At 44.4% G+C, this 132,857-nt stretch overlaps 3 protein-coding genes across 7 annotated transcripts in view; 1 reads left to right on the top strand and 2 right to left on the bottom strand.

Moving 5' to 3' along the window:
- Positions 1–10,106, bottom strand: part of BNIP3L (BCL2 interacting protein 3 like) — a 13,858-nt gene extending 3,752 nt beyond the window's left edge. The window contains exons 1-4 of the mRNA XM_028708255.2: positions 9,820–10,106; positions 4,715–4,895; positions 2,437–2,509; positions 712–815 (exon numbers count right to left, since the gene is read on the bottom strand). Coding sequence (XP_028564088.1) covers positions 712–815; positions 2,437–2,509; positions 4,715–4,895; positions 9,820–9,907 — 446 coding nt within the window. The 5' untranslated portion in view covers positions 9,908–10,106. The remainder of the gene's footprint in view (positions 1–711; positions 816–2,436; positions 2,510–4,714; positions 4,896–9,819) is intronic.
- A 2,305-nt stretch (positions 10,107–12,411) lies between these two features.
- PPP2R2A (protein phosphatase 2 regulatory subunit Balpha) lies at positions 12,412–79,290 on the bottom strand. 4 transcript variants are annotated; one of them, XM_077919667.1, is made up of 10 exons: positions 79,067–79,290; positions 76,437–76,514; positions 35,757–35,851; positions 29,196–29,361; positions 27,328–27,440; positions 26,003–26,180; positions 25,330–25,494; positions 24,128–24,297; positions 23,716–23,807; positions 12,412–14,148 (listed from the first exon to the last, which is right to left on the bottom strand). In XM_077919667.1, exons 1-10 carry the CDS (start codon positions 79,071–79,073, stop codon positions 13,869–13,871), a joined length of 1,344 nt encoding a protein of 447 aa, XP_077775793.1. In that variant the 5' UTR covers positions 79,074–79,290; the 3' UTR covers positions 12,412–13,868. The 4 variants fall into 4 exon arrangements, with proteins under 4 accessions (XP_077775793.1, XP_028564084.1, XP_077775790.1 ...); XM_028708251.2 differs by having other exon boundaries at positions 35,757–35,854; positions 79,067–79,289; XM_077919664.1 differs by lacking the exons at positions 76,437–76,514; positions 79,067–79,290 and adding an exon at positions 42,262–42,403 and having other exon boundaries at positions 35,757–35,854.
- A 34,066-nt stretch (positions 79,291–113,356) lies between these two features.
- Positions 113,357–132,857, top strand: part of EBF2 (EBF transcription factor 2) — a 252,915-nt gene continuing 233,414 nt past the window's right edge. The window contains exons 1-5 of one of the 2 annotated variants that reach the window (XM_028708250.2): positions 113,357–114,088; positions 120,225–120,381; positions 121,829–121,892; positions 123,937–123,992; positions 124,310–124,383. In XM_028708250.2, coding sequence (XP_028564083.1) covers positions 113,958–114,088; positions 120,225–120,381; positions 121,829–121,892; positions 123,937–123,992; positions 124,310–124,383 — 482 coding nt within the window. In that variant the 5' untranslated portion in view covers positions 113,357–113,957. The remainder of the gene's footprint in view (positions 114,089–120,224; positions 120,382–121,828; positions 121,893–123,936; positions 123,993–124,309; positions 124,384–132,857) is intronic. The other variant, XM_028708249.2, reaches the window with a different exon arrangement.

Below are 132,857 nucleotides of genomic sequence, written 5' to 3'. Positions count from 1 at the left end.
ACTAGCGATACCGCATTTAAAATCCCCACGCAGCCTACCATTCATGAGACACAAATCAGCATTATTTTACCATTACAGATAAGATTATTATTATTATTATTACCCCACCCATCTGGCTGTGTTTTCCCAACCACTCTGGATGGCTTCCAGTACATATAAAAACATAATAAAAGTCACACATTAAAAACTGAACTACCCAATACAGGGCTGCCTTCATATGTCTTCTAAAAGTTGTGTGGTTCTCTCTCTCCTTGACATCTGATGGGAGGGTGTTCCACAGAAAGGGCACCACTCCCTCGACCATTCCTCATAAGGCTTGGTTTCCAGACCCTTGAGCCTCTTGGTCACCCTCCTCTGCACATATTTCAGCTTGTCAATATCCTTCTTAAACTGTGTTGCCCAGAACTGGAAACAGAACTCTAGGTCTGGTCCACTAAGGCCCCTAGATCCTTTTCATATGTTACGTCTGCATCCTATGGAGAGTGCTGCAGCACAAGTACACCAGGGTGGTGGGGAGCAAGCAGGATTGTTTTCCATATTTTCCAGAAAAAAAATACAAGGTACAGAATTTAACTATTTTTTGCTAAAAGCCTTGAGAGCACTTCTTACAGTAATCCCTTAAAAACAGCACCACCACAAAGCTTTATATTCTGATACAACAATATTTCCTTCTAAGCAAAGGACCACTGATTAGTAAAGATTTCAACTCACTTGGGAGGAATATTTTCAGGTCTACTCGACCAGTCCGATACCCAATCAACACTTTTCTTCAAAATGTCCACCTCCTTCTCCCCTTCTAATGTTTCCTCTTCAGACTGAAAATAAACAGGGAGCAACTTCACAAATTTAAGTAAGGTAAAATTAAGTGTAATTCCATGATGTTTCAAGGATTTATTTTCTCTTTGGTTTTATCTTAAATAGAAAATGTATTTGCTTATGTTTATGTCAATAGGCATTTTGTGTTATTTGCAACTTACTAACTCAACTACTCCTTGTGGTAGTTACTGTCCAGCACTGATCGGGAGATGTGCAAAAGATTAGTAGTTCTGACCCTCTTATCCAACCCATGTACTTAAGTGAGAACAACTAAAACTGATTTAATTTGCATCAGTTCTTGTCACTTATTTAGAGGGTATCCTCTCTAGCAGCACGTAACTTGGGGAACTCCTTTCTCACAGGCCTGTATCTGGCACCTTCATTGTTTAGCTTCCATCATATGCGCGCTCTCTCTCTACTGCCTTTGATAGTGTGTGTGTGTGTGTGTGTGTGTGTGTGTGTATATACATATATACATATATACATATATATATATATATATATATATATATACTCACCAATTCTTCCAATTATAAACTGTTTAAACTGATTTTTATATTGTTGTTACCCACCCTGGAAACTTTTGGTGAAAGGTGTGTAAGTAAAATAACAACAATATCAAAAACAAAGCTTTCTCACAATGCTCAAGGCCAGCATTTATCTAAAGATGTTTATAAAAGGAGGGATTTAAGGAAGAATAACTATGATATATTGTAATGTTTATAATAGGCTTGAAGACTGAGCACTGTCTGAAATTACAGGCAACCTTACTATTGATAAATACCCTGAAATCCTAGCTATCACTTCAATGCAATTTAATGACTAGGTCTCCCTGAGTGTATAATTACATACATAAAAGCCTTCTGGCAACTTGCCACAACAAACTCTCCAACACTTGAAACTTTCAGGTGAGATCAAAATTCGTTTTCTAAAATCCTAATTGCAATCAAGATTTCAAAATAAACATTTTTATTTACAGCAGGTGTGGGGAACGGGATTCAACTGGAGGTTACATTCTGCCCCCATCCCCTTGCAGGCCCTTTTGACCAAGAGAGGGAGTATCAACCTACCAATTGCCAGATGTTAAGTGAAGTACTTTCCTTTGTCGGAGCCCACATCTGACATCATAAACGATGCCAGGTGTAAAGCTAGTGAATGTGGATTGGAGAAAACAGCCTCATGGGCCGAATTAGAACTCTTTCCAGGCCTAATTAAGTCCATGGGCCAAAGGTTCCATGCCACTGTTTTACGCAATGCTTTAAATTATATGATGCAGTATCTCAGGTGCTGAGCCACTGACAAGGTCAAGGCCACTGACAGGACAAAAAACATTAAGCCTAAGGATTTATTTATAAACTACACACTGAATGCATAACAGAAGTGTGTTTTCAACAACTCAAAACCGAGAAATGCAGATTATGCCATTTTTAAAGGTTAAAGCAAATGAAGATTCATTGCTAGAAAACAATTTAAAATTCTGCTTACTAATCCACTTAAACGCATGCTCCTCTTACTTCAGTTCTCAGTAGAAAATATGGTTACATGTTTCAACTTAAATTGCTCTTTCAGGTAGACTTAACATCTTCACCTCAAACAGTATCATATGGATAGAAAAAGTACCTGAGAACTATTGTCTTTACTGGTGTGCATCTCCACATCAAACATTATCTGTCCATCTTCTTGAGGAGAAGGGCTAGAATAAAAGGGTACAATTACTACTTTTATGGAACTTAATTATAATAATTATCTGCACTTAGAAGTACTGAATGTAACCTGCGTAGTACTGTATAGCGCCAGGTAACACCAGGAGATCCAGGGAACATGTAGATTGAGGACAGGGCACAAAAAGCTGCTGAGAGCAGCTCCATTTCTGGAACAGCGTAAAACAACCATGTAGGTCTTGGATAAAGTAGCACAAGATCTTACTAGCTTGGTCCTACAAGGTTTTACAACCCTGAGGTACTTGGATAAACAAAAAACTCACTTAAGACAGACACATATTAACTAAAATGCAGAAAGAAGATGGTTCCCAGTGTGTCTGCTGGCTTCCAATGCATGTATCAGACTACTGCAATTGAAGGGTGCAATACTATATAATTAATGCTGAACACCATTAGATTTATTTCTGTACTGCAAATCTCATTAAGAAAATGTTAGTACATTTGAAATTAGGACAAATGACTGTAAACAATCACTTGCATGTATGCTGGATTCTAACTCAGAAATTAAAAATTCAAAGAACTTGATTTCTTGTGCTTCCTCAGTGGCAAAAACTCAAAACTCTATGCATATGTTGAAGGCTGGTAACAGCAAAGCAAAAGCAAAACAGTTTACATTGCTGCCCAGAAACCACCTAGCTCTGTTCATATCCTCTCTTCCTTTTATTAGAGTAGTTGGTGCCTGTCCCCCTAATCATCTACTTCCAGTGAGAAAGTAGGGCCACACCCATTTCTGAAATTCAGAAGCCAGTCAGCTCGTCTCCCTAGCAAAAGAACAACTACTCTGTTGTATCACAGAATCATAGAGTTGGAAGGGACCCAAAGGTCATCTAGTCCAACCCCCTGCAATGCAGGAATCCCAGCTAAAGCGTTCTTGGCAGATGGCCATCCAACCTCTGCTTAAAAACCTCCAAGGAAGGATATCACATTGACACAGACTCAAATAGAAGAATTTCTTTGGTCATCTTTAAATTGATTAATGTAATCAACTAGTACTATATTAAATACAATAGTAGGACCATTTAGGACCAATAGTAAGACCTAAGGATGATAATAGTAGGACCTATGACTTCTTCAGAACACACTTCTATTTTTTTCTAAAAATTTATTACAGTGGTAACTCGGGTTACATACACTTCAGGTTACAGACTCCGCTAACCCAGAAATAGTACCTCGGGATAAGAACTTTGCTTCAGGATGAGAACAGAAATCATGCTCCAGCGGCCCGGCGGCAGAGGGAGGCCCCATTAGCTAAAGTGGTGCTTCAGGTTAAGAACAGTTTCAGGTTAAGAACAGATCTCCAGAATGAATTAAGTACTTAACCCGAGGAACCACTGTACTATAAAATAGAAGGGTGTTTTAACATTATCAGAAAAAGTAAACCCATGCCCAAGGGTTAACAGGAAAAAGGACAGAGAAAGCAATTACAAAAGGACATTTTTATTTACAATAATAATTACAAAGATGCCATGAAGAGATACTGCATGGCATAGACTTCTGCTAGATTGCCAAGACTATTTGAGAGATTTGATGGGTGAGTTGTGTTTTGCACCGTATTTGGAAACAAGAAAATGTTCCTCTAGGTCAGATTGTCAAATAAATTTGGGGGTGGGGTTGCCATTCCCTATTACCTGTTACTTAGTAGGCTTTAAACACTCCTTGAAACTACAAATACAGTCATCTTTAACTTGGGTTAGCCTATTTACTCGTACCTGTAGATTTGCACAAGGGGATGAGGGTGATTTGGGGCATAGAGGTGGCTGAACACAAAACCTGTCTCAAGATCACCAACATGGCTTACAGCCAGTTTCTAGTTAAGAAGAGTGAAAAATATTCTACTTTTTTATAAAAAAAACCTCAAAAACTTTAAGTTGATATTCAAATGTGGATGTACAAGGACAGCACCCAGGTACATGCAACTTTTCCAGTCATTCAGAAATAAATCTAAGTAATTGAAGACTGAAGCCTCCAGAAGTCAATAGGATTATTTAACAGTATTTGAATTGCAGCCCATAGATTCATAGTAGCGAAAGATTATTTGTTAAAAAATAAATGCATATAGGAGGTAAAGAAGAATAAAAAACATTCAATTTATATTCAGGCTAGGAACTGAACTGGCAGCCCTTGGTTCAAGAAAAATGTATCTATTCCAGTGAAGTTGACGGAGCTTGAATTCCTACCTGTCACAGTGAGAACTACCTCTTGAACTGCTCTGTCCAGACTCATGCTGGGCATCTAGAAGTATCTTCTCCATGTCTCCATTGTGGATGGAAGATGAAGAAGGAACGTGTTCCAGACCACCATTTTTCGCATTTCCATTATCGTTGCCGTTGCCATTCATCTGCAACTCTACCCAGGAGCCTGTTGAACAGCAGATGTTTCATCAGAAACCATGAAACTAAAACACAGCATAAGGTTTATCACTCACTTGCAGAAATACGCAGTCATGCCAAATTTAGATAACCAGAAAGAAGACATCCACAGACACCAAATAATACTTCTCCATTTATCAGCAGAGCAACATTAGGAACTATTTCTTAAAAGTAAATTCACACATTATGAACCAGCCACATGTAAATAACTGCTAATATTTGTTTACTTGTGTGATCAGTCACGTTGGAGATGTTGATGCTGTGTCTTCAATGAGTGTGTCTATGAGCAGTGTGCACTGGAAATGCAAGGAACTCCTGCTGACAGAAATTGCCACTGTATCTTCTATCAGCTTGGAGCTGATGGAACAGATGTACGCATCATTTGCTTTTGAAGTCCTTCTGCACAATTTTATCAGTATCCTGTTCCTTCCCTATGATCAGATGAATCTTGTTCAAAAGGACTTCTACATCTGGGAAAATCTGACGCAGTCTGGATTGAGAGAATTTAAAACAAGCACACACATCCTGACTCTTTCAAGAAAGAATATATTTTGCTGCCTCGAGTGTAGAGCAAGGACAACAGATAACCACTGCAGTGTTCAGGTATAACTGTATAGCTAACACTAAGCAAGTGCATTTGACACTGAAGTCAGGTCTTGAAATTAGCAGGCCACCAGGTGCATTTTGTGCCTGAAGATTCTCTGTTCGCAAACAGCTCCAAAAGTCTGGCTGCCATTCTTGGCCTGAGACTCAAGGCTGCCCGCTGCTGGCACTGACATCACTGGGCACAGGAGGACAATTGCCTCCCCTCCCAGCAACAGACTGAGTATGCTCACTGCTGCGAGTGCATGCAAGAGCCACACTCCCCCCCCCCCACTGTAGCAAAAGGCACCAAAAAGCTGCCAACTGTGAGCGCTCACATTGCGCAACCACTGCTGCTCCCCAAGCCCTCCGGAGGCACCTGCTGCTGCCAGGGCCACCCCAAGGAAACCCTGCTCTGGCAGTGGGTGGGCAAGACATGATCGTAACATGGAGCTACCCAGCATATAGTATACTTCTAAATATCAGGTGCTAGAGCCAGTAAATATTTTTGCATATATGCCTTGCTTGGAACTTTCCCAGAAGAATCTGTCTAACTACACTGGGAATCAGAATGCTGGAACAGATGGGACATTTGGTTCAATCCAGCAAGGCTTGTATTACAGTGGTACCTCGGGTTACATACGCTTCAGGTCACAGACTCCGCTAACCCAGAAATATTACCTCAGGTTAAGAACTTTGCTTCAGGATGAGAACAGAAATTGTGCTCCGGCGGCGCGGCAGCAGCAGGAGGCCCCATTAGCTAAAGTGGTGCTTCAGGTTAAGAACAGATCTCCAGAACAAATTAAGTTCTTAACCCGAGGTACCACTGTACATACAGACAAAATAATCAAAAATATTTCTAAAATCTCCTAGGACTTTTTCAGCTCTGATAATCAGAAAACCAAGGATCATAACATAAATGGTATTTTGAAGCAAAACTTAAGATACCGTTTTAACTAGTAGTCACTGTGGCCTAACATAAGTCAAACTTGAATCTGGGAGATCCGGGTTCAATTCCTGTGCAATTTCCATTGTTCATTTCCCCCTTAATGTGTTTTCAAATGATGGGGACACAAAAGCAGTGAAGATGTGCATCTTTATCATAAAGGAACAGTCACCATGTATCAAACACATGAACTGTGGAACTAATATTTAAAAAGACACAAACTGTCTAACTTTTTCTAGCTGCTTTCTGAAACCTGTAGAATTTCAGCATCACCGTCAGTGGACAAAACAACACTCACAGCATTATTTCCTTACCTTACTATAAAATGGTAACAACAGTGATCTATCACAGTGAGGATGAAGGGATTACAGATTGTAAAACACTTTTGTCCACTGACTATGTTACAGACAGTAATGAGGACTGTCAGAGAGTTGGCCAAAAGTGTGTTACTACAACAGGTGTTTGAGTAAGCTAAAAATTAAAGTGCAGTTCAGACCAAAAATCTCAGTCTAATAAATCATGGTTTATTATAACAAGCATTGTTTCATGTCCATGCACTCCCTCATCCCTCACACAAGTTAAGAGCTTTAGGATTTGTTAAATCAAAGTTTCCCATTACATCCAAACTGCGAATTTGTAGTTTAATCTCAGACTACAAACGAGAATTTGAGCATGAGGTGCAAGGCAGATAGGCACACACCAGTTATCCCCTTTAAAAAACTGGGCTTTTTTGATTGAGGTCATTATGTCTGAACAGAGCCCAAGCTTCTTGAATTCCACTACAAACACTACAATAATGCTACATTTGCAATAGTTACCCCTAAGTTTTGAGGCATAATTCCAAGTGTTGAAGGTGCTTGAAGCAAAATATATTGAGACACAACCTTCTCTCCTATGTCTTCTTGTGATTTTCCAAGTTCAAATTAGACTAATCTCTCTTGCTTATACCATAAATACACTCTAGAACACAATGTAAGGGGAGCAGGATGGGTGTTCCACATCAGAAGACTTTCCTGAAAAATAACCAGACAGAACTTTTGTAAAGCACTGTAAGAGTTTCAGGCTGAATTCCAGGAGTTCGGACAACGGCTGAAGGAGTAAGATTGTAGCATGAGATGAATTTCATGTCTTGGAAACATCTTAGAATATACAGGTTCTTTAAACAAGAAAGCTGAATCATGGCTATGTATGAAACAAAGAGTGACAAAATGTTTTTCTGGGTGGGGAGACCAATTTTGAGTTTATGTTTTTAACTATCACTGTAGCCTTCCTTCTAGACCCAGGCACAAGTCGTAACAAGAACAGTGATCCAGATGGTCTCTTTATCTGCCCTGTGACTTGATTCTGATGAAATTGTTCACTGTGGTTTTCATATTTTGCTCACTGGCATCACTGGTTGACAAAGGGCAGATTAATATGTTTCACATGAATACATGCAATTTTGCCTTAACAATTTTTAATAGAATTTTAAAAATAGTTTACAATACTAAGCAAATGGGAGAATACCTTTTATTTGTGTGAAGTTCAAAATACAACATGCACATGTCCAAGTTAAAATGAACTTTGATAATGCATGGTCTCAAAGAATTTCAACTACAATCCTCAGAAACCTTATTAAGGAATAATTGTATGCATGATAGTGGACTCATTCAATAGGCATATGTTTTAAGAAGAGCAGATTAACTGCCTTTCAGATTAACTTGTCAGGTATACTGGGGGCTGGGAGAGGGCAGGGAAGAAGAATGCTGCTTTCAGGCTAGCCATCTTTTAAATCATTAGTTCATATATATGAAATCGCCATGCATGTGAGATGATCAAGAATAATTTCACTACTGTATTATGAAATCCGAGCCGAAGCTATTTGGATGTTCCTCCATCCTGATCCACAAACAAAAGGTTACACCGGACCAGCTGACAGACCCCGGATATAAGAGAAAAACAGCACACGTCAGTAATATTGACTCAGCCACTGAATAAGCTCATTCTCACACTCTAGCTAGTTCCCCAGCATCCCAATTATTTGAGATAGCCAGCAACTAAATTAGCTCACCCTGTCAAAACATGCCAATTCACAGATCTCTCACGGCATACCATCTGACTCGTCTGCTACACTCCTATCTGCCTGCAGCTATTGAAACTTAGTTATAAACCCAACTGAAACCAAGTTTAGTCAATTTGCCTTCAATGAGCCATACTTCCAAGGTATGTTTAGGAATGCAACATCAACCTCCCAATTCTTTCTGTCTAGAACAGTAAATAAACAAGAACAGACCATTCAGTAAGTCCTTCTCTCACAAAGATCTATTCCATTCTTCCCACACTCCAATCCTTTCCACTTCCCCCTTTAATTTCCAAAATTTAACTCATCAGCTCCATCCATAGCCATCTCCAGCCCATTATTTTTCTCCTACCTGTGACCACCTAAACTTCCTTCTTTCAAAAAGCCTGCCTCTTTATTCCTGATCACTGTTCCACTGCTGTTGCACACACCCAGTTCCTTTAATTTCCGAGGAGGCTAGGGATCCAAGTACTGTACCTCAGACAGACAACCAGGCATCCATCACTTTCCTGGAGTCTGGAGCCAAGTACCAATATTCATTCAGTGCTTGGGGGGGGCAGGGAAGTGGGGCACAGACACCAAGAAAGGCCCCCACAATCCCTTTCACACTTTTATCAAAAAAGAAATAAAGTTTATCTCAGCACTGGCAGCAAAACTGCTGTGAAATAGCGTCCCTTAACATAAGAAAACTTAATTATTAAAGAAACAAAAACGAAGCAGCAGCTGATAAGTAGAAAACGAAGAATACATATGTATATATTTTAAGATCGTTGTTTTACATATTTTGTGGTGGTTATTTTTTCAGCAGGAGTTAATCACGCTAGGAAGCTCCGAGGCAGAAAATGTGTAGGTCCACATAAACAAAAGCACATGCTGGTGTTTTGGAACTGGCGAGGCTTTTTGGCCAGGGCTGCATCCCAGCCGCCTTGAGGGATGCGAACTCTAATTAAATAGGCAAATAAGCTTTGCCCCCCCCCCCCAGGTGCCCTTCCTCGGCTCCAAGCCTCCCCCCCCCACCTTTCCCGGCGCCCCCCTCTCCCCCTCCCCAAATTCCTGCCCCCTCCTCCGCCCCGCCCTCTCCCCACCAGCGTCCCCTGCAGGCCCCGCCCCCCTCAGCCCCGCCAGCTCCCCCCCCCATTGGCCAACCACCTCTCGCGCGGCCCAGCTGCCAACCAATCCAGGAGGGCATGGTGGGGGGGGGGCTGCTGAGGTGGTCCCTCCGCCACCTGAGGGGCTGCGAAGTCGCTTCCAGGCCGAGGAGCCAGGAAGGCGTCAGCGATGGCAATTCCAGATAAGACCCCCCCCCCCCTTCCCGCCCCCACTCACTGTTGAGGCCTGCCTCGGCGGGCGTCCCGTCAGGCGGCGGGTTGTTGTTGTTGTTGTGCTGGTGGAGCGAGTCCTGAGGGGAGGACATGGCGGCGAGAGACGCGGCACGGCGAGGCCTCTGCTTGTGGGGCTCTGTTTGTATGCTGGGCAGGCGGAGCAGCAGCAGCAGCAGCAGCAAGCCCAGCCGCCCCGGCTTCACTGCGCACGCGCCAGGGCCGCCACGCCCACGCGCCGGAGCGGCAGGCGCCGCTCGCCCAGCTCCGGCCCCATTCCTCCCTGACGCGCCTCACGTCCGCGCGGGGGGTGCGGTCGCTCCGGCGGCGCCGCGCGTGCGCTCTCGCACGCGCTCACATCCCTCTTGCCCCGCCCCCCACCAGCCGCCTCTTACACTGCGCACGCGCTGGTGCCGCCTCCTTCAGGCCCATTTTTGTGTTTCTCAAACTTGGGCTGTTGTTGGACTACAACTCCCAGCATTCCTGACCGCTGGTCCTGCCAGCTAGAGCTAGACATCAAGGGTAGCGGCTGGCGACCGAAGATTGAGAAACACTGAATGACTCCCGACACTTATTTGTCTTAACAGGACTTGGGGGCTCTTGTAGCCCCCCAGGGAAAGGGGAGCTGTGGGCTTCCAGTTGTTGTTGCTGGACTCCATCTCCCATCAGCCATCGCAGCGTAGAGTGAGGGATGGCGGGAGTTGTAGTCCAGCAACATTAGCGGCGTAGGCGCGGGATCCCCGCCCGCGCTGCCTTCGCCCTCTTTTCCTCGCCTCGGCACGTAACGGGGGGGGGGGGGAAAGCTAGCTGTCCATAGGAAAACTAGATCCAGGAATTTAATGTATGGCCGTGGGGAAAACAGGTAGCAAAAACCAACAATACATAAAGTCTTCCTTCTCGCTCATTTGATTTTCTGTGAAATAACATCATTTGGGGAGACAAAGAAATCTGCAGGCTCAGATGTAGTATTTACTTTTCCTATCCCCTGGACATGTATAGGACCGGGTTCCAAATCTTTGTTCCGTGTGACTATTTATTATCACAAAATACTGCTCAGGAGTGTTTGAGTCACAGATACCAGAATGTGCTTTCTATATGCGCAAACTAAACACACAGTTTTAAAGTGGTGCATAGATTAGGTGAATGTCAACATCGGGCAAAATTGGATGTCACTGGTTAGCAGATTATTTCCTTCACACAGGATCCCTCTGTCACAAGACCAATAATAATCTTGAGGTGTTTGCAGCAGATCACTTTATCAATGTGCCACTGGCATCCAGCTATCTTCACTCAAGTATTTCTTTTCCTATGGGAAAAGTATTCAAACCACCTTTTTGTGATAAAAGCATACTGACTGTATGGTTATGTCACAGGTTACTACTGGATGGTGCCTGAGACATCAGCACCACTCTCGTGATCAGAGACCCTTTTCAGGTCAAGTGACTTCGTGTCCATTCTCTGCTCCTAATCACTATCAGGTCTTTATTTGTGTCAAATTTACAATTGTTGCAGAAAGCACATTCATCCAATCTCATTTGTAGTTTCTGCCCCAGTTTTCAAATAACAGCACTGCTGATCCGCTGGGTACAATTTATTGAAGTATTGCCAAATTCTGATCAAAAATACTAGCTTTCCACATGCAAATAGATTATGAAAGGTTCATGATCAGAGTAGACCCAGCTGTCAAGGGATTCAATGTTCTGAAGACTGCACCATGTCTCATTTTCTCATAAAATGTTTTGGGTCAGTTGTCTGAATATTAAATAGCAGAAAGATTCTAGGAGGCTACTTTCAATCCTAACAGTTGAAAGTCCCACAGAACTTGTTCTAAAATAAGCATGCAAGAGATTGCATCCCTAGAAAATGGGGGATTGTGTCAGTGCAGCAAAAGTTTTTTAGGAAAACCTTAGGAAGTGATTAGCGACTTCTCCCGCCCCCCTCCATAAGGACACCCTGCATCCATCCGTAACAGTAAAAGAAAACCTTTCATTCCAAGATGTTTTCCCATCAATCTTACATGTATTTGTAAAATGACCTTCCTTTTTCAAGACACTCAAAGTAATATATAATAAAACTAAAAGCATTAAAATTAACAATACACCCAAGCATTAAGCAGCTAGTGGAAACACCCACCATCTTCAGATCAAAATTGCCCAACCAAATTTTTAAAAAAACTTTTGCATGTCTGAAGGCAGTCTGGCAGTTCTCCTTAGCTCCTGAACATCACTTTAGAAAAGAAATCCTGAAGGTTTGGATTCCCAACAGAAACCACACTGCTTGCATAATGTTTAAGATGTGTTCTTAAACACAAACAGTATAAGCATAGTAAACGTGGCACATAAGCACCTTGCACTCAGCTACATTAGTAAAAACAACTTTGAATGCATTATAAACATGCAACACCAGATGGCGCCAGAGAGCAAAAAAGCTATGTGATTTTTGCATAGCTGTTTCCCCCCCTTTTGTTAACAATTTAATTTCTGACTTATTTATAGCATTTTTTCCTGTGTGTAGATCCACCTTTAGTGCTTAGATTCTGAATGACATGCAGACAGCTACTGTCATTTATTTGTGGACTTGAAGCATTTTCTGATCACCGTGACTTTTCAAGTTTGTCTTTAATGGCAGGAGTTTCGAAAAGTCAAATGAAAAAAGGAACACTCATAAGGTAAAACTACATTTCCATTCAAGTTACCAGTAGCAACAGAAATACATAAAATATAGGGATACTCAAGAATGCAGTATAATTTTTAAAATCTATTTAAATCACTTTATATTAAATTTTGCACGACGTACTGCTTAAAAAACAAGAAATTTTAATGACATCTTTTTTAAAAAGAAAAGAAAAGAAAGCACTGTCATGTGAGTCTGGATCCTAAACAAGGCATTCAATAAAATTAGGACAAAGGGGTTAACATAAGAAAAAGGTTAGTCCCATAAAACCTTAATTGTAGACTACAAAAGTTCAACCCCCCCTCCCCAATTCAGACAAAGAGCTCTGTTAACAGAGGAAAGAGGGGGAAAGGGAAGCATTTACTAATATATGAAATGAATGAATGAATGACTGTTCAATAGAATCCAAGAGGTTGGTTTTTTTTTTAAAAAATGCAAACTGCTCTTAAATACTAAAGTGACATTTTAACATTTTCATATAGGAATAAAAAGAACAACCCTTCCTCCATTTCCTAATGAAAAATAATACTGGTTAAAATCAATGCCAAAACATTTTACCATGCGTCAAGTTATTTTTAATAATAAAAAAAGAAATTCATATATAAAGAGGTAGATTAAAAAGGGGAAAAAAGAACAGATTCACCATTCTTTGTCACTTTTATTCAGTAGAATCCCCACCCCCACCCTTTAGGATTTTATTTTTTATGCCAGAAATGGCAAAGAGTGATTACAGTCAATTGTTTATTAAAAACATTTTATTCTTTGCAACACAGACCCCTTTGACCCATTTTATGTGCTTTTCACTTTTTTTTCTCTATGCACCACCACCATGGGGCGGAGGGGAGGGGAACGGGGTTTTTTTTAAGGGAAAGGAGTCCAGGAGGCATAGGAGGAATGCTACAAGCCACAGCAAGAATGAGCTGTTGTTTAATAATAAAAAAGGGCCACAAATAATACAGTAATGAGGTTACACAATTAAATCCCACAGCATGACTTGAAGGCTTTTCCCTGTGGCAGACGTCATCACAATGGAAGGCATAAAAAACTGGAGGAACCAAATGTTGATAATAGTCCAAGCTCTAGTCCATTAGGCAAGATGGTGCAAGTAGTCGTTGTATTAAAAAGTGCCCTAGCCTCACCTAAATGGCTAGCAGACATGGAGAACTCCTCAACAGAGAGAAACCATCCACATAGCTATCTAGAAGAGTGTGTTGTCAAATATGGCACATTTTTAAATACTGGGAAAGATGTGCCACAATGGACTTCTCTCTCTCTTGCTCTCCCGCACTCTGTTTTCTCCCCTCTATTGTTTACGGGTACAAATGCTAGATTCATCTATCTGAACTATGCAGGAAGTGGACTCCTCTGCTAGGAACACTAGCTCTAATTCACTTTGTCTTGAAATATATACAAGTTGTTTGTAGTGGCTACGGCAATGATATTTTCCTTGGGATGCCAGGCTGTGTGGAGGATTTTCTTGTTGAAGTCTAGGCTGTCGACACTGATCTCGTCCTTCTTCCGTTTGCCGCTTGCGCAGACTTTGCGGGGCTTTAAGACGGTGCGGGGCTTATTGTTTTCTCGAGATGCTTCTAAAGTGATATCCCGCTTTGTGTTTCTATCAAACATTCTGAAGAAGTTGTTGTAGGAGCCAGTCATGACGACACTGAAAGATGGAGAAGACAAAAGAGAGTTTCCAGGTGTGTTTCCTTGATAGAAGCTTTTACTGCAGTTCTTTTTATTCAGGGAGCTGAATAAATATTCATGGGGAAAGTATCCTATCAAAAATACAATTGCATTTCAACAGCATGGGCACTTAATACATGAGCACAGGAAGCTGCCATATTCTGATCCAGCTAAGTATCAATGCTGATCGATTTCAGTATACTTATCTAGGATCAGCACTGTCTGCACCAGTGTGTCGCTAACTTCGGTCCCCAACTGTTGTTGAACTACAACTCCCATCATCGCTGACCACTGGTCCTGGCTGCTAGGGATGATGGGAAGTTAGAGAAACACTGGAGATGGCAGAAATTGAACCCGGGACCTTCTGCATGCAAGACAGATGTTCTAACACTAAGCCTTCTCAGTGCTCAGACGGTTTAATGATTAACTATTTTCATGGTACTGAATCATGCGTGCTTTAGGAAATGGATTTTTGAACAGAAATTTCCAGTTTTACCAATACAAAACAAACTGGAACACCAACATGTACAGTGGTGCCCAGCAAGACGAACGCATCGCAAGACGGAAAACCCGCTAGGCGAAAGGGTTTTCCGTTTTGGAGGCGCTTCGCAAAACGAATTCCCCTATGGGGTTGCTTCGCAAGACAAAAAAATCTTGCGCGTCCCCGCGGGTTTTTCCCGCTCCCCCCCCCTTTTCCTAAGCCGCTAAGCCACCTATCAGCTGTTCCGCTGATAACCCGCTTAACAGCTGATCGTGAAAAGCCGCTAGACCGCTGTAGCGCTAATCCGCTAAGCTGTCAATGGGCTTGCTTCGCAAGACGAAAAAACCGCTAGACGAAGAGAATCGCGGAACGGATTCTTTTCGTCTTGTGAGGCACCACTGTACAGTTCTTACATTAAATCACCTTGCACATAAAATTAAAGGGAACTGGGATGCCCGCTCTGTTAAACAGCTTTCAAACTGCTAGGTACCCAGTAACACCTCTGCACTGCTTGCTTTTGAGGGACGCGGGTGATGCTGTGGGTAAAACCTCAGTGCCTAGGGCTTGCCAATTGCATGGTCGGCGGTTCGAATCCCCGCGGCGGGGTGAGCTCCCGTCTTTCGGTCCCAGCTCCTGCCTACCTAGCAGTTTGAAAGCACACTTAAGTGCAAGTAGATAAATAGGAACCGCTTTATAGCGGGAAGGTAAATGGCGTTTCCGTGTGCTGCGCTGGTGCTGGCTCACCAGCTGCAGCTTCGTCACGCTGGCCATGTGACCCGGAAGTGTCTCCGGACAGCGCTGGCCCCCGGCTTCTTAAGTGAGATGAGCGCACAACCCTAGAGTCGGACACGACTGGCCCGTATGGGCAGGGGTACCTTTACCTTTACCTTTACTGCTTGCTTTTAGAAGGATTGTCAGAAATTGTTTATCAAACCCTGCAGTGAATGCAGTTCAGCCAAAGGAGCCAGGTAAATTCATGGCTGCAATGTGACGATCCCTGCCAAGGAGATGGGGAACTTTGCCCTCCAGAGGATGTGGGACTTGAATTACCATCAACCCCAGCCAGCACTGTCAGTTGTCTGGGATGATGGGAGCTGTAGTTTAGGAGTAACTGAAAGGTCACAGGCTGCCCATCCCTGCCGTAGCAGTCTGCTGTTACTGGGAAACAGTGAATGTCCTTCAACCCCACATATAAAAATGCAGCCATTCCAAAATACCAAACAAACAAACAAACAAACAAACAAACAAACAAACAAACAAACACCACCTCATTGCAACTATCAAAAGAATCAAGATGGCAACACTGAAATGGCTTCTCTCAGAGCTCCAAGAACTGAGAATATCTGGAGGAGTTTGAAAACTGTGTTAAGAATCTGTTCATTTGGGCTTCTGGTTCCGCTCTGCCTTAATGGAGGCAGCCCCCACGACAGCGGGAGATCATAGGTGAAGGAAAAACAAGGATGGTTGATAGCAAATCATCCTTGCAAATTCCACCCAGGGCCGGGGGGAACGAGCTTCAATTGTAGTTCGTCTCGGAACCTGGCTCCCGCTCCGGCATGGAATGAGGGGGGCAGGGAGGCATTGAGCCTGGCAAAAACCCTCCAATGCTGCCATTAAGAAGCAGAGGTTCTCCTCTTAATTAGAACTTAATTGGATTAAAGTACAGGTGCGTGCTGGAAGAGATGAGATCACAAACTGTGGAAAAAACCAACTGCAAGGACTTTAAGGTTTGAATCTGTGATAAGACTTTGTTCGGTAAAAAAGACAGTGGGGGGGGGAGCCTACAGTTTCTTTATTTAAAGTTTTATTCTCTACATTTATGATTTGGCAACCCTCCTCTGAATGTTAGTTCAAATTATATTTGTACAAGAAGAACTTGGATTATAAATATGGCATATAACATCAAACGGAACTGTGTGTGTTTTAAAAAAAAAAGGAGGGGAGGGGAGGGAAGCTCTATTTTGCAAAAGGTTTATGATGGAAACTTAGAACTGACTCTTCCCCATCCTTTATTATATACAAAGTGAACTGAATAACGCTAAGAGGACTTGGAATTTAATTTAATTGGAAGGATAATCAGCTGGAAAGAAGGATGAAAGGAGTCTGTGAGTTGCCAAGGAACTGGTAAGGTTCTTTATTGAGTCATCTGCAGTCTGACAGACCACTCTTTTTCCTAGGCTGAGGGTGGAAATGGTGACAACAGTTTATTTACTGGGACAGAGAGACCTTCGCAGCTGTTGTTAAAGTTCTTGGTGCAAAACAATGAAGCACGAGACGAAGCAATGGAGATATTTCTGGAATAACAATGGGATACTAGCTCCACCCAAGGAATGGCGGATAACAGCAATAATTGGGGGAAAGAAAGACGTAACATCTTACAAGGACAGGATGAAACACCACGGACAGAATAATTGCCACACACAGGAAGAACAAGGATATAGTTTGAGTTGCTCACTTGAAGTTTTATAAATCATTTAATGTATCAACATGAATAGAAATTATTAATATTACAGTTGTTGTATAAGGGATTATTATTATGACCGGAATGTAACTGAAACTAGTAAGATTTTGGAACGCAGAAATAAAGGAAATAATCAAATGATAAAATCTAGCACATTAACTAAATTATATAATTTGGTACTTGAATGATTGGTATTAATAATTGTATTATAAATTGGTATTGTTATTGGAGTGTAAATGAAAACTAATACAAATTTATTCCAAAAAGAAAAAAGAAATCTGTTAATTTGTTTAGGGCATTTTAAATCCCAGGCAATTAGGGCAGCACATGTGGTTCCTCTTCATTTTGCCAACAACTTTTTGGCGTAGGACAGCCTGTGAGATGGCAACTTGCGCAAGGTAACCCAGGGAGCTTCACGTCCTAGTGAAAATTTGACACTCTTAACTACTATGCCCACAGTCCCTTACAGCACTGCCATTCCTATGACTGACTTCATATTTTATTTCTAGGAAGCAGTTCATGCTATACTGGGAATAGTGACAAGCCCTCTAATCATGACAAAATTATGACGCAGTTGCTAAGAAAATAATTATGATATAATGACAATTGTGTGCCTCTCAGGTATGCCTGACTTTCACACTCCTAAGAGCCAGAAAAGGGTCACATCATTCCTGTGTAGTAGAGCTAGACTAATAAACCTGTAGTCTGATCAGACATTGAATTAGATTGCAGCTCTTCAAGGTGTAGGTGGAGAAGCCTCCAGTATGCAGGAAGATAGCCTATCATTCTCCTATGCAATGTTTCAACTTTCAGGAAGGATGTTTTTACATTTTAATTAATCAGGCACTCTGGACTGCATTGTCCAGGAAGAACTGCATCATCACCCCTTTCTTTATATTTAAATTATTTATTTAAATGTATTTCTTTAAAGAAAAAAATCCATCCATATGGAGTATGAAAATTAAATATTGTTCCCTGTTGGCCTCCAGCAATTGAACTGACAGGAACATTCTTATTATTCAGGCTATAGGAGGCAAGTTTAGAGAAGAAAGCAGTAAGTGGAATAAAGATGCACCACACTTTTAAATAACCACTTGTGCATATTAGCTTTTAATGCAGCTTTTCTTTGTAGAGGAGGGGCCACAGCTCACTGAGAGCACATGGTTTGTATGCTGAAGGTTCCAGGTTCAATCCCCAGCATCACCATTGTAACGAAAAAACCTCAGGTAGCAGGTGGGTAGGAAGACTTCCTGCAATACCAGGCTGGAGGGATAAATAATCTGACCTAGCAGTTATGGCCCTAAAATGAGAAAAGGAGGCCAAGCACCAAACTGTCCACAGGCAAGGCTGCTTTTAAGCCTGAAAAACTCATGGCACACATAACGATGCACCCATAATGATGATGGAACTATAGCAGGCAATTAATCAAGCCAAAATGGGCAAAACACCAGGACCAGGTGAACTGTCAGCAAAGTTTTATAAGAAACTGTAAGATAACATTGTCCAGCCACTGAAAGATGTAATGAATAAGATACTAAAAACAGGGAAGACTTCAGACTCTTGGAGAAATTCTTATATTACAATTATTCTTAAACAAGAAACAGACTTATTGTTAGTAACAAACTATAGGCTAATTTCTCTATTAAATGATGACTGTAAGCTGTTTGCAGCTATATTGCAAAACCAGATAAAAATGGTACTAAAAGACATAATTCACCAAGATCAGACCAGGTTTTTGCCTGGTTGACAGATGAAAGATAATGTAAGGAATATAACTGATAGAATACTTGGAGGTAAGAAATTGGAAGCAAGCAGCATTGATGTTTAAAGATGCAGAAAAGGTCTTTGATAATATTTTGTGGACTTTTATGAAGAAAATGATGGAAATGATTAATTTCAGAGAGACCTTTTGGAAAGGAATAGAAGCAATATATTCAAATCAATATGCAATGCTGATAGCAAATAATGAGCTAACAGAAAAATGTAAAATAACCAAAGGAACAAGACAGGTGCTATGTCACTGTTGTTGTTTATATTGGCTTTAGAAGTCTTAGCTGGAAGAATAAGATCTGATATATCAATTAAATGGATAACAGTGGGTCAGAGAGCGTATAAACTGAAGGTATTTGCCAATGATGTGGCATTATCAGTAGAGGAGCCATTGGTTAGTATACCAAAGGCTTTAGAAGAAATCAATGAATTTGGAGAAGTAGAAGGTTTAAAACAAAAGCAAGATGAAAATTTTGGTTAAAAATGTGAATGACCAAATGAAGAAAGATCTACAGTCGACTGGACTAATAATTGAAAAGAAATTTAAATATCTAGGAGTGTGGCTGACAGCAAAGAATATAAATATTTTAAAAGACAATTATGTTAAAGTTCGGGGGGAAATTAAGAAAAAATTAGATATATGGGAAAGAATGAATCTGTCCTTATTGGGGAGGATATCGGTGATAAAAATTAATGTGCTACAAAAAATGTTATTTCTACTTCAAACAGTGCTAATGATCAGCAATACAGGATGTTTTATACAATGGCAAAAGGATATTACTAGATTTCTCTGGCAGGGGAAGAAACCAAGAATAAAATACAAATTGTTGATAGATTCTAAAGAGAGAGTTGGATTCTCCCTGCCAAATCTGAGAGCATCTTATGAGGCATCCTATCTTTGCTGGTTAAAATAATGGATATCATTAGAAAATACTTATTTTTGGATCTGGAAGGACATGATAATAGGTTTTATTGGCATGCATATTTGTGGTATGACAAGGTTAAAGCCCATAAGGGCTTTTTGAATTATGTTATAAGGAAGCCGGTGTACAAAGTATGTAATAAATACAAAAAGAGAAAAGAGCAAAAAACATTGCGGTGGCTCTCTCTAATAGAGGCAATACAGTGTTACCTCAGGTTAAGTACTTAATTCGTGCTGGAGGTCCGTTCTTAACCTGAAACTGTTCTTAACCTGAAGCACCACTTTAGCTAATGGGGCCTCCTGCTGCCGCCGCGCCACCAGAGCACGATTTCTGTTCTCATCCTGAAGGAAAGTTCTTAACCCGAGGTACTATTTCTGGGTTAGCGGCGTATGTAAGCTGAAGCATATGTAACCCGAGTTACCACTGGCTATAATATTGAAATGGCAGTGTGGGAGGGATTATGGAACACAGACATAAAATTTACAGCATGCTGTACTTTTAAAGAAAACTACCGTATTTTTCGCTCTATAACACGCACCTGACCATAACACGCACATCGTTTTTAGAGGAGGAACACAAGGGAAAAAACATTCTGAATGAAACAGTGGATGTATCATTTTTGTGCTTCATGCTGTGGCCACAGACATGTGATCTGATGGTGAATTTGGGGTGACCCAATGCAAAGATCCTGAGGATCCATGTGGATCCATGCTTTTTAACCACGTTTTTGCACCATTGCAGCCCCAGGCAACAGTGGGTGCGTGATTTTTTTGGTGCAGGCTGTAGCCATGGACATGCTATGTGATCTGATGGTGAATTTGGGGTGACCCAATGCAAAGATCCTGAGGATCCATGTGGATCCATGCTTTTTAACCACGTTTTTGCACCATTGCAGCCCCAGGCAACAGTGGGTGCGTGATTTTTTTGGTGCAGGCTGTAGCCATGGACATGCTATGTGATTTGATGGTGAATTTGGGGTGACCCAATGCAAAGATCCTGAGGATCCATGTGGATCCATGCTTTTTAACCACGTTTTTGCACCATTGCAGCCCCAGGCAACAGTGGGTGCGTGATTTTTTTGGTGCAGGCTGTAGCCATGGACATGCTATGTGATTTGATGGTGAATTTGGGGTGACCCAATGCAAAGATCCTGAGGATCCATGTGGATCCATGCTTTTTAACCACGTGTTTGCACCATTGCAGCCCCAGGCAACAGTGGGTGCGTGATTTTTTTGGTGCAGGCTGTAGCCATGGACATGCTATGTGATCTGATGGTGAATTTGGGGTGACCCAATGCAAAGATCCTGAGGATCCATGTGGATCCATGCTTTTTAACCACGTTTTTGCACCATTGCAGCCCCAGGCAACAGTGGGTGCGTGATTTTTTTGGTGCAGGCTGTAGCCATGGACATGCTATGTGATCTGATGGTGAATTTGGGGTGACCCAATGCAAAGATCCTGAGGATCCATGTGGATCTATGCTTTGTAACCACATTTTAAGTGGGGAGCGAAGGAAAAACAAAGAAGGGACATGAGAGGGGTGTGCAGAGAAGCAGCTGGCTAAGAATGCTGGAGAGGGATTTAACGGGTGGGAGGCAAAAGTTCCCCCCCCCAAGCCAGCCATCTCTCTATCTCTCTCCCCCTCTCCCTCCCCCCCTCTCCCTCTCCCTCCCCCCCCCCTCTCTCCCTCTCCCCCAGCAGTACCGGAGCACAGAGACGACACTTTCCCCTCTGCTTGCCTGGAGGGGAGGGGCTTTCCCTGCTCTTTGTTCCGTTTCAGCAATCACAGCAAGGAAACAGAGGAGGGTGGGCAGTAAGACCCTGAGGCAGAATACAGGAAAGCTGCCACTTCCTCTTTTCAGGTTTCCCTTCTCCGTGAAGAGCGATTTGACTTCTGCTTGATTTTTTGGCTCCAGGGACCACACATTCGCTCCATAACACGCACAGACATTTCCCCTTCCTTTTTAGGAGAAAAAATCTGCGTGTTATAGAGGGAAAAATACGGTATATGAAAATGATGTACCGATGGTATTTAACTTCTAGTAAAACAGCTAAAATGAATAAATAAAAATAAAATGTATGCTGCAAATGTATAGAGAAGAAGAGCACCTTTTACCACACGTGGTGGTCATGTAAGGTAATAAAAAACTTTGGGGAGATGATATATAATGAGTTGAAAAAAATGTTAAAGGTAACTTTTTAAAAGAAATCAGAAGTTTTTCTTTTAGGTGTGGAGATAACGAAGGACCAGAAAAAGCTGTTCATGTATGCAACCACAGCTGGCCAGATGCTGCTAGCCCAGAGATGAAAGGAAGATACAGAGCCAACCAAGGAAAAATGGTAGAAGAAATTAATGGACTATGCCAAAATGCCAAAATTAACAGGAAGAATTAGAAACCAGGAAGAATAAACTTTTAATAAAGAATGGGGAAAATATATAATTTATTTGAAAAATTATTGTAAACAATTAAATGCATTAGCAGGATTGATTTATAACTTGTAGTTAAAATTTTGAACTAAGGAATATTAAGGATTTATTAAAACTTGGAATTATAAAGGAGAATTCATTATGCGAAAGGCTGGGCTGGATGAATCCCAAGCCGGAATTAAGATTGCCGGAAGAAATATCAACAACCTCAGATATGCAGATGACACAACCTTGATGGCAGAAAGTGAGGAGGAATTAAAGAACCTTTTATTAAGGGTGAAAGAGGAGAGCGCAAAATATGGTCTGAAGCTCAACACCAAAAAAACAAAGATCATGGCCACTGGTCCCATCACCTCCTGGCAAATAGAAGGGGAAGAAATGGAGGCAGTGAGAGATTTCACTTTCTTGGGCTTCATGATCACTGCAGATGGTGACAGCAGCCAAGAAATTAAAAGACGCCTGCTTCTTGGGAGAAAAGCGATGATAAACCTAGACAGCATCTTAAAAAGCAGAGACATCACCTTGCCAACAAAGGTCCGTATAGTTAAAGCTATGGTTTTCCTAGGAGTGATGTATGGAAGTGAGAGCTGGACCATAAAGAAGGCTGATTGCCAAAAAATTGATGCTTTTGAATTATGGTGCTGGAGGAGACTCTTGAGAGTCCCATGGACTACAAGAAGATCAAACCTCTCCATTCTGAAGGAAATCAGCCCTGAGTGCTCACTGGAAGGACAGATCGTGAAGATGAGGCTCCAATACTTTGGCCACCTCATGAGAAAAGAAGACTCCCTGGAAAAGACCCTGATGTTGGGAAAGATTGAGAGCACAAGGAGAAGGGGACGACAGAGGACGAGATGGTTGGACAGTGTTCTCGAAGCTACAAACATGTGTCTGACTAAACTGCGGGAGGCAGTGGAAGACAGGAGTGCCTGGCGTGCTCTGGTCCCTGGGGTCACGAAGAGTCGGACACGACTAAATGACTAAACAACAACAACAAAAATTGAAAAACTGAAAAATGAATTTGTGAATGACTTGGAAACACACACACACACACACACACACACAGAGAGAGACAGTTTTACAGGGGGCTTATATGGTAAAAAGTATTTAATGGCCTGCATTTGCACAAGTCTCCCTTGCAGCGGGAGGTTGGGGGATTGTTAATACAGTTCATCTGGAATCCACAAAGCATCCTGAGACAAAGCCACATGGCAGGAGACGAGAACAGTAAAACTATGACAGCTGAATGAACGAAAATGACAAGTCCACAAGAAGCTCTTTTCACCTCACTATTTGTACTCTCCCTGCCCCCAAAATAGTCTCCTAAACATCTGGTTTAAGGCAAAAATGTGAGCCTGAGATAAGGGAGGAGAGGGAAGCACATTTCATTCAGGTATTGCTCAACCAAGGAAACAGTACTTCAAATCACCAGCTTGCATTCAAGTGCTCAGAAATAAAAGAAAACGAAATAAGTCGAGACTTGCCTGTCTGATCCGTTCCAGCAGCACTCAAACTTGTCAAAAATGCAGTCATTTTCATAAAGTGAACAAAGTTTACTTCTGAGGTATTCATGTACCTAAGGAGGAGGAGACACAGTGGTTGGGCATGACGACAATAAATGAATTGTTCAATATTTTGAGTTTTTAAAAACATCAGTATCTATTATGAAGCCAAATATGGAATTTTAATCATTAAAATTGATATAGTACATATTTTATTTTCCACTTTTTATTTTTATCTTACTTTGTTCAATTAAATTGTTCTTAAGAAAAATCACTGAAATATATATATTAAAGAAGGTCTCATCCATGCAGATTCAAGGACATACGTATTATTTAGACAGGTACACTGTGATTTCCGAAGTCAAATCTGAGACCCAATATCTTCATAGCATACCTGGTATGTTTCCACAGGTCTGTTTTCCATATTTAAATCCCAAATTTTCACGGACAGATAATCCCTAGTCATCATATATCGACCACTATGGCTGAATTTGACATCAGATATGGAGGAGATGATTTCGGAGAAAAACGATCGGTTGCTAGGGTCTTCTGGCTCTTCAAACACTGCAAGCAGAAGACAAGCACAGTGGTTCTATCATCACATTTCATGAAGGTAAACATTCGTTTCTCAAGCACATTGAAGCAAAAAAGGAGCAATATCACTACTGGGGATCCCAAATGGATGTGAAGAGAAATTTTACACATTAGTTGCCTGATTGAAAAACAAACAAACCCTGAGGCAATGTTGTTATTTTAGACCAGAATCCTCACAAAGTGAGACAGACCTCCTTATACAGATGCATACATTTCCCAGGAGAGGTGTAAGCGGTTCAAGGTCTCCAGCCAGGCAAACTATGTTTTGTGCCAAAAATATCCAAATCTACCAGCCTATATAGGATCATAGAATTGTAGAGTTGTAGGTGACCCTGAGGGCCATCTAGTCCAACTGCCTACAAACACAGGAATCTCATCTCAAGCATCCATGACAGATGGGCACTCAACTTTTGCAAAGACCATGCAAACTGAACTTTGTAGAATACCCTTTTTTAAAAAAATGAAAGCAATTTGCTAATAAACATGGAGGGAAGTCTGGAGCAATCTGAAGCCTAACTGTCAGCCACTGGAAATTATTCAGCCACCTTCACCCACTCCAAGTCTGGCTATTAAGATCTCAACAAGCACTGCCCACAAACTTTCCAGAGCATCTCTGCAGCCACTGATGGACAGAAGCTTGTTTTCAAAACAACAACATGAAATCTGAAATCCTCAAAGTGCCAAGTTCTGAAACCGATCTACATCTTTCTAGGCCTTGAGTGAACTTCTACTGCCTTGAATGGACTTGGAGGAAGAGTACAGACCAGCTGTTCGCCTCTACCATAGTCTCATTATTATGGCTTGTGTGTTGCTCTGCTATACTGAGTGGCAGCGGATAGAAGCAATGATGTTTTTAACTGTACTGTTTCTACAGGGTTATGGCACCCCTTGGGGTTGGCAAGCTTAAACACCCTCTACATTTTCTTGCTTGACTCGTGATTTTCTCGAAAGAGAGAAAAAACAGGAACAAGAAGTTGACTAGTACTGAAAGAAACTACTTACATTTTGAATGCCTGTCGCAGAGTGCAGATGCCCTCATGTCACAAAGACGGATTGTTCCTTTGCTACTGCTGTATACGAATGTGTTACAGCTGTTTGGATGGAATTCTGCTGCCGTTATCACCTCTGTCAGTTCTTCCATGTTGGCAGGCTTAATATCTACAATATCTAGAGATTTATTACGTTAAGGACTCTTCTTTTAGCAAGTTTCACAACCAACCATCAGGGGAAAGAGATTTCTGGAGAATGCTGCTCTTTAGATTCCGGTACTATGGGGGAGAAAAACCTTTCTACCTATGTTATCCAAACCATACATACATTTTGCAAATTTCCACCACATTTCCCCATGCTCCCCTCCTCAATAAATAGAACCTTGCCTCATAAGAGAGTTGCTCCAGCAGCCTGTGTCATTTTCTTTGCCCAATTTCACACTTTTCCAGTTCCACAATATTCTTTTCGTCCAGTCAACTGTGCACAATACTACAAGACGGGTTGTACCATAGATTTATATAATACTGGCAGTTTTGTTTTTGATATGGTCCTAATGTTCCCTGACATGGAATTCATCTTTTTCACAGCAGAAAAAGAAGGAAGGAAGGCAATACTACTCTAAGATAAATCAAATGATCTTCCACCAAATTGATTCAACATAAATACATTTTTGAGAAAAAGATACTAAAACTTCTGTCTGTAATTTCCAGGTGCCATAGGTTAATCCGTAGGTCATCAGCAGACAGGTATGTTTCATAATCACTATTGATGGAGATAGAGTTAATGTGGTATGTATGTGCATTGGCAAATATTCTTCGTGGACTGGCTTCCACCATGAGATCCATGGGCCTGAATACTGGCACCTGCAAAGTACAAGGGAACAGAGACATCTTCAGCAGCGGTGAAGTAGTGGCAAATTCTGAAGTGCAGAAACACATCATAACACACCCCAATGCCCTGTCCCTCCACGAAGAGCTAAAAAATTCAGGCAGCTATGTTGAGCTAGATATGCACATATATTTCCACCCCACAAAACAACAACAGTGCACAGTACAATATCCAATTTACTAGGATCAGCTGACAGTGATGGAACAGATGTTTCTAAAATAAATTCAGCTTGTAGAAGAGATCTGGCAAATTATTATGCAAGAAAGTATTACCATTTAAAATGCAAGCATGGAGTACGAACCCCACCAAAGAAAAGGAAGAAAGTGTCCAACCTCTCTGTTTGATTAGTTGACTTCCTCTATGCTAATCTATCACAAACAATAAGAAAGCACGATTGTCACCTTGTTCACTTGCCAGAGCAAGGAGGACCCATCAGTTCACCCAGTGCTTCATCAGATGTCACATTCACTCCTGTTATGCAAAAAGTGCCCTGGAGCTGACCTCCCCTGTGTTTCCCTTCCACTGTATCATTGGGGAATGAAGAAGATTTTACAATCTCCAACTGTAAATCTTGAGGGTGGTCCAGCATCAATTCCTTGCATGTATTGTTGGTAGAAGACTATTTACAACTTTACTACCACACAGATAGCAAGGCACACTTCATTCCTACATGCTGCCTGCACACAGCTCAGCAGTCTCTCCCCTGTAGGAATCACACGAGTCCACAGCTAGATGCTCGACATCTATTTATCTTCAAGAATCTTCTCACAGTTTTTGGAAATGAATGGCTCTTTCTCACTTACTCTAACAGGGAAGTGCACCACCAAATGCTATCAGCATGAGAGGCAGAAAGCCAACATCTCTTGGCATGGGAAGATCAGGGCTCATAGGAGTGGCGGTGGTTGTTTTGATCTGATCAACATGGCACTGGGCCTTTGGAGATGGAGAAATACCTGTAGTGATTATCTGTTGATTTGGACATAATGCCAAACCACAGTTAGCCAGCATCTGATCTGAAGCCTGTTTTCAAACTGTGAGCCACTGTGGGGAAATCAAGACTATTCACGTCGCACCCTTGACATTAAGTGCTTGCCACACGTGACAAATGAAAGTGCTACTCACCCGTAATGTTGTGACTGTAGTAGGGTCCCTATACCGCCCATCTTCTTCTTTCAAGTTATAGCCCTCTGGTCTTTTATCCCGTTCACTGATTTTCCATAGTTTTATTGTTTTATCTGAAATACATTACAGTGGTCGCAGTGAGCAGAGTTAAGAGTACCGAAACCATGACCAATAAAACTTACTGATTACACAAGGGAAGACAATTCCAAGTAGTTAAAACTTGTTCATGGTTTTTATTTTTAAATAAACGTTTCTTCTACTGATGCTGAACAGTGGGCTGATAGTGCCCTGGCTTTGATTAATTTCCTATAACAGAGGTGGCTAATTTGTAGCCTTCGGGATACTGCTGGTCTCCAACTCCCATCAGCCCCAGCCAGCATAGCAGATAGTCAAGGGATGATGGGAGTTGTTGTCCAGCAATATCTGGAGGGCCACAGGTTAATTACCCCTATCCTATAGGAAAGGGTGTAACAGTCTCAGACCAAGGCTTTTAGTGTGGCTGCCCTAATCTGTGGAACAGCATTCTTATGTCCGCTATCCAGAAACAAATCAAGACATTTTTGCTCCAACAATAATTCCCAGCTGGATGAACAGATCTCTGCCACTGGTGTCTACTTTGTATTGCTTTTAAATTTACTGTCACTCAGCTGTGTCACCCAGTGCCGGTCTGCTTAGTAGAACGATTTTTACTAGCTGGTCAACCTGAATGATACATTACAAAGTACAGGTCCCATTCTTGAGGAGATTACAATCCAAATTCCAATGCTAAAGGGACAAGAGAAAGAATGGAAATGTGGGTACAGCTAAACTGGGGGTCGCCTATGTATTTATTTCTGTTACAGTGGTATCTCGGGTTACATTCGCTTCAGGTTACAGACTCCGCTGACCCAGAAATAGTACCTCGGGTTAAGAACTTTGCTTCAGGATGAGAACAGAAATCGTGCTCCGGCGGCAGTGGGAGGCCCCATAAGCTAAAGTGGTGCTTCAGGTTAAGAACAGTTTCAGGTTAAGAACGGACCTCCGGAATTAAGTACTTAACCTGAGGTACCACTGTACACATATTTTAGACTTAGCAGCAGCGGGGTATGGGGGAAAAGGACAGTATAAACAATGGTTCTGACCATTGTGCAGGTTACCCAGAGCAGCTTGCAGAACCATGAAAAGATGTTTTCAAGTCTAATTTCATGCCTTATAGCACAGAACTAAAGACAACAAAGAAGCCCTCTTTTTGAAGTAGGCACTCAAAAGTGCACAGCTGGTCAAGGAGCCAAAAAAGAATATCCTGGGCTTCAGATCTTACATTCAGGAATCCTGATGGGACAGACAGCAGAGCCAGACTAGAGTCTAGTGATACAGTCCTGCGGAAATTTCACCAAAGTGTTGGAGCTTCTCTCTGATTGATAACGTCAGCTACCCAAGGAGGAAGGAGCAGCAGCACTTTGGGAGGGTGAATAAAAGGAGCAGTTTCTGAGAGAGTTGGATTTGAGATGGGAGACAGGAAGCAGGGCTGGGCAATAACTGCTTTCCAACATTGTAATATACCGCCTGCTAAACATTGTGGTACGGCGGTATATCAAAATGTCAGAAAGGAAGTGGCAATGAAGAAGGCAGTTGCTGGTCACTGTGTGCAGCTTCTGCCTCTTCCTAAGCAACTCCTCCTCCAGCACCCACCAACATTAGATGGGGATATGAAGATAACAAGAGCCCTGAAGAATCAAATAGTCTAAAAAGAAGTGGGGAGGGTACACCTTTCACTCTAGCCATCAACTGCAGCTCACGCCTAAATTAAGAGAATGAAGAAAAAGGAAGGCTGCACAAATAGGTCTATAGGAAGACCTGTCATAAATCATACACTGAATGAGCCTTACCATTTGTAGACAATAAAAACTGAGCAGCATTTTTCTGGGGTAACCACCTAATTTTGTTGATCTTCTCTTCAATTTCTAAACTTTTCAAGTAGTCAAACTCTGGTTCATGGCTTTGAAAGGTACTGTAAACATTGTATTCTCCTCTGCTGTGAGATGGCGTTTTGTTCTGAAAGGGGGAGAGGGGAGAGAAATTGCATGGAATTCAGTGAATAACCAGTGTAGTTAATGTAGGCCACCTACAGATTACAATTAGTGCGATACAAAGAAATTAGAGCCACTTCACAGACATGAATTATTTCTGAGGCTGTCATTTAAGCAACAAACTCTTAATTGACCAATTATATGAGCTTGCTGATCAATTTGCATTAATGAACACAAACATTCTGAAGCAATGAAAAAGCATTCTTTAGATCAAGGAAAGCGAATCTGTGGTCCTCCATCCCTGCCTGATTTCAAATGTGTAATAAACAGCTATTGTGCCGTAGGACACCCTAGTCATGACTCACAGATGCTCTTCCCTCCAAACTGCTATCTAAAGCTAAACCTCTCAGGACTTGTTTAGCCAACATCTGCAATTCCAAGAGGGTGATGAACTCAAGGGCGCGAGGATGCCAACGCCATTTAAAACATCCCAGGCACCTTTTCAAGCAGGAGGCAGGTTTGAAGCCAAATTCCAGCCCAAGGTAATTAACATTGCACTGGCATGAATCCCGCCTTATTAACAATTACGGGGCAGTATTCATTTCCTGCCTCCTAAGCTGTTCCACAATGCTTTGCACGGTTGCACTGCCACCTCATTCCAGCCCAGGCATGACGACAGCTTTCATGTCAGGTGAATTCTACAAAGAGATCCTGTTTCAACCGATACTGCTCTGTGGATAGCGACTGGGAATCACCTGTTCTGATGGGTGGTGCTTGGCTGATACACAGGAAGCTGCCTTATATGAGGTCAGACAAATTGTCTTTCTACTCCAGTGCTATTACTGGACACCTTAAGAATCACCTTTTCCCATAACAACCTGCTCAGGAATAAAGTTCTTCTACAGAGACCCTTCTCAGGGTGCTGCCACCAACTGAGGTCAAGCAGATAGCACCGAGCCCTCCTGTGGCAAAGTGGGTCCGTGCGCCTGGCTGATAACCAGAAGTTTGGTGGTTTGAGCCCACCCAGGGACGGCTGTGGGAAGAATTCCTGCATTGCAGGGTGGAATAGATGACTCTTGGGGTCCCTTCCAACTCTGACATTCTATGATTCTAAGAGTATTATGGAATTCCCTCCCTAGGAAAGCTCACCCAACACCCACTTTGTTATCATATAGGTGGCAGGCCAATACATTTTTTTTATTCTCACAGGCATTTTAATAAATTGTAAAGAATGAAGCAAGCGGCATTTTAAACACCAGGCCGGTGTTATTTTATCTCACCCTGTAGTTAAGATTGTTTTGAACTGATTGCTGAGTTTTTTTAAACAGCAGACAAACATAATCTGGACAGCATCCATGCAAAAAGGAATGGACAGGATTTCATTGCGACATTCAGATGGACAGGTAAGCAATACTGACTACAGGCGAGTCCCACCTTCCAATCAACAGATAATGAACTGCTCTGGGATTTTAGGAAGATTTTATGAAAACAGACATTTCTTCCAATAAATATTCTGATCTGTAGCAGCTCTTCATAGCTTTGGTAGAACTCTTTCTCATCACCTGCTAGCCTTAATTAACCAGAAATGCCAGAGACTGAACCCAGGACAAGCCTGTATCTCACCACTGAACTTATGTCCTTCTCCCATGGTCTTGCTCATGAAACGCGTAATGAACAAGACAATCCACCACAATCACGCAGGTGTGGAACAGTGTACCCCACTCTTGCACAGGGAGCATTTCATCAACACAGGTGGGAAGAGAGTGGCTCCTGCATGAACAGAGACCACGGTCTGCTCCCAGTGAGGGTTTTGGCACGAATTCTGGAACGGACATTTCCTCTGAAGAAACATACACATTTCCAGAAGCTCGATAAGCCTTTTAAACAGAGATAGGGAAACATTTGGCCCTCCAGCTGTGGCTGGGCTGCATCTCCCATCAGCCCCAGACAGCATAACTAGGGTTCAAGAATGATAGGAGTTGTAGTCCAGTAGAAGCTGGAGGGCCACAGGTTACCCATCCCTGTCTCAAAATACCTTTTCTTATTTCCCTAAGAAATAGATTTTATATATTAGATTCTTTTCAATTTCATTTATCTCAACCATAGGTAAAGGTACCCCTGCCCATAAGGGCCAGTCTTGCCAGACTCTAGGGTTGTGCGCTCATCTCACTCTAGAGGCCGGGAGCCAGCGCTGTCCACAGACACTTCCGGGTCACGTGGCCAGTGTGACGAAGCTGCTCTGGCGAGCCAGCACCAGAGCAGCACAGGGAAACGCCGTTTACCTTCCCGCTATAAAGCGGTACCTATTTATCTACTTGCACTTAGGGGTGCTTTCGAACTGCTAGGTGGGCAGGAGCTGGGACCGAAGGACGGGAGCTCACCCCGCCGCGGGGATTCGAACCGCCGACCATACGATCGACAAGTCCTAGGCGCTGAGGTTTTACCCACAGCACCACCTGCGTCCTCTTATCTCAACCATAAACCACCACAAAACAGCAAGGGCAGTTTAATAATGAGAACAGACCAAACCAGCAGATAACACCAACCATAAAATACAATTTATCCAATATATTCAGTTTTGATTATATTTTGCTGTGGACAAGCCAAGAATTGGCTGCCATCTGTTTTATAGAGCTCTTGCTAACCTTTCTACAATATATGTTATTTTAAGCATTAGCCTCCCGAGTTCCTTAAGGAGGTTATAATCTTAGTTGATTTAAAAACACCATACCACGAAACTGATGTTTCCTATTTCCATAAACTCATTTCCCAAATTTGGAACCTAATATGTGAAACCCGTTTTAAGGTTTTAATTTTAATGTACTAAAAAATCAACTTAAAAAAACCTGTTAGCCACCTTTTGTTCACTGTCTCGGTTGTCCAATTGAACCAGAAGGGCAGGATATAAATGTAATAAATAAATAGATATCATTGTCCCCACTAGATGGCGCTAAGAGATCAAAGTAACTTGGTAAGGAAAAATCCTTACCAGAAAGAAAGAGTACAGAAAGAGAGAGTGATTGTATAAGAAGAGAAAGGTACAAAGGCTAGAGGAGTTGCAAAGATGACTTATAAACCGTAAGAACCTCCAAGAGCTTTTTATGTAAAAACCGCCCAGTATACGTACCGATATACATACAGCATATGTACTGATATACGATACAGTATACGTGGCGCTGTGGGTTAAACCACAGAGCCTAGGACTTGCCGAGCAGAAGGTCGGCGGTTCGAATCCCCACGACGGGGTGAGCTCCCATTGCTCGGTCCCTTCTCCTGCCAACCTAGCAGTTCGAAAGCACGTCAAAGTGCAAGTAGATAAATAGGTACCACTCCGGCGGGAAGGTAAACAGTGTTTCCGTGCGCTGCTCTGGTTCGCCAGTAGCGGCTCAGTCATGCTGGCCACATGACCCAGAAGCTGTACGCCGGCTCCCTCGGCCAATAAAGCAAGATGAGCACCATAACCCCAGAGTCGGTCATGACTGGACTTAACTGTCAGGGGTCCCTTTACCTTTACCTTTATACGTACCGAGGCAAAACATCCTAGGCAATCAGAGGAACGTAAGACTCTCTGGCTGGACCAGCCCAGTGGCCCATCTAGCCGAGTGCCCTGTGCTCACAGTGGCCCACCAGATGCCTGTGGGAAGCACACAAGCAGGACATGAGCGCAACAGCACCCTGCCCACCTGCAACTCCCAGCACCTGGTACTCAGAGCCACATTGCCTCTGACAGTGGAGGTAAGAGCACAGCCATCATGGTTAATTGATATAGCCTTTGCCTCCATGAATCTGTCTCATCTCCTTTTAAAGCCATCCAAGTGGGTGGCGCTCACTGCCTTTTGTGGAAGCCAATTTCATAGTTTAACAATGTGCTGAGAGAAGAAGTACTTTCTTTTGTGTGCTCTGAATCCTCCAGAACGAGTTCTAGTTACAAGAAAGGGAGAAAAACCTTTCTCTATCTACTTGATTGCACCATGTATAATTTTATGCATTCCTATCATCTCAACTCTTATGTGTCTTTTTTTCTTAACTAAAAAAGGCCCAAAGTGATGGCTCTCCTGTCTTTTTAGGCCACAAAAGAGAGACTCTTAATTTCAGGGTCGTGGGTTCAAGTCCCACATTAGGCATACAATTTCCTGCATTGAAGGGTGGGGCTAGATGTCCCTCACAGTCCCTTCCAACTCTGATTTGTATGATTCTATGAAATGAAATGAAAGAATGTGGGTGGCGCTGTGGGTTAAACCATGATCAGAAGGTCGGCGGTTCAAATCCCCGCGATGGGGTGAGCTCTCGTTGCTCGGTCCCAGCTCCTGCCAACCTAGCAGTTCGAAAGCACGTCAAAGTGCAAGTAGATAAATAGGTACTGCTCCGGCAGGAAGGTAAACGGCGTTTCCGTGCGCTGCTCTGGTTTCGCCAGAAGCGGCTTAGTCATGCTGGCCACATGACCCGGAAGCTGTACGCCGGATCCCTCGGCCAATAAAGCGAGATGAGCACCACAATCCCAGTGTCGGCCACGACTGGACCTGATGGTCAGGAGTCCCTTTACCTTTATCTATGAAATGCATAAAACAGATGTGCAGTACTTTCTAAGGACCATGGTTGTCTGATGGACACCTTATGAGCACAAACTGGTTGAGTGGTTTCAAAGCCATTTTAATGAAAACAGACAAAATACTTGCTATTCATATGACATGGTATTTCCAGTGCTCATAAATGTTCAGTGCCTGTTCAAAGGCACAATATCAGTTATATTTACTGCAAGAGAAAATCTATGTAGGGCAATCTATTACAGGCACAAATGTAGGCTACTTGAGAAGGATTTTAATAGGACAAAAGAAGAATGCTACTTGAAACTCAATGACTGTAGGAAAAGCATTGCTTCAGTAAGTTACACACAATGGATTGGATTAAAAAAAACACAAGGAGAAGGAAAAGATGCATTAGTGCTACTCCCTGGACTCCTGAGCAAGAACAATCAGAAGAATTCTTGCAGAACTATGAAGCACCTATGAAGATGCTTAAACCTAGTTAGATCTCTGGCTCACCTAGGCTGTATAGGTGCCAGGGGAAGAAAACATTTACAACCCCTCACCTACACTGGCTGGCAGCAACTCTCCAGGTATCAGGCAGAAAGATATATTTCCTAATCCTGCTAATAGATAGATAGGGGGCAATGGCTTCCTAGAATCTCCTGCATGAAAAGCTTGTGTTCCACCAAAAAGCATTGACTCCTTGCTGATTTTAAATTGTTTTTCAAAATATATTCAACATCTATGGAGAAAGCTTATACCAACAGATTTACTTTTCCAATAGTTAATAAATGGCCACCTGTTTTCAATAAATTGGTTACATCATCAATCTTCTGTAGGTTTTAAACAAAAGTGATTTGGAATACACGAGCACTGGAATACATTTTTCTAGATAATGGTTGGCATTATCTGTTCTGTAATAATCAGCATATAAGATAGTAATACCACTTCTTGGTATTACTATTTTTACAACAGTTTGGTGGGAAAGAAACAACAGCCCAAAGAAACTGAAGATGTAGTTTTGTAATTAAGCTTGTTGCTCTTACAACCCTATAGATACGCACATGGGAATAAGTTCCAGTGAATGAAATAGGACTTACTTCTGCAGAAAGTCACACAGGTTTGCACATTTTTTTGACTGCATTCCTAATCTTTAACCAGTATTTCCTTACAATCAGTCATGGCCACCATAAATTATAAATTTCCTATGTAACATGTCCACACTGGGTTACAATAGTAGAATATTATGCTGGTGCTTTTTGGCGCAGTTCTTATTTTCAATGTATTCTCAGAACACCATAAACTGGCCATAATTTTCAGGTAAAAGATGCAATTCCCTCTTGAAATCTATAGAGCAGGGTGGACGCAACCCGAGGGCTACATGTAGCCCTGGAGGCCTTTTTTGGCGGCCCTCAAGTAACCTTTTACTCCGCAGTCCTCACCCCACAGCATAAGCCAGTGGTGTCCAAACTTTTTTCAAAGAGGGCCAGATTTGATGAAGTGAAGGGCTGTGAGGGCCGACTAAAGGGCCAACCAAAGTTGTTAACCTTTTATTTAGGATTGAAGTTGTTGAGCTGCCACAGGGGCCAGATTAAACCAACCGGCAGGCCGGATTAGGCCCCCGAAACGGACTTTGGACATGCCTGGCAGCCTGGCATAAGCAAAGCACTGAGATTTAGAAAAGAGGCATGAGGGCTCTGACAGGGTACTAGAGTCCTCCTGTCTCCTTCCCAAAGCCTAGTTAGCACTTGCTCAGCTTTGGGAAGGAGGTGGGTGGGCTCTAGAACCCTGCCAGAGCCTCGTGCCTCCCTCCCAAAGCCCAGTACCTCATTTACCTGGGTCATGAGGAAATTAGGTTGTGGGTATGAACAGACCACACTGACACAGAACTCACCTCCTGCTCTTGTTGAAAGATAACAACTCTACCGCCTTTGTCTCCTGTTGCTAGCAATTCTCCAGAATGATTAAACTCTACTGTAGAAATTATATCTGCTGTATAATAAAGAGAGAAAAATGTATGTTAATATATTTTGTGCGTACATTTTCATGAAATACATTTACACAGCAATCAGAAAAACTTGCACTATGATGAGGCAAACTTCCTCCTGCGATTTGGATTCAAGTTCCTTCTTATCCACAAAGCTCACCTTGGGCAGTCACAATTTCTTAGCACAACCTATTTCTCAGGTTTGTTGTGAGAATATAAGGCAAGAAGAATCAGCAGGTATGTTGCCCTGATCTCTTTGGAAGAATAAACAAGCAGTTCTAAATTGTCAGCTGCACCAACCTTGCAAGGTTGTCACGAGGATAAAATTGGGAAGGTGGGGAGAAAAGATGGGATGCACATTACTTTGAAATAAAAAAGGACACTTGACAACTGGCACACCATGACCCCAAAAAGGGGGGCTCAAGGAACTTGCCTAAAGGCACCATTATTTAGCAAGCTCACATTTCATTCACTCATTTACTTAGCTCTTTTGTGTCAAAGGCAAAACACATCAATAGCCACCACATAAGCCTCTACATGGAGGCGCAGGTTGCAGCCACAGCAAAGGTGGCATTTTCCCATCTCTGCCGTATTAAGCAGTTGGTCCCTTACCTTTCTCGCCCTGATCTAGCCACAGTGATCCATGTGACGGTCACCTCCAGGCTTGATTATTGTAACTCGCTCTACGCAGGGCTGCCCTTGAAGCTGACCCAGAAACTCCAGCGGGTGCAGAATGCCGCAGCGAGGCTCCTTATGGGGTCCTTGCCACGGGATCACATTCATCCAGTGCTTTACCAACTGCACTGGCTCCCGGTGGAGTACAGGGTCAGGTTTAAGGTGCTGGTTTTGACTTTTAAAGCCCTATGCAGCCTAGGACCCACGTACCTACGGGACCGCCTCTCCTGGTATGCCCCGCGGAGGACCTTAAGGTCCACAAATGACAACATTTTGGAGATCCCAGGTTGCAAGGTGGTTAGATTGGTCTCAACTAGGGCCAGGGCCTTTTCAGTACTGGCCCCGACTTGGTGGAACGCTCTGTCACAAGAGACTAGGGCCCTGCGGGACTTGACATCTTTCCGCAGGGACTGCAAGACAGAGCTGTTCCGCCTGGCCTTTGGTTTGGACTCAGTCTGACACTTATGTTTCCCTCCCCTTATGGTCTTGATCTGTCGGCTACTTTTAAAATGAGGCTGCATTTTAAATTGCATTTTAACCTGTATTTTAAATTGGGTCCCCCCCCCCCACATTATGTTTTTACTGTGATTTTATTGGTGTTAGCCGCCCTGAGCCCGAATGTTCTTTTTTTTGGGGGGGGGGGTTGCTCAGGATAGGGGACACAATGGCAGAGCCCAGCCCTCCCACCCACTCAGTTGTTGATTGGTCAAAGGGGGCGTGGCAGCCGCTTCCCAGCAGCAAGCTACCCATTTGGAAGGAGCAGCCCACTGAAAAACCTTTGCACCAGCATGAAGAGCCAGTCCACAGAGTGTTGAGAGGATAAAATGGGGAGAGGGAGAGCAGTGCATGGCACCTTGAGGTCTCTGGAGGAAAGGCGGGATATAACAGTAAAGGCTGCAAAGGCAAATACATGCTCAAAGGAGCTTTGCTTGTTTCAGGATTTTTCTGCACCAGTGCAGATTCATCAGTGGAGAAAGGGGCCTTTGCTCATCTCAAGATCTCAACACATTCAGTAGTCTAGCAATGGCAGGGCTGAGGAGGCGGCAGTCTGTCACTCACCTTAACCTCCCCCTCCTGCAGCCTTAACTTCCAATGATGCAGTGGCCGTGATGTTCACAAGGCAGCCGCCACCACAGTGTAGGAAGTGGTCCACTGGTTCAGCCTGTTCAACACTATCTGCACTGACTGGCAGCAGCACTCCAGGGTTTCAGACTAGGGCCTCTCCCAGCCCTACCTGGAGATGGGGCGTGGGGAGAGATGAACCAGGGACCTTCCATATGCAAAGGCAGATGTTCCAAAAGTGAACTTCAGCTTTCCCTCCAAGTACCGCTATTCCACCTGCAAACCCCAGATTGGGGAGAGAAGCAGAAGTGGTCCCCTCACTCGCTCCCTCACATGCACACAGACATACACTGAGGCTTTTGTCTGGGAGCATCCAAGAGGCCTGGCTACTGGCATCATTCTGTGGATGCGTGAGGTTTAGTCACCCACTTCCAAGGGAGAAGGAAACGAAGGACAGAGATGGACAGAGACAAAGGAAGAAGCTGAGCAGCCCCTGGCAACTGCTCAAGCACCCCTGAAGGGTACCCACCTCACACACGGGAACCATGGGAACCTTGTGGCACAAGGCAGGTTGCCAAGAACAAAACAAGACTGTTGTATTAGGTCTCCCCACCACCACACTCTGCCTCAGCCTCAATGGTCCTGCAATATGAGGCCAGGGGAAGGAGGATCAGAGAGGAAGATAAGAATGCATTGCGTTGCTTGTTGCTAAGAGCTGGCAGTTGGCCTTTGCTAGCATTACCAATCTGCCCTTTTCTTGCAAACAGCCAAACAAAACGATTTTGCAATCTTGTAGCAGTGCAATGATTTGAAAGCTCAAAGCCTAGAGAGTAAAGCTGAGCTGGAAAAATATATATATACAGTACAATACGTGGCATGTGTGTGTTTGCATGTATATGCACCAGGGCTGGATTTAGGTTTGATGAGGCCCTAAGCTAATGAAGGCAATGGGGCCCTTTATATGTCCAGCTGTCCTTTGTCAACAACAAATTGTCACTGTTTTTTGTTGTTGAATATATGCTCTACAGTGGGACCTCCGGTTACGAACTTAATTCGTTCCGGAGGTCCATTCTTATCCTAAAACCGTTCCTAACATGAGGCGCACTTTCGCTAATGGGACCTTCCATTCGCATCCTGGGACAAAGTTTGCTTCCAGGAGCACCTACTTCCAAGTTAGCGGAGTTCGTTATCCGAAGCGTTTGCAATGAGGACGGTATGTAACCAGAGGTATTACTGTATGGTAATTTATGGACCTAATAGGTATCTAAAGCCATTTGCACATAACAAAATATGTATTTTATCAAAGTAGTTGTTGAACTGAAATACAATTAAGAATATTTATAGGGAAATATATTTATATTGGGAGAATGAGAATGGGACAAGAGAATGGGGCCCCTAAACAATAGCTTGTTTAGCTTATACGTAAATCCGGCACTGGTATGCACAGATGAATGAGATAAACAGGTTTGCCAGGTCTAGAGGTATGATCTGAGGTTTCAATGATCTTAGCATTACAGTGGTACCTCGGGTTAAGAACTTAATTCGTTCCGGACGTCCGTTCTTAACCTGAAACTGTTCTTAACCTGAGGTACCACTTTAGCTAAGGGGGCCTCCCGCTGCTGCCGCCGCCACCACGCGATTTCTGTTCTCATCCTGAAGCAAAGTTCTTAACCCGAGGTACTATTTCTGGGTTACCTGAGTCTGTAGCCTGAAGCGCCTGTAACCCGAGGTACCACTGTACTAGTCTTGATATCTCCAAAGAGTGCAGAGACAAGCTCAAAGAGGCAGACTGTTTTCCACTTGGCTTGAAATTGTCTTCAGTTCCTTCTGCACCCCCAGCCACACACTGTCTAGTAAGCTCACGTGCTGCCTTCTGTTCCCACCAAAGCCCACATCCTACTCCCACCAGAGCCCTTCTCCACTACACAAAGTTTCCTGATCTGCCAGGCAAAAGCCCCGTTCCGGGCTCCATCCACTGGATCACAGAAGCCCTGGAAGCCCTGGTGACACAGGCTTATTTTCAAAGAACTCCAAACATTCTCAGGGACTGGAAATAATTCCTTATTGGTCTCCTTGGCAGAGCCCATGTAGAAAACCACTTTTACACTCCAAAATCCTCAACCTCTGATATATAAAGTCAAAAGCTGTTTTAACCTGAAAATACACTCTTCTGTGTCCTGTGAACTGCTGAGCATGTAATAATGAAACTGTTGACTACCCCTTTAATATCATCTCAGCTTACCATTTAAACTATTTTATATTTTCCAATTTATTTGCAGAAGGATGTCTCTGAACTCTTAATTATCTCTGACTGCTACTTGGCTCCAGTTCATGTTTCTGTATTTGTTTTCAAGGGTCCTTTGCAAACAGTGACCTGGTTCAGAAATCATGCCAGCATATAAATAAGGAATCTTCACCGTGCCTTTGGTATGAAATTGTATATCTGTGATCCAACAGCAACCCAAAAGCAGAAATTGTGGCTGGAAGCAGTTTGCCAAACATGGTGTGTGCTAACTATGGTTTGGAAGGATGTCTGAATGGACAACCCATGAACACACAGAGTCTGGAGTGCTCAGCAGACAGAAAATGAGACCAGACGTGCAAGCACCTTTGAGCCATGGCATGCCTGTATGCCCAGAGACTAAAATCATTGTTAAATTCTAAACTCAAATTAGAACAAGCCATGGTCTAAGCTGAGGCAACATACTTAAGTTCAAAACATTTACACCAGACAGTTCCTTGATTTGAGGATATTCTTCATTTGAATCAAGCATATATCTTAGTTTGAAGTAGTAAAAAGGTAAAGGTAAATGACCCCTGGACAGTAAAGTCCAGTCAAACTTGACTATGGGGTGTGGCGCTCATCTCGCTTTCAGGCTGAGGGAGATGGCGTTTGTCCACAGACAGCTGTCCAGGTCATGTGGCCAGGATGACTAAACCGCTTCTGGTGCAATGGAACACTGTGAAGGAAGCTAGATTGCACAGAAACACTATTCATCTTCCTGCCGCAGCGGTACCTATTTATCTACTTGCACTGGTATGCCTTAGAACTGCTAGGTTGGCAGAAGCTGGGACAGAGCAACGGGAGCTCACCCCGTCATGCAGATTCGAACTGCTGACCCAACAGCAAGCCCAAGAGGCTCAGTGGTTAAGACCACAGTGCCATCTGCATCCCTGGTTTGAAGTACAGCCTGCCTCATTAGTGTGGATCATTGGCTTTAAAAAGGGATTGGGCAAATTCAATAGAGGGTAGGACTATCAATGGCTACTAATCGTGATGGCTATGTATTACCTCCAAGGACAAAGGCAGCATGGCTCTGAATAACAGCTGCTGGGGAATAACAGCAGGAGAGGCTATTGCCCTGATGTCCTGCTTGTGGACTTCCCATAGGCATCTAGTTTGTCACTTTGGGAAACAAGATGCTGGGTGGGTCTTTGGTCTTGTTTGGTACAGCACTACTTAACTGCTAAGATAGTGATGCAACTGAGCATGCTTTTACAATTCTGCCTGGAAATGCTGCTGTACTACTACTGGCAGGGCAACCAAGAACAGTAAAATTGTCTGCATTGGAAGAACTGAGCCAACCTTTCAAGGGGGAGGGGAGGGGGAAAGAGAGAAAGGAGGGATGCCAATGTGCCTCCAACAGTACACAGCTCAAAATTGGCTTTGGAAACTAAGGCAGGATGGCACAATGCTATAAAGCCAATGTATTGACAGGAAAAAAATGCTCCGAAAAGAGATAAATCACCTAATTAATCAAAATGTGTACTTTGTGCAGGCAGTTAAGATGAGTCAGTAAAACCACTGAGTGCCTATTTTATACAGCATCTTGAAGGGAAAGTTGGGTGGGGGGGAACTACCAACAGAATATCAAAACATTATTATGATCTCACCACAAGAAATAAGACCCAGGAACCTCTCAAGTGAACCTGGAGGACAACGCCCCAAGGCTTGTTGGCTTAAAACTTTTCTGGTATCGAAACTGGTCATTAACATATTGCAGGAGCTTCTCATGATTTTCTCCAGCTGCCTATTCTTCAGTACAGATTTTCTAATTCATGGGGTGTGGAACCTTCTCTTAAAAGCTTCACTTTAAGCAACAAATCAATCGGGGGGGGGGGGAGGGGGGAGGCTTGTTGTCAATGGTCCCTTCGGGCATCACCTTGCAGCACTGGGATTTGTGCCGGCTTACAAGCAGGTGCAATTCCCAAATCCATCTATAAAAATCAGCATTCCCTCACATTCCCATCCCCACGTTCTCCAGTTAAACCCAACATGAATCTCTCTGATTGGTCCACTACATGATTTCCCTTCCTGATGTAGGTGAAACTGACAGGGCTTTTCCCCCCTAAAATGAATTGGACCAATTTAAAAAAAGAAAATTTACTGCAGTGCTACAACTGAAAGTTAACATATCAGCAGATCTTAGCTTTTCAATTAAAATTAATCCAAAAGGCAACTTGCTTTTCCTTTGTGGACAAGCCTTCAACCTATTTGATTATCTCAAAGGGGTGGGGGGACATGAAGTTGCAAGGCTAAACAGAATGATGCTCTGTTAATAACTACAACACACAGTACCAAACTACTCTGCACATAAATAAGCCACTAGAGCAGCAACTAGGCAAGCATTTGGAAGCAAAGAAACTCACCGTTAAAAATAGTGCATTCCCATACCTTGGTCAAAGAAACAAGCAGACATCAAGGCACTGGTGTTGAACTGGATGGATTTAATTGTGTTTGAGAACTGACAAGGGAAGCATTTCATCTTCCGCAGCACACCGATTTGCTTGTGTATTTTCATCTGTGTTAACACCCTTGCTGCCAAACAAAATGAATGCGACTCTTTTCTTTGAAATGGTAACTGGTATCTCAGTGATAATTACGGGAGAGGTTATTTTCGTCCTTCAGTGCTGCAACGGGCAACAGAGAATCCGGAGAACGTGCCACTTCCTGGAGTCTCCTCCCCTCTGTGCATGCTATTTTTTGCTACAGTCTCTAGGTGGGGGCCTTGCAACCGCACAGGGCTGCTCACACCACTGCCCAGGAGCCTGCAAAGTGATCCCTACCACAAGGAGGACGTAAAGGCAAAGGACGAACAGCAGAGAAGCCAATGTCCCTGAAGTGTGTCACAGCACAGCACTCAAATATACTGTGGAGCATGCTCTTCCTTGTGCTCAAAATCCAACACAAACAAAATAAATCACTGAGAGAGAGGCAACAGCCATCTAGCACTGCACACCAGCTGATATACCTTGAAAGCGAAGGTCAAATCAATGAAGACAACCTGCTGACAGATCCACCAGAAGTCACACCAGTAAAGCACATGATCCATCTTCCCTTTAAATAAGCCGACGTTGGACATTTTTTTCTTAACAGCAGGTGCCTCAGGAGTCCAAGACAGCCCTGAATAGAACCAGCAATTGTGGGGGGGGGGGGTTGCTCCTGAGCCCTGAACCATTATCTGTCCTTCATGACCCCATGGTCTCCCACCCCACTCTGCCCATCAGTTGTGCCTCGTTATCTTTCCTCTCGCCTTTTATCACTCCCTGCCGAAGTGCAGTGTAATCAGAAGCATGTGGATGAAGCCATTCTATGGAAGTCTGCATAATCAGAGTCAGGTCTTTTTGTGTAAAACTCCACCCCTAAGGAGCCATAAATCTCACCCACCCCAGTAAGACCTTTCTAATGGAAGTCATAGAAAATACAACACACATGTTTTAAGGCAGGAATGGGGAGACCTTTTTCAGTCCAAAGGCCACATTTCACTGTACTCCAGGCTATGATCTGAGCAGCGCTAGAAACCAGCCAGGTGCCAGGTTCCCGAGATTCTTGCATTGCAGGGGGTTGGACTAGATGATCCTTGGGGTCCCAAATCTGCAATTCTAGGAAAAAGGCCATGTGTGTGTGTGCGGAAGCAGGGTGTCGTTTAATGAAACAGTCCCAAGGGTCAGATAGAGAACCAGAGCACTGTGTTTGGCCCCTAGAGCCTGAGGTGCCCTCCTCCCCATTTCAAGGAATGCGGACCCAGCTTTAACAAATGTTTCAAGGCCCATGATATCTAAAGCAGTTCTAGGCAACATGGTGCTTGCCAGATATTGTGGAATACAGCTTCCATCCTCCTCAAACAACGGCTGATGGGACTCATAGTTTGTAACAAATAGAACCCCAACTACGCTAGCTGAAACACTGTGCCGGGTTTCTGAAGGGCTGTCACATGGAGCAGGGAGCATGCTTGTTTTCTCCTGCTCTGGAGGGTAGGACTTCAACGGCTTCAAGTTACAAGAAAGGAGATTCCGGCTAAACATTCTGCCAGTAAGAGCCGTTTGACAGTGGAACAGACTCCCACGAGAGGTGGTGGACTCTCATTTCTTGGAGGGTTTTAAACAGAGGTTGGAAGGCCACCTGTCATTGATGCTTTATCTGAGATTCCTGCATTGCAGGGGGTTGGACTAGATGACCCCTGGGTCCCTTCCAACTCATAGATCTGTGATTCTATGATTCCCCCACAGAGTAAGTTTTGTATGTGAAAATGGATCAAATTTGTTTTTGATTAGCTAATATATTGCACATCTTTCTGTTTCAAGAGTCATTTGAACTTTCAAATATTTTTATCTTAATACTGTCCGACCAATTTAAGGTGATATATATGTGTACTCTAAAGATTGACCAAGTTGGGAAATTATGATCATTTGCAGGTCTCCAATGTTTAAGACGTCAATAGATAATTTTATTGTTTTATCTATTTTGTAAATCGTTTTGAAGTTTTTTTCTACAATCAAGCAGTATATAATTTTAAGGAAATAAATAAACAAACAAATCGGAGCTTGCTTTTGACCATATTCCCCCATGGAGCATTTAATGTATCCATACCACCAGAAGACTGAATTGGCATGGGGGAGAGAACACAAGGTTGATTTCAGGACACAAAACTGAGGAGTGAAAACAAAACACCTTGCAATTGGTTGGGAATCGGAGCACAATCAGCACAGCTATGAATTCAAGGTATACAGCAGGTGAGGGTAACCTCTGGCCCCGATCCAAAACTCCCACTATCCCTGTGCTTGCTAGGGCTGATGGGAGTTGTAGTTTCGCAGAATCTGAAGGGCCAAAGGTTCAGCACACCAGATGTACAGGAACACTGTGGTATAATACTTGGGAGGGTGCGGAGAGGTAGAGAGAGGTGGAAAAAGTTTCCAAAATTGGCTCAAATCAGGCAAGTCACATGACTCGCTATACCTTACAGAAGGCTTCCTCAACCTCGGCCCTCCAGATGTTTTTGGCCTACAACTCCCATGATCCCTAGCTAGCAGGCCCAGTGGTCAGGGATGCTGGGAACTGTAGTCTCAAAACATCTGGAGGGCTGAGGTTGAGGAAGCCTGCCTTACAGAATAAAACTAGGTATCAGATGATCAAACATTTCGCATGTTTAAGAGTGCGGCAGTTCTGCATTTCAGTGAGGTTTGCATACAAGACGCAGTTTGATGGACTTTGTTTTGGGACACCCACGTCTGCCTCAGTTTGATATGTTTGAATGCAGACACTGATGTATTTAGAACTATCTGCCTGGCAGTTAAATCCTTTATATAGAAACTCTTGTGCACTGAGAATTATTTCAAAATCCAGTCGTTCCCACACCTGTCCAAACTTCATAACTGCCAAATCATAAGCTGGTAAGTGGGACTTGCCTAGAAAGGGCAACTTGTAACACCTGACTTTCCATACACAGCATGTGAGAAAGTGCCACTGATGTCTTTGCAGACAGTTATTCTTGATACTGTAGTATATTTGGCAGGTACTGACATCTTCATCTAAATGTCACTCTTTTGAACAATGATCTTACTAACAATATAAAGACTGCTTCCTTACATTTTTAAGGTGGACCCATGAAATATTAGTGTAAACAAAAGATGTGCATAAATGCACAGTATATTTGCAAGAGCATGTGCTACATGCATATGTGCCAAGAAGCTGGAACTTCTTCCCCACCCCCTGGTTCCTATGACTGGCTCCTCTGGGTGGTACATATTAATGCAATATCACCAAACCTTGGTGGTTTAATAAATATCATGGTACTAAGTGTGGCAAACATGTAATGATTATCTCAACATATAACCCAAAAAATGTTGAGAACAAGATTTGAAATGAATACATGTTAACATCCAAGTATGTATGTATTCCTTACATAGAGACTCTGACTTTGTTAACTTTGGATATTTTCAGTCCCGTGTGTCAAACTTTTGCTGGGTCAGCATCATTGCTGGAAGGCATCTGATAACGGGCATGTCCGGCAATACATTCTTTTTGGTCTGAATTTGATGCCCCGATAAATTTTGTATTGCGAAAATCCTCAATATTTGCTAAGTGCCCATGGACTTTTAAATTATATTCCTGTAGTGAAGATGGCAAGAGCCATGGCTGCACTGAGCTCCTAGGGATTCATCAACTGTGCTGTCTGGCTGGTCCCCACGCCACCAACACCACCACCGCTGCCACAAACAAGGGGGAGCCAGGGCTGCCCAACACAAAAACCGAGTGGCCATGTGGGGGGTGTCGTCCCCCCCCCCAATGATCTCAGCCCCACCAGGACTGAGATCGTCCCATCAACAACCCAACAAAGCTCAGAGGCCCAGAGGCCTCCGGAGCTGAACAAAAAACCCACAGCAGAGCCCCGATCACTCACCAACCGCTGCCGCCGCCACAGCCACCACCACTGCAGCCACCAAGGAAAAAAGAAAGAGGAGACCAGGAGAACCAGGGAGGCTGCGAGGAAGAGCACAACTAAATCTAAATAACTTTTTAAAAAATTAAAATGGTGGCGCCCATTAAGGAGGCCTGAACCAGCAGAGGCCACTTCCTCAGACCGGCGGCTCAGTCCAGGCCTCATGCGCCCTGCAGTGGAGCCAAAACTGCATGTGAGCCAAACTACTGTGGTTTTTGTGTGTGTGTTTTTTTTTTTGTTCTTTTAAAAATCCTTTATTCTTATTTTTTCATTTCCCCCATGCCTTCTCACTATTATTATCATCACTTTCTATTTTTTTTAATGTTTTTTTAAAAAAAATTTATTTCAACACTTCGTTTTAACTTTCAAATTCTCTACTCTTTCCATACCCCTTTCCCCCCCTGAATAAATAAAATATTATATACCTATATACATATATTTCCCCATCCATTTTCAACAGTACTTTTTTGTTTTTTGTTACTTTTTATCTCTTTGCTCTCATACTATAACCTGAATCACCACCACAATTTCTGGTTTTTAATACAATCCTGTTAGCCTTTAATTTTTAATTCTTAGCTGTGAACTCCTAACCCCACACCCCAATCTTGACTCCAGCACCTCATTTGTGTGCATGTGTGTGTGTGTGTGTGTGTGTGTGTGTTCACATACAACCCCATCCCCAGATTTAAGGGGCGTGAGGGGAGCAGAGAGGGTGGAATGCTCTGTTGCAGAAGCAAAAATCGTTGCACTTGAGGGAGCGTTTGCATACTGCTACTCTGGATATGACCCTTGCTACTATAAGAAGAACATTTGGCAGAACATAGGGCAGCATTTGGCAACCTTTCTGCCATGGGCGTAGCCAAGGGGCGCTGGGAGAGGCAGTTGCCCTCCTCCCCCAAATCAATAAAAATACATAGCAAACTGAGTTTATGTCCCCCCTAACAAAAGGCCTGGCTACGCCCAGGCTCTGCTCCACAGAGCTTTGTGTAAAAGGACAATCTGCCTTAACTGGAGGAGGGAAGCGATAAGAAGCCGGGTGGACAAAAAACATGAATGCCATAAATGGCAATCTTTAAACGGATGCAGGAGGCTTGTGGAGAATGAGGAGGCCCACAGAGAAGTCAGGGCAATAGTGAGCCATTGTCCGGCAGGCTTCAGCACAAAGCTTTTAATGCAGTCATTTTTAAGGGGAAGGAGGAACAGTGAGAGAGGGGGGAGGGAGCCTTGATCAAAGACTAGCAGAATGAAAAGTGTGTGCCCTGTTAGAATTGAATTACAGATAAACTTGTGACCTGTTCTTGGACAGCACACAGATGGGTGTGTCTGAGTACAGCAAGGCTAAGGAACCTCAAGTGAATAGCTCTCCATTTCAAGTCTTAAAGGCAGCAAAGGAATATCTTACGGCTGCCACCTGAATAGCCAAACCATTAAAAACAGAGCAGACCCCTTAGCCACATATGCTTGATACACAGCAAGAATCAGGGCAGTATCCTTCCCAGAAAACAACAAACCTTTGGGCTATAAGATAGGATGGTTTCTAGTGGTGGCGAATGACAAACCCAGATGGGTCTACGCACTTTCCCCAGTATTTTAAAGCAGTGTTAGAAACTCTGATATATGAGCAAGGCACCAAATGGTTCCTTAAATCAAGGTTACAGTCACCAAAACAGAATGTCTAGTTGCCATTTTGGGGTGAGAGGGCTCTAAAATCTTACTTTTTCAAATGATGGACCGATTGTGATTGAAACACCTGGCTAGCTCAGATGACTACCTTGAGCTAGGTTAAGAACTTTGAGAACTTCAGGAAGAAAAGTCACTTGATCCAGGGACAGTCCATGCATATATTCACCTATTCCTACCTCGTTTTCTTAATGGTGGAAAAGACCATTTTAGGGATAGTCTTCATAACAGTGAGCAGGGCAGTGGGGTGGGGTAAGTGAAGACAAGCGACAACAATTACGGTCACTATAACTGCTCCTGCTCAGGCTGCACAGAAAATTCATTCTGATTGTGCAGATAAAATATAACTGACAGAATTCTACAAGATGTGGTATTAGTGTGTGAAAGCAGTCAAGATCCAATGATTCCCAGGCATGTACCTAAGCAATTATGTGGGCTTCTACCATTTCTACCATTTCCCTTTCCAACAGCAAGTTCTCAGGCTTCAACAAATTATGTTCTGGGGACCAGCTGGAGTGACATGGAGGAAGAAGCATGGTCCTTTGGATCCGTCACCATGTTTTAAAAATAAAGAAGTTATCTAGTTAACTGTTCATCATTATATTCACTCTCATCAGACTTATTCCACAAGAATAATAATTGATGACATCAATCTGCACAATATGTAGCTGAGTAAGTTCAAAGCAACTGAGCCAGTTTTAAAACCATTTTACGTTAATGTCTGCATCAGATCTGAACAGGATGAGACAGTATGGCAGATGTAAGCTTGTCTGTGGGGAGAGGAGATGCTAAAGTATCTGCTCAGAAACCCAAACTGATCTTGGTTAGGCTTCTCATTGCCAAGAAATAGGCATACCTCCCTGTGAAGTCATCATACTCCCAATCAACCCAGGAATATCAGCTGAACAAAGCACTATTGCCCTTTAGCACCCCAACATGTCTAATTCATTAGGACCCACACATGCCATGTCGCCTCCCATACAGCAGCTGTCCTTCTCAAACATTCATTTTGAGAATGCCAAAGTACGGTGCACTAATGAAATAAACGTTATGCCCAGCTTCATCTGCCCAATTTACTTCAGCAGTAGAATGTGCGAGATGTGGCACTCGTCGGGTGCACCAGACATTAATATTGTTCCTTGATTAATAGAAAGGCCACATTTGCATACTGAAAAGCAAATACACAAATACTATTTGCAGAAGTTGCATCAGTTATTCTGCACACACATAAAAGTATACACAATTCTGCTTTCTCCATCCTAACCATGCCTACTCAGAAGCAGTGTTCAAAATTAGTCCGGCGCCAGTCGCATTTTGCAACAGGCAACTGGGCTTTTGCGAGAATGTGGCGATGTCCAGGCACCATATTTTGTGCCTTGGTGGCGGCAGTGGCAGGGGACGGCAAAGAAGGCCAAAGCAGGGTGCTGGCGGCTGCAGCAAGAGGTATTGCTTTCGCTGCTGCTGCAGAGCCATTTGTGGCTGCCACTGGGAGCCCCGCCAGCGCTGTGAATGTAGAGCTGCTTGCTCTGCTTCTGCAACTTCAGCAAGACCAGTGACTGCAAGATGTCTGCAGCCCAGTGTTTGGGCTCATGGATGCACTGAGATAAACAGGCACCAATTAAAATAAAGTAAACAAGCCCCCATGACAGCAGGATTTATCCCCCATTCATCAGCTGATGAGAAGGGTCAAATTCTGCTTAGTTCAGCAGAATTCAATGCAAGCCCCTTCCTGAATTAAGGGTCTTGATCCTGAATCAGTTCCTATTCTGAGTCTTCAAAGTGCCAAGTCATTGTGATGTCAGGCGACAGATAGGCAGGTGTCTCTGCCCACGTGTCAAACAATCTTGATGAAGATATGGCTCACGCAGCCAAAAATGTTCTCCGCTTCTGACATGCATCCAGAGTTTTGCTCAAGGGGATTCTTATGCCTTTAAGGTTCAGAGAAGATACATGCATAACCGCAGTTACCCTTTAATTATGTACCGTCTTATGAAATGGTCTGGTGCCACAGTTGTAAAATTCAGAGCACCACCATTAGCTTATATAAAACCAAACATTTGTCTTGACAGAGCTGCATGTTTTCATGACATGGCATCTTGGATGCTTGAGGATGCTGGCACTTGTAAACATCCCTCCCCTAAATGTATTTCCCAAGGGCCTTCAATTTAAGGAGAGTTCATTTAACTGATTCATCTGTTTGTTTTAATTTCAAGACAGCCAAGACTTCATTTTGTTGTAATTCTGAACTCAAATTAGGTATTTGTGGAAATGCTAAACAACTTTCCTGCAATAAGAGGATATTCTATTATTTACTCAAAATATAGACTGGTTGGTCATCTAGCCAATAAATACCAAATAGCATTCCCCTCCACAGAAATAAGATGTGCCTGAGGCTTCCTGGAGTGACTCGAAACAAGTTATACCAAAGAAGCTGACTGATATTGTGAAATCGTAATAGGTTTGAAACTGCAAAAAGAAATCATCTTAGTTATTCTGAGCTTTACAGTCTGGCTACATGAAGTGGGTGTAACTTTGCAAGCAGAAAATGACTGTGGGTAATTCATAATTAAATAGTGCTTAGCAATCACTGAAGTGCTTTCAAGTGTTCAGAAAACTTCAAACACACCATTTCAGTAATTCTTACAACCACCCTGTAAGGTATGCCAATACCATCCTAATCTCCATATTACAGGCTTGAGGTTGAGAGTGATTTTCTTATGCTACCTTTACTGAGCTCATGGCAGTGATGCAAATCACACCAGGGACTTTCAGATTCAAAGCTCCTTAGTCATTATGGTTCAGTTTATGCCAAACCAAGGTTAAAGAAGTTTAACTACAGTGGTACCTCGGGTTACATACGCTTCAGGTTACATACGCTTCAGGTTACAGACTCCGCTAACCCAGAAATATTACCTCGGGTTAAGAACTTTGCTTCAGGATGAGAACAGAAATTGTGCTCCAGCGGTGCGGCAGCAGCAGGAGGCCCCATTAGCCAAAGTGGTGCTTCAGGTTAAGAACGGACCTCCGGAATGAATTAAGTACTTAACCTGCGGTACCACTGTAATTTGTGGTGATTTCTGAATTACAAAACCATGGTTTCTTATTAGGCAGAAAACAACTATCAGAAACCACAGACAGTATCCAATGAAGTCTTTCTGCTTCTGCAAGGATTTGCACTTACACAACAAAACCACCCCTCCCTCTGCTCTCCCTATATGCTCCAGCGCCCTCCTCAAATCTGCACAGGGTGAGAAGCAGCACACAGAAAGGGGGGGGGGGCAGGTCCATTGGCATGAGACCTAAATTAACAAACCATCACTATGGTCATCTACAGAGGCAGAAAGGAATAGAGAAGCCTGGGGAGGAGCATTCGGCCCTCAGAGTTGGAGGTTCCCCACCCCCTGAACTGAAGACCACAAGCTCTTCCAAATCCATCTGTGCTGTCACTAGCTTCCGAACACCTTTTACTGCTGAATGTAAAATGTGCAAAACCTGTTGAGTGTGGTTTTGCTGACATTCATATTGCTCATGTTTGCAAAACTGAACTGAACTTGTTCAATAGTTTACTCAAAACTGCAGTTAATATCTGCTAGATTATTTTAAGCATATGAACGCAGTTAAATAAAGTGTTATAAACACAAATCTTGATAATTTTAGCCTTGCTATTTGGTCACTTGAAAAAGGATCACCACTGGCTGATTTAATTCTGCTGACCAGCATGTAGTTAAAAACAAACAAACCATTGTACACTATTAGAAATATGTAACCTTTTTGGAAAAGTCATCAACAGGATGGCTGGGATACACCATCGATGTCATGGGCTGGAGGGAAGTGGTTGACACACTCATATCTGCACACAATCTGTTGCTCTGATCCTGTTCAAAAATCTGACATTGGGCCAGTTCAGATTTAGTGCTGAGCCAGTGGTGGGGAACCTGTGCACCATGTCATAGTTTCGGATTATAAGTCTGGGGGAGCCCTGAGCTTCCATGCTTCGTTTCCTCATTCATGACCATGAGAAGGAAGAGACTGGAAACACCCACTTCCAGGTTTAACACAAGCGTCATTGCCATGGTGCCATCACATCCAACAAGGACATTTTGCAGCTGATTTAAGCAGTGACTTAAGTCAAGATGCTGATTCCTCACCTTGGGCCATGGTTGCTGGGCCTGAGGGCAGTTGGAGTCCAGCAACATCAGGAGAGCCACAAGTTCCCCACCCCTGACAGATCTACATCATATATTCAATGCACATGATTCCTCCCCCTTCACAAGGAATCCTGGGAACTGTAGCCTGTTAAGAGTGCTGGTATTTGTGTCTCTGTGGGGTGGGAGAGAACTACATTTCCTAGGACTCTTTGGAGGAAGAAATGTTCTTTAAATATACATTGTATGTTTTCTAAATGTGGTGTGGATCTGCCCAGACTGTAGTTTAGAGTTGTCAAATTGTAGCTTAGGGTTGTCTCATGTGAACTGGGGTTAACTCAAGCAGGTGTTTCCAGTCACCTCCTGTGGCATGTGCCAGAAGGGGAATGCTTAACCTCAATGCCCAAACAGGTTCTTCCATGCACTGCTGAATTATGCTTCACTGTTTTGTCCAAACTGGGCCAAAATACCTGGGAAGCAAGAAGCTGAAACCTCACCAGCTACTAGAAACAAAGAAATGGATGGTAAGCTTGGTCAAACTGTGTAATTTTCTATGGAAGCCTTTAACTCAACTGGCCTCTGCCCAGCACGGCCTCCCAGGTGGTCTCTCTGCTAGCCAGAGATCAGAGACAAGGTGCACAACTTCAGCAAATGTCCTTGGGCAGAAATTGGATGGAGGCTCCATTCTCAAGGAGTTTACAACACAGTTCTGCACAGTGTCACTCCGCCTCCAGGCAGAGGAACTCTTAAGCATTCATTCTCCTCCTATGCTGAAGCCATGCTGCATGCATACAAATGCACAACCCTGCAGTGACTGATGTACAAGAGTTGTTGAACCACTCCAGTGAGGGTGGTGGAACAGACCAGATTCCTGCTTCCTTTTATGAGCAATTTTGGGTGATAGCAAGCACTAGGCTCTACTTCCGTTGGCAGCTCTAATCTCATCTCTGCTTTCACCCCAGAACTCTGGTTTTCATGTTGGATGTAGTCATGCAAGTTGCTACACGCTCCAACTGTTGCCTAAGTAGCTGCCCCCAAGATAAGGCTTTCCCTGGATGGGGGTTTCGATTGTCCAAGTGGCCAGTGAATGGCCTGAAGGCATCTAATATAATTTCATATCATATCTGAAGCACAATCAGAGTGTGGATGGTATATTCCCCATGAAGTCCCATGTATGCTGTTGGAGCTTGGTGGGGGAAGAGCACAGCACCAAATGTAATAAACTGCTATAAAAGTGGAAATTGCACAACTAAAGCCAGTCAGTCTGACATCCATCAATTTTGTATGTCATGACTAGATTCCTCCAACCCAGAAGGAGAAATGTATATAAACACACAAAACTGAACAAGCATGCTATTACACATTTTTATAAAAACACTGGATATTTCTGACCTTTTTCAGTCAGAGAGTTTCATTCCCATGTGGGAAACCTGCTGAGGGTACCAGGCTAGTGGGAGATGGAGCCAGAGGTTCAAAGAGGAGTTGTGACCAGAGACAAGAAAAAGTCAGCACAAACAGAGGCAAATGGAGCAGAGAAACACACGCAAGTCTTTGTTTTGTACAGGAGGTGCATTCCTGTTACATAGAAGTCAGTGGATTCTACACACATACGCTATAACCACTGCTCTCCATCCAGGCAAGCAACAGGCATTGTCTCCACTTTAACGACACATTCCAGCATGGCAAAAACACTCCAGGAAGGTGTGCAGCATGGCTGGTGAAAGGGAGAGTGGCCTGGGAAGGGGGTGCAGTCAGGGGAGAATCTCAAAAGGCAAAGAATCCTGAGGAGTCTGTTTTACCCCAAAGCCTGGGGTTCCCCAACCCAGTTTATACCAATATACAAACATGCATTGGGGCCACTTTATTACAAATCATGAATATTTAACTCTGAACATGAGCTCCCCTGCTTTTGTAGTTATTTCCTTTGCTATGTTCAGATGGCTAAAAGAATAAAACAATTCACATTTTGCTACTAGGTTACAAAAGTAGTTTGTGATTAGGGAAATTGCTATAACAATTTTACAAAGCAGCTTAGAAACAAATGCAAGGTGTTGCATTTCTGAACAAAAACCCTTTACATTAACCCTTGTCACCTCAATTAATTGCTTTCTCTATTTAAGGTTTGGGAAGGGAGGTGATGTTGTTCCTCCTCTTAAAATGGAGAGCAGGCACAGAGAACCAATAAGGGAGTGATCCTCTGAACCTCAACAGTGTGACCATGAAGACACAAAGCCATTTCCCAACCCATTAACACAAAGTATGTTTTTCAAACTTGCCTTCAAAGCCACTTATGGTTTGCCCCCTTCTTTGCTTTTTATTCTGGTATGCTGATTCATCCCTAACTTTTGCTTCTCCAACTCTATGGCCCTAGGACACCCACATGTCTCACCTGCACCTTTTCTCCTTTGCTACCTCCTAGTCTTGAAATTGCCACCACCACCTTTCCCTCAACCCCACCTCTTCCATGAAACTTTTGGCAAGTCCCAGCTGACCAGCAAAGTCTTAGCTTATTCTGCATAGTACAGGCAGCAACTGTTTTAGGTACATCCGATATGTGTGCACATACATACATCATGCCAAACCTGGCAGTGACATGAAAAAAGTCCTAAAGACATCACCAAAAGGGGCAGAATGTGTTGGTGGGTGAGCGTTTTCAATGGGTGTTCGGATTACACACAATTTCACACAAGCGCACAATGACCTAGAATGAAACCCCTGCGCATATGAGGAATTGCCTGCACTATTTTGCAGAAATATTCCATGGACTGTGCAAAGCACGGAAGCTCCGCTCAAATAGGATCTTTGTCAGCCCCCCTTCCAACTTTCACTAGCATTGGCTGTACATCTTCATAGTCTGAGGGAACACCCATTTTCCTCATGTTTAAAATTAATTAATGGGTGCTGAGATAATCAGGATCATGAATTCTACCCCCAGTAGCAAATTGCTTGCATGGTTCCAATGAATAATTGCAAAATAAGTAGCCCTGCTTAGATGGTGTATTATTAAAATGAACACATCAAAAATGGTGGAAATACAAAATTTGACTGTCTATAGGATATTGCTTTTTTTAAAAATCTTTCCAAGCAAGGTGCTTAACATTTCATGGTGGTACCTCAATCCAACAACCATAACCGAATCAACATACAAATTCTCCCGTTTCTAACTTCTGCTGCTAACTGAAACAAGCTAAACAACTCTGCATGTGGTTTATAAAAAATCATTAACAATAATGTACAACATTTCAACACCTTCTAATAGATGGAATCTTAAATAATATCTACAATGCCAAAATAATGACATATGCAACCTAATATCTCAAAGCCAAACAGTCCAAATATTCCTGAAATAAGTCCATGAGAATGACTCTCTATGTGTCTACTTGTGCTGGTGCGACCCCGATGGAACTCCAACAACGAGATACCCAAATTTCATTCTCCGTTTCATGAATTTTCTTCTGGTCAACCTGAAAAAGAACTATGCAACAGCAATTCTATGCTCCACCAAATAAATCAGCTCCAACCTTAGACTGGCACTTTGCTCTTTTTTTAAATGGCTGATTAAACAAAGCAAACTGAAACAAAGCAAACATGACTCAACATACCAAGATACCAGGATTCTATGACCTGGGATAAAAAAAATAATCCTTGAGAGGCCTTTTGCCTCCTTTCAAGGGGTAAGTTGCCAAGTGAAAGTAGTATAGGGCTATTTCTGAAGGGGGGGGGGGGGTAAAACCCCCCACTGCAAACACAGCAGAATATCAATAGGCTGCACAGCACACAGAAGCCAACAGCTAGTGCCAGCTAAGGCACAACTTGCTAGATCAGTACCTGCATACAGTATATACAAAATGCTTTTCAGCAAACATTTCAAACAACAACCACCCAGCACTAAAAATACTGCAAACTTGGGAGAAAGGCTGTCCTGCTGCTAGACAGCTTAGTCAATATAGAAAACTTTGATAGAGGTAATGTTATGTTCCATGAGAGTCTGGTGGATGGTGTTCCTGCACTACCAGCACTGTGTCAGTAGCCCAGGACACAACGCTGCTCTGGATCAAGACTGTATAAGACTATACAGTCATACCTCAGGTTACAGATGCTTCAGGTTGCATTTTTTTGGGTTACGGACGCACCAAAACCCAGAAGTACCGGAACAGGTTACTTCTGGGTTTCGGCAGTCGTGCATGCGAATCGCAACCCGCGCGTGTACATCACACTAATACCAAAGACAGAGACAGAAAAGACTCAACTTAAGAACTACCGTCCCATCTCGTTATTGAATGTGGATTACAAAATATTTGCTGACATTTTGGCTAAGAGACTGAAGAAAGTTTTGATGGACGAGATACATGGGGACCAAGCGGGCTTTCTCCCGAGAAGACACATGTCAGACAATGTAAGGAATATAATTGACATTTTGGAAATGTTAGAAGCTAATATAAATACTAGAGCAGTTTTGATATTTGTGGACGCGGAGAAAGCATTTGATAATATTTCTTGGAGCTTTATGAAGAAGAATCTTCAGGGGTTGGGGGTAGGCCAAGGGTTTGAAAACGGTATTGGTGCAATATACTCAGAACAGAAAGCAAAATTAATTGTGAATAATGTGATTACAGAAGAGTTCAAGATAGAAAAAGGAACACGTCAGGGGTGCCCAATCTCTCCATTACTTTTTATATCAGTCCTGGAGGTTCTGCTAAATATGATCAGAAGGGATCAGTTGGTTAAAGGGGTTCAGGTCGGAGCTAAACAATACAAACTGAGAGCATTTGCAGATGATCTGGTACTTACTTTACAAGAGCCAGAATCTAGTACAAAAAGGGTTTTAGAATTAATTCAAGATTTTGGTCAAGTGGCAGGATTTAAATTGAACAAAACTAAAACTAAGGTTTTAGAGAAAAAATTAAAACCTATTGAAAGGGAGAGGTTTCAGAATGTGACAGGTTTAACTGTGGTTTAAAAAGTGAAATATTTGGGGATTAATATGACAGCTAAGAATTTGAATTTATTTAAAGATAACTATGAAAAATGTTGGACAGAAGTGAAAAAAGACTTAGAAATCTGGTCGAAGTTGAAGCTTTCCTTGCTGGGTCGAATTGCAGCTATAAAGATGAATGTATTGCCTAGAATGTTGTTTCTGTTCAAAACGTTGCAAATAATGGACAAAATGGATTGTTTCAAGAAGTGGCAAAAAGACATTTCTAAATTTGTCTGGCAGGGCAAAAAGCCCAGAATAAAATTTAAGATATTAACTGACGCTAAAGAAAGAGGGGGGTTTGCCCTGCCAGACTTTAAACTGTATTATGAATCAGCAGCTTTCTGCTGGTTGAAAGATTGGCTACTTCTTGAAAATACAGATATTTTGGACTTAGAAGGGTTCAATAATACCTTTGGGTGGCATGCATATTTGTGGTATAGGGCTATTTCTGAAGGGGGGTAAAAACCCCCCACTGCAAACACAGCAGAATATCAATAGGCTGCACAGCACACAGAAGCCAACAGCTAGTGCCAGCTAAGGCACAACTTGCTAGATCAGTACCTGCATACAGTATATCAAAAATGCTTTTCAGCAAACATTTCAAACAACAACCACCCAGCACTAAAAATATTGCAAACTTGGGAGAAAGGCTGTCCTGCTGCTAGACAGCTTAGTCAATATAGAAAGCTTTGATAGAGGTAATGTTATGTTCCATGAGAATCTGGTGGATGGTGGCCCTGCACTACCAGCACTGTGTCAGTAGCCCAGGACACAACGCTACTCTGGATCAAGACTGTATAAGACTATACAGTCATACCTCGGGTTACAGACGCTTCAGGTTGCATTTTTTTGGGTTACGGACGCACCAAAACCCAGAAGTACCGGAACAGGTTACTTCTGGGTTTCGGCAGTCGTGCATGCGAATCGCAACCCGCGCGTGCACACACACGGTGCTGCAGGTTGCAAACGTGCTTCCCGCACAGATCACTTTTGCAACCCAAGCGTCCACTATATAAACTACTTCTTCACACAGTGCATATTTGCTCCCACATGAGGCAATGATGGCCAGCAATTTGAATGGCTTTAAGAGGTTGAAACAAATCCATCAAGAATATGGCTGCTACCCCCAACAGCCATGTGATGCCTCTCCTGTCAGAGGTGATAGAAGCCCCTGTTAGAGGCTTCTGAAACCAGTTGCTGGAAACGGGGAGGGGAGGGGAGGGTGCTGTGATGCTCCCATCCTGCTTGTGAGCTTCCCAGAGGCATCTGGCTGGCCTGGATGCTGCACTAGATGGACCACTGGCCTGATCCTGCAGGATCTTCTCATGTCCTTATGGCTTGCAAGGGGAGGCTGCTAGATTGGAAGTGCTACTTGTATCCTTCACAATATCTGCTTTCTAAATAATGCTTTAATTAAAAATACATTGCTTCTGGTAAATGAGCCCCCCTAACCGCTAGGGGCCATGAAAATTTGTGCCCCAGACTCATCTACCCATGTACCAGCTGAAACCAAAGTGGTGCATTGGTTGCCATATGAAAATGCAGTGGTACCTCGGGTTAAGAGCTTAATTCGTTCTGGAGGTCCGTTCTTAACCTGAAACTGTTCTTAACCTGAGGTACCACTTTAGCTAATGGGGCCTCCCGCTGCCGCTGCACGATTTCTGTTCTCATCCTGAAGCAAAGTTCTTAACCTGAGGTACTATTTCTGGGTTAGCAGAGTCTGTAACCTGAAGCTGCTGTAACCTGAGGTACCACTGTACATTAGCATTATTTTCAGCTCTCCCAGCCCACCAAACTGAAATGTCTAACCAAGGTGATAGGAGATCGGTCAAAGTGATCACAGAGGAAGCATTTCCAGATTCACATTTTCATTTTCACCCCTTTCAACTATTTTTTTTTTTTTTTTTGCAGGGTTTGTTGTTGCTGTTGATTTGCTATTCCTAGAACATTTGTAAGTTCTTCTTAAGCTCCCCAGGGCATCTGGCCAGCCACTGTTGACAAAAGGATCCTGGACAAAATAGACATTTCCTGTGACCCATCAAGACTGCTTGTGCATCCTACAGAGATGTAGAGACTGGTATGCCATGAAATCCCTCCCCGCTGCTGAGAGAGATGGCAGGTTCTTCTTTCTGCAGGGTATAAATAAGTAGAAGTCCCTTCTTACTGTTAAAGCAGCCTTTCTCAACCTGTGGGTCCCCAGATGTTGTTGGACTCCCATCATCCCTAGCTAGCAAGGCCAGAGCTCAGGGATGATGGGAGTTGTAGTCCAACAACATCTGGAGACCCACAGGTTGAGAACCGTAAGGCAGTGTTTCCCAACCTTGTGCCTCCAGCTGTTTTTGGACTACAATTCCCATCATCCCTTGCCACTGGTCTTGCTAGTCAGGGATGATGGGAGTTGTAGTTCAAAAACAGCTGGAGGCACAAGGTTGGGAAACACTGCCGTAAGGGATTCTGGCTGTTTCTAACCTGTGTGTGTAAACAGCCTTATATAACCAACATATAAATCCAATGAATGAATGAATGAAGAGGTTAATACGTGCCAGGCTTAGTGAAGTCACTTTCCCTTACCTTGGGAGGAAATGAGAAATCAAGCCTATTGTTCAACCTCCTGAGAAGTTCAGCATGTGAGGAGATCTGAGCTGGTTACTCCAGCTCAGCCACATGGCTCTCACAAGTCACTCTTGAGTTCCTATGCCAATAATTTAGGAACTTTCACCACTGTAACTAAGCCAAGTTTTACTGCCTGTGGAACTTTTCCTGAATTCTATAATGAAAAAGCACCTGACCATTTATAACTTACCAAAAGTGTGGTCTTTTTCCATAGTAGGGGGGAAAGGAAGACTCACAAGGGCATATTTAAAAGGTCCAATATCCTATATTTCCATGTGCAAAGATCCCAAAGAATGAAATATTTGGCCATCTACCCAAGTAACAAAAAAGCACCAGGCTAAGTAAGTGGCTGTGATCTGCTCAGTCTAACTCTTATTTGCAGCTGTCCCACAAGGGGATCGAACCTGCGACCTTGGCTTTATCACCACCAGGCTCTAGTCAACCGATTCCCCATCCCTTCAGTTTCTTCCTCATTTTATCAATAGTTAATATGTGAATAGTTTGTATTAGTAAGGGAATGAGGAAACTGAAATATTTGAACTAAAATACTGGTTATGTCCTTTCAGTGATCTGATAAAAGCAGGACCTATGCAATCCCTCAAGTTAATTTGAAGCCATATATCAGTTACATTATTTCAATGATAAGATGAAAACTGGGAGCCACACAGAGGTGTTGGGGAAATACACAGGTGGAAATTAATCTGATCTTGCAATCTCTCAAAATGCAGGGTCTCCAGATGAAGCTACAGCCAAACTGATACTCATGTGAAATAAGGTAATTTGCTTTCAAAATGCAAAGTGCATTATTCTGGAAAACCAATTTCTCTGCACTGTGCACACAGATATCCACACATTAGTAGTGTGTAGGTCACACTATAAATCTCTTACCATTTTGGATTGAAAAATAATAACAACAAGCACAAATCCCTCTTCATGAAGATGAATAAATGTTCTCTGAAATGCTATTTGCTATACAGCAGAATCAAACTGAGGGGTTTTAAAAAGAGCAGTTTTAACACTCTGTTTCCAAGGGGGGGGGGAGAGAGAGAGAGAGAGAGAGAGAGAGAGAGAATACAAATTTCCTGCATACCTCCCAAGGCCATCTCTGCTCCTCCAGCCCAGTCTCTTACAATACCAAGACTGCCCTGTTACTCTGTGCAGCAGGCTCAGAGAAAGGCAATGGGCAGAAGATTTCATGGTGGCTTGCCCACACCTACCGTATTTTTTGCCCTATAGGACGCACTTTTCCCCCTCCAAAAATGAAGGGGAAATGTGTGTGCATCCTATGGGGTGAATGCAGGCGCGCACCGACCCCTCACGCTCTCCAGGCTTCGCACACCTCTCCGCAAGCAGTTGCCTGCATGCTGAAGCCTGCGCGCACTGAGCTCAGCACTTCCAGGCTTCGCGGACCTCTCCGCAAGCAGCGGGAGCGCTCCCACGGCTTGCAGAGAGCTGCCTGTTTGGGGGCTGGGGTCGGGGGGAAGCTCAAGCCCCGTGCCTGGGGGGAAAAAATAATTTCCCCCCTTTATTTCCCCCCCAAAAAACTAGGTGCGCCTTATGGGACGGTGCGTCCTATAGGGCGAAAAATATGGTAATTGAGATTGCAAACTCCTCAAGGAATGTAGACTGCTGAATGTCAGCAGCCAGTGATATCAGTTGGATATATACAATACTTACTTGTGTGTGTTTTAAGGTTATGTACACATACACATACACACATGCTTTCATGGTCTAGAGACCACTTCATCAGAGACACCAGAGAGGGGGAAAGAAATGCAAAAAAAGAAGACGACAGTGCTAATTGTGTTGATTATAACACAAATTTCCAGGCATTGATAAGTGCTTTAACACCTGCAGTAAGAACACCTTATCTTGATCCAAGCCACAGGTGACAGAACTGAAAATAAATAAGCTAAGGAAATGAAATGTGAATTTCACTGTAAAACAGGTTGCAAGTTTCTCAGCATTACTTGCTTCAGCTTCTGTACAAGCAACTCCCAGTTTCTGAGCATTTGATGTGTGCATAACTGTGCACAGCGCCAAACCCAGAAGTGACCAAAAAATGGCATAAAGATGTCACTGAAACGTCGCCAAAAGATCAGAGCCGGGGCAGAACAGGGTTTTTGCAGGCTTTTCCAATGAATGTTCGATTACACACAATTTCATGCAAGTACGCAATGACCCAGAACACAACCCCCACGCAAATGGGGAGTTGCCTGTACTGTATACAGATGCACCTAACAAAAAGGGTTTCGTTGCTAGAGTTACACAGCAGATATCCATAGCTATAGCTGAAGTCTTGAATACAAAAGGAGTGACATATTAAATTGCAGAGTTCAATATACAAGTTTTAATCTCTTTTTAGCCTGCTATGTTTAATTGTCTTTAAAACACTTTAATTACTTGTTTTCAGTTATTTACTGATAATATTCCTTGTAAAACTGCTTAGAGGTGCTATTACAATCAGGGGGTATATGTAATTTGTTAAATAAAAATAAAATACATGCAATTTGAAGACCATTAATTTCTTCTTACAAGTGAAGTGATGGCCAAACTTGTTTATAGGTAAAGGTAAAGACTGGACCATTAGGTCCAGTCGTGAACGACTCTGGGGTTGCGGCGCTCATCTTGCTTTACTGGCCGAGGGAGCCGGCGTACAGCTTCTGGGTCATGTGGTCACCATGACTAAGCCGCTTCGGGCAAACCAGAGCAGTGCACGGAAACGCTGTTTACCTTCCCGCTGGAGCGGTATCTATTTATCTACTTGCACTTTGACGTGCTTTTGAACTGCTAGGTTGGCAGGAGCAGGGACAGAGCAATGGGAGCTCACCCTGTCACGGGGATTCGAACCGCCGGCCTTCTGATCGGCAAGTCCTAGGCTCTGTGGTTTAACCCACAGCGCCACCCGCGCCCCATACTTGTTTATACTCTCCCTAAAATTTAGTACAGTCACCGGGGGCTAAAAGAAGAAGAAAAGACTGTGGGCCAGACATGGTTACTATTACGATCTGGTGGGCCCTTTTTAAATATAGATTAAAAGCCTAGTTATCACGAAGATAAATTAGAACTCTTCAGCACCAAAAATATTCAAACAGTACACTTTGCAAGGTATTTCTTTTATAAACCTGGAATAAAAATACACTCAATTCAGCTCTTCAAACCCAATCACAATTCTGCAATTATAAAATTAGGACAGAAGCTTGCCTGCCTGCCTGCCTCGGGGGGTTGGCAAGTAACCCAAATAGCAAGGTTTTTAAGGCAAACCAACCTACCATTTGTGAGTCTCAAAATGGAAAAGCACATTCACATGTATGCCTCAGTAAGGTAATTATTTCTCCTTCAGTGTACAACAAAAGAACAGTGGACTAGGAGAAAGATCACAGCAGTTCCCAGCACTCCAGCTGAATTACTATACTCATCTCTGGGAGGATGAGGGTTGAGGGGAGCAGGGAAGAGAATCACTATGTGGTTGCTGCAACAGTATAACCACCCTATTACAGTATAATAAAATCACTGTTTTTGCTGTGAAAATTGAGATTTTAAAGCTCAATGGTTTATAATGTTCAAATCCTATAAAATAATGTAAACACTCTGCACTGAATGTTCCAATGCAATTGGTATTATGACTCAAAATAATATCCACACAAGGTATATATGTACAATCACAAAGAACTTGGGGAAAAAATACATGCAGACACCTGGGAATGGCCTTCGTTTCGGATGTCTTCTTCTTTGTGATCATTATTGGGTCAAGCAGCACAATCTTTACATTTATCAATATATCTCAACTGTCCTGAAGAAAATATCTGAAACGAAGACCATACCTGGACATCTCATCGATTGGAGTCCTTCATGTACACAGTCTTATCTAGAAGATTTACTCCATAGTTGAATTATTGAACTATTGATCTCAGTTATATTGAACAGCAGTTTGCAAAACTACATATACAGTGGTACCTCGGGTTACATACGCTTGAGGTTACAGATGCTTCAGATTACAGACTCCGCTAACCCAGAAATAGTACCTCGGGTTAATAACTTTGCTTCAGGATGAGAACAGAAATCGTGCTCTGGCGGCGCAGCAGCAGCAGCAGGAGGAGGCCCCATTAGCTAAAGTGGTGCTTCAGGTTAAGAACAGTTTCAGGTTAAGAACGGACCTCCGGAATGAATTAAGTACTTAACCCGAGGTACCACTGTATATATTTTCTAGTGGTAACTAGAACAAGGGTAGCCCAGACTGTGGCAAGGCTACAGAGCTGGCCACAGGAACTCCTCACCACCAGCACTACTTGGGCTTCTAGCAGCAATGCTAGATCAAGGGGCACATGCAAGCTATCTATCCACCTGCTCTTTCAAGGGGAGTGTGACCCCATTCAATACAGTCCAACCACTCAATTCCTGGATCTGGGGCTTCCAACCCACAGCACCTCTATTTTGTTGGGATGTAATTTCAGTGTTACAAATGCAGCCCATAATCACCTCATCACCTGCTTCATATGAAGACAACCTGATTTGACCAGCAGCATTTTATTTTATTTATCTGCGGAGCTGCCTGGTCTCGTAGTGGGGTAGTACAAAAGAAAAGGCAGCTGGGCATTTTCTTTGGCACCCACAACTGAGGTCCCAGGAGCCACATGGCTCCTAGCCACTCCTATCCCAGTTTCTGACACTGTATCAATCAAACCTGGGCTCATGGTTTGAGTGAAGCAAGACAAGGCAAATCAAAGCTGAGGTTTGCACAACATGCCTAGCCAAACCAAGGCATGGCTCATAGAAGCAGCAAAGAAGGAAAGAAGTTGCAACAGTCTCCTCTTTGGAACTTTGCACGTTCATACTAAGCCACAGTTTGGTTTAGCCAATTTCATCAGCAATCACATTGTAAACACTCAGTTATCCAATGATCTGAATCAATCTAAATGACACACAAAGGTTTCTAGTACTCTTAGCTGCAAAGATGAGTCTAATAAAAGCCATATAAATTGAGAGGGGCTAACTATCAAAAACCCCAGAGTACAGCAAAGCAAGGGAATGGAGGTTCACCATTTTGCATACCTTCCTGTTGAGAACAGCACAACTGGACCTCACTGAGAATATAATTGAATAAGTAGGGCTACCTAGCAAGCCAAGAACTTGCAGAGACACAGTGCAGAAAGTACCATTTTTAGAATGGGATTGTGTCATCTAAAGCCACTGGCCATTGCTGCATATTATGGAAGCAAGTTTCATGCGTCCGTCTTGAATCCACTGGCCAGTCAATTTCACTGGATGTCCCCAAATTCTAGTATTAAAGTTTCGGAGAAACAATTCCTGCTGTGCACGTTCTCCATGTATTTTATAAGTCTCTATTATGTCCTAGGGACACGGGTGGTGCTGTGGGTTAAACCACAGAGCCTAGGACCTGCCGATCAGAAGGTCGGTGGTTCGAATCCCCGCAACGGGGTGAGCTCCCGTTGCTCGGTCCCTGCTCCTGCCAACCTAGCAGTTCGAAAGCACATCAAAGTGCAAGTAGATAAATAGGAACCGCTCCGGCGGGAAGGTAAACGGCGTTTCCGTGCGCTGCTCTGGTTCACCAGAAGTGGCTTAGTCATGCTGTACGCCGGCTCCTTCGGCCAATAAAGCAAGATGAGCGCCGCAACCCCAGAGTTGGCCACGGCTGGACCTAATGGTCAGGGGTCCCTTTACCCTTACTATGTCCTAATGCCCTGACCATTTTGGTAGCCTCTTTTGTGTACCATAAATCAGAAAAATACATTAAAGAGCTTGTAGCACTTTCAAGATAATGAAAAGAACTCTCTCCCCCCCCCCATGCCCATTTGCCTAAGAAACTGAGCCATGTGGTACAATACATGTAGGCAGCTTCAATGTGCTCCGGATTCTCACACCTTATGTTTCACAATGTGGTGCCCTTCAGCGCGCCCTGCATTATTCCCACCCCAGAGTCAATTTCTCAATGTGCAAACTGTCAATCATGCTTCAATTTTATTTACCATTTACCCTTTATTTTAAGACCACCTCAGGTAGAAAAATGTTATTGCATCCTATGCCTGACCAGCATAATTCAATATGGATAGAAAAGTGTTCTTTTTTCTGGAAGCAGCCCAGTTTTGGGCAAGTCTCTAGGTGACGAGTTTCTGGGTTGAAGGCCAATCTGCACCCTCCTTCAAGCTTGACTCTCATGTTCTACCTTCTGTGTATATGTTTCCGTTCATGTGTTCTGGCATGAACACATACTAACATACACGTATGCACACACACACACCTGCCTACACAAGCAACTCTTTAGTTACCTTCAGGAGACTTGCTCTTGCACCAATGCAATGCAGTACATAAAGAAACGCTAGCAAGGGGAGGGGGGAGAAAGGGACTCAAAAGAAGGGAACAACAGCTGGGAGAAACCCAAAGCCTCAGTGGAAGCAGATTTAAAGGGATTGTATTGCTCTTTCTCTATATATCCAAGTAATGCCAGGCACTAGGGCTGGGCAATATCAAGTTTTCAACATCACGATATATCACCAGCTAAATATCACAATATCATGATATATATTGGTGGTGGTAGAGGGCCTTGCTGGGCCTCCTCGTGGCAGCAAAGGGTCACACCATACCTCCCCGCAGCAGCTGAGGGTGCACCGCAGAGGCAGAGGGTGTACCTGCAAATTATCTGCAAAGCTACCTCCTGGGAAGCTGTCAAGTCTCCACCTTTTGTTCACTGGTATATTGCGTTGTTGAAACACTTATTGCAATGTTATTTCAATATCGGTATTCAATGATATGGTGATTTATTGCACAGCCCTACCAAGCACTTCAACACCAGTAAGGCTTTTGCTGAAACTCGGGGGCAATTTATATACCCAGTAGGAAAACAAGTGGCAAGGGAGAAGGCATCTTGGTACATCTGAACATCCGCCCATCTGAAAAGGCTTGGGGAGCTTCCATTGGCCCTCTGAACACTTCTGAGCATGCAGGTTCTCCTCACTCTGAGAAGACATATTGCATTTGGGCAGTTAGGTGAAAGCGTAAAACTGTTGTTTCATTTAGACCACTAATAATTAAGCAGTACCATTAATTAATAATTAAGCAGCGGGTGGCACTGTGGGTAAAACCTCAGTGCCTAGGACTTGCCGATTGTATGGTTGGCAGTTCGAATCCCCGCGGCAGGGTGAGCTCCCATTGCTCGGTCCCTGCTCCTGCCAACCTAGCAGTTCAAAAGCACTCTTAAGTGCAAGTAGATAAATAGGGACCGCTTTATAGCGGGAAGGTAAACGGCGTTTCCATGTGCTGCGCTGGTGCTGGCTCGCCAGCTGCAGCTTCGTCACGCTGGCCACGTGACCCGGAAGTGTCTTCAGACGGTGCCGGCTCACGGCCTCTAGAGCGAGATGAGCCCGCAACCCTAGAGTCGGACACGACTGGCCCGTACGGGCAGGGGTACCTTTACCTTACCACAAATTTGCAATCAGAAAAAGTTACACACTGATTGACAATTTCTCCTCCTTTAGATTTTCTAGGGCAGATTTAGTAAACCCATGATATCTGCTATATTTGCAGTATATATATCATATGGAAGGCTCACCATGCTCTATGGACCTCTCAGTACACATTTTACAAAGTGTGATTTGACTCTTTCATTTTCAGCTGTGCTGGTACCCAAGTTCCAGGACCTTTCCAGGAGGAGGGGGATGAGGAGGAGGAAATAGGTCAAATCAATCTATCAAATGGCCTTGACACTTTTAAAAAGAAAAAACACAATTGGAGGAAAAGTGACACATTGTGCAGATGAAGTGGTCACCACCGCAACAGGAACACACATCTTGCAAACTGTTACCCATGAGAGCAAACAGCCACTGGACCATTTCTCCTCTTGAAAGTAATTATTCAGGCATTCATGGGAATTCAGGGGATGGTACAGTAAAGGCATAGGCAAACTCGGCCCTCCAGATGTTTTGGGACTACAACTCCCATCATCCCTGACCACTGGTCCTGTTAGCTAGGGATGATGGGAGTTGTAGTCCCAAAACATCTGGAGGGCCAAGTTTGCCTATGCTTGCTACAGTAGTTCACTCCGGTCTAAACCCCTCCAGGGACAGCCAGTTCTCTTTTTAAAAGTTAGTTTAAAAACTGTAGCCAAAGCAAAGGAAACAAGTGCATAAGAGTAGGGCTGGGCAACATCTGGCTTTCAACATTGCGATGTATCACCAGCTAAACATCACAGTATCTCAATATATCACAATATATATACACGCAGTGGCAGGAGGCTTCACCGGCATCCCCACAGTGGAGGAGGACCTTGCCAGGCATCCCCACAGTGGAGGAGGACCTTGCCAGGCATTCCCACGGTGGAGGAGGACCTTGCCGCAACTATCCCTGGTGGCAAAGGGCCTCGTTGGGCATCCCTGCGGCAGACCCTGGGGCAGCAAAGGGCTTCGCCGCACCTCCCCATGGCAATGGAGGGCTTTAAAACATAAGGAAGTAGTAGATTTAATAAAACTATTAAATAAACTTCCATATTTAATATATTTTCAAGCAATTTAAGAATAGTTTGAGTGATTTCCAGTCAAGTTGCATCTGCTTCCCCACTCAGAGGATTAAGTGGAATCTTAAGCCCCACTGAATTCAACTTAACTTACTTCTACTATCCTGGCAGTAAGCCTCATTGAATTCAGTAGGGTTTGCTTGTGATTAGACATGCATTTGCTTGCATTGCTTACCGACAAGCCTTCCTAAATAAATTGCAGGGAACTATTTTTCTTCTTTAATCCTACCCATACTGCAACTGTTCAACTGCTAATCACTAGTAGTACTTTTGTTAAGAATTCCCCCACAAAGCAGCACCACTGACCCTGAGGTTCTGTGGTTTTAGCTCCAGTGCAAGAAAATGGCTTTATAAGGCCTCAGTATCCCTTCTTCAGACTTTGCTACACACAATAAATCTTGCACTGTAGCAGTTTCACTCTTTCCCATTTGCCAACTTTTGTCTGAAAACAGAATAGTTTTTGCATGCATCACGCGTTTCTGCAGTTTGTGGGAGGATGGTAATTAAGAAATTATTTGGCGTATGTCTTCAAACCATTCAGAAAATGAATGTTCCCCTCCTTGAAGAATGAGGTATTACAGCGGGAACTGGTGCAATGTACTCACAGCACTTTGTCATTATAAGCTGGTAATCTGCTAGACCCAAGAAATGTTTGAAATTAGCATTTTGCACCTGGTGTTCAACCACTTGCAACCAAGTGAAGATTCCTAGGCACCAATATGGTGCCTGACATCTCCACCATCTGGGAATCACTGGATCTGGATCATTTTAATACCACATCCTGTAGAATTCTATCAGTTATATTTTATCTGCCCCATCAGAATGAATTTCTGGGACCAAGTTGCTTTTTCTGTGCAGCCCGACCAGAAGCAGTCACCATTAAGAAAAAGAGGTTGGAATAAGCCAATATATATGTGAACTGTCCCTGGACCAAGTGGCTTTTCGTCTTTAAGTTTTCAAAGCCCTTAACCTAGCTCAAGGTTGTCATTTGAACTAGCCAGATGTTTAACTGAGAATCAATCACAGTCAGTTCATTATTTGAAAAATCAGACTTTGGGACCATCTCTCCCAATAAATGGCAACTAGACAATTCCATTTTGGCATCTGCAATCTTGGTTTAAGGAGCCATTTGGTGCCTAGATTATATATCTGGGTTTCTAACACTGGACCCAAGTCCTCTAAAGTCTAAACATGGAATGGCCAACATCCAGTGCTCTGCTCCAGTCTCTTCTGCAGGGGTACCCACTTTTCCCGGAGTGCCAGTCAAGTTGAAAGCAATGCTACTCCATGTGCTTACAGTGGTACCTCGGGTTAAGAACTTAATTCGTTCTGGAGGTCCGTTCTTAACCTGAAACTGTTCTTAACCTGAAGCACCACTTTAGCTAATGGGGCCTCCTGCTGCTGCCGTGCCGCCAGAGCACGATTTCTGTTCTCATCCTGAAGCAAAGTTCTTAACCCAAGGTACTATTTCTGGGTTAGCAGAGTCTGTAACCTGAAATGTATGTAACCTGAAATGTATGTAACCTGAAGCGTCTGTAACCCGAGGTACCACTGTACCTCAGTCCAAGAGGGCATTCACCCCCTCACTTGGCTGGCATCTCATACAACCTATTGCAAAGACCTCTGGGAATGTCCAGGGTGGCTGCAGGGTCAGAATTTCTCCACATCTTTCATATAATCTGAGGAATGAAGGAAGCCTTAGAGAATTCTTTGCCCTAACTTCATTGACTCCATCCTAAAAGTAGCCTGCACCAATTCATTGGGACTATGACCTGGATGGTGGTTATTAATACCTTTGTAGTTTTGAGTCTGGACAGATGAAGTACACTGTACCTTGTGACATGTAGGGACTCCTTTGATGATTGCTTAGAAAAGCCAGCTTCATCCTGGTGACTGAATCTACATCACTCTAAAACTCAAATCTCTGTGAAGGACAGGTTTTTATTTCCTGGGTACCCTGTGCAAAGTTCTGGGATTCTAGGCTTCTGGGGCACCTTGGCATGTTGAAAGTATCATTTTGCCCACAGCAAGCATTGAGACAAATACCGCTTTGCCTGGATAGAAGTATACCTGATTGAACTGGATATATTTACTGCACCAAGCCCTGTAAAAATTAAGGGTTTTTTTACAGGGCTTGGTGAAGTTTTTTCACCCTAATGATTAGAAATGAGAAAACACTGTCAGCCCTTTGAATGTTAAATTAAGATAGCTGTCTTAATTTATTCAATTTACTGAATACATTTTGGTTTTGCTGTTACAGCAGCTGGGGTGTTCTAGCACAGAATTTAGGACTCCCAATCACATAGCAATAGACTCCACACCTCAACCTTCCTTCCTCAACAGACCATCAGCTCCCCTTTACTGCAGTATCAGATGATCTACTTGACAACCAACTGAACATTTTAGAGCTGTCAAAATACAGTATCTCCAATGAAATGCATGCTGGACAGATGTTCTGTTGCTAAACCCTGTACTAAAAGATTCAATAGCAGCTAAAAGCTGAAATGCAGCTGGTGCCCTTCAATTCAACCTTAGTTTTGCACTCTCACACAATGAACTTGGGGTTTAAAATGTCTGAGTTCCACAGCCACTTTGCAAATTTGAAGCAAACTTGCAATGTTTGCATGCACTTGTTTCAAAATACAAAAAATAGCTAGACAAGCAAAAAAAAAAAGCTTTTTAATTCTGTCGCACTGCCCTCTTCATTTCCTGAAATTAAGAGGTGAGGAACCTGAGGAAACTTCACCTGCAACATTCATCCTTAAAGAATGCTCAGACTGAAAAAGTAACAGAATCAGAAACATGACAAGCTGTACCAAATTAGTGCCATCATTTAATGTTGACCTCCACTTACGTCAGAAGTCAACAGCCTGATTCCCAGAAGGGGAAATGCAGGATCTGGGAACTTGAATAACTTGGCCAAGGGTCGAAGAGGGAAGCTTTGAAAGAAGACCATTCAAAATGACCCAAAATCCCAAATCTTGATGGCTACAAAATTTTTGAGGCCAGGCAGACAGCATCTCAAAACAAAAGATGGACAAATAGCTCAATATGTATAATAGGGAATGCTCCTTCCACCCCACTGTCAAAACAGCCCCCCCCCAATTTAAAGACCTACGTGCTCCAAGGGAAAGTGGAAGAGAAACAGTCCAGGCCATGTGCCCCTAAAGAGAACACTGCTTTAACATTTGCTTTGTTTAGTATTTTAAAACAAATACTACCTTGAATAATTTGGAAGAGCAACTTATTATCACTGTCAATAAATAAAATTAATTACAACTAAACTTAGGGTTGTATTCAACTAAGCTCTACTCAGAATGAACCCTCTGAAATTAATGAACCTGAGTTAATCATATTCATTAACTTCAGTAAATCAGCTCCAAATAAAACTAGAATTGGGTGCAACCCTTAAATTACAATTACAAATGAATTACAAAGTCACACAGACGACTTTGATTGCCCCAACTTGCATTTTCAAGATGGTTTCCCAATTCTGAGAAAGTTGGACACCTTTGACTTTTCCTGCTTGCACAAGGCTTGATGAGGCCATCAAAAGAAAGAAGTTCCCAGACCATCATTCTGCATCTACTACCAAATGCTCCTGAACAAGGAATCCATCCATCTGTCAGTCTTGCCTCATACGGATTAAGAGAAGCCCCTCTCAGAAAACTGTGCAACTCTGATGTTACTGCATGCTCCACCAAGACAGAAGAAAAGTATCTGCATGCTAGACAGCCTCATGATTAATAGTAAAGGAAGCCAACATGTTTCCTTAAATTGTGTAAATAAACCTGCTACTAGGAACAGGTTTGGGTGTTGTTCTCTAGAGATCTGATAATGCAGAGTAAGAAGGTCACTTTTAACCATTCAAATTCACCAACATAGAAAGACGCATTTATAGGAAGACATACAGTCAGACTACTGGCACATCTAGTTCAGTATTGTCAACACCGATTGCAAAGCAGGGGCTCTACCACTAAGCTACAATCCTTTTCCTGAAGGCCATTATTGAGCCATTACTGGCCTCTTGGAAGGGAGGGATCAAGAGCATGTTCAAATCCTCCTGCTCCTGCAATGTGTTGGAACCAGGAGATTCTGTGTTTATCTGAACGTGGCATTTCCCGTGACTGCAAAATTAAACCCTCTCTAGTGGTTAGACTTGTGCATACAGCTATCCATTTCTCTTTTTCCATAGAATGTAGCCTCCCTCCTTCCAGGCCTTTTAGGAACACCTCCCGAATCATGCACACTGTAAAGCAAAACAACAGGGTTAGCCTTAATGTTAACCACGGCACCTGTTTTTTAGCTTTTTGAAACCATGCTCAAATGTTGGTTCCAGATCCTACTGGAAAATATTTCCCTTAATCATGGTTATCAGTTGGTGTTGGGGGAGGGAAGGGAGATGATGAAGCAGATGTTCCTGCAGCTGCCTCTCAATCCCAGCTGCTGTTCACAGGCTGCAAGCGTTACTTCTGAAACAGCCAAAACAGCTGAGATCAATACAGCTAAATCCATTGGAGGGCTGTAGATAGTCATTTACTGGGACACTGAATCTCTTGTAGCCATCAAGCTATTGTCTAGAATGGGAATGGGGAACCTGTCTCCCCAGATGCTACTGGATGTTATTAGCTCCAGCCACCATGGCCAGCAACCAGGGATGGTGGGAATTGTAGGCCAGCAACATCTGAGTATAGGGACACGGGTGGTGCTGTGGGTTAAACCACAGAGCCTAGGACTTGCCGATCAGAAGGTCGGAGGTTCGAATCCCCGTGACGGGGTGAGCTCCCGTTGCTCGGTCCCTGCTCCTGCCAACCTAGCAGTTTGAAAGCACGTCAAAGTGCAAGTAGATAAACAGGTACCGCTCCAGCGGGAAGGTAAACGGCGTTTCTGTGTGCTGCTCTGGTTCGCCAGAAGCGGCTTAGTCATGCTGGCCACATGACCCAGTAGCTGTACGCTGGCTCCCTCGGCCAATAAAGCGAGATGAGCGCCGCAACCCCAGAGTCGGTCATGACTGGACCTAATGGTCAGGGGTCCCTTTACCTTTAACATCTGAGTCCCTCTGCCTCCAGCTGCAGCCTGCTTCTCCCTCGGTGCACTGGTGGCAGCAGAGGAACTCAGAAGTGGTGGCAGTTTCACTCTCAATGTACCACCAAGTGAAGCCACCATTGTGGTCCGTCCCTCATATCGGTCCTGGGTGATGTATCAATACATAGTCCCAGCCTACTGTCCTCTCCTTGAAGAGGGGCCCAATTTGGCTCCCTCCACCATGCCAGCTAGGAGCTGGTGGTGCAAAGGAAAATCCCTGCCTCAACTTTCACCCTTGGCTGGTAAGGTTGCAGTGGAGAGCCTGCACATGGGACTTTCCCAGCCCCTCTTACAACCACTCTGCTAGGTTGCTACATTACGCATTAGGCAACAGTATACAGTATACAGCTGATACAGTAGCACCCCTTAGAAACTGCTGAATCCTTATGCTTCAGAAGTGGAGTTTAAAAGCTTGCCTTCAGAAGTAAGGATGCAAATTTCTAGCTCAATGCAGCGTCTCGTTTGCTCTGAGGAAATAATATATAAAGGCTCCCAGAAGAGTAGCTGTGTTTAGTCTGCTGCTGCAAAAATAAAGAGTCTTGTGGCTCCTGAAATTTATTATTTTTAGATCATATAGCATGTATAAATATACAGTGTGGTGTAGTGGTTAGACCGAGTGTCAAACTAGGACCTGGGATACTCAGCTTCAAGCCCTTCTCAACTATGAAGCTCAATGGGTGACCATGGGTCAGTCACTGTCTCTCTCAGTCTGACCTGCCTCACAGAGGGGCAGCAGTGGCATGAGGTGGGGAGAACCAGGATGTTCCTTGAATGACAATCGAGATGTAGTAAGCAGGTGCTGCTTGCAGAGGACCGTATTTCAGTGGCAGAGAACTTGCTTTGCCTGAAGAAGGTTCCAGGTTTCACACCTGGCATGTCTCTGTTTTTGTTCTTTAAAAAAGAATCGGGTACCAAGTGATGGGAAAGACCTCTGTTCTGAAACCCAGGAGAGCCACTGCCAGTCTGAGCAGACAATACTAGGCTAGATGGATAGCCTGGTACTATACGCCAATTATGCTACCAAGAAGAAGACAAAGTAAGCTGTAATTTGTCTAACCCAGGGGTTGGGAACCTCCTGCCTGTGGGCCAGAGCAGTCTTGCCAGGCCTCCCGATTTGGCCTGTGAGGCCATTGTGGCCAACATGGCCCAAGCCCAGAGTGAAGTTTGTGGACACCACTGATCAGCTGATGGGTGGCATCTACAAAGTGCTGTGGTTAAGGGCTTCACAAGACTCAAAGCCAGCTGCTTGTTGGCATTTCCTCGGCCGTGCAATGTTACGTGACTGATAAGTGAGTGGCCCCACCCACCTGCCAATCTCGACCTATGGAAGGTGGGTAAGATCCAGTTCCCCATCACTGGCCTACCCAGACTGCCGCAGTTCTCCAAGGCTCCAGGCCAAGGGGCTTTCCCCATCCCGACTACCTGTAATGCTTTTTAACTGGAGATGACAAGAACTGAACCTGGGACCTCCTGCACACAAACACAGTGCTCTATCAGAGAGCTATGGTCCCAGCCTCAGGAAAAATGAAACTAGATTATTTCAGGTTAAGACTGCAAACCTTGGCACGCATGCTTGCTTGGGAATAAGTCCTCCTCAATGCTATAAGACTGCCTTCTCAAGTGGCAGAACTATGCAATGGATCGGACTCCGTGGTGACATTCGCTAAATGTCAAATTTGCATGATGCTCTGATTAATATCTTGTATACTAATGGTGGCTGCTCCCAGACTCTGGAACTCTGGAGGGATCCCTGGAGAAGCTAGACTGGCTCCCTCCTTGTTGTCCTTCCGCCAACAGGTGAAAACCTCCTTGTTCCGACAGACTTTTGGGAACTGACTGCTTTTAATGAAAGGGCTGGTGCCAAGCTATTTTTACTGTAATTATTTGTATGTTTTAAACAAGTTTTATATGTGTGCATGTGTATATATAGTTTTAATTTTATTCATGTTTAATGGTTTTTTAAATAATTGCCTTTTCTCTGGCTTACGCAAGCCGGAGTCCAGGTGGGGGCTCCATTCGACTTCTTCAGCTGGGGGGCGCAAAGCCTCCTGCTCCCCAGCTGAGCAGCCCTGATCCTTCTCCTGCTTGCATGCATGGAGGAGAAGAATCGGGGCTCCCTCAGCCGGGGAGCGGGAGCACTTTAATGGAGCCCCGACCCCACCGCTGCCTCGTGCAAGCAGGTGGCGGGCCGGGGGCTCTGTAAAGCTGCAGTGGCCTGTCAGGCTCCTCAGCCAAGCAGTTTAAAGAAGCGGAGGGGAGAACAAGCTGTATCGCACCTCGCCAATGCAACTTGTTTCTCCCTCTGCAACGGTTATGAGGGCAGAGTGGTAAATCACTGGTGAAATCTCTGCTGTTCCTGAATCCCTCTGCCTCCACTGTCAGCTGCGGCTTTTTTCTCCCTGGGTGCGCTGGGCACTGGTAGCAGAGGGACTCAGGAGCGATGACGGTGTCACTCACAATATATCACCGAGTGAAGCCGCCATCCCAGTCTGCCCCTCATACTTGTCCTGGGCGATACATCAATACATCGCGCAGGCCTGCCTATGAAGTATAATACTTGCATGGTACCTTCTATCACATTTTCCATTTGAATACTTCAGAACTAATGGGAATTCCTAATGCTGTACTATAACCTCAGCAAAATCAAGCATGCAGAAAATTATGCCAGCCCTTCAGGTTTTGGATTCCAATAACTACAGTTAGCCCAGACAGAAAACTTCACACATGGATTTCCAAAGCCACTGTGATACAGGCTAACCAAAATACTGGATAACTAAGTATCCATAGTGCTGATTGGTAGGACAGAACATACAGTATAGCACCGGATGAGAAAGGTACATTACGTGGTGTATGTGAACAAAGTTTAATGGTGCTTTAATGTTGCATTATAGAGGTGAACCAATACTTGGAGAAGGGTCATTCCATATCAAGTGATCCAACTTTTTTTACCTCATGTCATCCAGTTTTGTTAATATTTTGTACACTTGTTGAATGATCAAAACAATGTTTAAATCTAAAATTTTAATTATTTATCTCATCCCATTTGTGAGTTATGAAGGTTTGAATTTTTTTTTTTAAAAATCAAGGGTTAATTGCTCTTACCTTCAGCTACATCGTCATCCACAGCCCCTTTCACCTGAGAAAAACACCACTGAATGTCATTCCCGCCACCTCCGGCTCCTAGAAACAAAACAAAAGTTAAACAAAAGTAATCCACACCCTGCCCATTAAACTCTGCCAGCATTCCACTCTAGTAAACAGGGATTGCTGGCATGGGGAGTCAATGGTGCTGAGAAGACAGCACAGAAATCAAGTATTTTCAAAGCAGATGGAAGAATCTAGGAACCCAATCAAACTGTTCCACTTTCACCACCCCACATCCACACACAGAGAGACACTTTTGTCGATGAGGATCAGTCCAGATTTCAAAAATCAAGCACAGAGTAAACATAAGTTTCTCTACAAACTGTTGACATCTCTCAGAACCATGTAACTAGTAAATCCAGAAACCATACAAGTTTTGAATACAAGCATGCCACTGATGTCTGCTAGAATTTCACGCAGGAAGCAAAACACTTTACTCTTCTTACCAAAGAAATTAACTTTCTGCATTCATTTTTCCTACACTGCAATTAAGCTGCTAGGATCTAGAATGAAATCATGTAATTTATCACTTAAAACAAGCCCATGTACTTATTTTAGGAACCATGCTTCACCCTCCAAGTAAAAGGCTCTAAAGAATTAACACAGAGTCTTTTATGCACATAGACAAGTATGTTAACATTCAAAGTATTTATTTAAAAGAAAAACAGGAGGACCTCCAGCCCTCAAACCTCCATAGGTTGGGTTTGAGGAGCTTTTTTGTTTTGTTATGAATAAGCTTTAAACTACCGTAAAAGATGGACCGGAGAGAAAATTTCAGGAACATTACTGCCTCAGCGGAAGACGGTGAATCATTTGAACCTTGCCACCAAAACATGTAGAAAAGACACCACCCATTTCTTCTGCATGTCATTTAGACAAAGTCATTTGGGCTGGGTTCATACAGGAAGAGAGAGAATGAAGAAAGAGCGAGCCGTCCTCAAGTCCTGAAAGATGTCAAAATGGAGCTTTCCCTAAGACATGTTCCCCCAAACAAGAAGTCGTCTCTCTGGAAGAGCTGTGCAACAGTTGCCTCTTGGCAAGGGGGAACCGAGGGCGGGTTTCCCTCTCCACACAAGGCTGAGCAACTTTAAGAAAAAAGTTCAAGTCGGGAGAAGAATGAGCGTGCCAGAAGCATAAACAACAATCAGAGCACAGGAAAATGGAAACAATCTACAAATATTCTATTCCCACCATTCTTTGTTACTTTGTGCTGACACATTCTACCATATTTAGGCACCCTGGAAATGTGAGAGGATGTTTAGCTACATGTTATATAGATAGATGTATTTTAGAAGTGCATCTCACTGCAAGAGCTCCTAAGGCAGGGGGAGCCAGCAGCCGCCTCCGGATCCTGCAGGACTCCAACTCCCATCAGCCCTGACCATGAGCCACGCTGAGGGGCTGATGGAATCAGACGCCACCTGGAAAGCAGCACGTTGGCGACCCCTACCCTAAGGCCCACATCCGGTGCTCGCCCCCAGTTTACTCTTTCCTGGCTATAGATATTTGGGTGGGGCGAGGGCTTTTAATGAAAGGACAGAAAACTCCACTTTTATCCGGGGGGGAAACTGGTGCACCATTCCCCAACATCACATTTATAATCTGCTACATTCATGGCTTTCCTCCCATTGATGAAAAAAGAAGGGCAAAACGGAGGCGTGTGGCTTGTGTTGCGAGACTGCAAGGCACAAATCTAAATACAGCTGCCCATGCGACTCTTCCCAACACAAAGCAATTAAATGTGTGGGATGTGGGTGAACGGATTCCAGAAAAAGGGACACAAATGGGACAGCAGCACATACCCTGTGCGATGAGACGGATTTGCAGCCCTTACACCCTGCAAGCTCCAGCATGCTGCAACATGGGCATCAGAGAGAACACGCCTCGCACCGCCCCACATGGAGGAAGCCCAGACTTCTCTATCTGCCTGCCAGACCCAACACCCCAGGGCTGCTATATCCCTCGTTTTGCACGCAGATTATTGCCAAGCTGCACCTCCACTCGCACCAAGCCCATCATTTGAGACATAAGCAAGGCTGCAAATGCCTCGACGCCAAAGCTTGCAGAAACACACACTTAGGGAAGGGAGAGCAGAAAGCAATGGATGAGACCCTCGGCATCACCCCCACCTCTGCCTGGGGGAAGAAGAAAATCCCTCCCTGCACGCCCATCCTTGGAGATTTCTCCCCCAACTTCGCAAGGAAGGGAGACTTTCTCTCTTGTTAGAAATAAAAGGATAAAGGGACGAAGGTGCATGGTCGAAGGAGGGAAGGCGAGGAGAAGAGCAGGGGAACGAAGACCAAGAGCAGGCATTCGTGCTTCGGCGCTTGAGCTACTGGCGGAGGACAGCAAGGAAAATGAGGATGCAATAATAATAATAATGGAGAAGCGGAGCAGATTTGCAGAGGGAAATGCATTGCAAAGGACGAGGGGAGTGAGGAAGAGGAAGCAGCCCAGCGCCTTCCCCCAGGTCAGCCTGCAAGCTCCGCCAGAGGCGAGGCCGCTCCAGCTCCCTCACCTGCCTCGGCCGCCCCTGGGCTTGCGAGGCGCCCGTCCCCGGGAAGCGCGAGGGGCTGCCGTGCCCTTACCTGCCATGTTGGGCTCCCAATGGTGGCCGGCCGGGCTGAAGCGGCCTCTCAGCTTCCCGGTGCTATCCCCGTCCGGGGCTGAAGCGGAGCGCGGAGGGAGGATGGCGGCGGATGGCGTCCGGGGGCGGGAGCGGGCAAGGCGGCTTGGCTCCCAGGGCTTCCCCCGCGCCCGGCTTCCTCTCCTGACCCAGCCCCTCCCCCCGCTCGGGTTCCACTTTCAAAATGGCGCCGGCGGAGCCGAGCGTGACGTCACCGGCGGAGGCGAGGGAGGGGCAGCGGGGGCGGGGCCTGCGGGGGAAGGAGGAGGCGCGCGCATTGGGTGGCGCTCCTGCCGCGCCCGCTCGTGGCTCCGCTGCGCTGGGGGCGCGGGGTGGGCAGTGGGTGTGGCGGGGGCGCGCTCGCCGCTTGCGATCCTCTCCACTGCGCGGAGAAAGGACGCAAAAGGCGTCCCACGGGGCCATAGCTGTCAACCTTTCCCTTTTCTTGCGAGGAATCCTATTCGGAATAAGGGAATTTCCCTTAAAAAAGGGAAAAGTTGACAGCTGTGCACGGAGCCGGTCCATATAGGGACCTCTCATCCTGACCGGGTGGCTTCGTTTTCTTCTGAATTTAAAATAAATTCCGAAAAGTGGGTGCGGTGGGACAGAGCGCTCGTCTCTGACTGGGGACTCCGGTTCTGATGTTACCTGGGAATCCCAACTGCTGGGATCAGCCTAAAGGAAATTTAGGAACACCCAGCGGCTGAATTAAGAAGGTGAGCTTGCTGGCAGGGCAAAGCGAGGCGGCTCCCTTGGGTGCAGGATCCGCAGGGGCAGCGGAACTGGCCTCCAAGGAATGCATCACCCGCTGCTGCTGCTGCTGCTGCTGTGGCAGAAACCTTGGAGCCCCTTGGAGACTGGATCTGCCACCTCCTTTGCAGCCTCTCTCTCTGCAAATAGGGGGCGCTGGTGGTCCCCTGCCACCCCTAGTGAGGAAAGGGCAGCAGGCGCTGCCCTCTGGGGTCCCCCGGGCTCTAAACCTGCCCAGCATGTTTCAGAGTAACCCCCTCCCCCCCCCCCATGATGGCCTGGATTCCCACCTCAGCTATCAGGTAAGGTTGATTTTATTGCCCCCTCCCCCACTCCAGATTTGGGGGCGGGGGCAGAGTGCCTCTGACTACCAGTTGCTTTGGAACAACAGTGGGACAAAATTACTGCGCTCTGCTTTTTTGGCTTCCCAGCAGCATCTGTTTGGCAACTGCAGGATTCTGGACTGGGTAAAACTTTGGATCTAAATCCTACAAGGCTCTTCTTAGGTTATTTTCATATTTACTCAGGAGTAAGCCTCACTGTGCTTACTGCTGACTTAAGTGCATATTGTATTGCAGCTACAGAGTACAGTCTTGTCCATGTTGACTCAGAGGTCAGCCACTGAATTCGATGGTGCTTACTCCCAAATCATTGCACACTGAACGACAGCCTTAGGCAAAGAGAGGTTAGAAACTGCCATAAGTTCTGTCACGCGTAAGACTATGATCCTTTTTAAAAAAAAAACTTTTAAAATTCAAAATTAAAACAAACATATTATCCAGAACCATATCATCCTTATTCCCCCCCATTTTTCCTCCCACCCCCCACCCACACAACCCCCCCCCAGCTTCCCTCAGTTCCAGTCTTTGATTTCTCTAAGAATGCTGTTTTCTGCATGTTACACAGTTGTGTAGATCCTCAAACTATTTAGCTGATTATTATCAATAAAAAGTTTGTGAATGTTTATTCAAAGCCAGCCAAGGAGTCCAGTTTGTTTTGTTGAGTCTTCAAATACTTTGTAAAGAGTTCCCATTCATCTTTAAATAAGACTATGATCCTGATCTAATTGCCTGCTATTCACTGGGAGAAAAACTCCCGTGCTGTGCCAATGGAAGCTTTTCTTGCATTGCAATGGAAGCTTTTCTTGCATTGCACTTGGGAAGAGGAGGCAGGATTCGGACTGGGATGGTGAGGACAGAGTTAATGACCACTCCCCACATGCTGCAGTGCAAATCTTGCTCCCCTCTCCTTCCAATGCCACTGGCTATTTATTTATTTTTTTAAAATCAAGCAGGCCAGGGAAAATTATATGACAATTTGGCCCTAAGGTTTCATTACTGTGCACACTAACTTGAGAATAAACACCACAGAGCACAGTGTGACATATTTCTTTATTGCATTCAGACCCCATTCTCCAAAGAGCTCAAGGCAGCATTGCAATGGTCCTTCAGTGCTACCACAATTCTATCCTGACAACAACCTTATGGGGTAGGTTAGGCCAAGTCACCCAGTTAGGCTGTGTGGGGATTTGAACTAGAGTCTCCCAGTCTCAGTCCAGCACTCTAATCACTCCCTCATACTGACTGTGGTATTACCTGAGAGTAGGCTGCAATGATGCAGATGAGAGGGAGTACAGCTCCACAGCTGTACAGTAGGAGCAACGATGCCATCTGCTGGAGCACCAAGGTGATTGGCAGGCTCTCCACCTCTGGCAAGTGAGTGAGGTGATAGAGAGGCTTTCAAGCTTGTTTGTGATAGAATAACACAAGCCCTCATATGGATCCTCAGTGCCCAGATCAGTGAAGGCTGTCTTTTATTTTATTTAGTTGAATGTTCTCCCACCCCACCCCCCAACCCGTGCATCTTTGCTAGTCTCTTTGCTAGTCCCAGCACACAGCCAGCCATGCTCCTGAGCCATCTTTAGCTGCAAGCACCTTTCTCACTAACAGCCTTGACCGTACCATCAACAGAGAAAGGCTTCCAGCAGAGGGCAATTGGGAAAGCCTTCTGCTGGCTTGGAAAGGGGAAAGCTCCCTGGTGGGGTCTTGTACTTAAACAGGTGCAGATTGGGCAGTGGAGCCGTATGAATCACAGTTCATAGAATTGTAGGGTTGAAAGGGACCCCAAGGGTCATCAAGTCCAGCCCTTGCAGTGTCCAAATGGTGTGTGTTCAGATTTATTATTAATTGATCATTTGTGAAGCAGCTCAAAGCAATTCCACAATACTATAAAACATATATTTAAAAATTTCAGTTCCACATCCAATGCAAATACTGGCTGCGGATTTAAAACAACTCCACTTATAAAGCTTTCTGGAAGAGGAGAGTCTTTGGCAGGTGCTTAAAGAAAAAGATATGAGGTGGTGTCTGTAGGAGACCCTCTTCTCCTGAAGAGTGCAGTGATCAGTTAGGAGCTAAAGTAGGAGCCAACTCCTAGGGGCCGTGGGGGCTTCCCCCCAATCAAATACAGTGGTACCTCGGGTTACATACGCTTCAGGTTACAGACTCCTCTAACCCAGAAATAGTGCTTCAGGTTAAGAACTTTGCTTCAGGATGAGAACAGAAACCATGCTCCGGTGGTGCGGCGGCAGCAGGAGGCCCCATTAGCTAAAGTGGTGCTTCAGGTTAAGAACAGTTTCAGGTTAAGTACGGACCTCCGGAACGAATTAAGTACTTAACCCGAGGTACCACTGTATTAGAATGACAATGCCCAAAGTTGATGAGCATTGCCATTCAAATGGTGTGTGTGCATCGTGTCATGTGATTGGTTATGCAGGACTGGGCTTACCTAGGCCCCCACAATATTTTATTTAAGTTGGAACCTCTGGAAGCTAAAATTAGCTAAGGGAGATGCTAATATTTCAGGTATCTTAGTCCCAAACTGTATGGGGCTTTGTATACCACCACTGGCACCACCTTGAACTTAGTCTGGTTACCCTGGTACCTAATTGACAGCCAGGGAAATTATTTCATCAGTGGTGTGATATGATGGCGATATTCTGCCCCATTGAGCAGTTGAGCTGCCACATTTTGCACGAGCTACAATTCCCAGCATTCATTCTGGAGGTCATCAGTGCATGAACATCATTGTTCAGGCTAGCTACCCATTGCATTTTAGATAGATTCCTTTAAAAAGGCCTCATCGTCTTTTCGGAGGTCAGAAGTAACCTTGGAGTGGAGGGTCAACAGGAGCATCTTAACCTGGGTGTAGGGGTGCACAGTGGGTGTCAAACAACATTTATTTATTTGAAATGTGTTCTGCCCTTAATCCAAAGATTACAGGGTGGAGAACAACAATGAAACAACAATGTCAAACCAAAGCCATCAGAAACCCTCTGCACAGTAACTCAGAGTAGAGCTTATAGTGTGGCTGCCCCTCTTCTATGGAGCAGCATTCCCCTCGAGATTTGACAGGCACCTACTTATCTGCACTTTCTGCAAACAATTTAAAACATTTTTGATATGACAGGTTTCCCCAGCTGGATGAATAGGCGGCTGCCACAAGGGTCTATTTTGTATTTTTATTTTTTAAAGGTCTGTTATTTTCTGTTGTCTTTCATCTATTTTTACTGGACTTTGTAAATTGCCTTGAGTCACATGTGTAGAAGGCAATTCCTTTATTAATAATAATAATAGTAATAGTAATAATTAAATAATTAATTAAAACATCTGCCCTGGCTGCCAGAATGCTACTAGGTCAGGTTCAAGGCCCTTAAGTTAAAGTACAAAGCCATGAACAATTTGATCCCAGGATACTTTAAGGATAACCTGAGCCCTTATATCCAAGCCTGATCACTGAGATCATTTGGAGCAATACTATTTGTTATCCCTCATGTTACAAAGATGGCCTCAGCCAGAAATTGGGCATTTAGAGTCACCAGTACCATGCTGTGAAGCACACATCCAGCAGAGATACAACAGGCACCCTCGCTTTTGACTTTTAGGCTTCTCTTTAGGACTGTTTTTAAATGACAGCAGGCCTTTGTAGCTCTGTAAAATTTTATTGGGTAGCCAGGCATTTTAATGATTCTTCTGTACAGTACTTTTTAGAAATGGATTTTTAAAATTGTTTTTATATTGCCCTGCCCTGATATTTTACGATATGATGGCAGTTGGGGAGTGGATGGCGGTCAATGGATTGAGGTTGAATCCTGACAAGACAGAAGTACCATTTGGGGGGCTAGGGGGGACACAGGGGGGGCTCCCTGGTCCCGAATGGGGGAACTGTGCCCCTGAAGGACCAGGTGTGCAGCCTGGGAGCCATTTTGGAAACACAGCTGTCCATGGAGGTGCAGATCTGTGTCCAGGGCAGCTGTCTACCATCTCCTTCTGGTATGCCGGCTGAGACCCCACCTGCTTGCGCACTATCTAACCAGAGTGCTGTGTTATCTCCCGCTTGAACTACTGCAATGCGTTCTATGTGGGGCTACCTTTGAAGGTGACTTGAAACTACAATTACTCTAGAATGCAGCTGCCAGCTGGTGACTGAAAGCGACTGCCAGGGCCATATAACACCAGTCCTGAAAGATCTACATTGGCTCCCAGTACGTTTTCAATCACAATTCAAAGTGTTGGTGCTGACTTTTAAAGCTCTAAATGGCTTTGGCCCTGTATACCTGAAGGAGTGTCTCCACCCACATCGTTCCTCCTGGACACGGAGATTCAGCTCCAAGTGCCTTCTGGTGGTTAACTCCTTGTCAGAAGTGAGGTTGCAGGGAACGAGGTAGAGGGCCTTCACTGGACCCATGCCCTGTGAAACACCCTCCCATCAGACTTTTAGAAGACATCTGAAGGCAGCCCTATATAGGGAAGTCTTTAATGTTTGATGTTTTACTGTATTTAATGTTTTTCACTTGTTGGGAACTGCCCAAAGAGACTGGGGCAACCCAGTCAGGTGGGCAGCATGTAAATAATAAATAATCAAACTTGGCTGCTGTTGCTGTTCTTGTAGTACTTTTAGAAATAGATAATAGACAGCCAGTGACTTTTTAAAATGTTTGGTTTGAAGTGAAGATTTTCAAAAAATTCCAGCAAACTGACTTTCATATTCAGGAGCCATTCATTTGTACATTTCTTTATCCCTTTCTTCCCCAGTGCTAAAACAATTCACCTTTTTTGTGAAGGATGGTGTTGTGAGCTCTGGTTTCTCCGTGAAGCAGAGACTGCTATGCCAGCCAAATAAACAGAGAAGGAGGTAAGCTGCTATTTTAGATGCAGATTCAGTGCACAGCAGAAAATGGCCCAGAAATATAAATGGGGTCAGAACCTGCTCTCTCAACTACCTTTTTCTTGCAAGCATAACCTGTTCACCAACACTTTTCACTTGTCTCTCCCCACTTTTGTCTTTCCTGAGGACACATTTAGATTGTTGAAATTTAGATTGTAAGCTCCTCAGGGCAGATACTGGTTTGTTTGTTTTTGCCTGTGTTGTTCTGTGCAGTTCCAAGCAAATCGTTTGTACCTCTTCAGAACTACAGAAAATCTACAGAGATTGAAACCTAAACAGCCACACAAAAACTGAGTATGCTCAGTGACTACAAAATGTTGTGTGTCTGAATGGAGTATTCTGGAGGAGGGTTCCTATTTGTACTGTAGGCAAATAACTGGCAGCCTTGTAACCAGCATTGCTCAGGAATGGGGGGGGGGGGGGGAACAAAAGTCAGTGTGGTTTTTAAATCAGTGGGTAAACTCAGAGCACTCCTGGCTCCTACTGGATGAAGAACTCCAAGCTGGATAACAGCTACAGGATTACAGTTTCTGCAACAACAAAAAACACGCACAGCCAAATCAGTACAGTACATAAGCAAGAAAAAAGTCAAAGGCACAGCAGGTTCAGTACATGTTGGAGGAAGCTAAAATGTTGATCCAACAAATGACACGCGCCCGGGTATCTGATATCTCCTGTGTGGAGCAGGAGTCAGGGCTAGGTTAAAATCAGTGCCGTTTTGAAACCTCCTGTCTGCCATCTTGATTCAAAATGGCATCCAATACATGCAAATATAGACAGGAACTTGCTCAATCTCAGGAACCATCAAGCCAAATTTATCTATGGTATCTCAAGCTGCAACTTCATAGAGAATGTAATGTTTCTGGGTCCAATATCAGTCACCAAGAATGAGGAATAGTTTACAGTGAACAAACAACTTTTCAAATAACAACCAGCACTGAAAAATCTGAGAGCACTAAAAAGGGTTGCTAGCAGAGTGATAGAATCATAGAATAGTTGAGTTGGAAGAGACCCCAATGGTAATCTAGTCCACGCCCCGCAATGCAGGAACCACAGCTAAATGCCCCCTGACAGACAGCTATCCAGCTACTGCTTGAAAATCTCCAGTGAGGAGAGTCCACCACCATCTGAGGAAACTGCTCTTACCTTAAGAAAGTTCTTCCTAATGTTTAGTCAGAATCTCCCTTCTTGTAATTTGAATCCATTGGTTTAGGTCCTGCCCTATGGTGTAGGTTTCCGCCTGTCAAGCATGCCAGGAATCAAGGCCTGCACCACCGGCAGCTAAGGGACACACCTGGGAGATGCCCAAGACACCATGGTCGAGGGTGCACATCAATCTAGCTGGCCCCTTTCCCGGCCGGACTTTTATAGTAGTGGTGGATGCCTATTCCAAATGGCTGGAGGTGGCCCTGATGCCCTCCCCCACTACCGAGGCCGTCATCTGGGTGCTGCGAGGCCTCTTTGCGACGCATGGGTGTCCTGATGTTCTTGTCTCTGACAACGGACCGCAGTTCACGTCAGGCACTTTTGATCCTTCATTTGCATAACTATCTACAGTATCCCCCTGCTGGCCCAGGGTGAGAACTTCAGTACATAACACCTTAAGTAGTAGCAGTTGCCAGGACGTTGTCCTGTTCGCCTCTGTGTAGTTCCTTACTTATTTCAGATATCGTGATATATTGATGTTTAGCTGATGGTATATTGTGATACTGAAAACCAGATACCACCCAACCCTAGTTGCAAGGATGAACCTTGTCATGCAAGAGCAAAAGAATTCTATTTGAGGCTTCCCTGGTGTCTAACCTGGAGGCTACACTTAGCACAGAATGCTGCATCACGGTTGCTGACTGGAGTGGGACCCTTTCAGCATAAATAGGCACTGGTTGCCTATTTACTATTAGACCAAATTCATGCTGCCACTCTTGATATATAAAGCCCTAAACAGCTTGGGAACCATTTACATGTTCTGTTGTTGCCTTTAGGTACCAGAGCGTGGCTTGGGGAGCGTCCCAAGGGCCAGAGAGAAGGTCTGGAAGGCCACATTTGGCATCTAAGCTTTCCCACATCTGATTGCTACAGATAATCAGACAGGTATGAAAAGCATGAGATAAACAATAATCCTGCTGAAACAATAAATTAACACCACCACCACCATTATCATCAGCCATAGAGCAAACAGGTATAGGTCAAAATGAGTGGAACAGACAGAATGGGTGTCAACTCAAAATCTTATAATGCCCATGGCAAATAAGTTTTAGCCTGGCTGGCACTCAAATTATTGCAGTGTTGGTGCCAATTGTACCCCTTTTCTGGAGGCCATTCCATAAATGGGACACGGCCACAGAAAAGGCCCCCTCATGGCCTCATATCGGACTTCCTCTAGCAATGAAGCACAGTTTAATGGGATGCCTTTGAAGTGCAAATCTTGGAATGATTTTACAGATCTGAACTGCATTCATTCTGGCCACAAATTGGATGCTGCCAAGTAATTTAGGAGTGTATCCAATACGGCCTTTCAATTCGCACAACAGGCTTCTGCTTGCACAGCAAAACTTCCCAGCCCTCTCCAGCATACTATGCAACCTCACAATTGCTCCAGAGCACTGGGAACCCTCTAGAGAGCCAGCGTGGTGTACTGGTTAAGAGCGGTAGACTCGTAATCTGGTGAACCGGGTTCGTGTCTCTGCTCCTCCACAAGCAGCTGCTGGGTGTTCCATTCACACAGAGGGCCCTTCCTCTCCATTTCTGCTCCCAAGCTCTGCTCTAGAAGATGAAGAGGAGAGTTTGGATTTGATATCCCTCTTTATCACTACCCGAAGGAGTCTCAAAGTAGCTAACATTCTCCTTTCCCTTCCACAACAAACACTCTGTGAGGTGTGTGGGGCTGAGAGGCTTCAAAGAAGTGTGACTAGTCCAAGGTCACCCACTTGCGCAGTCTTGGCAGCTACAATCCTTAGTTTCCATTAAGGGTTTTGCATGCTTTTGGATTGCCTCAAAAAGCATATAAACAGGTATTCTAAGCTGCTTCCTGCTCTGATTCTTGGGAATGCAATCTATTTTTACAAGAAGGCTCTGCTTTGCTGCCACCTATCGGAAGCCAGAAAGCTTTCCCAATATTCAAGGCAAGTGGCCAGTATATTTGTGTCATCACCACCTACACATGATGTGAGGCAGAAATTAATTGGTTATATTCTTGGTAATACTTGGAGGTTGCCAGACCTTTCCAGTGATAAAAGCTTGCTAAGGCAGAGTATGAGAAGTTTGTCTGAATCCAGTGTCCTCTGCAGAAATGCAGTGTTTCTGAAATGCAGAAAATTTGGAAAGCACCATAGACAGTAGAGTCTGCAGCAAAATAAGCACTCCAGCATAAGTTTGCGATGAGATATCATTCTTTTTATTGCTAAAAGAGATATATTTACCTGTAGATATATATTTTATGCTATAACAGTTTTATACTTTCCATTTATTCCCCCTATTTATCGTTAATCCTATGTTGTAAGCATCCCAGAAGCATTCAGTTAAAAAAAAAAAACAGAATATGCATAAGAAAATAAATATACACAACGTCCCCTGCAACAATTTTAAAAAAGCCAGTCACAGGACAGGAACCATTCCTCAGCCATATTGCTAGCGAGCCTGGCATGGTTTCCGTTTTAATATGACTTTGACATCTCCGCCAGATAGTGGGTTTTTCTTCTTCACATTCCAGTGTCACAGAAGAGAAGTACTGTCTGTATTTCATCCTCAGCTTTGGGTTTTCAGTGTCTGTAACACTTTCTGGGTTGTTTAAAATTTTTGGCTTGGAAATGTTTATTCCACTCATTTTCCAAAAATATTTTTCACCCAGAACCAGAGTTCCACTTAAAAGCTGCGAAGCTGCAGCAAGAAACCCAATATAGATGGCCATTCCAGCACGTTGTCCTGTGGGAATCGGAGGCACTCCCAAAACCTCCGGAAGCGGAATTCCTTCGTTTGTTAATACAGAATGAAGATTCCATGCAATGGAAATCAGTACACAAGCACCTGCTGCCAACTCTATGGAGTTCCGAGGCAGTTAGAATGAAGCTTGCTTTGAACGCTTGGAAGAACACAAATCATAACTCCAGGGTACTGGTAGTTTGAAACATTTGGCAACTGCTTGGAGGCAGTTTGCATTCGAATACCAGTGTCATTTTGCAACTTTTAAAAGACACTTTTTTGTTAGATGTAAGCTTATGCAAAGATTGGATGCAAAATGTGGAAATAAACACCCCAGCTGCCAGTTCCAAAGGAATGAGAGAGCAAGATTTGAAATAAACAAATACACAAATAAATATTTAGGGGCGTAGCATGGGGGGCAGGGGAGCCAAAGTCCCATGCGCAGCTTTTTTAAGGGACACGAGGGGGCATAACCAGGCACCCCCATGACAGGCTCCCTCATAAAGGCCAGAGCCACGAGGAGGCAAGCCAAGCTGTGCCCGGGTCTTCAATGGGGGAATGTGCCAACCAGCTGGAAGGGGAGGCTGGACAGCTCAAGGAGGAGGAGGAGGAGCAAGAGGAAGGAGCCATGTCCTGTCACCAAGATCTCAGCATTCTCTCCAATGATGACAGCAGACACATTTCACGTGGAGAAGTTCATACCTCCCCAGACACACCAGCCTTGCACAGCTTTGGAAAAAATTGGATGATGCCAGTCTTGCTACTTGGTACATGAAAGTGTGGGATATTGCCCTGCTGAAAAGACTAATAAGCAAATGAATGTGGCTGAAACAGTGACTCGGGACATTTGAAAACATTAAATATTTTTCCTTGGTGTAACAGGGTTTATGTTTTGCAGCCTTGTGTTGTTTAACCATTGTGTATGTTATAAATGATGCAGGTGGCGCTGTGGTCTAAACCACTGAGCCTTGGGCTTGCCTATCAAAAGGTCAGTAGTTCGAATCCCCGCAACGGGGTGAGCTCCCATTGCTCAGTCCCTTCTCCTGCCAAGCTAGCAGTTCGAAAGCACGTCAAAGTGCAAGTAGATAAATGGGTATCGCTCCAGCGGGAAGGTAAACGGCATTTCTGTGCGCTGCTCTGGTTTCGCCAGAAGTGGCTTAGTCATGCTGGCCCCATGACCCAGAAAAACTGTCTGTGGACAAACGCCGGCATCCTCGGCCTGTAAAGCGAGATGAGCACTGCAACCCCAGAGTCATTCGCGACTGGGCTTAACTGTCAGGGGTCCCTTTACCTTTTATGTTATAAATACTTATAGCCACTACCTTAGAATCATAGAATCATAGAGTTGGAAGAGACCACAAGGGCCATCGAGTCCAACCCCCTGCCAAGCAGGAAACACCATCAGAGCACTCCTGACATATGGTTGTCAAGCCTCTGCTTAAAGACCTCCAAAGAAGGAGACTCCACCGCACTCCTTGGCAGCAAATTCCACTGTCGAACAGCTCTTACTGTCAGGAAGTTCTTCCTAATGTTTAGGTGGAATCTTCTTTCTTGTAGTTTGGATCCATTGCTCTGTGTCCGCTTCTCTGGAGCAGCAGAAAACAACCTTTCTCCCTCCTCTATGTGACATCCTTTTATATATTTGAACATGGCTATCATATCACCCCTTAACCTCCTCTTCTCCAGGCTAAACATGCCCAGCTCCCTTAGCCGTTCCTCATAAGGCATCATTTCCAGGCCTTTGACCATTTTGGTTGCCCTCCTCTGGACACGTTCCAGTTTGTCTTCCACACATTCACATACCTGTGGTTTATTTATTTTGGTTTTATTTATGTCTGTATTTGTTCAACAGTTATCTATAATTGTATATATGGACTATGTATATTGTCATTAGTTCCTGTTTGATAACACTATATTTTGGCAGAAACTTTTGTAACACCTTTTAAAAATAAAAATAAAAATAATCCATATATTAAAAGTCATCAGTATTTTACAACACATTTTTTCCTAATATGCACATTTTTAATATGCTTTTGTCTTGATAGATACATTTCTGCAAAGCATTTCCCCTAATATAAGACATTTCCATATGCTATTTTCACTATTGTACAGGGACACATTACTTTTCTCCCCAAAAAACTCACCCTCCTCATTTAATCCCCACAACAACTCTGTGAGGTGGGTTGGCTTGAGAGTGAGTGACTGGCCCAGGGGTCAGCAACCTTTTTCAGCCATGGGCTGGTCCATTGTCCATCAGACCATGTGGTGGTCCGGACTATATTTTTTTTTGGGGGGGGGGAATGAATGAATTCCTATGCCCCACAAATAACCCAGAGATGCTTTTTAAATAAAAGGACACACTCTACTCATGTAAAAACACGCTGATTCCTGGACCGTCTGTGGGCTGGATTTAGAAGGCGGTTGGGCTGGATCTGGCCCCTGGGCCTTAGGTTGCCTACCCCTGAACTGGCCCAACGTCACCAGTGAGCTTCATGGCCAAGTGGGGATTTAAACTCTGGCCTCCCAGGGTCCTTTCCCAACACTAACTGATGCACCACACTCAGATGGAGAGCTGCACTGAAAAATTCAGAGAAGTGTGGAATTTCAAAGGGTGGCTGTGTTTCAGTTTGCATGTTGCCTTGGAAAATGTGCATCAGGTAAGTTTAGCTTTGAATGCAAACTGACTCAGATTTCTCCCTCATCTCTCCTAGCCCAGCATCCTGCTCCCACTGTGACTGACCAAGGGAAGTCCAGGTGCTGTGCATGAATGCAGTAGCCCCCTCCTGCTCCCCAGTGACCCTGGAGACAACAGTCAGCCATTGGGGCCAGGAGCCACTGACAGCCTTACTGGCCAGTTTACCTCAAGCAGGTTTCAGCACAGCCACTCCCTCTGAATTGTGGTTCTCCTCAGCAGCTGCCTAATCTGTGCGGTTGGGCTGCCACCTGAGACCATTTTTATGCATTTGAATGGAATGTGTCCTTTCCTATGAAAGTTCTTCTGGCACAACAAATAGGAGCCATAGGACTCTTTTTGAGTCTGCCCAGATGTTGTTTTATGGAGCCATTTTATTGTGGGGGATGCAGATGTTTTCCCTCAAAAGTGGTGGTGGTGGGAACCCAGCACTCAACCCAATGCAGCAAATTAAATTCCAATACTGGGCCAATATATGTCAAGTTGATGCACATTTTAATACGTGACTTTATTTTATAATGTATATTTTTAACTGATGATTTTATTTATATTCTGAATGTTTTTCTTAGGTCAGCTTGTTTTTATTTTCCAACTGTTATGGGTAATTGTAATGTATATTTTATGTAAACCGTTTAGAGGCATTTACAATTAAGCAGCATATAATTTCTGTTAAATAACATGAATATATATATAAATAAATGACCACCTTTGGCTAGCACTTCCATCAAACTGCCACTGGCAGCTATTGGCAAGTGCCAGTGATCTTACCAGCGAGCAAGGACTAGAGATGGAAGGATCCATCAGTTTTGGTTTCTTTAAGTTTCTCACTTTTCCAATCTTAAATTCAGATCTCCATGTTCCCATATTAATTTGCATTTTTTTAAAAAAAGAATGTCATCTTGAAAATTCATCAGCATTTCATTCTTGTATGCAATTTTACCTAATATATTTAATTTCACATGCTATTCTTCCAAATGTATGCATTATTGTGCATGTTACATAGCTGAAGAAACTGTAGAATTCAAAGAAGGGCAAATTTTGAAGGATGGCTTTGTATCTGTTTGCATGTTGTTTCAGAAAGTATGAATTAAAAACTTGCCTTTAAATGTGAAGGGAATCAAATTTCTTTTCCATCCCTAACACTGACCTAACTATGGATGATGGGTCACAGGGCAGTGGCTCAGCATTTGCCTTGCACACAGTTGCCAATTTAATCCCTTAATCCCTGGTGGGTCTGGGAATGCCCCTGCTCTAAAATCCTGGAGAGCCACTGCCAGTCCGTGTAGACAATACGGAGATGTATTTTTATGCACACTTTACCCTGGCATATGTTTTTTTGGTACACACTATTTAGCATAATAATAATAACAATAATAAAACATATAGAAGGGTAAAGTGTACATAAAAATATATCTCCATATTGTCTACACTGACTGGCAGTGTTTGGAATTCAAGGACTTGGTGTTGGGAAGGGGTTTGCAAGAATCTGGAAGCTTTATGATTTTTTGTGACCATTGGGCCACTCTGCTGTGTGTTTTTTTAAAAAAAATTCTGGGTTTGAATTTCTGTGTGCTGGGTGGCTGGGGGAACAGTTGGGGAGGGGTTTGCAAGAATCTGGAAACTTGTGTGTTTTTTTCTGAATTTTTATGATTTTCTGTGACCATTGGGCCACTCTGCTGTTTTTTTAAAAAAAATCATCTGGGTTTGAATTTTGAAATGCTCTTTATAGTATGTGTGACTTTAAAGAGCACTTAATAAACTCTTGTTGTACCAAATTTGGCTTTGTTTGAACTTTTTTTGACCATAGGAACGCATTAATTGATTTTCAATGCATTCCTATGGGAAACCGTGCTTCGCAAGACGAAAAATTCGCTAGACAAAAAAAACTCGTGGAACGAATTAATTTCGTCTTGCGAGGCACCACTGTATAAGAGTGGAACAGGCTGCCTTGTTAGGCGTTTTTAAGCAGAGGCTGGATGCCTGCTTATCAGGGATGCTGTAGCAGCAGATTTTCTACAATGGGGCATTGGACTAGATGCCATTTGGGATATCTTGCAACTCTTTGGTTCTGTGATTTCCGCTTCTTAAAAAGGTAAGAATATAAGAACCAGGCTGGACTGAGCCAATGGCCCATCCACTCCACCATTCTGTCCTCATAGTGCTGCCCAACCAGATAACTCTGGGAAGTCCCCACGTGGGACCTGAGTGCGAGAGCGCACTCTCCACTTGGGACTTCCAGCAACTGGCATTCAAAGGCCTACTGCCTCCAACAGTGGAAGGACTAGCAGCCACTGACAGACTTGTTCTCCATGAATTTGTCCAATCCCCTTTTGAAACCATCAAGGTTGGTGGCCCTCACCACATCTTGTGGGTGTGAATCCCATACCTGAACTGTGAACTGTGTAAAGAAGTCATTCCCTTTGCCTGCTAACCCTGAATCTCCCACCATTCAGCTACATGGAATCATAGATTGGAAGGGACCCTGAGTCTCATCGGCTGAGCTGACTCAGAGTTCTAATACTTTCAGAAAGAAACAGGGAACTTCATCCACTTTCTTCACAGCATGCCTTTTCTTATTTTCCTATTCTGTATGCTAAGAAAAACCCACCACCCAAAATATTATGAAATTTATTTATGTATTTATTGGTTCACACACAACAAAACAGAAATTATAAATCATGGGTGGGGCAACCTGCTTTCTCCATACTTGTATCTTGTTCATTTTGATCATTATTGTTTGGTTTTGCTTTTTAAAAAAAGAAAAGAAAAAGAAATGAGCCAGAGGGTAGTGAAGAAGCTGTTGCTGGAGCAGTTATCTTAGCCAAAAGTGAAGTTACACTCTCTGTTTCTTTTCTGAACAGCCACCCCATGACAGAGAAATGATGAGGCTTGTGAAGTTACCAGTATTCAGAGGAATGGCACACCTATTACTTGCCAAAAAGGAGGATATGTCTATTAAATACACACAGTTTAGTCTGTTTTAGTTTTGAGTTGCTTGTAAATAAAGTGACCAGTAGGTGGTGGTATGACACAGGTAAACGAAGTCTGTGTGACCCAAAGTCCCCAGTCTCAGTGTCATCTCCTAATCTGCAGGACAACAAAGGTGTTTCCTGGCGACATCACAGAAGGCCATGGAGGTGGCCTTGGTCGTGGGGGATAGTTTGAGACTCGAGTGGAATAGCTTTGCTTGACTGTTGCCAAATCTGCTAAAATGACTCCTTTGTTATGCAGGCAGGGGAAAATTGACTTTTCTAATGCAAAAATTGGGTTATTTTAAAAGGCAGCCTCTGCATGCTACTCTTCCCTTTCAGCTCTTTGGAGTTACTGCAATTATGTATTATTATGATGTGTTGCTTTCAAGTGAAGTACACGAAGAACTCCTAAAACAGATACAAGCTATCTTTTTTTGGAAGGGGGGTATTCCCCCCCCCAAAAAAAATTCATAAAGAGTTTTCTGTGAGAAGTTATACTAGCGACATTTGTAAGCCAGACTGGAAATATATATTGATATTTTGACTGTTCTTATCTACTCATTGAATGTTTTCCATTAGTTTTGGGGCAGTTCAACACTGTTGCCAGGCATGCTGAGTAGTGGGAGCTGAGATGTTTTCAGCCCTCCAAAATTTTTCAAGGAGGCGGCTGCCCCCTGCCCAAAAATCCTGTGGTCCTGCCCCCCCCCCCCCGATTCTGTGGGCAGAAGGAGGCCAAGGGTGGTCCTCAGATCTGCACTCCCCAGTGTATGAGCGCTGGCCACACAAAAAGTCATTTTTTTTTCAAATGGACTTGTTGTGCTAGGGCCACAGGACACTTTCATCCACTTTAAATGTGCAAACTTCAAGTTTGGGGATGCAGTTGAATCACTCCTGCAAAATACCTGCACTCTGGAGGCACTGGGGGGGGGGGGGACATGGAAAGTTGGTGAGCTGTGTGATGCTTCATTCCAAAGCAAGCAGCTTATTTTCTATACTCTTTTAAAGATATATATATTATTTTTTCATAGCCACTGTGGGATGCCTGCAGTTTTCTGTAGCCACCTGCAGATCCTTCTCTGCTAGACCCAGGGAAGGAAATTCTTTCCTAGGACACACATAGTATGTTGTACACCTTAGTTGCTTTCACCATCTGGATTTATTTTGCTTGCTTCCTGTTGCGCAGGCACCTCCGATACTTTGCCAGTTCCTTCCCTCTGCTCTCTATGGTGCACTCTTGAGAAGCACTATGGGTGCCTGGTGAGAGGAGCAACACCAAAACAGCCTCATGGCCACTTAAGGACTAACAGATGGACTCTGGCAAAAGCTTTTGTGTGTGTGGTTTCATTTCATCAGGTACATATTTACTGAGCACAGAGAAAAAGTGGGAAATGGTGGGTTTTAATCCTTTTTAAATAAAGTGAGACCAGATTACCTGTTTATTAAGCATTCATTCTGATTTGTTTGCGGGGAGGTTAGATGATGATGCATCAAAGCAAGTGTTATCCCACATTGCTTGGCCCTGGCGTGTAGCACTCTTTGCAACCGCCGCTAGGAATTAGAGCAAATTATATAGCCAAGACCATAAAGAAGGCTGATCGCCGAAGAATTGATGCTTTTGAATTATGGTGCTGGAGGAGACTCTTGAGAGTCCCATGGACTGCAAGAAGATCAAACCTATCCATTCTTAAGGAAATCAGCCCTGAGTGCTCACTGGAAGGACAGATCATGAAGTTGAGGCACCAATACTTTGGCCACCTCATGAGAAGAGAAGACTCCCTGGAAAAGACCCTGATGTTGGGAAAGATGGAGGGCACAAGGAGAAGGGGACGACAGAGGACGAGATGGTGGGACAGTGTTCTCGAAGCTACAAACATGAGCCTGACCAAACTGCGGGAGGCGGTGGAAGACAGGAGTGCCTGGCGTGCTCTAGTCCATGGGGTCACGAAGAGTCGGACACAACTAAACGTCTAAACATATAGCCAAGATAGCCCCCAACTGTAAAGGAGATGGATTTATTTGACCCTATCTACATCAAGCTATATTCTATCTTTATCACCAAACTCTGAATATAATTGCACATTGTATTAGTTAACATTATTTTTTAATATATTAGTGGCCATGTGACGATTTTAGCCTATAAATTTTATTGTTTAATGTCTTAACCTGTATATCAAGGTACTTTTATATCACTGTTCAGAGTGGGCAATGTCTTGATAATATAAATGTTTTAAGTTTTTTGTATTAATCTAGCATATTTTCTTTTAATTGTTGAGTGATTCTACGTACATTGTGGCAGCCTTTGGCTGTGTGCAATAAAACTAACTGACTGACACTGCTTGGTGCATTTTCCAGTCACTTTCTTTACTGCAAAAAGTTTTTATCTTTTGAAGAATCAGGTTTGTTGTGCAAGACCACCCACTCTACTTTAATTGCACAACACAAATTTGCTGCTATGAGATTGACTCCCCCCCCGCCCCCGAAAGTGAGGGTCTGGAAATGCCCTCAAATGAATATGAAAAACCCCATCGAGTGGTTACTGCACCAGCCTAGGGCTGAGAAGGCTCTTTTTCAATCCAAATGCATCCATGTCATTTTCTGGATGGTTTGGGGCCAGTTAGTTACCATCTCTCAGCCTACTTCATAGGGTTGGTGTGAGGGTAAGATGGAAGGGGGAAGGGAGCGCCATGTACACTGCCCTAAAATGGGTCTGCTTCTGGCTGGTGGCTGTTTTCGGTGGCATGCATTCATTTGTAATTTCATTCATAAAATTTCAGCATCCATAAGTAAATTTTAAACATCCACACACATAATTGTGTTGACTATGTATGTATCTTCTCACAAGATACACATTTCTACCAGGGATGGGCGAATCTGTCATGCACTGGGAAATAACAAATCAGCAGCTCTTTTTGGAACTCCCCAAATAGCACTGGGGATTTTAGACAGTAGATGGGCCACTGGTCTGGCTCTATACGTTCCTATGCTCAGATGCTGATTCTTGGGTAATGAAGGAACCATGTTTCCCACAATCCTATCCCACTTTGGAATGGTGTGACCCTTCCTCCTGGGACTCCAAACCCTATGTAAGACCAGTCCCATCAGTTTGAAAAACATAATTTCCACTTTATGCAGTGCTATCCGAGAGGCTTAGATGCAGCCTGAGAAGATTCCTAACTTGTATAGCCCACCTCTTCTAGGTTAGGTGAAAGGGTTGTGCTCAACAGTGGAAACACTACTGATTTGGTTCCTATTTACAAGGCCAGCCAGGTGTGAATTGGCTCAGTTTTAAGACGTGCTAACTCATTTTTTTAAAGCATGCAAATGTTCATTTAACAGTTGGAATCTTTAAAAATTATATTTAATAGAACAGGTTTTGAAATTAAGTCACATTATGGTGGTGAACAAAGCCATAGCTTATATATTAAACAAAAAGTAGTCTGTATGTAAAATGTTCATGTAATACAGTTTTAACTTTACATGCCCTATAAAAGCCAGACATGTTATAGATGCATAGAAATTGAAAGAACTTGAAAGTCACTTAACCCAGCCTCTGAGATGAGCCTTTGTAAACATTGCTGTGTAAACTATGAGTGGGAAACACCCAAATTATTCATTATTTGTTGTTGTTGTCTTGTGGCACCGATCCTTGTTCCCAGCACTGCAAGAGGAGGCTGTGGAGGTGTTCAATAGCAGTGACCAGAGGAAAAATAACTGCTGGGAAGAGCGCAGGAAAAGAAATATCGTGGTGCATCTGCAGCAGCACAACCGGATGCCTTCATCTGCCCCAGCTGCAACAAAACATGTCTCTCCAGCATCTGTCTCTACAGCCACAGCAGACGCTGCAACCTTCCAACAGCTTGACCCCAAAGGTGCACTCCTCCATTGTCTCCCGAGACAGACAGGTGCCAACCATTATTATTATTTCAATTTATTACCTATGCTTCACCATCAGGTCCCAGCATGAGTGACAGCAATTTAAAATTCAGTAGTTCAAACAAATCAGTCATGGGAATATGGTGGGTCCTGAAAACATCTCAGATTTCAAAGGCTAGGGTAAATGTGATCCATTGGCTAGTAATAAATGTTCTCTGCAAGCCACCAATTCAGACCAATGACAACGTATTTTCCTTGGTAGCCCACTGACCCTGGCCTCTCCCACCACTGCCTTCAGCCCTGACCATCAATTGCATGCATCCCCCCTACTCCAGATTAGTCCTTGAAAGACCAGAGAGCACAATTGCCCACCACAGCTGTAAGCAGGCCAGCCCTAGGCTAAGTAGTGCCCCGGCTGACCTCTTCTGGTCAGCTTTGAAGGGCCACAGGCCACAAGGCTGGGGGCCACATGTAAAACATATTGCATGCATGTACTGTATGTGAGAATTCTCAGCTACAGTTCCTCCTTGCCCTGGGATCAAGCAGAATGATAGATGGGCTTCATTTTTTCCTCATGTGGGGTTAAGAGAATTGGGTTGCATTTCTCCTGAGTACCTCCTCCAGATTTTTTTTAAAATCTTCATGAAAATTGGTCAGCCTTTTAATGCAAAATTTTCCTAATTTTTATATGCAGTTTTGACCAATATACATTTTTTTCCAAGTAATTTCAAGTAATATGCATTTTTAACATATGTTTGGTTGGATAGCTGAATAGCAAAATTCAGGAAAATGTGAATTTCAAAGGATAGCTGTGTTTCCAATTTTTTATTGGTTTGAGAAGTGTGGATTAGGTAGTTTCTCATTAAAATGTGAAAAAAAATCAATTTTCTCCCCCATCCCTACTGACCCTCTCCCTTTTTAAAAAAAAAAAATTAAACAAAAATTCGAGATAGTTGTGGTTAGTTTCATGTGCCCAAGAAAGTTGAAAGAGGGGAGCATGTTTTTTTCTGCTGCTACTGTTAGTTCCTGGCATTCAGTGTCCCACAACCTAGTTTTGATTATAGCCTTGGCAGATGGTAGGGACATTGAACGCAGAAGTTCCATTGACAGCCCAGGTTGCTGTACCTTTGTGTTAAACTGTTGTAGCCCCGGGGAAAGGCCAAAGAATCCTGGGAACTGTAGTTTACCCCCAACAGAGCTATAATTCCCAGTACCCTTGATTCATTTCCTCAGGATTCTTTGGGAGGAGCTATCTGGGTTAAATGTGCTTTAAATGTATGGTGTGGATGTGACTTGGGGAGCTTTTGGGTGGGAATGCTTGGCCCCCAACACAGAAGTAGGAGGGGGGAGGTATTTGAGCACTGTCCTGTTCATGGAGTCCAACAGCATCTGGTTGTTGTGGGCTACTAGATTTTCTTTCTGGTGAATATTAGCAAATATATTCATCCATTCCACAAGGCTGAGTAGCATGACAGAAGATGAAACAGCAATGAAAATCATTAAAATCTCCAACAACAAGCCTCAAATATGGTTTTAATTAATGTTTGCAAAAGGAGGCAACAATGTGCTTTTGTTATGTTGGTATAAACCAAGGAATTGCAGCCTACTGTCTTGGAAGGCTGTCAGTGCAAGTTCATTTGCGGCAGATTTCAACATCTTTGTTAAGGCCACAGGATGTTTTTTTATTAGGCTGGCTTCTTAAGATGCTGGCAAGCAGTTGGGTGGCGATCAGCCATTTGCAATGTTCTTGCCCAGTTCTCTCCAAGATAGTACAAGAACTGGCATTTAAATCTTCATAGGAGCATCTGAGCAGCTGTCCTCCTTCCGCATCATTCTGGATCAGTTCAAAGGTCCATCCTGATTCTACCAGGTCAGCCAGATGCCTCCTGGGAACTCAGAAGAAGGCTAGATCTAGGATAGTTTCCACCTCCTACTTCCCTTTCTGTGGCAATTGGCATTCAGAGGTGGACCAACTTGGATGGCTTTAAGGATCAGAGAAATTCGTGGGGAATAAGGCTAGCAATGAGCCCAAATGGCTATTTTCTTCCTTCACTATTGGAAGTAGTATACCTCCACGTACCAGTTGCTGGCGCTCTCAGGTCCTGCTTACGGGCAGGGGGGGAGGAAGGGGGTGTGGTGGGTGCAGGCCACCCTGGGTGTCACCACTGAGGGGGGTGACAAAATGCCGGGTGGCACTCACCGTGGGGCCTGCAGCATGCCCAGCCACGCGTGTCTCCTGGGAGTGACTTGGCTTGGGCGCACACAGGCTCCACGCTGCCCAAATGGTCCACCCGCCTCCTCTACCCCAGCTGTAGGGCAGCTGAGTGGGAGGAGACAGGCAGACTCCAGAGGCCCCGCAGTGCACCCTGCCCCTGGGTGCACCGCCCCAGATGCCTGAGCAGGTTCCTCCACTGCTGCTTACAGGCTTCCCATAGGGATCTGGTGGGCCCCCTTTGGCCTGATCCAGCATCCAGGCTCTTCCTATACAAGGGATCTAGGGTTGCAGCCTTAAGCACATAGAATCCCCTCCGGTCTGGCAGCTCTAGCCCTGGCGTGAAGATTTTCTTTCTCTCTCCAAAGCTCCTGTCTGTTGAATACTTCCCCTGTTTCTGATTTGAAGGTGAAAGCAGGATAATGAGAAACAGAAAATAACATGGAACAAAGTTGTGCAGCAACCACAACGCATGAATATTAACTCAAAGGCACACGGCAAGGCTGTGCAGTAGAATGTCCAAGGGCCAAACAAGGTAGAAAGAGCCCATAGCTCTGTGGCAGAGCACCTGCTTTGCAAATGGAAAGGTCTCCCTTCTGATCCCTGCCATGCCCAAGTTGTTTCTTTAAAAAGACCACACACACACAAACCATTCACTGGAGAAGGAGGCTGCTGGGACAAGGAGCCTGCCTCGCAAGCCCCCCTCTTCCTCCCCCTCTTCCTTCTCCCCCAGTGGCCAAGCATAGATTTGACAAGAGGGAGCCTGGCAACTTTCTCAACCGGGGTGAGCATTGGGGAGTGGGGCGATGCTGAAAGGGAGGCCTCCACATAGCTGTGGCCTCTGAGCAACATGTGGAGGGGCTGGAGAGGCCTTCCCTCCTCGCCCCGCTTTGCTCGCCAGCCACTAGTGGGGAGAACAGGCTCCCAGGGACCATAGGGAAGAGCTGTGAAGGAAGTGAGCGCCCTGGTGGCCTGTTTGCGCAAGAGCAGAGGATGAGACAGAAATCACGGCCCCCAGGAAAGAAGCCCAACCCAACCCAACACGGCTGAGCCCCACGAGCCTGCTGTTGCAACTTGAACCACCCTCACCTTTAAATGTTATGCCTATTTTTTGAAATACATATTTTCTTTACCTTTGATCTTTAACATTAATTCTATTGTATTGTATAATTCTTGATTGGGGGAAAAACCTTTTGACTTTTAACCTAGGTTTAACATATATGTTGGGTCAAATCTATGTTAAAAATCAAAAGTAATTTTTACACACACACACCCTACCCCCCTTTTCTTTTTTCTCCACTTCTATACACATATATCAGTTAATTTTTAATTATTACTATTTTTATCATTATTATTAAAAACCATAATTCCTCACTTATTATTTTTAATTGACAGACAGGTCAAGGAGAATTAACAGGGATATGTTTCTCTTGTCTCTCTCTTAACAGAGGGTGACCAAAGCAGTTTCTGTGCCAAAACTGGGCCTAAACCCTGATTGAAATGGATCTAGAAAATTTGTTTCTTCCAAAAGCACCTGGATCTGGACCATGCCCACTCACTCCAGAACCTTGCTCAGGAAAGGGAGATTAGCAACTGGCTGGTAATTAGATTTTCCAGATCCAGGGAAGGTTTCTTAAGGAGGGGTTTTACCACTGCCTCCTTCAAACAGGCAGGGACCACCCCCTCTCGTAAAGAGGCATTGATCCCCTCCCTGGTCCAGCCAGCTATTCTCTCCCTGCTGATTTTCATCAGCCAAGAGGGGCAAGGGTCTAGAGAGCAAGTAGTCGCCTTGACTGATCCGAGCACCTTGTCCACATCCTCAAGCCTTAGCAACTGAAACTCATCCAACACAAGAGGACTAGACTGCGCTCTGGACACCCCATGAGATTCATCTGCTACGACAGCAGAGTCAAGATGATCCTCAGGGATCCCTCCCTTCCAGCTCTACAGTTCTGTGATTCTATAATTGAAAGGATGTGCTCTTTCATTTAGCATTGGTTCCTTTCCTCCCCTTTGTGTTTTTCTTTTTAAATTTAATAGCAGCCGTTGGATTAGATTTTGATATTTAAAGTAGGATATAAATTTTGATATAAATGAATGAATAGGGATCACAGTGCTGGTGGTAGGGGACCTAACTTAGCTCCTTGTCCTCACAAGATTACTGTTTGTTCTGTAGGGAGGAATTCCAGATACCTACATGTAACCTTTAAGTAGGAATGGAGGAGAAATACATTCAGCTCACATTTAAAAGCAAATCTAGCTAATTCTCACTTTCTGAAACAACCTGTGAACATACCCATTCTTTGAAATTTGCACTTCTCCAAATTTTATGATGCAGTTCTTCAGCTGAGTAATGTGTGCAAAAATGCATTTACTGAAGTGTGCATTAAAATGCGTATGTTATATACAAAACATACAAAATATTATAACATACAAAAATGCATTATGTATGGGGAAATTGCTTTACAAAATTGTGGTTCCTTGTGAACGTGTGTCTAAAATTAGATGGCTTTCCTCCCCTGGTAGTAGGTGACCATATGCGAGTTCATCCTCCAAATGACTGCATTCCTTCTTCACTTGAAATATTGGGCTCACCTGTTCTTTGCAGCCATAAGTAAGCCCATGTTTCCCACAAGGCTGACTCTCAGTGGTGTGTCCTGGTCTGGAAGACTAGACGTACAAATCCATCGAGATCTTATAATTAGACTGGTCGTTTTCAAACTTTCTACCTTGGGGAAATTCATTCCATGTCTGCTAAGGAACTCCTGCATGTTTGCTGCAGAAACCCATCTCATCCTTCTGTTTTGTGTCATCATTCTTTGCGGCTTTCAATTTATTAAAAGATTTCCCTCCTGCATTTTGTCCACACAAAAAAAAGAAAAGAAAAAGAACTACCATTGTGGTTTATTTATTTATTTCTGCATTTCTACTCTACCTTTCCTCCAAGGGGCTCAAGGTGTGACATAAACTGTTCTCTCTTGCCCCCTCATTTTATCCTGGGAGGGAGGTTCAGCTGAGAGGCAATGACTTGGCCAAGATCTCCCAGGTCCTACACTTTAATCACTATAAGACACACTGTCTTGGGGTGGATTTGAGCAACAGGTTCTAATGCCTATGGCTCTGGAATTCCCTCCTTCAGGATGTGTGTTAAGACTGTCAGGATGGGCCTGTTTAGATGTATACTTCTTTGGCTATCTGATCCCCCCAAACATTGTTTATGATGCGGCTGGGTTTTGTAGCCTTTTTAGTCATGTTAACAGTTGGGTCCTCTAGATGTCTACCTAGAAGTAACTCCCAGTGAGAGAATAGGATTGATGAAGTTATTCTTTTAGCTTGTGATGCAGGAATGGCTAAGCTCTTTCAACCTGAGAGCCATATTACCCTCTGGGGACCCTTGCAGGGGCCATAGGCGGGTAGGATCAGAGACGAAAGTGGGCAGGCATCAAATGCAAATCTTACCTTTGTACAGTAGGCTAGTTTCTATACAACCTCTCTGTTCTGTTGTCTTTATCCATGGAGTTTTGTCCATGGACCATCAAGAAGGCTGATCGCCGAAGAATGGATGCTTTTGAATTATGGTGCTGGAGGAGACTCTTGAGAGTCCCATGGACTGCAAGAAGATCAAACCTATCCATTCTGAAGGAAATCAGCCCTGAGTGCTCACTGAAAGGACAGATCGTGAAGCTGAGGCTCCAGTACTTTGGCCACCTCATGAGAAGAGAAGACTCCCTGGAAAAGACCCTGGTGTTGGGAAAGATGGAGGGCACAAGGAGAAGGGGACGACAGAGGACGAGATGGTTGGATGGTGTTCTCGAAGCTACCAACATGAGCCTGACCAAACTGCGGGAGGCGGTGGAAGACAGGAGTGCCTGGCGTGCTCTGGTCCAGGGGGTCATGAAGAGTCGGACACGACTAAACGACTAAACAACAACAATTCTGTACCCTCTATCCTAACTCCTCACTGTCCTCCATCTGGTCAAGCAAGAGGCACTGTCAGAGAGTTCAAGGACAAATTCCAGCCAGGCAGAAACACCCATGTAAGTGTCATGGACTGGACACAGAGGAATGGTGGGAGGCACCAGCTGAGGAACACCCAAGGGAAGAAGGCTGAGAGCCCAGGGATTGCTGGTGGGACAACAATGAGTGGTCAGAGGGAGGAGACTAGGAGGAGGCGATGTCAGAAGCTGAAGAGGAAATGGGGCTTAGTGAACGGGGGGAGTCTGTGGCAGAGAAAAGTCCAGAAGCAGAAGCAGGAGAGGAGGGAGGCTAAGAGGCAGATATGAGTCAGGCTGGTGAAGAGTCGCGGGTGTCTCTCCCTCCTGCTGTTCCCCTCCCACCTGGTCTTCCAGAACCAGGAGAGGCACAGTCTCAGATTGCTTGGGAGTGACCTGGGAGAGGAGGAGACTTAAGCAGCTGTGGGAAGGTGGGGACCTTCAGTCTCCACAACTGCCTCATAGGGGCAGGACCTAGTGAGAGGGGTTGCTGTGCTCATTAGTCCTGGCCCTCCTGAGCAGACCTTGGTTCTTCTCGTAAAGAGTTAACTTCACATACGCAGTGTGATTTACTGCTGTCTTGTTCCTGACAGAAGGCTGCAGATCAGGATCAGTTTGGGATGTGGTGAGAGTGAGAGTTCTGAGGGCTAGAGGGAGAGGGCTAAAGCACCAGATTTGGCCCCGGGGCCTGAGATTCCCTGCTGTAATTCCATGGCCACTAAGGTGCAGTAAATTCCACTGAACCCAATTGGATTTAAATGCATAAAGATAAAGGTATAGGGACCCCGACCGTTAAGTCCAGTCGTGGATGATTCTGGGGCTGCGGCGCTCATCTCGCTTTACTGGCCGAGGGAGCCGGCGTTTGTCCGCAGACAGCTTCCAGGTCATGTGGCCAGCATGACTAAGCCACTTCTGGCGAACCAGAGCAGCGCACGGAAATGCCATTTACCTTCCCGCCAGAGCAGTACCTATTTATCTACTTGCACTTTGACGTGCTTTCGAACTGCTAGGTTGGCAGGAGCAGAGACCGAGCAACGGGAGCTCACCCCATAGAGTTGCCCTATTATTATGTTCCTGAGGTAATATAAGGCTCCCTTTATGGGGTTGGAAATCAGCATTAAAATGTTTTAATACACTGATTAATACTATTTACAGACCACCCTGTAACAGTGTACAAATTAACCAAAATGAATGCAATTGTTCACACATATTTCTTTAATTATTTACCCATGTGCCACTTTTCTCTGCCCATGATAAAGCAGACTAATAATAAAATATGAAGTCAGAGCTATAAATGAAGGTGAATTCTTTTTTTAAGCAGCAGCAGTCAAAACATCACCACCAATTGGGCTGAAAAGATATCTCATTTTTTTTTTGTTTCAAATAGGCCTTTAAAAATACTCAAGGTGGCAAAAGACTTCATGATGATGACAATAATGATTTTCTTTGCCATTTTTCTGGACAAATGCCTAAGCAGCTTACAACAATAACAGCTACAGTGTATATATCAACTTTACAAAATACTGAAAGATGGAGACCCATCCAAATCCTCCAAAACATCATCCACTATCTTTTTTGAGCAGTATTTAGCTGGCTTTGCAAGTAGCTGCACTTAGCTACCTAACCCAGGAATTTATTGTCTGGCACAGTTCTGCAGCTTGTATTTTCTCTTCATATCCCAAATATTATCTATATACTACAGTTTATTAATTTTTACCATTCACTAACAGATTATGGTGCTCTATAACAGTCTTGTCGTCACTGGAAACACCTCTGCAGGGTTTCAGACAGGGGACTTTGCCACTGAACTATGACTCTTCCACAAACTGGCAGAGGAAGAGGGTGAGGTGGGGATGATCCGCCCCAGGTGTCATCCCTGAGGGGGTGACATAACTGTGCTGCCCCCCTGGAATGCTCACCCTGCCCCCCCAGGCGGCTAGCCCCACCCCCGGGTGCACAGAGCAGCTAGCTCCCCCTCTGCTTCCGCAAAGGAAGATGTGTCTTTGATCAGATACAGCAGGATTTTTCTTATGGAAGTAAGCCCAGTTGAGTTCCCTGGGATTGACTCCTGGGTGAATGCATTGCATCCAACTAAATTCTACTCAGAGTAAACCTACTGAGATTATTGGGCCCTAAATTAGTCATGTATTTTGGTTTCAATGGGTATATTCTGAGTATAACTAACGCTTTGTATTTCCAAAAATGCTTCTTGTCACCTGACTGTCCCTGGTGACTCTTCTGCCAGCTTCAACCAAAGGGGGCTGGGTGTCAATGTAAGCTGGCTTAAATGAACCAGAAGGCGACAGTTTCCCCAATTTAATTAAAAGGCTCGGATACAGGTGGTTTGTGAATCAGGTTGCATCTCATCCTTAGGTGCCTACATGATTTCAGAGACAAGGATCATAATGAAAATTGTGCTTCTCTAAATGTGGGTGGGCTGGAGCCTGGAGCTCCAGGAGGAAGGAGCACATCATTCCAGGAAAGGATATGGTGATGTGAAGTGTGATGCCCTCATTCCCTAAGAGGCAACACCTGAACACAGGAACATGTATTGAGCCAGACCATTGGTCCATTTACTCACTGACAGGCAGAGGCAGTCCAAGGTCTCTCCCAGCCCTCCCTGGAGATGCTGGGGATTCAATCTGGGACCATCAGAAGCCCCTCCGCTAGCAAAGGAGCTTTAAAATGTAAAATTAAATCTATCATCCTTGGCCAGAGATCTTCCTAGAAAAGACCGACTGGCAAAGCTAACCACTAGAGGTTGGATCCAGACTGGCAGTGTACACCTAAACATGTCTACTCAGAAGTAAATCCTACAGAATTCCTTGGGGGCTTGCTCCCAGGTATGTTTTGCTTGGTTGTAGCTGAAGTTAGTTGAGCATAGATCCCACTGAAATTGAGGGGACATGTTAGTGATGATGATGACCAGTGATGCAGTGAAGCTGGGAGAAGCACCAGCACTTATTTCACAGCAGGGATGATGATGTCACATCCTGGGGCATCTTCACCTGTTTCCTGCAGGCCAAAGAAGTAAGTTTTCTCTGAGATAAATCTTTAAAATAAGCTAAAGTGGGGTTTGTCCCATTAGCACACATGGCTAAGGGTCAAGCTGCCATTTTTAATCTGAAAAATACGAAAGTCCCTTATTATGGCCAACAAAAAGAGGGAGTAACAAAAGAGGGAGCAAGCTTTCAGATCCACCAGTCAGAGTTCTTCATCAGTCAGGCTGGATGTTAAGGAGAGGAACGAGAGAAAAGTTGCCTTGGTATCAACACCATAACGTTTGCATTGGTCAAAAATTCGCTGTTGTTGTCCCTGACCTTAAGAATTTATTACTGCATCCTTGGTTCTGACTTTACTGAAGTCCTGTTGCTTTCAGAGTGGGAAGGAAGTTCAACTAATGGAGGGTTGTAAGCAGCACTAGTCATACTCAGAGTTCGACCCCTTGCAGTCAATAGACCTTACTAACTTAAGCCTGTTCCGTTCAGCAGGTCTACTCTGAGTAGACGTTAGTTGGGCACCACCTCAAATCCTGCTCAGAGCAGACCCACTGACATCATGATAGCCTGTCTATTCATTTCAGCGCGTCTACTCTGAGTCAAACTAGCATTGTATACAATGAGCCCCGCTTGGGAACCCGCCCCCAAGGCGCTTACTCCTAAGAGTCGCCCAGCTGTACGGATGTGTGGCGCGCGCAGCGCCTTCGCAATTGCGGAAGTCCAAAAACAAAGCGAAACGAAACTTTCTACATCATTTACTGATTTCTTTTGCTCCAAAAAACGTTAAGGAAACAACTCCTAAGGGAGGCGATGCACAAGCTCAGCACGACTTGTGTTTGGATAGGATGGCGCCTTAAAGCGCCCCAAAGGCCGCGCAGGAGTGGAATAATACTTGGAGATAAAGTGGAGTCGGTGTGGGTTGCTTAAGCCGAATTACGTGGCGGGTAGGGAGATGGGTTCATGGCCAAGAAGTGGCAGCCGGCAAGCTCTTCTCTTTCGGCTGCTGGTAACTCTGAGCAAGAAACGCTCCCTTCCGGCGTCGTTAATTTGTGGAACCCTCCGCCACAGGATCCTTGGTTTACACGGCTTTGAAAGGGGATTCCTCCCATTCGTGGAGGAGGAAAGGTCTGTCATCGCTTTTATCCAGGGCTAAACGGGACCTCCAGCTTCAGAGTCAGTATCAGTTTCGGAGAGGGAAGGACTGGGCTTTGCTTGCCGGATTCCCCAGAGCATCGGATTGGCCTTTGCAGGGAACAGGATGCCGGGTTAGAGGACTCTTGATCTCACCCAGCACAGAGCTTCTGGCATGCTTATACGTCTCTGGTTTAAAAAGACTTCCGAATCGCCAAACCTACCAAGCCAAAGCGATTGTCTGACGTTTGCTTTCTTTTCATAGAAGCAATAGCTGTATCCTAGAACATGTAACAAAGGGGTGTTTTCTTCTGGTGGGAGGGGGCAGTTTCCCTTGACAATAGAATTAATAGCAATTATAATGCTAAAGTGGATGGTCTTCTTCCTTTCCATCATCATCACCATCACCATCAGCATTATTATTATTAACATTTATAATTTATAATACCCCACATTTCCTCCAATGAACTCAACGTGACCTACATATATGCACAACAACCCTATGAGGTAGTGCATGCTGAATTCACGGCTGAGAGAGGATTTGAACCCTCGTCTCCCAGGTTCTAGTACAGCACTCTAATTAAATCTGCATAGGCTGCTGCTATTCCTATTGCTACTACTACTAACTGCACGGAAATTGACTTGTTGGACCTTTTGGGTGGCTCAGATAACGTTTAAATCAAAAAGCTTTCTTCTGCTCCCTTGCCCCCCCCCCACAAAGGGTGCTGGGAACTGTAGTTTATTAAGGGTGCTGGGAACTGTAGCTCTGATAAGTAAACCAAGGTCGTGTGCCTGTGTGTGTAGTGATGGCGGTGGAGCTGCGTGCCTGTCTGCTTAAATTCATGATGTGTACAAAGCCCAGGTTGCACTTGCTACAATGAAAACATCCCAGTTCCGGTACCTGGTTCTGAAATCCTCCCAGAAGAAGGAAGGCTTGAGGCTTTAAAAACAACAAGAGCGAGATGGTAAACTGAGGCAAGAGAGGGAAACATGGGCGTGGCCAAGGGGGGCAGCTGCCCCCATCAATACAAATCAATACAAATCTGGGGTTCTGCCCCTCTAACAAAAGCCTGCCCCCCCCCAAAAAATCCTAGCTACACCCATGAAGGGAAAGGTTTCCAGAGATGAACTAGGAGGGTCACGCTCCTCTTCCCGCTCCTCTTTTGCGCCACTTTCGGGTGTGCTCGAGAAAGGCGTTGACGCGCCTTCAACCTGCCTCAGCGGTCCGCACTGAAGTCCCAGGTTTGGATTAGTTTGCGCAGTTTCCAATGCGCTGCGCGGCATCCGCGGCGGGCCTTTAACTTGGCCTTGGACCCGGGGAAGGTTCACCTTGAGTTGGGGCTATGGGGGAGAAAGATGGGGAGGCAGGCAGGCAGGCTTCGCTCGTTTTCCCTGAAGTGCGAAATTTTGGTGGCAGCTGTTAGAGGCGAGAAGGCAGCCCAGTTCCTGACCGCGTCCCCTGACCTTCTCTCCCCCTTCCCTAAAAGCCAGAATCCCCCAGGAGCTTCGGGACACACAGGACACTGTCTGTTCCTGTTTTCCCTTGCCCGGGAAGAGAGCACGTTTACACCCCGGCACAAATCTGCGTGAGCAAAGCCAGTCACTTCGCTTTTCGCAATCCTCAACGTGTTAGCACAGAAGTAATCCCGCTGAGTTCAACCGGATTCCTTTGAAGCATGCACAGGACTACAAGCTTGTAGAACGACCCTCCGCAAGTCTGACTGACCTCCACGCCAGGCATTTAAAGCACGTGGTCCCCCCAAAAGTATCAGGGGAACTGTAGTTCCCACTACAGAGCCACAGTTCCAAGCATCCTTCACAAGCTACAGTTCTCAGAGTTCTTTGGAAGAAGCCGTGTGAAATGTGCTTTAAATGTATATGAGTTTTAGGATCGCATCCTTTACAGCTCAATCCTAGGCATGTCTACTCAGAAGTAAGTCCGGTTGAGTTCACTGGGAATTGCTCCTAGGTAAGCGTGTGTACGGTTTGCAGTTCCATTTAGGGAGGAAGTGTGTGTTTGTACACAGACACAGTACACAGAGAGTATCAGTGATGTTTCATTAACCCCTTCTTGTGCTTGACCAGAGAGCCAAGATTTTGGAAATAAAGCTGAAAACTGTCTTCGTGCGATGGAAGTTGCAGCCCTTTAACTGCTTATTCTAGAGGTAGCTTCGTTGAAATCCACGGAAAAAGCGATGGTAATAGTGCAGCCACGGAGGCCACCGTAATTTACTCACCGGCCTCCATTTCCTCCAGAGTAGACCTGCTGAGTTGGAGTAAACGGCTTTGTTATCCACGGGGTTGGCCGTTGGCGGAGAGCGCGTTATCCTCCCATGTGCGATTTACTCAAAAACCCCATTCATTTCAGTGCAGCTTTAGGGCGCAATAAATGTGATGGGTACCATTCAAACGTGATACAGGATCGCGCCGCGTTGAAAACGAAATTAGTGTCATTGCGTTAGAAAGTAAGGACTGCTCAATGCAGGCAAATCCTTTCAGGGATTTAAGGTATTGCTTAAGAACATTTATAGAGGACCAACGGCTTGGAGACTTTTCCTGTTCCTTGCCCGACAGGCCAGGGAAGTTCTCCTGCGGAAGCTCCAACGAAAAGCAAGAGAGCCGCGCAACAGCCACATCCTGCTCCCATTGATTCAGGCGACTTTGCGCAGGAGAAAATCCCGCTGGGATTTCCCCCAGGGTTGTCTCTAGCATGACAGAAAGGACAAATTGTGCTAGGATTTTATTTTAAAATTTGCTTAAAAAACAATAACAACCTTTCGAAATTCCCTTAAAAATAGAAGCAAAGCCTTATATTGAGATATCTAAATTCCTAGGATAATATTCATTGGTGGATGGAGAGAGGGAGGTAAATGTTAAGTATTTGTGCACCGCGGTGGCTTTAGATTTATTAGGTCATCTAACGCCAGAGCTGTCATGAATATGGACAGAATAATTTAGAAATCACCCTTTCTTTTCCCAACCCCTCCTAATCCTGAGAAAAAAACACCCTATCACACAAATACATACTTCCCAAGTCTATTCCTTAAAAAGAATTGTAAACCTTTATGTATTGTAAAGGGTTGATTTAAAAAACCACTCTTGCGACAGAAATATAAACGTAAGTTTTAAAAGTCTAGGCTAACCCTAGGATTTGGTTTGAAAGCGGAGTTCCACGTTACCTTTAAGAGCGAGAGGAGTTTAAGAGGGGAGCTGTGCATAATGAGGCAAGGCAGCCTAGGCTCTGTCGCTTTAACTGGGGGACATCTGATTCCCTCATCTGGCAGATGGTCTCTGAGTCCAGATTTGCATTCATTGTCTTGAAATCTGTTTTCGCGTTGGTGTTATATAGATTTCAGGGGCAGATCTATACCCCAGATCGCAGTACAAAAGGAACAGGGGGGTGGGTGGGAGGTAAATGACACCAAGCCAGCTTAATTTATATAGAGATGCTATTATTTCCAGTAAAATGAGCGTGGGTGGATGGCGAGGCTGCAACGTTGGGTCAGTATGTTTTGCATGATTCATTACAAAGAAGTTTTGTGTCTCCATGTGTGGGGACACACACACACACACCTACGACATATATGACAAGAGGAGTACAATCCTCTGCACGCTTACTTGAGAGTAAGTCCTTCTGGAAGCTGTGGCTTATTTCTGAGTACATATGCATAGGATCGGACTGCAAAGGGCTAAAGAACAACAACCAACCTCGGGTTTTTTCTGAGAAGTGGGAGCCCGATGTGTGTGAAGAAGCGGGGGGTGCCTATATCCAGATCCCGCGAGCTGTGAAACGTTTGGAAGATGGATCGAGATGTATGGCTGGATCCCCTCTTCATCCCCACCCCAAGCACCCCCCAACAAACTGAGAATTTAAAAGAAGTATTTTTCTGCCCCATCCTATGCATATCTACTCAGAAATAAGCCGCTGCTTTCAAAGGGACTTGCTACCGAGTAAGCGTGTCAGACTGGGAGTCCTATCCCTACTCACAGATAGCACATTGCTGGGATCTCTTTCCCTCTTCAAAGTCCTTCCTGTTTCCCACCAGACGCGTGAAACGATATATATGACACAGCAACAGCAACACATTCTTAATTAATTAATTTATTTATTACTACTACTACACTATAAAATGGAACACGGGGGAAAAATGGGACGGCGCTCGGTGGAGGAAGAGTAACATTTGCGGCCGCGAAGGAAGCTGACTCGGTCCTCTTCTTCCAGAACCAGAGGTTAACAAGCCGCATACAAAGTATTTGGTAAGCAACTTCCTCGCCTTCCTCGGAAAGGCGCCTTGCCCTCTTCCCGCGCCCCGCCCACCAGTTGTTGTTGTTTTAATTCCCCGCTCCTTGTCAGCCGCCGCCGCCGCTGCCGCGTGTATCAGTTTGGAGACCGAGTCTCCCCTTCTCGTCCAATGGGGCGACACTATGCAAATAGCGGCGCCTTATTTGGCAGCGCGCTCCGCCCCTTTCCCTAGGACGTTCTCTCCCGGCGCTGTAACCCATTCATGGGGAACTGGGCACCGAAAACCAGCCGCGCTTGGCGGGTTCAGAGGCTGTAATCATCAGACTCTCCTTAGCTCCTTTTCTTTCCCCATTGATCCCCGGCTGCTTTTCTTTTCTTTTTTTCCTCCCTCCCCGCCCACTTTCCTTCCCCTTCCTCTTTTTCCTCGTGGATTAGGGAGCCGGGTGTCTCCGCCGAGCAGGTGATCCCTGAGGCTGAGCAAGGACCGCGCTGTCCCGCCTTCTCCTCTCCGGCGGGGCTTCTTCGGAAGATGATCGCCGGCCTCGGAAGGGGCTGATCAGCGCAGCAGCAGCAACAACTTCGATCTGCGAGAAGCGAGAGAGGGACGGGAAACTCGCGCCATCACTCCTTTCTTCCCTTTCTCCTCTTAAAGTGTCAGAGCAGCAGCAGCAGCAGCAGCAGCCCAGGTCCTCCTGAAAGACGGAAGGAGCCCGCTCAGGCCAACTTCTTGGGATTTCTGCGTCTCCTTGTTTTGAAGTTTCAGCTTCGTCCGGAAAGGGGAGCGCGCGTTGCGGGGGTGGGGGGGGACCGTTGTTTTGGTTTGTGTTTTGGAATAAACTTTTCCAATGTTTGGGATCCAAGATACTTTAGGAAGAGGACCCATCCTGAAAGACAAGGTGCTGGGCTCGGAGATGGATCCTGTCCGGTCCTGGGTCAGGAATGTCGGCGTGGTGGACGCGAACGTCGCCGCTCAAAGGTAAGTGGACCAAACCCTGAGTCTTGAAAAAGAAAAAATAAGTGATGATGATCGCGACGATTATTTCCTTTGCTCCTCGTAGTTCTCTCCAAATAACCCGGTAACGATCCGCAGTGACTCGGGAACCGCGGGAGGCTCTTGCTGTGATCCCGGCGATTCCAGTTTATTTATTTACGTTTTAATGCACTCGTGATAACCAGGACCAGCTGGGGAGATCCCGCATGCTCCAATGCTACGGCCTTTCCCCTGGTGGGGGCAGAATCAGTGTAATACCTTTTTTGCGAGGGTGGGAGTCGCTTCAACTGTGAAATCCCAGCGATGTCTTACCGGAAAGCAAGTGCCATTGAGTTTTGGAGACTTTGTTCCAAGGAAGTCTTCGGCTCCTCCGAAAGGAAGATGAATTGAGCTTCAGGGCTTTACTTCCGAGTACTTTAGCGGCTTACTTACATCCCAAGGATCGTGCTGTTAGCCACCCCCCGCTTAAGGAACAGGCACCATGGGACATGTTTGCAGACACTTATAGGGATGCTGTTCTGTTCTTCTGCAGTTTAAATACTGTTAGGTGATTTTAGGCTGCAATCCTGCCACCGCCAGGATGCTTTTCCGCCAGCAACAGGAGGACCAATGATGCAGGCGGTGAATCCACCGTTCTGATCTTCCCTGGCCCCAATTCAGATAGCGCTGCTGGACTTAGGGCGCTCATTATGCACCACCCCAACTTTAGGTGAGAATGTGCATTGCTTCCTTTACTTCAGTGAGGTGAGCTAGCCCCACGCTTAATCGGCGGAGTGGGGCCCCTAGACCTCTGCCCCCAAAACCTTGCCCTGTCGCCATCGCAGTTCATACACTCAGGAGGTTCGTCTGAAATCACCTTTCAGCATAAGCCCCTGAAGGATGGAGGAACTTGCAGATGTTAATGCAGAGTATCTTCTCCAGGTTCTCCCAGCCTGGAGCTGCATGACTCAGTTTAAGTAAAAAACAACAACACCGCCTTTTAAATTTATGCCACACTTCAAAGCCCGGATGCTAAAATGTTACGGGGGTGGGGGAGAGGGGCACTATGCATCCCACTTTACAGCGCAATTTTAACCATGTCTACTCAAAAGCAGATTTCAGTGGGGCTTGCTCTGAAGTAATTTGGGGCAGGATTGCAGCCTTAAAATGTCGGGGGCGGGCGACAGGGTTGGAGGCAAATCTAATGACCCAATCTGGAAAAGCTAACAATAATCTGATAGCTACAGTGTAGTTGAGCCAAAGTGAAGCGGATTTAAAGCGGGCGGGGCTGCGATCCTAAACACACATTTTTAAGGGTGCAATCCTAACTCCATTTACCCGAGAGTAAACCCTCTTTGAATTCACTAGTACTTAACTTCTGAGTAGGTATGGTTAGGGTTGCACTGTAAATCTAATTGAAGTCGATGGGATTTACTTTGGAGCAAGCAAGCTTAAGATGAGGCGCCATAAATATATAATATATAACTAGGCAGGAAATGACATTCCGGTCAATGGAGCGACAATGGAATTGTGATGGGGTGTAAAGATCTGAAGTCGGCTGAAGCTCTACTGAAAGTAAACTCCGCTAAATAATAACAATGCATATATACCGACGGGAGTTTCAAAGAAATCTGTGTCCTAAAACGGACCATTGATCTCACTTAGCAACCCGCACACTCTGTGCAAGGCCGACCAACTTAATTCCGAGTCATGTAACAAATGGGTTTTAAGACCGAGCGGTCCCAAATGCTCTTGACCCGAAAAGAAGATCCACAGAAGGAAACGTGGAGGAAGGGTGACAGGAGAGAGATCACTATGGATCCCAGGCTTTAAAAGAGCCTCGGATCTTTCGTGGCTTTAAGCCACGGCCTTCAGGAAGGGAAGCTGACTAAAGCCGAGAGAATCCGGAGCTTTAAAGCTCAGTTTCTGAAAAGGAAAGTCACCAGCGCAGGAGCAAACTCCATCTGCGCCCAGACTCCGCCGCGCTTTAATCGGCCAGCTGCGCCAGGCAAATATCCTAGCCCAAACCTAACGGGTGCTTACACAGAAGTAATTTCCGTTGAACTCCGAGACTTCTCGAAAAGAGGGCTGGAGGAGGATCGCAGCCCGAGGAAGGTCTAAAACTCCTCTCCAAAGACAGAGATCAACCCCGCGGCTCCTTCTGGCGGCTTTTGGCGTTAGGAACCGAGACACCACCAGCTGCTAACTCCTTGCGATAGGTTTGCTTTCTAAGAAAAGCGGGAGAGAATGAAAACCAGCGCGCCGATCCTGGAAACACGTCCTTGCAAATAAGTTCCAGCGGTTCCAGCAACACCTGCCCGACAAGGAAGGCTCAGGCTTGAAGTAAGCCGAGACTTTTTTGTTGCATTGAGGATTTTTCGTGAGGTTGAAGTCGTGGCCTGACAAGACTCTCATGCAAAAGGTGATTGCCGGGAGCAGCTTCCACTGACACCGATCCGTTTAGATCCACCTAGGTAGAACTTGCGCGTGTGTTCCGAAGACTTTTTAACGCGGCAAACCCGCGCGCGCTTCTTCGCAGGGCGGCCGCCTCTCGAGTTTGACGGGACCTTTTACCTAACGCGCATCAGCGCCAGTCTGCAGGATCACAGCTTTGCTAAGTGGATTTCCTTCCTAAATCAATTTCCCAATAGATCTGGAATCTGCAGAGGAGAAAACCGGAGACGGGTCAGAACGGTACTGGGCTCTAGAAGTAGGAAAAGTTTCTGTTCCTAGGCAGATGCCAGGATTTTCCGGGCTGAACTGGAAGGCAGGGAGAATTAAGTCTACCCTGCAAGAGAGCGAAAATAAACATCCATCTTCTCTCCAGGGCCGTCGCCTCCCTCCTCCTGTGAAGATCGGCTTTCGCTGGGGGAGGTTTCCCCCCTCTGATTGTTCTAACAGGTCTTCCCACCTGGAGGCGCAAAAACAAACAACCGCCCCAAACTTTTCAAACTCCGTTGAGGAAATAAAACTCTGCCGTAATGAAATGAGGAAATAAAACTCTTCTTGTCCAGACGGAGTTAACTAAATTCAATGGAAAGGTGTTTTTTTAAAAAGGGAAATAGAATTTTAAATGCCTTTCCAATGCTCTTAGACGCATGTTTAAATTAGCAAGAAGTCCCATTAAACTTTCTGGGATTTATTCGAGGAAGTGAGGTTAGGCAATTAGACTTTCCTAGAAAATAAAGTAGGATTTTTGGATCTTCAAACAGTCGCGTCTCCCCATTTTCCTCAGCCTTGCGATAGAGCAATCCGGGGTTAATTCGGGGATTTAAAGCGGGGTAAGCCAAAATTAATTCTTGGTCTTCAGTACATGCTTGGAAAGTTGTGTCCCGCCATTTCCTGCCAATGAATAAACAGGCTGCCCCAATCCTGAACAAACTTCCTAGGTCAAAGGGTGTTGCCTGAGCATTTTTTCCTGGAAATAAATCCTTTTGCTTTTAGTGGGAATTATCAGAATTATGTTTTTAAAACGCTGTAGCGTTGACCCTTCTTCAGACCCGACCTTTTGCATATTTACTGGGAAATAAGCCCCACGGAATCTAATGGGGCTTCTCCCCAACGTAAACGGGCCTGGAAGAGGTAATCATGAACCGGTAAGACTGCCTGCACCCTCAGACTGCAATACATTTACCTGTGAGCGAATCCCATTAAACCAATGGGACTTACTTCTGAGCAGGCATGTCTAGGATTGCGAAGTTAACATGGGAGGAAGTCCCAGTGGGATCCGTGAGATTTAGAGTAAACCTTCATAAAACAGGGCGGGAGAGCGAAGCAGGCAGCAGGCCGTAGTCAAAAGTCAGCGCTCAACTCCTATTGTTTTGCACAGTTAACAACGGCAGCGGGGGCTATTTAAAGCGGTAGGGTTTACTCTGGAAGATATGCATAAAATCCGTGCAAGAAGAAAGGGATTTGGAGGGAGGAGGGGGAGTCAAATATACGATCCTATGCAAACTTAACTCCGAGGAACTTAAATGTAAGCGAAGAAGCGGATTGGATCAAGTAAGAATCTATTCCAGTGAAGGCGCCTAGCCTACATCTGCTGAACACGCGCAGGGCCCGGCAGTATTTATCTTCGCTTGTTCACTGGTCAGTGAGCCACCAATCCTAAACGCCTTGACTTTGAAGCCAGCTGGATGGGCCTGCCTTGTCTTGGAAGTTTGGTCCTGTTCAGCGGTCCCTCCTCCGAAAGCGGGGAGGTTGTGAAGGCGACAGGTATGCGCCTTGTCTCAGATACAATCCACTTGCTGCTCTCCCCGCCACCCGCCCTTCGCCGCGCGACTCTCCCTGAAAGAGTTCAGAGTCCGCTGAAAGCTTTGCGACTTGCTTTTCACTAAATTCGTTGAGAGGATCGGGGCTGCCAAGAGGGCAGTTTTAGAGAGCAAAGCGCTTACCTGGCTTGCAAGCCTCCAGGACTAAATTTCCGAATGACCCTGCGCCGGATTGCATTGGCAATTAGGAAATTGCAAATCGTGCCATTGACACTATCGACGCCCCGGGCTTAAGCGAGCACTTCCTTTCGCAGTTTCTCCGAAATCGATGAACTTTCCCGGTTCAGCGCTACGCTGTCCTCCTCCCGCCGCACCGCCCCTAAGCGACGCGTTTCGAAACGGGGCAGCCATATAGAAGGGGAGGGGAACCCTCTCGCATTGATCACCATCCATTGATCCGAATTGGGTTCTTAACGGGAAGCGCACAGAAGTCGCTTCGCTGCTGTTTAACAAGACAGACCCTTTCCTCACCTCCTCCCGGGACCAGCAACTTGAAAGTAGTCCACTGAGCTTCAGGCGCCGTGGGTTGGCGAGCTGGATCGGGTCTAAAGCGAACGGGGACCTTTGGTGGTTGGGAATGCTTAGACCCAGCTCTTTTGCCCTGGGCTATTTCTCAATGGACCTTGCTTCCTAACAAGACCAAGCTGTTGAGAGGGAGAAATGAACGGATTTGCGTATGTTTGAAGGCTGCTGGCACCCAAGAAACGAAACGGATTCGGAGATTTCCCGGTTCTTCTCTGACCTCCAGCTCCGGAGCTTCTGTTTAGTACTGGTAAATCACCAGGATATCTTTTAAAAACACAAACACCACAACTCCCCCCCCCCCAAGTACCCCAAGGATCATTATCCTTCAGCTTTCCCCAAATTAATGATAGAAAATGTTGGCGAAGAAGATGAGAATGAAAGTCATCAGACGGAGCCGGCCTTACTGTTAGACAGGGGGGAGGCGGCCCGGTCCGTGCAAGAGTTGTTTTGAGGTGGTTTTTTTTTGGGGGGGGGTTGGTTGCAGCGTTAAAGATTAGCAAAAGGAAAATAGCTTGCTTTATTTTAATTCTGATTTATTTGAATTTTGTCTTACATATAATAAAATGATAAAATGTGGAAGATATTCTGCCTCCCAGGCGCGGGAAGCGGAATATTGGTTGGGCCACCTCAAGCCAAGCGTGCTAGAATCTGAGGCCGGCTTCTTGCAGGTGAATCGTCTATTGGGGCTCTTTCCGCTGTGCTGCTCCCCGCCCCCGGTCCCCTCTATGCCCACTACCAAAAGTAAATAAATAAATAACAACAACCACATTGTGACACCTTAAAGGCCCTGTCAAATATCTCTTGAGGCAGAAACTTAGAGTCCCCGATCCGTCAGGCGCCTGCAGTGTTTGCTTTCTTTCTGTCGGGCACATATTAACGGTTAGCAACCGGGATAAAATAATTTGGAAATAGAAGAGAAGGAGGAAAGAGTTCTTGCATTTGATGAAAAGAACTTTAGCTTTCTGGCCGAAGAAACCTGTTGGTTTTTAAAGTGTCACAAAACTTGTCTCTCTCTCGCTCGCTCTGCGTGTGTGACTGAGTATAGTATGCGGAAATGAAAGTAACGGCCGGATCCTATCCGTGTTTGACTCGGGAACTCTCAGTGGCAATTCTGTGCATGCTTACTGTTGGAAGGAAGTCCCACTGAATTCCGCGGGGCTTGCTCCTAGGAAGCGTGTATCGAGGACTGCAAACCAACGTTGAACTCGGATGCGCGCTGCGTTGGGAGGCCCACCGGGCGCAGGCTTAGGATCGCGCTCAGCCACGGCGCCTATTTTACGTCCGTTCACATTTGCTCATTCATTCCACTTCTCTCCCTCCTTTCCCCCCTTTCCTTTCTTCCACAGCGGCGTGGCTTTGTCGCGAGCCCACTTCGAAAAGCAGCCGCCCTCCAACTTGAGAAAGTCAAATTTTTTCCACTTCGTCTTGGCGCTTTACGACCGGCAAGGGCAGCCCGTGGAGATCGAGCGGACGGCGTTTGTGGACTTCGTGGAAAACGACAAAGTAAGGCTTTTATTAGGCCGGATGGCTCTCTCTGACCCACCCCATCCCATCCCAAAACCCCCTCCACGTCACCCAACTTGTGTCTCGCCCCTTAGTGTTAGCGCAATTTTTTAAAGAGATAAATCAAGCTGAGATGCTACCGACTTCTAAGAAAACGATCGCTAGAATTGGGGCTTATGAAATAGCACTCAGCTCAAGCACCCTCGGATTGCCCTTTAAAAATCAGCAGCAAAAGCAGCTCCTGCTAATTTCTAGGAACTGAATCTTCTTGGCAAGGATTGATTTATCAGTTTCTCCCTGGAGTTAAAAAGGCGCAACCCACTGCCAGGAGGTTCTCCTGCACAAAGCGCCGATCGAAATACACCTGAGCCCCGCAAGTGCAGCTCCCGTTCATTGCTACCAGCTCAAGAGAACTTCCTCTGAGCTGGCCTTGCTGGCTGGTTTCATCTGGGCTCAGAGGCTTGTCAGTTTGGCTTCCTGCAAGTCTTGGAAGCCTTCCTGCAAAGCGACCCGCGATTCCGCCAGAGTTAAGCACTTCTGCAGCAGGCGCCTAACCTTGTTCGTTCAAAAGTGCGCCGTTGGGTTTACTCTCTCGTAAGCTTGCTTAAGAACTGCACTCTTTGCGCGATTCCTAACAGGACTAAGAAGTCCTTAACTTTGGCGAAGCTGATGGTCCCCGCGGCTACTGGGCATATACGTTTAAAACTAGCGCCCTGCGTTTTGTTTGTCGAGTTATACTGCATATTATTAACCGATGGGATCTTCTCTGGTCCAGTAGGTGACTGCTGACGTAATTTTAAAATAAGATGTTAAGTCCTCCTCCCCCCTTCCTTCCCAGCACTTCTCTCTGGGCCCTTCTCCCCCTCCCGTCTTTTTCCGGGGAATTTCCAGGTCAAGTGCTGGAAAGACTGAAATGAACCCTCGGCTGAAATTTCTGTCTCCAAAGCCCCATCATCCCGGATCGCCGGTCCAGGAGGCAACATCACGTCTCCATCAGTCGCGGTTTAAAACACACAAACACACTTATTTTAGCGAAACTAAACTACACAGGCTATCGGCGTCAGATTTTAGAGGCAAAAATTCCGTCCCGGGTCAAGGCAAGTCGGAAATGTCCGAGCAGCTCTCCGGAGTGCAAAAGTCCTCCGCATCAAATTCTCTTTTTCTGTAGCACTTAAGGAGAAGGGGTGGAGTGGGGTGGAGTGGGGGGCAAATCTTGGGCACTCTTACTTGGAAGGACAACGGGACTGACTTGCGAGTAAACCACGGATCAGCTCGACCAGCTCAAGAAAAGGCTCATTTGCGCCAGTAAAACACTTTCCTGCTAACCCAGACCTGACCCCTATGCACACTTACTTGAACTACGTGGGACTTGTTCCTGAATAAAAATAAATGGGATATTGCGCCGGCAACCCTGTTTGAATCAGTTCTCTCTTTCCCTTCTCGGCAGGAACAAGGCAACGAAAAAACCAATAACGGGACCCACTACAAACTGCAGCTTCTTTACAGTAACGGTGAGTCTCCTCCCTCTGGGGTTCAGAAAGAGCGATCAGAGTATTTGGGAAGCTCGTGTTCTAAAGGGATAATGTCTCGATTAAAGCTAAAATCAGAAATTTTACCCCCACCTCCATGTTGAAGTCAGTCCGAAAGAGAAATAACTGACCCTGGTATGGATGCTGGTCCCAGTTCTGCCACAGGTAAATACGATTGACAGGTCGGTAATGGTTTCAAAAACCTCACAAACTCATATGACCAGAAAAGGCAACAAGGGACCAAAACCCGATGCACGTATTCAATGGGAAACTGCTTCTTTTAATTCATTTGTTAAAAAATTGAAAAAAAAATCACCTCCAGTAAATAGGTTTGGTAGGTCTCATTTCATTTCATTTCTTTTTTTAAACTACTGAAGCCTGTTTAATCTGGAGTAGCAGCAGGGCGAAATAGAGATGCACGTGCTCCTTGAGACTAGTGTCTATTTCAATCCAGTTTTGAAGCTTCCTTCACCAAAACAAATCCCCAGAATTCTTCATGGCCGAGGTGGGGGAGTGTCCAGCACTCCAGCCACTAGACCACACTGGCTCTCAATAGATAGTGAAATAAAATGGCTAGCACATTTGTAAAATTAAGCAGGATCTGGTATGGTTTCAAATTGGGTGGGGGACTGCGTGTTGAGAATTCCTCCATAGCAGGGGGTGGAGTAGATGACCCTCGGGGGTCCCTTCCAACTCCACAATTCTTTAAAAGACTGGCCGTTGCAAAAAGTACATTGGGCTGGTGTTGTGAATAAGTGTGATAAGCTGTTTAATTAACTCCTTTTGAGGTTGCAAAGAAATGTTCATGTTAGGCCACCACTCCGTTCACAGCGTAGGTCGCCCAGTCCACTGGTGTGTACGTGTGTGTGTGTGTGTGTGCAACACTTGCCTGTTCCTGGGCACCAGCAGCCCCCGCCACACCACTCATTTCGGCAGCTTTACTAGATAAGAGAGAAGAGAATGAACACTAGTCCTGTACCTTCAGTTTCTTGAAAGTTTTCTTCCTTTGCAAAAATGGCTTCCATTTTTTATTTTTTGCCTCATTTTCAGGGAACGTTCAAATTTTGGTTGGGTCAGCATTTTTATGTTACCTTATTGTTGTGAGGTGGCCAGAGGTGGCACACCCATACGTCTGGAATTTCCCAAACATATGCAGAATACTGCAGTTGGAAGTGGTGTCTGGGCAGAAATCTCTAAAATATCTGGGAAAATCTGGACGTATGGCAACCCATGTTGGCAGTGTTGTTCGGAGTGATTTTCCTTAAAAATAGCTCCAAAACTTCAGTTTTTTTTGTTTTGCAAATTTGTTTGAAATATGGCAACCTTCACATATATTCCTTTCCACTAAACCTTCCCCACACCCCCAGCAGTTTGCAGACTTGCAGGCTCATGGGAGGAGTTGCCACATGATTTCTTGCTCTGGCCTTTAATTGAAGCATAGGAAAGCTACAGGGTATAGACCACTGGTGAGATGATTTGTAGTGTGAAAGAAAAGATACAGTACTCTTGCTTCTGCTTCTTCTTCTTCTTCGGCGATCACTCGTAGCCGAGTAAGATTGTCTTCCCTAAACACGGTTTTAACAATGCAAACACACCTTGGACACTTAAAAAGGGAAGTAGGCATTCCACTCATTAGAATGTCACTGAAATTTTCTCTCCCCTTGGATAATTTTCAAATGCAATTTCATTTCTCATTAATAGAAAGGGAATGGCCAGGGGGTGGAGGAAAATGTAAGAGCAATTTTCAACTCAGCACCAATGAATATATCGATCTGGATCTGTTTGGATCAGAAGAGGGATCAAGTGAGGATGGAGCAGGAATGACTTTAGAGCAGGAGTGGGGAATTGGTGGCCCTCCAGATGTTGTTGGGGACTTGAACTCTCATTTGCTAGCATGGCCAATGGCCAGGGATGCTGGGCATTGTAGGCCGCCATCATTCCCCATGCCTGATTTAATGACTTGGGGAACTGATCCTTTGGAATTGTCTTATTTTTATTCTATCATGTTCTTCGATGTTCCCTGTAGGTGTCAGAACTGAACAAGATCTCTTCGTTCGGCTCATTGACTCAGTCACAAAACAGGTAAGATCAAGCAAATTGTCTGTCTCCTGCCCTTTAATTTCCCTACCTACTTGAATTTCTTCCTAATCAAAGCTATGTCTGTAGCATTCTAATCAAGTGTTGGTGTTTCTCATATCCAAACTATTTCTAGTGAGATTTTTTAAATGCATAGATTGCCTGCTATGTGAAAAAAATTAATAATACTTTCAATAATCAGACCTGCTTTTCTCCCTTTCTTTTTAAAAAATCAATTAACATAATACTACTAATAATACATGCTGCTGCTGCTACTACTACTGCTAATTCCCATCTCTCAATGCTTGTTCACATTTCTATAGCCTATCGCCTATGAAGGACAAAACAAGAATCCAGAAATGTGCAGAGTTTTACTCACCCATGAAGTTATGTGCAGGTAAGACAGCTTCCGTTATTTATGTGTCTGCAGCCACCTTGCAGAAGCTAAGCAGGTCTGGGTCTGCTCAGTGACAGAACCCCTGAACCCCATGTATTCTACTTTAAACTCTATAATGGAAGAAAGGCAGAATATCAATGTATTAAAATAAAGCAACCCCTTTTCATTGGTGCGATGTGCGATTTGCACAATGAAAGGGGTGAAAAGTTTGCATTATTTGTAGAAAGATCCTGATCATAAAAGTCCAAAATAATTTTTTAACCTGTGATCCTCCAGTTGCTATAGAACAACAGCTCCTATCACCCCGACTTCTTGGCCCTGCTGGCTGGGGCTGATGGGATGATAGGAGCTGTAGTCCACCTGGGAGACCTCAGGTTCCCTCTTCCTGGGCTTCAGGCAGGTTCTCCAGCTCCAACCCACTCAGCCTTATCTGAAGATAGTGGGATCTGAATGTAGAATCTTTTCCATGAAAACGTGTTCTTTACCATTCAGCATCCATGGACTGTGCTGTGGACTCTATGGAAATAAACTTACGTAGGAAAGTTGTGGAAGTGTGCTTTAGCATCCAGCTGTGCATCTATTAGACACAACCAGTTTCAGGCTTGCTGAGTGGAAAATTCGATCGATAGATTCCTTTAGTTGACACTTTTTGTTATTTTTCCTGGAAAATCTGTCAGATTACCACTGCAAAGTTCTGCATGGGTGTACACACACACACACAGTGGGCTGTTTCCAATGTAGTGCTGTGTTAATGACATTTAGTGGTATATTGGTTCTGCTGGTGAAATGGTTCATGCCAGCGGAACGTTGTTGCACAAGTAAATGCATAAGCAGGTTGCTAGTAACTTAGTTGCACGATGGATTGTGCAATCTGTGGTGTGACATGCTTCTGCTAGTGCTGCTGTTGCACTGGATTCCTCTGTTATACCACATTAAAACTTGCCCTTTTGTTAGCAAGCAGAGAACACTGAATTCAGCCCCTAAAGGTTGCAACCCTATACCCACTTACCTGGGACTAAGCCCCATTGAGCTCAATGGGACTTACATTTAGGATTGGACTGAAATGTTCTTCCTGGGCTTCCCCCTCCCTTGCCCCTTGCTCCTGTGTATAGGTTAGCATCACGGACGTAACCAGGATTTTTATGGTGGGCAGGACTTGGGGGGGGGGGCAGGACCAATGTGATTGGTCAGGTAGTTAAGTATTTCTACTGTTTACTTGATCTAGGGGGGGGCAACTGCCTCCTGCCCCCTTGGCTATGCCCATGGTTAGCATGCCCCACTTCATGCATTAAAAGTGTGGATATTCCTGGATGCACACTTACAGACAAATGAGTATGTATATCTTACCTATCTGGTAACTTTTAAACTGCTTTCTAGTCGCCCTTTTCATTTTTGCTGCAACTTTTAACCAATTCATCAATTAGCTTTGATTAAATTAAATTGACAATCTTCTGGTGTGTGTGTGTGTACGTGCGCACGCCAGCAGATTAACTGGGTAGTAGGTATTTAATTTTTTAATAAAATTTTTGCAATACAATTACTTAATGAAATCTGAGGGTTGGAGGCACCATATCAGAAGAAACATTCCATCCTTCTGCTACACACTTGGGTGGGGTAGGGAGATTGCATCTTCTAAGCAGGTTTACATTGTAACACAGGTATTTTCGTGATCTAAAATCAATTTCTTCTTCAAGCATGAGTTTGTTTATTCATATGCAAATGTATGCAGCTTTAATACAGCAAATATGATGAATTGACACATAGCACAATCTTATTTGTACATACTTGGACATTAAACTCACTGTGTTCATTGGGGCTTATTCCATACTATGTGCATTTAAGATGGCAGCATATGATTTCTTTAACTGGGTGAAAGTCCTAGTTGGCACATGACAGTGCAAATTGGCAGTGATCTTTAAGTTAAAGCTGCAATCCTATGCACACTTCCCTGTTAGTAAAAGTACAATGGCTGTACCCAGTGTTAGTCTTGCTCAGAGAAGACCTGATGTAATTGATGGACCTAGCTAACTTGGGTTCATCAAATTAAGTCAGTTTATTCCAAGTGGAACTTAGCTGGATACATCCCAATGAAACTTCTGAGTAAAAATGCATATTCTTAGAGTGAAGTTGGTAGATGGTATTTTCTTCAGCTGAGAAACATGAGACCAATCTTGATCTTAGTCTGACTCCATTGTCCAAGGGTTTCAGGTTTTTTTTAGTCTAGCAGTGCTTGACCATATGTGTTTTCTCTAGTACTTAAAACTGCTAGGTGTTGTGCAAAAATTAAAATTAAAGAGGGCCCTTACAATTTTTCTCTAGATTCTAAAGAGATCACAATTGATCTCAATACGTATATGTTATTTCAAATGCTGACATGTTTTTTCTTTCTATTTAAGCCCCCCCCCCCCAAATCACATGAATTCTGTTGAAAGTTGTGTTCATGTTCTTCATAATCAGAAAGCTGGTATATCAGTGAAATTGTGGAAAAAATGCATCCAAAAGGATACCAGTGGCTTTGTATGCGTGAAAACAATAGGAATTGTTGCATGCGTTTTCTCCATGTTGGTCTTCAAATATTTTTCATTATGGACATGCACAAGCATGTTTATTTTGGAAAGTGCCATAGCTCAGTGGTGGAACATTACTTTGCAAGCAGAAAATCCCAGGTTCAGTTCCTGGCATCTCTAGGTAGGGTTAGGGAGGTCCCCTGTCTAAAACCCTGGAAAGCCAGTTAGTCAGTAAACAGTAGGTGGTTTAGAGATACATAGGCAAATGGTCTGACACTTACGTCTCTAAGTCTCTGTGTTCTTTATCAGACCATGTGGCTGTAAGCAAGTCTGAATATGAAGGTTGTATTTTTGGCAGTCTTATGCCATTGATAAATGTTTTACAAAGTACAGAAGGGCGGATCTTAACTGAAAGAAGTTTACAATCTAAAATCCTCCAAGCAGAAGACAGGTGTAATTGTTCTTGTCTTCTCTCTCTCTCTCTCTCTCTCTCTCTCTCTCTCTCTCACACACACACACACACACACACACACACACACACACACACACCACATTGTGTACTATCTTGCTTGGCAAAGACTTTGGAAACTTTAAAAGCTTGCCACAGTCTGGTGCCACTTTGGTTGATCCTAATGAAAGTATTTCCTAACTTTGGTTTTGAGGTTTAAAACTGTGCCAGGATTGTGTTCATGGCATGGTATTAATATCTGAGCATGACCAGTGCACATAAAATTCTTAGGATAGCAGTACGAGAATGTTCCTTTGTGCAAGGAGAAATCCTCGCACTGACAAAATGTTCACTTTAGTGCTACATTGAGTACAACCCAAAGTGCATCAACTTTATATGTGCTAAATACAGTTGACACAATCCAGCCACAATGGAGCACATTTAACTCACATTGATTTTAAGGGAAGAGTTAAGCATGTGTTTAAATCCCTTCTACTGAAATAAATTGGATTTAAAGGCAATTAACTTTTGCTAGGTCATACCAAGTAAAAGTAAGCCAAGTTTCATTAGCTAAATATGCTTGGTCATCACAAATATGGGAGGGGGAGGTAATTTTATACAAAATTTAGTGACAGAGTACAACTTGACATTAATATGACGTTATAATTAATTGTTGATTGTCTCAAGCACAGTGTTCCATTTTGTGAGACAAAACTCATGCTTAATTTGTGTGACTGTGCGGGTAAACATAGCATCTTTCTGTGTGAAATCTTTTTCCTTATCAGAGAATAACACTGTATTCTGGTCCTCAGTTGGGAATGAGATGTTCAGTGTGTACTTTACTTTTGGACTTCAAAAGAAGTTTTACAAATAGGAAAGCATTTCCTGTGAAATGCTTTAACATAAGCATGATTACGTAAGAAAAAGGGGGTGATCTGACATTGTATAGATTCTTCTCGCAAGGGCTATAACATATCACAAATGGAGGCTAGTGTGTTCCCCACATTGCCATATCACTGCTCATATATTACATGAATATGCAGGCAGAACTCTTGGGCTCTTATGCCTTGGCTTATACACCAAATGCTTTGCATTAATTGTGATGGCAAAAAAGGTTCTCTGGTTATAAAATAATTATTTGTTAACATGTTTGCTGAGGAAGAATGAGAATTCTCTGATGTCCTTTCAATGTAATGCGTGGATTAGTGAACCAAATCAAGAGCTCTCTATAAAAACCTTAATCGGGTAATTTGAGCAGAAGTCTTTATGTAGACATAACTTTTATAAATTGGATTTTTTAAAAAAGAAAACAACAAAATGAGCATAAGGATGTATTTCACGTGGAATAAGGTTTGATATAACCTATTGAAGCTTAGTTAATTTTGACACTTTTATTTTAAGCCCAATAATCAGATCTCACTGTGAGCTGCTTAAGAAGCAGCATCAATTTTTAAAGCTCCTAGTTTAGCCTGCATTAGTAACAGTATATCAAAATTTAATGTACTGTACTAGCCTTGCCGTTCAAGTGGATGCCCATTGTCTTTGAGTGACAGGCCTTGCTTTTCAGCCTCAGTCAGAAGATAAACATCTTTCTGGTTTGTCATATGGAACTGCACGACTATTCAGCTCAAATGCAGACAAGTGTATCCAGCATCCCCTACATCTTTCTCCGAGTGACAGATGCGAGCTTAGCAGGGATGTTGTCTAAATATTTATGCAGATGCAATGATGTGTCACTGGTAGAAGAAGGGGAAATCTCTGTTTCACAATAATTAGTGTACTTGTTTAGTACTTGGAGGGTGGAGTCAAGCTGTTGGTGTTGACACCTTAAAATCTTTAAAGTGTGCTCTGTGAAGCTTCATCGATTTAAATGAAACTTCTACAGAAGATAGTTCCGATGGGAGAAGTTAGACACAGAAGCCATCGATCCTCTTAGCTGAATACAAACGTATGCAAAATCTTTGCTCATATGATGGATAAAAATAAGGCATTTCCCCTCCTGGAATAATTCTGCCTCCCCACTCCCCAGTCTTGCCAACTATTCACTAAGAGGAAAACTGTTTTGTTTTGCTGTTGCCAGAAAGCCCCAGTGCCCTTGATGCTCAGGGGGGTGAAAAGGTATTATAATGTGAACAGAAGTAGTCTCGGGGCCTACAGCTGGCTAATAACAGAGTTGCATTGAGCGCAAGCGAGACCCACAGCTGTGACTTTCGCCACAAGGCCCAGACTAGACAGCAGCAGACATAATCAGCTGAGCCAGGCGGCCAGTGAGCCTAGGTCTTTATCGGCCAGATGGTGTGAATTTAGACACTTTTGTTATGCAATGCCAGGGAGGAGTTGGGGAGAAGAAAACAAAACAAAGGCCACCATGCTGGGTGCTTATTTGAGTTTGAAATTAGAGACAGATTTTTCCCCCTCTTTTTGGTGAAAGTTGAGGGCTGAATTTTAAAACCATTTTGGAAGGGGGAGGGGAAAGACATAAGCCCTTCTTTGAAATGGGCAGCTTTCTGGGGCATCCAGTTTCTTCCAAGGCTATGTTTCATCTAGAGCGCTGTTTGTGTGTATATCCCCAGCATGCAACTATCCTCGCTATTGATGTGCTAAACTAGGTGTCACACTAGTCCTATAGTTAAGAAGAATATAAATTTTAGAAGTAAATAGAAGGTGTTTTGTGTGTGTGAGAGAGAATGAGAGTGTTGCATCTGGATTGGGACCCTGGTGGAATAGGACTATTTTTCCTTTGCCTCAGTACCAGTTGCAAGCAGCCCTCCCATGCCAGCTGTTTGCATTAGGGTGGCTGCATGTGCATCACTATAAAAGGAAAAATGCATCAACCCACACACCCCAAAAAGGAGGCAACAGGGAAACAGACATTAATGTATTGATTTATATGTATAGGCATGCATTTAGAAAGCTTTCTGCAATTTAAAACCAAAACGCAATACACCTCAGACAGTGACCTAGTGTGTTTTCTGGGTGATAACTATGGGCGGACAACTTTCATGCTCAAATTCTGCTCTCTTATTGTTCTTTATCTCTCAACTGGGATTGGGCCTGACATGCTTTCAAATAAAAGACTCCTCCAAAGAGAGGACTGTCCACTGTAAAGTAGGACACACACCCCGGTTGCATTGACAGGAAAGCTCCCATTGGAACCACTCATCTTTTTAAAACAGGAGGTATTTTGCAATATGGGGACTCTTGCACCCCAAACAACTTATGGCTACTTGCTGGCCCAAATTGATTTTGCCTGATTTTGCAAGTAGAAGTTCCACAAGTGATGTTAATGCCTTTTAAAAATCAACAGTTATGCTGCCCAGTTTTCCATTTCTTGGCTTAGAAATATGAGTCTCCAAGTAGGACGTGGAACAAAATGTTGCAGTGTGAAAGAGTGCTACTGTTCAGGGTTCCAGCCAGCCAGTTCTGCTCTTTGCAAGGTGTGGGGAGCCATTGACCCTTCAAATATAACTCCTATCAGCCCCAGCAAGCAATAGATGATGAGAGTTGCAGTTCAGAAACATCTGGAGGGCCAAAGTTCCCCACACCTACTTGTTGTCATTCATGTGTGGATAGCTCAGTTGGTAGAGCCTAAGACTCTTACAGTAATCTCAGGGTGGTGGCTTCAAGCCCCAACTTGGGCAAACGATTCTTGCATTGCAGGGGGTTGGACCAAATGGCGTTTGTGGTCCCTTCCAATTCCATTAGAGACGTGGGTGGCGCTGTGGGTTAAACCACAGAGCCTAGGGCTTGCCAATCAGAAGGTCGGCGGTTCGAATCCCCGCGACGGGGTGAGCTCCCATTGCTCAGTCCCAGCTCCTGCCAACCTAGCAGTTCGAAAGCACATCAAAGTGCAAGTAGATAAATAGGTACCGCTCCGGCGGGAAGGTAAACGGCGTTTCCGTGTGCTGCTCTGGTTTGCAAGAAGCGGCTTAGTCCTGCTGGCCACATGACCCAGAAGCTGTACGCCGGCTCCCACAGCCAATAAAGCGAGATGAGCACCGCAACCCCAGAGTTGGCCACGACTGGACCTAATGGTCAGGGGTCCCTTTACCTTTACCTTTTACAATTCCATTCCTCTTCCTCCTAACTTCCTGCTTCTGTCCACCCCACCCAACAATCGTAGGTCAGCTTTCCATGCTGCAGAAAGGTTTCACTTCTCATTCCACCCCTGCATTTTGAGCCCCTTACAGTTCTTTCTTGTCACATACACAGTGGCAGCTCATTGGAATAGGTGGGGCAGAAAGCAAGGAGGCCAACAGTAGGGGGTCAGAGCAAAGGGTTCATGAATATCAAGCCAATGATAGGTGGAGCCAACAAACTTTCCTACTGCATTCTAGAATGGCAATGTCAAGATTGAGGAGAAAGAGGAAACTGATGGACATTGCTACTCGCTAAACTCGTTGTGAAGAATGAGGTGGGCAGGTGGGGCCTGGCTGAGGACACCCTGAGTTGGGAAGGCAGTGTCCCACTTGCCCCAATGGACTAGCCTCCACTGCTTTACCACTATGCATATGGAAACCTACAGTGTGTGGTGGGGGAGCCATTTAGAGTGGAGAAGCAGTGGCAGGGCTTTCCTACTGCCCTGCTCTACCCCCAATTGTTTTGCTTGTTCAAGAAAAGAGTTGGTGAAACTTCCCCAGCACTGAGTTTCAGCTTGCAGTAACCCTTTCTCAGGCTTATTGGAATGAGAGGCATTTTTGCTTTTCAGAATACTCCTTCTGAGTATGGTGCACTGATGCCAGCAAGCTTTCTTCCTTCCAAAAGTTCCCACTGCAAGCAGATGAGACAGATGGCTTTCACTTTGCATCTGGATTCTCTTAGCGTGCTTTGCTTGATCATGTGGTTTACCACAAGGGGTAGCGGATCATAGATCAGGAACTTACATACACCTTCACCCGCTTTTAGCCCCAACTGATCCTATTGACTGCCGACCCCAAAATATTAAAGTATGTCTTATGCTAGCACAGGAACACAGAAAGCTGTCATATCAATTGAGATCATTCAGTATTTCAGCACTGCCTACAGCCTGAGGGCTGCATTCTGTTCTGGGGAAGCTTTGAGGGGCCAGGGATGAGCAGGGCCAAAGGTAGCAGTGGCTGGGGCCATTAAATTCATGAGAGCCAGTGTGGTGTAGCGGTTAGAGCATTAGACTAGGATTTGGGAGACCAGGGTTCAAATCCCCACTCAGCCATGACCTCACTCACTCACTCTTAGCTTAACCCATGTCACAAAGCTGTTGTGAGGATATAATGGGGAGGAGAGAACTATATCACTCCACCTTGAGCTCCTTGGAGGAAAGGTGGCAGATAGCAATAACTAAATAAATTTTACCTTTTTACAGTAGGTTTGTTCGCACACATTCTCTTCTCTGTCTTAAGCCCAGATGAGCAAGAAGCTTTGTCAGAATTCAGTGATATATTCCAGAATTCAGTGATATATTCTTAAAGCTTCTGTGTCAGGTTCTTGATATTCCCATCCTGTTTTTTGCAGTTTCAGGCAGAAAACAAAAAGGATCTTCA

Source organism: Podarcis muralis, chromosome 15, assembly GCF_964188315.1.
Source record: "Podarcis muralis chromosome 15, rPodMur119.hap1.1, whole genome shotgun sequence".
Taxonomy (NCBI): domain Eukaryota; kingdom Metazoa; phylum Chordata; class Lepidosauria; order Squamata; family Lacertidae; genus Podarcis; species Podarcis muralis.
This window is presented reverse-complemented; position numbering and strand designations above follow the sequence as displayed.

Bases quoted from the DNA above. Each gene is read 5' to 3' on its own strand.
- PPP2R2A (XM_077919664.1), bottom strand. From the start codon at position 42,388: ATGAAAATACACAAGCAAATCGGTGTGCTGCGGAAGATGAAATGCTTC. The intron at 35,855-42,261 runs GTATGGGAATGC...TTTATTATACAG, and splicing joins TGCTTGTTTCTTTGACCAAG to CAGATATAATTTCTACAGTA. The intron at 27,441-29,195 runs GTAAGGCTCATT...AATGTATTTCAG, and splicing joins GTTTTTATTGTCTACAAATG to ATAAAACAATAAAACTATGG.